General features: G+C 28.6%; 1 protein-coding gene across 1 annotated transcript; it reads right to left on the bottom strand.

Moving 5' to 3' along the window:
• Positions 1-7,051: 7,051 nt before the first annotated feature.
• Sox100B lies at positions 7,052-76,831 on the bottom strand. Its single transcript, XM_065502963.1, has 3 exons — positions 76,557-76,831; positions 13,903-14,049; positions 7,052-8,993 (listed from the first exon to the last, which is right to left on the bottom strand). Exons 1-3 carry the CDS (start codon positions 76,769-76,771, stop codon positions 7,052-7,054), a joined length of 2,304 nt encoding a protein of 767 aa, XP_065359035.1. The 5' UTR covers positions 76,772-76,831.
• Between the last annotated feature and the right edge of the window lie 37,826 nt (positions 76,832-114,657).

Consider the following 114,657-nt stretch of genomic DNA (forward strand, 5'->3'; position numbering starts at 1 on the left):
TTGTGATGCCAAAGCAAGTACTGATGAAATTCATAGAGATGGTATGTGTAAGATACAAAAATTCAACTTTTTAAATATGTGTTTCATGAATAAATGTTCAATATTTCTAGCATTTTGTGACTTCAGTATTACATTATTTTAAATGCTTGGTGTAAGTGACTAAAATGTATGCATATTTCAAATGATTTTCGTTTCGACTCTAGTTTCAAAAATAAATAATAACATAAAATAAGGTTTTGGTCTTATTTTAGTACAATTTGGAGAATAAATTACTTTTATTTGATTTAATGCAATATTGGAAATCTAATTTTCTTATGAAACCATATGTATTAAACGTTTTTGCAAAGAAAAATAAAATAAATTTTTAATGTTTTCATAATTACATTATGTTTTAGTGAAAAATCATTTCAAAATCCCAGGAAAAATTAAGTTCAGTTATCAAAATCAAGAAATCTCAAATGAAATTCTACAAGATTATGTCGCACAGTATTATTGCACACCCGGATGGGGACTAATGGTTGAAGAAATATCAGAAGGTTTATAATAATTTCTAACATTTAAATTTTACTGCATTGATTACTATATTTACAGATATAATTATTAATCAAAACGTAGAATTTGAAATAGAAGAGCTTTTATTGGAGTCAAATGACATATTTATTGAAAGTGTTGAGTTAAATAAACCACATATAAATATAGAAAACGTATTGGCAGACGAAAATAATGATGCCAAAGTTTCATCTATTATCGATTCAAAAGTACTTATTTTTACATTAACATTAAGTCGTACAAGTAGTCCGAATCATTGACAATAGTACCGAACTCTAAATAAGTGTTAGTAATAAAAGTGTAAATGTATTGGTACCTTTTTAATTAATATAATAATGTTTATTAGGTATTGTAATATTGAAATTCACCTAGAGGCGTGCGTATATGTGAGACATTAAGTTACAAAAATGAGAGTCGGACTACTTGTTACATTTTGTTTGAATTAACATAAATATGTATTCATATTTTCAGATATTAAATGGTATTGAAGATTTAGATTTGAAAATTATAATCCAAAATAGTTCCACAAAATACTTAGAGAATTGTGATCGCATTAAAATTTCAAAAATAGTTATTAAATATGTGCTCCAAAAAGACTTAAATATAGAGTGAGTATTATAAAATTTTGTTGCATACTTCGAAAATAGTTTTTTGCTGAATATAGTTCTTATATACATATGGATGTGATTAATTATTTTTTAGATTGAATCGTTACGATTTTTTGTATCTAGCGGAATTAGTAAATAAAATTTTACCAAGTGAACCTGTTGAACTTTATTATTCTCCTGCCAAGCATGGTCAAAAAGCATCAGGAAAACTTTACGATGCTTACAACAATTATCGCAAAAAATTATCCGAAAGTGGATTGTTGCAAAGAAGATCGTATAGTTTAAAACACGTAAATTCTGCTGCATATGAAGGTAAGTTGTTGTCCTGTGAAAAGGCGCCGCTTTAAATTATATTACAAATTTTCTAGGATTTCCCGATGATTCAAACGACTTTGCATTCATAAAATCCAATTCAACTCCAAACGATGAATTTTCAATTAAATGGGCGAAATGTTTGCAAGAAAGGCAAAACTTATTAAAAAATCATTCAACAACAACATACGATTTCATTAATCTATTTCCTGTATTTAATAATAATGATCACTTCATTTTTAAGTTGTTAAAAACGGATGTTATATCAATATTTCCAAGCTATTCTGGAATTCAAACTTGGGACATTTTTTATCAGAAAGTGTTCCAAAAACTTCTTTTTATAAATGATAAAACAGCTCAAAAATTTTTGAAATGTTCTGAACATTTAAATGAAGGTAATTTTAAACATTTACATTTCTTAAATTTAACTTGGCCGAGTTCTACGACATACATATAAAGAAAGTAGCAACACTAAAGAGAATCATCCATATCTCGTAACATGTTTATCTCTTACCGCTCCGAAATGGCTATAAGTAACATTAGTATTTATTTTGCTATTTAATTGCAGAATCAAAAAAAGCTGTTGCATTTCTTTTACTCCCTTATTTGTTTCCATCGACGGTTTTAAGAGCCAAAAGCCATAACTCAACAAAATTATCAAAAATCGAAGTACAAGAAAAATTTATTTCACATTTTGATGTAAGTTTTTTAAACATTTTAAACGAAATACAATATATTTTTTTTGCATACATATGTATTTATTTACGTGGTCATTAAAAAATAAAATTTTTGTTATGATTTACCTCAGACATTAGAACAGGCTGATATTAATGAAAGAACTTCCACTGAGTTGCAGCCAAGGATTGTTTTTATTGGTGAATTTAATAATTTAAAAGCATACGTGACACTGTGTGATAAGCTATATAATTTTGAAAATCCGTTGGATGCTATAGAAAGCTGTTTCTTCATATACATGGGATTAAATATAATATATTCTAAGGAAACAAAAATTATATGGAATTTTATTCAAAAATATGTATTCAAAATTTGTACTCAACATGATTTAAATAACACTAGTATTAGATCTGTGTACTACAAACTTATTCATTAATACACTAAAAGTGAAAATTTGTAACATTTGTGAACCATTGTTAACAATTCTTTTTTTTTTTGTATATTTTAAATATTTCATAATGAAATGCTCATGTTGTAAAAAGCAATTTAAAAGATTTATGTTGTATTCTGTACATTTAAGAAGTATTCATCGCAGTGCTACGAGATTTAAGTGCAGCGACAAATGCAACAGAATATTTTCTAACATTAAGTCCCATTTAAAACATATTCAAACTTGTCATTTTAAAGATAACCAATTAGTTTTGTTAAACAAAAATAATAATTCAGCTGTAATCAATAGTAATCACGAAACAGAAAATTTAAATATTGATATTGAACAAATACCAGTTTCAGATCTGAGCTCACATAAAGAAATTTTAAAAATAATTTTAAAAGTTGTTAGTGACGATAGAACTCCACGAACTAGTGCATTTAAAACATTTAAAGAACTTTTCTCGTTTTATGATGTTGGCATAAATAATGCATTAAGCTGTTTAACTACAACTGGTAGTGAAAATCTTGAACTTTTTTCTATACTAAAATCTTTATTATGCCCTTCAGAAATCAAATCTGAATATTTGCTTTTAAAACACTTACAAATTCAAAATATTCTAATTAATTATGAAATTGTTGATCTCGGAAAAGAATTTTATTTTGCATACGCAAATTGCAATAAAATAGTTAAACAAAAAAATGATTTTTTTTATATAATCGTTGATATTCAACAACTCTTCACTATTCTTTTTTCCAAAACAAATTTGCTAAACATAATTTTAAATTATGTAGAACAAATAAATTTGTCAACTTCATTCTGCAACATAATTCAAAGTCCACTATGGAAAAAAAAAATTGAAGATATAAATCCAAACAACGACAATAATATAATATTAATACCTGTTATGATCTATTTTGATGATTTTGAAATTTTGAATCCGTTAGGTTCACATAGTGGTCAGCAAAAAATTGGAGGTTTATATATAAAAATTTTAGCACTTCCAGAACACCTAAATTCAAAATTATCATCAATTTTTTTGGCAATGCTCTTTTTTACAGAAGATAGAAAAAAATTTGGCAATGAAAAAATATTTAAAAAACTTATAGAAAAATTAAACGTTTTACAAAATCAAGGTATTACACTGAATGGTAATGTAATTAAAATTATTCCATGTATGGTAGGCGGTGATAACTTAGGAATTAATTCCGTTTTGGGATTCGTAGAATCATTTAATTCAAATTATTTCTGCCGTTTTTGCAATTGCCATTCTAATGAAACAAAATTATTATGCACTGAAAATATGTCGAAATTAAAAACTAAAGAAAATTTTAACATTGATTTTCAAATTTATGGTATAAAAGAAAATTCCGTTTTTAACAGTTTAGACAATTTTCATACAGTGGACAACTATTGTGTTGACATAATGCATGACCTTTTAGAAGGAGTTTGTCATTATGATATTTTACTAATTTTACAAAAATTTGTGTTAGAAAAAAAGATGCTTTCAATTGAACTTTTAAATAAACGTATCGAATTATTTGATTTTGGACCTAATAACGTTAAGCCTCCGTTTTTCGATACAGATTGTTTAAACAAAACAAAATTTAAATTAACAGCTTCCGAAATGCTTTTAATTGTGAAATATTTTCCTATGCTGATTGGCGACCTTGTTAAATATAATATAGAATGGAAATTATTTCTATACCTCAGAGAAATTATTTACATCTTATTCAAAAAATGTATATCATTTGGTACAGATATATATTTAAAATCGCTAATTGAAAATCACAATAAATTATTCATACAAATTTCAAGTGGTAGTTTAAAACCAAAATTCCATTTTTTAATACATTACCCAAACATAATAAAACAAATAGGACCACTTTTCCAAACAAACTCTATGAGATTTGAGAGCAAACACCAAGTGTTTAAAAAAACTGCTCACAACTCAAACAACAGAATTAACATTCTGAAGTCATTGCATATAAAAAATCAGTTTAAACTTGCAAGATTAATTTTATATAACAATTTTGATATTGACATTTCATTTGGCTCTGTTCGAAATAGATGTATACAAAATTATAACTTGAGTGCGACATCACGAGAAATAACCTATCTTAGATATAACAGTTTATATTTTAAAAAATTTGTAGTTGTTTGTGTACACCTTTATGAAAATTTCGAACCAGTTTTTGGTTTAGTTGAACATGTAATTCATGACAATGATGATTTTTTTCTGTGTATAAAAATTGTTGAAACGTGGTACTTCGATGATCATTTCTTTGCATACAGAATTAACAGTCAAACTAAAATCTTTCAAATTGTAAACATAAAACACATAAAACTAAAATATATTTCTCATATAGTTACTTCAGCTAATGGAGAAGAATTTGTAATATGGGATTGTTAATTCTAGTTAATATAATTTTATAATGTAGTAATTTTAATAAATATTTTATATTTGTATGTATATAAATTTGTAACTACATACATATTTAAAATTGTAAAATTAATTAATATATATGTTTTTATATAACTCAAATAATGTATAAAAATATTTTAAAATATCTTAATAAAACTGTTTAAAAATTGAGCTTATTTTGAATTATTTTCTTTTTTATCTAATGAATTAGGAAGATTTTTTATGCAACCGATCTCAAAAATATATTGATTAAGTCAATCAACTTTTCTGTTATGAACGCCAATTATGTGTTAATTCAGTTGCATCTATCATATATTCGGTACTAAACATATTATGTTTTTCTATTAACCATACTAACAGCTAACAATATCTGTTGTTATACCTGTTAGGTTACTAAAAGTCAAATGTTGCTATCGAAAATATTGTGCTAAGAAAAGAAATTGTTAGTAATTGTAACCGAATTGTGTGATAGTACATGCAACCGACTAAATTCGATTGGGGACAAATTCGGTTGTGAACACGAATCTGTTTTCTCTGTGAATGCACTTTAAATGTGCCCATTTCCAATTTTTGCAAAAAATCAAATATTCAACTTTCGCTTTTTGAAAAAAAAATTCTACGGTTCAATTCCTAACACTTCGACGACATAAATGCCAAAAATTTATCCCAATTGGCCACTCAGTTTATATATAAACAGCTATGAAAATTTACATTTTTAAATAGAGTTTTCAAGCTGAAAAAAGTAAAACAAATTACATTAGGGAAAAAGTGATTTTTTTTAAAAAGAGGGGAGGTGGTATTGCCAATTTTTTGAAAATACTTATTTTAGCAGCAGCACAAAGTTTTATGATCCCTTGGAAATAATTTTTGCCGCAATTTTGGCTTTTGGACACATAGTGCAATGTAAAATTTATTGTTCTGAAAATTGTTTCAGGCTAAGCACTATTAAATGGTTTTAGAGACTGCATTATTCATAGAGGATTTTTGATTTTATTCTGAAAATAAAATTGTATTCTGAAAACTATTATTCAATTCGGTTAATGAACTGAATATGGCAATTTTGCATGATTGGAGGGATATAATGCTACGAACACTAGAAACTTTCACATTTGTATGCCTAATCTAATTTAGAAAACGATAAATAACAAGTAAGAGTGTTATATTCGGCTGTGCCGAATCTTGTGTACCCACCATCAATATGTAGGTTTTGTCATTGGGGCTTGAATCAGTTAAGATTCAACTGTACAGAATATCGAAATTTAGGGGATATTTGTTTTTTCTTTTCTATATAAAATCAAAAATTTTTTGGAACTTTGTTTTCTATGAGAGTAGGAAAAATTAATAGCGTAGCTATTAATTGCTGTTCGTCATCGTTTCGTTTCTGAATTGTTTTCGTTTCAGGTGCGTTGCGGCATAAAACAGAAACCAAATTATTTTTTAATTTTGGATGTCGCACATTAAATAGAAATTCATTATTTTTGACAAAATCTATTATTTTTCCCTCTTCCAATTAAGAACAATTTTTTTTTTATTCATTTTGATTTTCTTTAAATTTTAAATAAAAAATAATTAAAATAATTTCGTTCCTACAGCACCGAAAACAACCTACTTGAAGTTGTTTTCGTTCCGGCCTCAAACGACAGGTTTTTCGTTACAGCTAGCTTTTCTCCTAGGTCCGTTTCGTGTTTTCAACAGGCAGACGCACATAGCTAGATTGCTTTGAAATCTTATGAGGACCCAGGATATATACATATATACTTTTTGGTTTTACGACCAATCAAGATACAAATACGACATTTTTTTGAAATTATAATTTTGACGCAATTCAAGTGCACAATTTTGTTATTTTGGTTTATTAATAGAACTGATACAAATCAAATGTTAGGAATCGATTCTTATCTGAACAACATTTGAGCAACAAATATTATACCCAATAGCACCAATCTATACTATTTATATTTTTGGATAAACAAAACAAAAAATAAGTGACCTTATAATTTTGACACTCTCCATATGTATGTAAATTTAAAACTAATTACAACTAAGTGACTTTTATTGTACATTATAATCATTCCATAGCAGATGTTGTGGGTGTGGATGTGGATGATGTTGCTGTTGAAGATGGGCGGACCCCGATGAATGTTGGGTGGAGAAAGCATGGTGATTATTGGAATGTTGGTGGTGATGATTCTGATCAGCATTGCTGTATAAGGAATACTCCGGTGGTGTTGCTTGTTGATGATGATGTTGTTGTAATTCAATGTTTTCCGTCAAGGTGCTTGCTGTTGTTGCGGTTGTTGTCAAAGGTATTGCATTGTTTGTATGTTCTTGCGGCACATAATAACAGTTCATGTTGTCAGCGGCATGTACATGTGTATTCAACGAAGTCGTTTCACAAGTCTTCAATGTAGGCGATGTTGGAAGTTTTTGCGGTGATGATAACGATGAAGGTGTAGTAGACGATGAACAGGATGTTGAAGAGTTTGAGGGTGTAGGCAAACAGCTTAAGGTTGTTGGTGTTGTAGCTGTGGTTGATGCAGCGCTGGTGATGTTGGCATGCAACATATGTGGTTCTGGTGGTATTTTAGCATATAACAAAGATTTCGCAGAATTGCTGTTATCAACCAACAAGCCAGATGTTTCTTCATGTTGGTTTGCCAACGAGGGCGAACGGCCTGAGGAAGATGTTGCTAAGGAGGTGGTCATTGCTGCCGCTGTGTGTAGAGAGGCGCTGTTGGGCTCCATTGGCATTAAGTGATCTATAAAGTATTGTTCGATATTAACTTCAACATCTTCATTTGGCACGGTCGGTGCAGGGGCCGCATTTGAAATTGCAGCATATGGCGCCACATAATTATCAACATTTGCTGCTTCTGACTTCAGAGAAGATGTTGCCATGAGGTTGGAAGATTTAGCTAGCGGTGAAGATATGTTAAAATAATTTAACGGTTCAATGGTGTGTATCGTGGGAGATGATGCACAATCAGAGCGACGATATGTTGAATACTCGTTCAAACCAGTGCCACCAACATTGTTGTTGTTGTTGTTGTTGGCATTGTAGTTTTGATATTCTATGGAATTTTGTTGTTCGTATGCGGAACGATTCATATAGAATTGTAAAGCATATGGTGGTAATTGATTTTGATTTTCCGTTAACTCTCCATTAGCATGCATGGCCCCTCCACCACCACCACCACTTGCACTGCCAAAGGAGCAATCGTCCAAGGAAATGAATTCTCGTCCTTCAATATTAAGTAAATTGTATTCGTTTATGGTACCAACATCATTGATTTGTGGCACCATCATTGTGCGTTGCAAGAGTTGATGCTGCTGCAAGTGTTGATGGTTGGTTGTACGGTTGTATGGTGTAGCTGGCGGTGTTAGAGGTTGTTGGGTATCATTCCCAGCAGTACCACAGGACTGTAAGGAGCTGGTAGTTGAACACGGACTGTCCAAACGTTTTGTATAGTCGTAACGATTGAACATGAAATCAGCGGTGTCATCGCCCATCATCATGCCATTGCCCAATGAATGTCCTTGAGTCAACAACCCCGCTGTCTTACACACATTCTTTACAGTTTCATTTATGTCCATCATGCCATTGTACGCTGATTTACTATTTATTTGTTTTATGGATGCCGGTTCACGGCCCCGTTTGTTGCTGTTACTATTGTTACTCTTTCCATTGAGTCTCGTTGATAACGGTGTATTTGTTGTTTTTCTATTGTGGCTATTGTTGGACTTAACTTCTACCAGTCCATTGCTGTTGGTGCCATTGTTAATTCCATTGTTATTGCTGGTGTTCAAAGTCATCATTGCAGCTGCTGTTACTGCTGCATTGAAGCCATCACCACATTGTACTGCACTGGCTGCCATCGAACGTCCTTTTTTCCTTCTTGGCTGGTATTTGTAGTCAGGATGCTCTTGTTTATGTGTTTTTCGCAGTTTTTCTGCTACATCCATAAATGGTTGTTTATCGGAATCCTTAAGGTTTCTAAGAAGAGCATTAAATAAACAAAAAAAAAACAAATAAAATTTGAAATAAGTACATATGTATATACATTAATTTATTCATTTTATTGTGGTAAGAACTTTAATTTAAGTCTAAAGAAATTTTCAGATTCCTTAAAGTTTGTAAAATTATTTCAGACATATTTTATTAGTATGGAAGAATATTTAAATCATGGTAGAAAAAAATAGCAAGGTATAACCAATAGAGAAATACACATAGAGAGGAAACTAAACAAAAACTCTTGAAAAAAAAAACTCAAAATCAAAATAATCACAAGAGTTTCGCTCTATACAACATATTACTCTATAATATTACCGTTCACTCTCAAAAAATTGTTTAAATTAAATACGAAGTAAATATAAATACGACGGAATATTAAAGTTTCATGTTTGACCGCATATTCTGGGCAGTAGATTAATCTCTTATAATTTCCTAGTTATAGGCATTTCAAAATTGAAATTTTAAAATTTTGCCATACCTTGGTCCGCTTTTTTAAAAATATAGGTCGCACTTTTGGACCGAATGGACTCGATTTTCTTTTTGTTAGTTAGACAACTAAATTACCAATAACATACAAAAGACTTCAGAGCAATAGCGATTACGAATCCAAAAATAACCGATTTTCAATATAAAAATTCCAAAAATAGTATATTTTTGCTGTTTTTTGGACCAAAAGGTCATTTAACTCTTTTTTTATTAAAAAACTACTTTCTTTAAGAACATATAACAATTTTATGTTTTTCTATAAAGCTTCTTTACGGAAAACATTTTGGTATAAAAGACATGTCCTATTTTTCGAATATGTCGGCCCTACGACCTTTGGAAATTGACCTATTTTTTTCAAAATTTCAACTTTGGGCCACATGTTCTAAAATTACAAAGCTGGGATCAGAAAACGTAAAGCAGTTTTGGAAACCCTGATGTGTTCCCTATTTACCCCTAAAGCATTTTCCCAGACCCGAAGGAAATGTGGATCCTATAGGCAAAATTGTAAAAAATATCATGTTTGGGATTTTCGTTCCAATTTTTAGGAATTGCCTGATTCCCTTTGACCTTTTGACAAGTTTTTTTACACCTTGTTATTTAGAATGAGAAACTTTAAAAACACTGAAAATTTCATTGAGTTTCGCTAATAAATAAAGATTTTATTACATATTCATTGAGTTTCTAAAAATAAAATTTAATATCAAAATTTTAATAGGATTGCAAATATTAGAAATAATTTGATCCACATTTATTCCGAGCTATATTTTTTTGTTTAGATAATTTTTGGTCTTACAAAAAAAATTTCCAGTCAATATCGCAATTAGATTCCAAAATATGCCACTTTAAAACAATTTAATAACTTGAACTCGAATACTCCTTGGCTATGCCCAATTCAAATTTTATCCCGATCGGACCAGCCGTTTAGAAATGTCAGATTTATTTCCAAAAAATTTCGATTCTGCCTCACTGTGCCACGATGAAAACGATGGAACACATTCACCATAAGATTTGGTGAGCAATCGGTGTGCTACAGCGACACTTTTTTTTAAATTAATGAAGTAAAGCAAAACTTCCCGAATATGACGCTTTGATTTCGAAGCAAAAAAACTTTGTTGTTTACACTATAATTTTGTGAACCCAATAATAAAATATTTATCTTCCTATCTTTAAAAAAAAATTTTAGCTCCATCACTGCATTTTTTAATGAAATGTAATTTAAAAATCTTTACTTTACAAGTGATTTCACGTTAAGTCTGAATGTTAAATATGTAAATATTTGCTTCCATATAAAACAGCATGCATTCATGCAAATGTATAATAATTAAATTGAAAAATTAATTGAACTGATTAAAATAGTAAAAATTTGTATTTGTAATTATTTTTGATATTAGTTATTGTAAAAAAGTTGAAATGTTAAATTTTAATTGAACTTCAAGGAAACATGAAACGAATGAATACCAATGAATAAAACAAATATTTAAATGCCTTATCACCATTCAGTCGAATAATTCTGAATATTAATCTTTATAAATTGATGTGAAATATGTGAGTAAGTACTCAAATACTAAATTAAAATTTATGGACAGACAAACATAAATCATAAAGCGATTTGTGTGCTTATCTCCCTGGCATTTCTATGAACCGTAAAATTTGTTTTTTAATTGTCACAAAGCTGTTTCAAAAAAAAGTACATTAAATAAAATACAAACGAAATAAAATATTTGATTTTTTGTTTCAACAAAAGGAATTATAATATGTAATATACAAATGTATATAATACAAATAATGCCCTACGTCGACGATTGGAATCTATTTCGTAAGTAAATAAATCATAATAAAACTTGGTCACATGAATTTTGTATATATAAAACTTATTTGGAGCAAAATCTGTGTAAATACATAGATAAATTAAACATTTATAACCGATAAAGTTCAATTTCGGGAGGACATTTGTATGGGGGCTAGGTGAAATAATGGACCGATTACAGCCATTTTCAATATGCTCCGTCCTTGGGCCGGAAATCATATGTCTAATTCAACAACAATATAAACCATATAATACCCTATACTAAGTAAATGAGCAAAAAAATGTTTCTTTTAAAAATATCAATAATTTATATTCGTGAGTGATTTTCAGAAGTGGGCCTAATATGGGAGCAATGTCCAATTATGGATCGATCACCATGAAATTAGGTCGTGTGATTTATGTTTATATTAAAGTCATTTATGTTGAATTTTGTGTGTATACCAACTTTTTTAAGAGATTTATGCATGTTAAAGTGATATTCGGAAGCGGGTCTATATGCGAGCTATGAGTAATTATCTACCGATCGCAACTAAATTTGGTGACATGAATTTTGTATATATAAAACTAATCTGGAGCGAATTTTGAGTAGATACATGTATAAATTAAATATTTATGACCGATAAAGTCCAATTTCGGTAGGACATTTGTATGGGGGCTAGGTGAAATAATGGAGGCATTACGCCATGATGATTGTTGTTAAACTCAACAAGAGCTTGCAAAATATTTGAAAGCAACTCAAGCAGCAATTTCAAAACGTTTGCGAGGAGGATTCATCCAAAAGCAGGGAAATTTGGTAGCATACGAATTGAAGCCGAGAAACCTTGAAAGATGATTTTTGCACCGAATCATTACTTGCGATGAAAAATTTATCCATGACAAGTAGAATAGAAACGACACAAAAGCCAAATATCCATGGCACTAAGGTAATGCTCTGTATTTGGTGGAAGCCAAATGATCATATCTATTAAGAGCTATTGAAATCAGGCCATACAATCATATGGAACCTGTACCGATCGCAACTGATTTGTTTAAAGCGATCATTTGTCGAAAATCGCCCATAATGTGTGGCCAGACATGAAACCTTAATATTCCATCATGAAAACGCTCTGCCACATGTTCTAACTACCTAACCACCTGTTAAAAAGTATGTAGAATGAAGTAGTTGGATTGTTTTGCCAATCCTGCTTTATAGTGTAGACCGTGTCCCGTCCGAATACTATTTGTAAATTTTTTTTTCGTTATTATTGGCCAGAAAAGCTAAGCTAAATAATTAGAGAAATAACTTCAGTAAAAATTTACTAATTACTGAAATTTGTAATGCAGTAAAGGTATAATTCATGATTAAAATAATTTATAATTTTCTTAAAATTGAAAAAAAATTAAATCTTAAACATGTAAAAAAGTATGGTCGGTCAAGCCCGACTAATTATGGACTAATTATGGACCGATCTTAACAAAAATTGGTGACATGAATTTTGTATATATAAAACTTATTTGGAGCGAAATTTGTGTAGATACATAGATAAATTAAACATTTATGACCGATAAAGTCCAATTTCGAGGGAACATTTGTATGGGGGCTAGGTGAAATAATGGACCGATTTCAGCCAGTTTCAATAGGCTTGGTACTTGGACCAAAAATGTAATATGTACAAAATTTTATCGAAATTGCGACCTGTACTCTGCGCACAAGGTTTACATGGACAGCCAGCCGGCCAGCCAACCAGACGGACGGACATCAGAAAGTGATTCTAAGTCGATCGGTATACTTTAAGGTGGGTGTTAGACTAATATTTTTGGGCGTTACAAACATCAGCACAAGCGCATTATACCCTCCCCACTATGGTGGTGTAGGTTATAATAAAAATCGTATCTAAAAACAAAACAATTATAAACATTACGGCACTCTCACAAAATGTGAGAGAGCATATTTTGTAAAATATTTTAAATTTATTTCAAGTGAAAACATTTAATTTTTTTGCAGGATACAAAAAAAATCATGCCAATTCCTAAGCACAAAAATATTTTATCAATTTATTATTTATTTATGTATACACAGAAAAAATTATATTTCAATTCAAACATTTATCCCATATTTAACTGGTTTCAATTATTTCATAATTAAATCAAGTATTCATTTGCTCAAAAACAAAATTTCTTGATATTTTCTATTGAATTTTGAGTTTTGAATTTGATTATTTTTACAATTTTCGTTATTGGTTGAATTTCAAATACAAAAATTATTGAATAGATAATTTTTGTAATTGAAAAAACAAAAAATAACAAAAATGTGTTTTCAATTACGAAAATTATCTATTCAATAATTTTTGTATTTGAAATTCATCCAATAACGAAAATTGTATATTCAATTGTCAAAATAATCAAATTCAAAACTCAAAACTCAATAGAAAATATCAAGAAATTTTGTTTTTGAGCAAATGAATATTTGATTTAATTATGAAATAATTGAAACCAGTTCAATATGTGACAAATATTTGAATTGAAACGGTTTAAGAAATAGTTTTTTCTGTGTATGCTTTTAAACACAAAAACCTACTACACACATTTATACGTTGGTCGTAATATTGATGTACTTACTTCCATAATTTTCCTAGAGATTTGCTTAATTCGGAATTTTGTAAATGTGGATGTTGTTGAGACATAACACGTCTAGCTGCTTGAGCCCACACCATAAATGCGTTCATAGGACGTTTGATGTGTTCCTTTTTACGATCTGATGGTTGTCTGCAAATACATAAACACAGAAAATACAATCAATCCTTCATATACTTATTTAGCAACAAAAAAAATATATTTCATGAGTTAATTTGTATGTCGTATCAGCACCCTACATAATGTCTTTGCTGGTAGGTATTTGTTTGTGTACACTTGCTTAACTGTAACAAAAAAAATGCCACTTTGTCATTCATACCGTCATGTTATGAATCTTGACTGCTTAAATATTCAAATGTTGGTACTTTGCTATTCTATTTTAAAATGTTTTTGTGTTGATTTTTTTTTGTTTGTTTGCTCCTGTGAAAGTACATGAATTTGAAAATATATTTCAGCAACTGTAATGACCAGGGCAACCAAAAATATGCAATATCATATTTTTTGCTGTGCGTCGTATAAACATATGAGTTAGTTATTTATCCGTTTCAGACAATTATAAGAATTTTGGCATCGATTTGTTAGTGCATATTTTTGCATATTCGCTCTTTACTGCATATTTTTGCATATTTTGCGTTTTATAGCATATTTTTGCATATTTAACTCATAACTGCATATTTTTGTTGCATATTTTCTTTATTTCCATTATTTTGTAAGTATAATTTTATTGCTTGTATAGTATTTTTTCATTTCTATATTTTACAATTTTGTAAGGTCCAATGATAATTTGCCTAAGCTAATTAAAGATAAAAATAGAGTACCCATAATCGACTTATCTTCATTAAATTTTCATTGACTTAAGGGATCTTAGTTTCCATATATTTGAATTAAATTAAAAATATTCACACACAAATATCAAAATTTAACAAATAGTAAAAAATTAAAAGAAAAGAAAATGGGCAACTTCTTAACAAAATGTTGGATACATTTAAAAAAAAACTTAAGGTTGCTTGAGAGAAATTGTAACAAATATATTAGGAAATCATTAAAAAACAATCAATTGATGTGAAAGGAAGAAACATAGGAAATGTCACGGTTTTTTGAGTACCAATAATAAAAATGCAAAAAAGGTTTTTTATATTTCCACAGTTTTAAAGAAAACAAATCATTTCACTATTGTAAGGCTTTTTGATAATTCTGTTTAAATTTTGGAAGTCAAATTTAGATGTTAGTCTTCATATATGATAAATGCTCCAAAATCAACTGCAATTTTTTACCAAACAATTACAAACGCTCTCTATAGCGATTTTGAAACATAATTCAAATGATAAAAAAAGTAGATTTTAAAGCTTTATGTAGAATAAAAACATTTCGAGAAATTCTTAATATCCTCTCCATACAATATTATGCAACTAATTACTAAACAAATTTTTATTTACTTCTTATATTATTTTTAATAAAACATTGAACTCAAACAATAACCAACTATTTTTAAGTGCATATTTTTTATATTTTAAGAGCATATTTTTCGTTTTTAAGTGCATATTTTATGAGCATAAAACAATTTTTTTAGAGCATATTTTTGGTTGCCCTGGTAATGACTATAGCTCTTGAACACGTTAACTGTGTTTGCTTTGTAAGCTTTACAATCTGTCATAACTTTTGTCATTGCCCGCACAGTCGAAGTCACAGAAAACACACTTACTCATGTTCCGGAAAATAAACCATAAAAAAGTTGTTCTAAAAAAAGTTTTAATAATTTGTTGAATCCTGTTTTGTTACGCTTACGTTGCGAAATATGAAAAAGTAAATTTGTTTTTCCATCCTCTACATTTCATAGGGAAATATATTGAATTTTATTACCATTTTTGTGAGAACCATTATTTCGCATCAGAATCTTAGCTTACTAAATAATTTTGTAACATAGTTGTCAGAAATTTAAACCAATATTTGAATACATTCGAATTTATCTTCGAAAAAAAAAAAATATAAGAAAAATAAGAGTATTATATTCGACTGTGTAATAGCACCTTTTTTTGTGCATTTTTTATAAAAACATTTATCTGAGCGGTTACTGCGTAACTCAATCCGACTAAGAAAATGTGTGCTAAATACATTGTAATTCGAAAAGATTTCCTTTCGAAATTGCTTAGTTTTATATTTTCTACCACTCGAAAATATCAGTTGTAAATTTCAGCTTGCTGGATTCATGATTTAAAGCAGTGGTCGGCACTCATAGTCACCAGTGGCCAAACGAAATCGACTATTAAGATTTATGAAAAACAAATCTGAGCCAAATTATCAAAATTGAAACATATTGGATACTGTAGATCAAAGACACTATCAAAAAGTTAGTTTTACACAATAACGCAGTACATTTGCTATGTGGCGTGTTCTTTTCGGACAAACATTGCCTTAAATGTCATCGAGAACAAAACAAGCTTTTCATATATTTTGATCCAAAACTTATCACCGCTTCAACCTGTCTGGAACACATATTTTAGCTATTGCAATAACTATTTTTTAGGTGTTGAACATTTTTTTGTTGAACCGATATTGGCCATTTTCAATACCAAACATTTCCCGAGTCCTTCTTTAATCCTTCCCTCTAGCTTCTTCAATAGACAGAGCGGCGCACTGTGGCTCATATCTCAATTTCATCGGCCAAAAGTCCAACTTTTTGTTAACTCCGATTTCAAAAATTTTACTGCCATTCAATAGTAAACACATTGAATCTAAGGTAGCCAAAAAATTAGATAAAAATATTGTCAATTGTGTGCGTGGCATACTGTCAAATATTTTATGTCATTTTATAAAAAAATTTAATTTTTGAAAATTTGATCAGAAGTAAATTATCATTACTCGCAAACTATTATCGATAATTGCATGTTATGTTGGGAAGATAATAGTCTTTAAGAACTGGTATGATTTGTTATTGTACCGTTTACACCTGCTGTGTTATTAAATTTTTTCACAGGTGCTATAATTTAGTCAAATTTGAATTTGAGTGGAATAAAAGTGCTTAGGGTCAAAAGGGGTTAAACAAATTTTACTACCAGGAGAAAGGCCAAAGTGTCCTCTTTAAGCATATATATACTTGTTGACCTGTTTGGACCTGTTTATTGAACACTTTTTTCATTTGAATGAAATTACTCCCAAATTTTTTTTCTATTTTTGTTTTACCTGTTCATATGACTGGCGCAAAGTACAAGTCGCAATTTTGAAGATATTCCGATAAAATTTGGTACATAAATTTTTTTGGTCTGAGGACAAGCCTATTGAAAGTTACTGAAATCGGTCCATTATTTCACCTAGCACCCATAAAAATGTTCTCCCGAAATTATACTTTATCGATCGTAAATGATTAATTTATATAGGTATCTACACAAATTTTGCTCTAAATAAGTTTTATATAAACTGTATTAATGTCACCTAATTTTATGATGATCGGTACATAATTAGTCATAGCTTCCATATATTGCCCGCTTCCAAAAATCACTTTAACGAGCATAAATCTCTTAAAAATGCTGGTATAAAGACAAAATTCAACAGAAATAACTTCCATATAGACATAAATCACACGACATAATTTCATGGCGATCGGTTCATAATTAGTCATAGCTCTCATATAATGCCCTCTTCCGAAAATCCCTTTAACGAGCATAAATCTCTTAAAAATGTTGGTATAAACACAAAATTCAACATAAATAACTTTCATACAGACATAAATCACACGACCTAATTTCATTGCGATCGATCCATAATTAGTCATAGCTCCCATATAATGCCCTCTTCCGAAAATCATTCTCGAAAATATTATGTTTTGATTAAAAGCAATCGCTTATTGGACTTTCTATGAGATGTATTTTTAACTTACTATTTGAGGTAAATTAGTTTCCGCTTGCAACCGTCATGTTAAAATAACTATTTATGTATCTGAGCAAGTATGTGAATCCAATGCGTTTAAAAGTTATCACACATTCTAATTTAAAAGTTTCAATTGATCCCCTGCTTAGGACGTGTTAAAGTAACGAGTTGCCACCACAAATGATAGGTAAAATCAATAGTTCAGGACAGTCTCCTGTAACTGCTGGGATATGATGTTTCTCCAAGTAAACTTTGAGTCTGTCTGTAACTCTCATTCGCTCTATAGTTTTATTTGTATGAAATCACATTATGATCTAATGTAAGCATATTTATGATCCAATGAAATCATATTATGATTACTTCAGAAAATAGTATGATGTAATAGTACTACTAATTTTAGTCATAATATGATTTTGTATGATACTAATAATGATAATAATATGTTTGGACTACAAGCATCTTATCATAATATGTTGCTCTTAGATTATGTTTACCACAACCATGTATGTAATGTTCCAAAAACCTTAATTAATAAAATATAATCTAACATAGTAAATTTCTAAGAATTTCTAATTCTGTCAAATGCGTAACCAACATTAACCTTACTCAAACGTATGATGGCAAGAACAAAGGACATTTCAGTGTTAATAAATCAGTATTATCTTTCAATACACAAACACCTACATTCAAAGAACAAAAAAGCACCACCAGGTGGAATTTAAATCTCTAAAATCTAACAGTACAATAATGTCACAGATTTGAAATTAATTAAAACCTAAAATATTAAGAGCTTTTTTTAAATTTAATACTAATAAGTATTAAGTACCCTAATATTTTTTAATTATTAATGTATTTTTAAAGTATATTGATGAAACCCTTTAAATACTTTACAACCCAAACTACTAATAATTTTTTGAAATTATTTTACTGAAAATAATGATTCCCCTCCCAGCACTTAACAAGAGAATACCACTTAATGTGAATTTGTATCGTTTTAATAAGATTTTGTTCAACTCATTTAATTTTTAACAACAATACTAATTACCATTAATGCAGCAAAAGAAAACGAATAAAAATTAAAATGGAAATGAATTGCAAAAGGCAAAATATGAAATGGAATGAAAATGACATTAAAAAAGTGCATAAAACATATTAGTTACTCGTTTTTACTGTCAGATACTGATTAGTATGATATGAAGCATATACAAATGTAATTTTCATATTCATACAGACACAAACTGATATATACTCGTATGAAACTATGTGGGTATGTATATTAGACCTATCCTTAAAAAACTAGCAAAATGTGTCCCAAATAGTTTAAATAGCTATTTCTTCAATATTTCCAAAAAATTTTAATTTTTTTCCAAAATCAAAATTTTTTTTGAGTTTTTTTCAAAATGGGCCCTTTTTATACCTTTTTTATACCACATGCGTCCAACTAAGAGAGCAAAAATATCTTAAAGGAATAGACCTAAGGTTAAAAAAAAAATAACAAAAAACAAAATTTCTTGATATTTTCGATTGAATTTTGAGTTTTGAATTTGATTATTTTGACAATTGAATGTACAATTTTCGTTATTGGTTGAATTTCAAATACAAAAATTATTGAATAGATAATTTTCGTAATTGAAAACACATTTTTGTTATTTTTTGTGTTTCAATTACGAAAATTATCTATTCAATAATTTTTGTATTTGAAATTCAACCAATAACGAAAATTGTATATTCAATTGTCAAAATAATCAAATTCAAAACTCTAAATTCAATAGAAAATATCAAGAAATTTTTTTTTGAGTAACTGAATACTTGATTTAATTAGGAAATAATTGAAACCAGTTCAATATGGGATAAATGTTTGAATTGATATATAATTTTGTCTGTGTATTTGGGACACATTTTGCTAAGTTCTTGACCGATCTTGTTGAATTACTATTCAATAGTTCTGACCTTGGTGCTAATTTCATCCCGATCGCAAGACATCGATTTTAAAAGTTGGCTCACTTGACATGAAATCCCCCATATAGCAAAGTTATAAGCATTTTCACAGACTAACATATTTTGTATTTAACGTGTCATATGTAAACCTATTTACTCAGCAATGACACAGTATTTTTTAATAAATTGTAAAACTCATAATCGTTTTGTATCACTCTAAACATAACTTTAATTTTAGTCCCATCCATCCAATAAAAAGTTATTTTTTCAGAGCAGGTCTAATTAAACATACACTCTAATATGCTGAAATACACACGTATTGATTTATTATGCAAAAACACTTCAATGAGCTCAAAGTTTCACCATAAATATAACACACGGCAAACTCTTTAGAAGAGGCGCTGTGCAAAACGCTTGCGAATCCTTTGTGGTTCGTCCAAAATCAAATTTCAGAATTTCCTATACTATGGTTTATAAGCGATTTCATTTAGATTATTAGGATACATGTTTTTCTTTAAAATGTTATTCCTAGTGTATGTCCTAGTGAATATATTTATCCTTCAGGAGACTCACAAACCTTGCCTCCTCTTGCAATATAACGGTATAACCAAAAACTGACGGCCAAACTTTTTTTTTTAATACTTTCAAGCAAAGTATACCTTTCAAGTAAGAACTATTTAAAAATAAAACCATTTGACATTCAGATAAGAACGGAAATTGATTAAACAGGGCAATCGAATAAATTGTATAGGCTTTTTAAACCACTACACAATTTTGGTGTATTGTGATTTTAAGTAGAATTGTGAATTTTTTTAGAAGTTTCTCCACATAATTAATGATAACTCAAAAACGTTTTTTGTGAATTTTTTTAAACGTTTCTCCACATAATGATAACTCAAGAATGGTTAGTTCGATATTATTAAAATTACATTAGAAAAATTTAAATTTACATTACCTTTAATCCGTTTATATATTAAGTTTTAGTTTCGGTGTTATAACAACAAATTGAAACAAAAACAAGTAAGAAAGTATGGTCGGTCAAGCCCGACCATATAATACCCCACACTAAGTAAAAGAGCAAAAACATTTTTCTTTTAAAATTTCAATAATTTATATTTTTGAGTGATTTTCTGAAGTGGGCATTATATGGGGGCTATGACCAATTATGGACCGATCACCATGAAATTAGGTCGTGTGATTTATGTCTATATGAAAGTTTACTATGTTGAATATACCAAGATTTTGAAGCGATTTATGCACGTTAAAGTGATTTTCGGAAGCGGGTCTATATGGACTTATTATGGACCGATCGTAACAAAATTGACATGAATTTTGTATATATAAACTGATTTGGAGCGCAATTTGTGGAGATACATTTATAAATTAAACATTTATGACCGATAAAGTCCAATTTCGGAAGGACATTTGTATGGGGGCTAGATGAAATAATGGACCGATTTCAGCCAGTTTCAATAGGCTTGGTCCTTGGTCCGAAAAAATAATATGTACCAAATTTTATCGAAATATCTTAAAATTGCGAACTGTACTCTGCGCACAAGGTTTACATGGACAGCCAGCCAGCCAAACAGACGGTTGGGCGGACGGACATCGTTTAATCGACTCAGAAAGTGATTCTAAGTCGATAGGTGTACTTTAAGGTGGGTGTGAGACTAATAGACTGTTAGACTTTGATCAAAAACAAATTTAGAAAAAATTTAAAAAAAATGGCCCATTTTGAAAAAAAGTTAGAGTTTGCAAAAAAATAACAGACAATATTTGTATGACTTGAGTTACAAAATATTTATTTTGATAGATATTCCACTCGCATCCCACTAAGCGACCTAAAATATCTTAAAGAAATAAATCTAAGCTTTTTTTGAGCAAAAAAAAATTTAAAAAAGTCAACAGAGTTATTGATTTTGCAAAAAAAGTCAAAAATTTGATGTTTTGAGTTACAACATATTTATTTTGATAGATACCGAACTCGCAAAAAAAAATCCCAATTTGAAAAAAAGTCAATAAAGTTTTGGATTTCGGAAAAAAAATATAAATTTTTTTTTTTTCGAAAGATTGAAGAATGAGCTATCTAAACTATTTGGGACACATTTTGCTAAGAACAATAGGTAATAAGTTACATGGATAAAAAAAAAACACCTGCTTGGTCAAAATGTCAAATTTTGACACCCTCTAAATCAAAGAGTTCTCGACCGATCTTGTTGAAAAATTGTGTCTGAATTACTATCCAACAGAACTAACCTTCAGTGCAAAGACATCGATTTCAGAAGTTGGTTCAGTTGACATGAAATGCTCCGTATATTAGTAGTTAGCTATTTGCAATTAAGTTTCTAGGTCTCCTCGTTTAGCCCCTATCTTGTTTTAATTATTTTTAAATGTCGGATTTTTAATACCAAATGACTATTTTTAATTTAACTTTTTTGATCAACAGATAATATTTCCGTAAAATTTCATTCCTCTCACATTCTTTCCTCTAGATCCGAGCCTTTAATATATAGAAAGACGGACGGACACAGCTAAAACGTCTTAGAATTATATAAGTACCCAGAATATATTAATGTCGATGTATATGTATATCAAATTAAATTTATGTAAATCTTAAATATGTTTAAATTATTTTCCTTCACCCTGTAAACTTATATAATGTTATTTAGTGGCAAGAATGCCTATAGTAATATAAGCAAATAAATAAACAAATTCCACTTCAACTGGGGAGATTTTGTTGCGGATACACTTTCGTTTGTCATCTGTCAGTTACACAGCAACAAGCATCATTTCATTGTGATTTCCAGAGTCATCTTTTCATTCAAGAGTTGCAATATAAAAAAATTGATACGAACGCAACGAAACATACAAACAAACACACAAATCAAAAAAGATACAGCAAAATAAATAATATACTTTGTAATTAACGCATCCACGAAAACTAAAAAAAAAAATTACCAAATATGTACGTAAGTATTTATAAGCAACGGAAGAAATGCCTGGTATTTTGTAACCAGAACCAGCAAGCAAAATCACACAACATAAAAATGAAACGTCATAATATTTAAACGATTGTGCATCATGCACCACATATTCATATTTATCTTCCTTCTTTACAAACCCATTTGAAAGAGTGAAGAAATATTTGCAGAATTATTTTCGCATGCAGATGTACTTGATCTGATTTTAATTTTTTGTACTCGCAAATGCATTAAATATATAAGATTGCTTACATTAATATATACATACATACTTATAGTATGCTAGAGATTTTCATTACATTCTGAAGTTTATCTGTTTAATTTTATCATTTAATAACGTTAAATATGATTACAGAATGTAATGAAGGATTTCGTAGACATTATTATGAGTTTTTCTGTTGGTAAATATTCTTATCATAAAATTAAAAGTTTATTTCCAACAAAATATTCTCTTTGGCATTTCTGACCATATGAACAAATTACAAAATATTCAAGTTTTTTTTAGTTGTTTGTGCCTTAGCAAATTATATACCATTAAGTTTGTTGTGGTATTTCTTTGCAAACTTTATTTTTACATTATTTATACTTAATAATTTGAAAACAAGTTTCATAAGAAATTTCAGAAAAACTTTGCATTGTTTTTAAAGGTTTAAAAGTGATGTAGGGTAAAATCTAAACTAACAAATTTAAACTTAAAGTCGTAGCAAGGAATATAGAAGGCAGATATACAAATTTGGTGTTAAGAATAATTGAATTTTTATGAAATTATTCTACAGATGGTGATTTTGTAACTAACAGATGTCTGCAGGATATTGATGCTGTCACTTGACAATATCAAATGTAGCAATTTGACATTTGACATTTTCCTTCTTTTGAATTACACATTCCAGGTAATCTACCGAAGAACCTGTTGTAAATTTATTATACCTAAGTAATACAGTAAGTCCCTAAATAATCTATTTTGTACCCACCACCAAATATTGATTTTGTCATTCCGTATATAAAACATCGAAATATTTGCCGTACACAGAGAAAACGGATTCGTGATAGCAACCGAATTTGTTGCCAATCAAATGATTCTGTCTTAGTTGCCGAATTTTACAGTTGTGGCTACAATATTTTGGAAGATGTAACTAACGTTTGGTTGCCTCAACTGAAATTCTTCTTTATCAACTGACTTTCTGTTATTAGAACTTAAGAATTCAATGTGTGCAACCGAATCATTCGATTGGCAACAAATTCGGTTGCTATCACTAATCTGTTTTCTCTGTGTATACCCTGTGTATATATTCTGGGTATTTATACAGTTCTAAGACGATCTAGCTATTTATGTCCGTCCGTCTATCTATATGTTGAAGGCACGGATATAGGGGAAAGAATCTAGGAGGAATGAAATTTTGCGGAAATATTCTCTGTTGATCAAAAATGTTTGGTATTAAAAAACCGACATTTAAAAACAATTAAAACAAGATAGGGGCTAAACGAGGAGACCTAGAAACTTAATTGCTAATAGCTTATGTAGACAAAAATGTTCACAAATTTTGTATCAAAATATATGTAAAGCTTTGTTTCGGTAACATATAAATGCATGAATCTAACATGGTGAAATTTGGATATGGATATTTTCCAGGGATCCGAAATAACTGTTATTTTTTAGTAAATAAGCAATTGGTTATAGAGAAATTAATTGCAAACAAATAGATCCCGTAATAACAATTGGTCTTTGATAACCATTATGAACGATTTTGATTTATTCTGTAACCATCCCACTAACCGACCATAAACCTTTTAAGGGAAAAAATCTAAGCTTTCTTTTGAGCCAAAAAAAAAAAAAAGAAAAAAAAGCGTCCTTTTTGATAAAAAATTCGATTTTGCAAAAAAAAAACTTGTATGTCTTGAGTCAGCTATTTTTTGATAAAAATATATTTTTACTGCAATTTTATTTTTATTGGTCTTTTAAATACTTCGAATATAATATTGTTTTTATGTTTTCGAAATAAAAAGTAAAGAGATTATTCAGTAAAGAGGGTTCATTTGTTTTTGTTTATATTATCTATCAAAAAGAATATCAATATGAAACATTTGTTATATGTGTTCTCCAATCTCACAATGTTTGTCTAAACATACAGTATTTTTTAAATATACTAGACGTTTTTACTCCGCCTTATCCTAAAATTAACGCTTTTGCTTAGAAAATTATCTTTTCGAATGCAGCAAATAAAAATTCAAATCAATATTTTGTACGAGTCTAAAAATATTACAGAAATTTTGAATTTTTATCGATATTCATACAAAAATCCACTTAGAAATCCTATCTCTTGGAGAATAATGCTTACAAATATACAATATTTTTCTAATAATATTATCACATAGATTATTCCGACATAAAAGTTATTGGTGGTTTCTTGGCTAGTTTTCATTCAAATGTGTATTTTTGATGCAGTAAAATTATTTTAACTTAAATTTATTTCAAAAGTCTAAACATTTTTTATTTATAAAAATACTTAAAAATCATAAGCCTTAAATATGTCCCAAAGATATTGTTTTACTTAATATAAAACTCACTGGATCATAACTCTTAATACTACGACTACTAAAGTGACCTTTAATGTTTTAACAAGTCTCAACAAATTATTTATTGTACATATTTCATTTTCACTTTTTCTGTTTTTTTTTATCCCAACGCCCAACTGTAAAAGGATAGAGAGCACGCCTCGTTGGAAATGTCTAAACCTTTTACATGTTGAATCATTAGTTTTGTTGACTTTAGGTTCGTCAAATAAATAAATCTTTATTTCTTTTTAGTGTGTGACTACCTTCCTACATACAAACATATTTTTTTACACTTTGTAAATATGCATGTTTGTTTGATGGCAGTTATCTAAAGGATATGCTGTCGTTGCTGCTGTTGTCTGTACAAACAGCAGAAATAGACAAACTTACCAACGACGGGTAAGCAAACATTTGAACAGCGTATGACATTATTAAAACAAATTTTATCAAAGATATTATGACTTATTTTAAACGTGACTATTAGGGGTTTTATAATATTAAATATTTGTTTGTTTGTTGGCTTCAGTAAATAAACAAATATTCACATATGAAACGCATGTTCACTTACGCATGCATGTATGTTTACTCAAACAGTATGAGAGGGAATAAATTCAACAGATGTGGTTTTTAAGTTTTTTTCTATTTTGGAAAATATCCTAAATATCCTGATTTAGAAAATACCTAAAATTGTATAAAAGCCTAAATTAAAATAATATATTAACTTTAAATTACCATCGAACAGCGGACATAGAATCAAAATATTTTTGAAGTCATGCCATTTCGTGGCATGAGATTTTACATAGGCGTAGAATTGAAATATTTCAGTTTTATTTTTTCAAAATAGTAGTAGAACTACTACTTTTTAAAAAAATAATAATAGAAATACTACTTTTTAAAAAAATAGTAGTAGAAATACTACTTTTTTATAGTAGTAGCAATACTACTTTTTTATAGTAGTAGAAATAATACTTTTTTAAAAAATAGTAGTAGAAATACTACTTTTTAAAAAATCGTAGTAGAAATACTACTTTTTTGAAAAATAGTAGTAGAAATACTACTTTTTTAAAAAATAGTAGTAGAAATAATACTTTTTAAAAAATAGTTTTAAAAAAAATAGTAGTAGAAATACTACTTTTTTTAAAAATATTAGTAGAAATAATACTTTTTTAAAAAATAGTAGTAGAAATAGTAGTAGAAATACTACTTTTTTAAAAATAGTAGTATAAATACTACTTTTTAAAAAATATTAGTAGAAATACTACTTTTTTGAAAAATAGTAGTAGAAATAATACTTTTTTAAAAAATAGAAGTAGAAATAATACTTTTTTAAAAAATAGTAGTAGAAATACTACTTTTTTGAAAAATAGTAGTAGAAATACTACTTTTTTAAAAAATAGTAGTAGAAATAATACTTTTTTAAAAAATAGTAGTAGAAATACTACTTTTTTAAAAAAATAGTAGTAGAAATACCAAATAGTTTTTTTAAAAAATAATAGTAGAAATACTACTTTTTAAAAAACCCGTAGTAGATATACTACTTTTCTAAAATAGTAGTATAAATATTACTTATTTAAAAAAAAGTAGTAGAAATAATACTTTTTAAAAAATAGTAGTAGAAATACTACTTTTTTGAAAAATAGTAGGAAATAACACTTTTTTAAAAAAAAAATAGTAGTAGAAATACCACTTTTTTAAAAAAAATAATAGTAGAAATACTACTTTTTTTAAAAATAGTGGTAGAAATAATACTTTTTTAAAAAATAGTAGTAGAAATACTACTTTTTTAAAAAAAATAGAAGCAGAAATACATACTACTTTTTTAAAAAATAGTTTTAGAAATACTGCTTTTTAAAAAATAGTAGTAGAAATACTACTTTTTTTGAAAAATAGTAGTAGAAATACACTTTTTTGAAAAATAGTTGTAGAAATAATACTTTTTTAAATAATAGTAGTAGAAATACTACTTTTCTTACAATAGTAGTAGAAATACTATTTTTAAAAAAGTAGTAGTATTTATACTACTTTTTAAAAAAAATAGTAGTAGAAATACTACATTTTAAAAATACTACTTTTTTAAAATAGTAGTAGAAATTCTACTTTTTTGAAAAATTATAGTAGAAATACTACTTTTAAAAAAGTAGTAGTAGAAATACAGCTTTTTTTTTAAAAAATAGTAGTAGAAATACTACTTTTTTGAAAAATAGTAGTAGAGATACTACTTCTTGAAAACTAGTAGTAGAAATACTTTTGTCCGAAATTCAGCAATAAAATTACCTTTAAAGTAATGTTAATGTTTTTAATATTCTCAGCAATATATTTCGGTTTTTCAAGTTTATTTAATAAACTAAGTAAACCGTTTTTGAGTTACGCGAATATATGTATGTTGAGCAACCTGCTCCATTTTCGAAATAACGGTATATAAAAATACGAGCTAACCTAAAAAAATGTTTTTTTGGTTCCATTGAACTAATTTTTTGACATTAAAACCGAAAATCTATGTCAGTTACCTTGTTTTTTCGAAAAATAGAGTTAGCGATTTTTTCCAAAAAAACTTTTTTTTGAATTTATTTTGATATTTTACGGAATTAAATCATTTGTGTTCAGCACGTTAATTTACCCGTTTTCTTACGAAAAAATGGAGTTATCTAGTTTTTTCAAAAAATATTAGTTCCGTTTATTTTTATATATATTATATAAAAAATAAGCCGAGTAATTGAATTCAAATATAACGATTTTAAAGGCTGATTTAAAAGTAGCATAATGCTTTCAAATAGCAGTGTTGTGATGGCGAACTGTAACATATCTGTGGGCATTATTAAATAAAAGCTTTCAGTTGATTTGATCTTAAGTTGGCAACGCTGTATTCGAATTCGAATATTCAGTTAAAGAACATTGTAGAGAGTACACCACAGATGGCGTATGTATTAGTAAGATCTACAATATTCGAATTTTGACAGTTTAAGAACAATCTTGAGTGCAGATGGCAGTGTTATAAATAGTGGCAGAGGTTGCAGTCGTGAGTGAGTTTATCAGAGACGCTTTTCGAAAAAAACATCAACTGAGTGCCTTAAAGTGTGTTGTGTTTTTCAAGTAAATTCGTGTACATTATAAATTGTGTCTGTATTTCTGCGAATTTACAAACGTGTATAAAAAACATTGAGTGACTATTTTGTTGTTATTGTACATTTGAATAAATAAAGAGTTGTTACCATTTTCAAACTACTAAACGGCTTTTATTTGCAGTCAACAGTATCCGGTTTAAACCAGCGTTTTGAAAAGGTTAAAACGTAACAAGTATAGCAAGTCATTTGTTTGCGATTGTAAGCCTTTAGGGCCTAATTAATCCAGCTTTATCATATGACAAATACATAATTTTATTATATAGATATAAAATACAAATTAAATTCAAAATTTCAGTATTATTATTTTTATATTATATAACCCCCATATTGCACAAATGTTGAAAACTAAACAAAATTTTATTAAAGATGACAATTTACATATTTACAAAAATTTAATCCCGTATTTCCCAAAAAACAAACAAAAAAATCCCAATAATTTTGAAATTTAAATTTTTAAATGCGTATAACTCAATAAGAGATAAATATGATACATCACAATAACTTGATAGGGCTGCAATGACACAACATGACAATATGTCTGAGTTGGCAATGCACAACACCTCGTTTGAGTCATCAAAAGTAGCATAGAGCAATATGTTATTTGTTCATCATATACTAGACTTTCCAGTTAATTTAAATTTCAATATTTATTTAATTTAAACGACTAAACTTTTCAACACTTGTATGAAGTTGTCTTTCTCATACTGTTTAATGTAAATACATATTTTATATAGACATATGTTTATAACATCCATGTAGAAATGTACAAACATACATGTGTATTCATATGTAATAGATGTTAACATACTATGTTTATGTGACATGATTTAATGCAAAAATATAATAAAGTTATTACATGACAATTTATAAATACATTGTATATATTTATGTAAGTTTAAATTATTAAAGCAAACATTTCAAATGTGGGAATCTAAACTACAACTTAAATAGACATTAGGTGAACATGGTCAAGAGCAAACCTAAGTTGACATGACTTTACATTTATAAAAATGTATTTATTAACACATGTACATATATTTAAATATTAAACAACAAGTAAATACATATGTTACCTTACATTATGATACATTTATTTAGGTAAATATTGTCTTTAGGTAAACGATTATTTCTTATTCCTTTAAAAACTTTTATTTTTAAAATAACACTTGCATACAAGGTGTAAAAATAGTTTAATGTAATAGTTTTTGTTATGCTACTGTGCACTCTACTACTTACACGGTGTTTACTGTGTAACTTAAGTTAGTGTTTACTTTAGGTATTTGTCAACTAACTATTGATTATAGCGCTGCTACAGTATGTCTTTTCCTAATATGTGTGAGATAGTTAAACTTCTTTAGCAACTGAAGTTTAATACAAAAACTAGTCACAAAGTTTTTCCCACGCACTCTTTATCTGTGTGTAAGATAAATGAACAAATAAAACATAAAATAGAAGAAAACTAACTTCATTAGACACTACATGTCAATCACCTCTAAGGTTACATTTTGTGTTAAGTGGTAAGAGTATTTTACTTAGTTTTTAGGTATTTGGTAATTGTTTGTTTTTAGAAAACTTTAATCAGTGTTTTTCTTAAGATAAAATAATTCCATCCATCTTTGCGTGTTTATAAAGTTTAGGGATATTTTTCTGTTATTCCTTTGTGACAACTCAAATGACATAAGTCAAATTTAACAAGTAAGAATGGTCGACACTTATGATGCCCTATAACTGTTCAATTGTAGACAAATCTCCGCCATGTATTATAAACTGATTTCAGTATACACAAAACTTTGAGTTAAATTTCATTCGGTTTAAAAGCTTTTTGATTTATCAGCTTATCATAATTGAGTAGATGTATAAAATTAAAGTCAAGCCACTTTCATCATTAAATCTATTGGGTGTATGACTTAAAAATGCGGGATTTTTTTTTTAAATTTTTAGCTTTTATTTTGAAACATTCTTACCATATAAATTTATTCAAAGTACTGGCCATTTTTAGCCATGACCTTTTCCCATCTTTCTGGCAACATATGGATTCCGCGCCAAGAGAACTGCTCATCTTTTGATGTCAAGAACGAATCAAGCCAATATCGGATACAAAGTGAAGCGTATCCCAGAGAGAACGTTCTGCTTCGATAGTAGTCTGACGGGGCAAGGTCTCGACTACAAAGCGGGTGAGGCAAAACTTACCAATCACTTCATTCTAAATAGTTTTTAACAAGTATTGCAACATGTGTCCGAGTGATGGCATGATGGAATATTACAGTTTCATACCTGGCTGCATATTCTGGACGTTTTTCTGGCAATGATCGATTCAAACGAATCAGTTGTCTTCGGTACTGGTTGCCTGTGACGGTTTGGTCAGATTTCAGGAGCTCTCAATAAATCGGTCCCTTTTGGTCCCAGCAAATACAGAGCATTACCTTAGCGCCATGGATATTTGCCTTTGGTGTCAATTCGACTGGTTGGCCGGGCTTCACATACGATCTCTTACACCTCGGATTATTGTAATGGATTCATTTTTCACCGCAAGCAATGATTCAGTGCAAAAATTATTTTCTTTTATAGGGTTAAAGCATTATTTCGAACATGCAAAATCGCCTTTCAAGGTCTCACGGCTTCAATTCGTTTGGTATCCAATTTTCCTGCATTTGGATGAATTCTGCTACTTGAAAACATTTTGAAATTGCTGCTTGAGTAGCTCCCAATGATATAGCAAGCTCTTGTTGAGTTTACCAACAATCTTCATGGAGTAATGCTTCCAATTCTTGCTCTTCAAACTTTTCAATAATTAATTATGTTTTCTTTTTATTAAAGGTTACCCATACCCTCAGAATGTGTTGCATTTTCAACGATTACAATAGAACAAAAATCATTACCATTTATGCAATTTTCTTTTATGTAGCTTTTAAATATTACAAAACTATACATTTTGCTTACATAAAAAGTGGTGCATTTCTAACCCTTCGATAAAATTGAGGGTGAAGCATGTAGCATATATTCAGGGTTTTAGGGTAACATTATTAGAAAAGAACACGACCAAACTCCCTTTTTTTAAGAAAAGAACACAAAGAAAGGTAAAAGGCAGAATAAATGCATCATTTATGCCAAAAAAGAAAATACCATAAGTGAGAATAAATGACAAATATGTACCCTTTAAAATGACATATAAGATATTAAAATCAAAAACCACATTCAAAAGATACTCCGCCTATTGTAAATCCCGAATTTTTATGTGCTGTTTTTCTATATCGAACGAATAGTTTGAGTGGAAATTTAGCATGTGTTATTTTATTGTAACAAAAAAATACATGTAAAATTTCCACTCAAAGCACTCGTTCGCTATAGAAAAACAGCACATTAATTGGACCCAATTGAAAAACTTTCCATTAAAAAGTTATACGGGAATAGAAAATTAATTTTTTGGGTAAGAATTATTGTGCGGAATTCCCAATTATTGATAAATTTACTGAAATTTATTGTTGGGGGATAAGCTAGTTCATATGCACATTTCACTGGTTGCTTAGGCCAGAGAATCAGAAAACCTTTGAAAAAACTAAACTTTCTTTTTTATACCCTACAACACCATAGTGATGGAGTCCGTCTGGTAGGCTGATTTTCCATGTAAATCTTGTGGCCAAAATACAACTCGCAGTTTTGAAGATATTTTTATAAAATTTGTTATATGCACGATTACCTTTTAGTAGTAGTCTATAATTAGTCGTAGCTTCCACATTAGGGCCACTTCGGAAAATCACTTTAACGAGCCAAATAAAATTCAACACAAATAAATTTCGTATCTATGGAAATCATGCGTCTTAATATTATGACGATCGGTCCTTGATTAGTTATCGCTTCCATATAAAGCCTACTTCAGAAAATCACTCACGAAAAAATAAATATTTAAATTTTATAAGAAAAATGTTTTTGCTCAGATACGTGCATGAATAAATTGCTTTTCTTAATTTATATTTGGGGTATTCACACGGTCTGCTATTTGGTCATATTGTCGTAATGTCCTAATATATTATGATAGTTTAACAATTTTTGTTGTGTATCAAACAAAAAAGTTCTAAACTAATAACACTATTTGAGCTATGTTTATTCACGCAGAGAAAAAATATAGTTGGGTATGGTTACTGTAACCATTTCAATATTGTTACAAGTTTTTTAACTATATTATAGTCACAGTAACCATTTAAATGATTGTGGTAACCATAATATGGTTAATTTACGATTCACATGATTGTATCAACCATATATATGGTTACAGTAAACAAATATATGTTTGTGACAACCATTCATATGATGATGGACTTATCATATTATGTTGATCTCGGCTTAAGGCTTATCATAATCTGAGAACAACATATTATGATAAAATTATTCATCATAAATATGGTTGTCACAAACATATACTTGTTTACTGTAACCATATATATGGTTGATACAATCATGTGAAAAGTAAATTAACCATATTATGGTTACCACAATCATGTAAATAGTTACTGTGACTATAATATTGTTAAAAATCTTGTAACACTATTTAAATGGTTACAGTAACCATGCCCAATTATATTTTTTCTCTGCGTGTTGTTTTGTCATAAAATAATACTTTTTTTTTACAACACAACAACAATATATTAGGACATTATGACAATATGACTAATAGCAGACCATGTGCATACCCCAATTATATAATTTCCTACCTTATCATCGTACTTTTTTCAAACTTACCTTTCTTTGAGCTGGCTATTAACACAAACCTTAAAATTTTCTTTCATTATCCAAATTTTTCATCAAAAAAGGTCAAATTTATTCTCCAGCAATCTTAAACTTTTATTAAGATAAAAAAAGTATATATAAGAAAAACTTTTAGCAGTTTTAATAATGTTCTTCTCATAGAAGATGCCTTGGTAATTTAATTTAATAAAAACAATTTTTGTGCTACGAACAGAAGAGATTTTCTTCTATTTGATGTTTCAACACTCATTTCATTTACAATCTAGATAATGATGTAAACTGCAGCATTAATCAGTTATCAGGTGTTCAAACTAAATTAGTGCATAAATAACAAACATTCATACCCAGTAAACGCAAAGGTTTCATCTCATATTGAAAATACTTTGAAAATAAAGCCTTTCTGAAATGAGCACATGAAAATAATGGCTTCCTCATCAATTAGGAAAGGTTTTTCTCACATGATTGGATGGGAGATGAAGTCGAAAAAATCCATAATTGCTTGTGTTTGTTGGGTATATATCTATATATGGATGTATACACCTGCACATACATTTATAAATATGTGTATGTAAGTTATCTAACCTTTTGGATAAATCTGTGTTTCATGTTCCGAAAAAAATTTGATAAAAATTTATTAACTGTAACGAAAATGGCAGACACAAATAATGTTTTATAAAGTTCACAACAGAAAACAAATCCGAAAAAATAACAAACAAGAAAAAAATCCATTATATTGAGTCATCAAGAAAATCTCTATGAACATTGAAAAAGGGAAATAACAAATCTAAAACATTGGGCCAACAATTTATGAAATTTGAAAATAAACATGTTTTAAAGTAATTAATAACAATTTTTATAACATTACCATTGCACACTGTGGTAAATCACAAATCTAGCTGGACAAAATTTCAAAATAAATGTCTCGCAACATTCCTTCTGATCATTTAATGAACTTTTCAATACAATAGGGAACTGTAATTCATGTTTTGTTTTTTTTGGTTTTTAGCTCCGATTAGGAAAAACTAAGCTTTAAAGTCAGTTGTTGTCAACAGGTACATTAAGATTTCAAAGAGAAGTGTATTTTTTGTGTGAATTTGGTTTATGATTAAAAAGGCTACGGTGATTTTATTGTCATAATTTTTTTATATTATTATTAAGCTCTATTTCAAGGAAATATGCAACAATTTTCATTTAATTATTTCCATTGTAACTATTAAAAAAAGCTATTTTTTGTGAGAAGATCAGAAATTGGAAAAAATAAAATATTTCCTTTTTTCAAGTAGAGTTAAAGCTGTTTATTCCACATAGTTCCGCTGTAAAACTATATTTGGGTTAATCTGTCAAGTGTTCACTTTAAGGTAAATCAAAAACATCTTGCGCATTCTTGCGACCGCCATAAATTTTTTTTCACTTTTCCAGTATGACCTACACAAAGAAAAAATAAAATATTTCCTTTTTTCAAGTAGAGTTAAAGCTGTTTATTCCGGATAGTTCCGGTGTAAAACTATATTTGAGTTAATCTTTCAAGTGTTCACTTCAAGGTAAATCAAAAACATCTTGTGCATTCTTGCGACCGCCATAAATTTTTTCACTTTTCCAGTATGACTTCTACTTTTTCACGAAAGAAAATTTTTGAAGAATGGGTAAAAACTCCCAAAATACATTACGAAAAAAAAGTTGGTTTTTTATAATCGTTTATATTTTTGAACTCATTTTTATATGATTCATAAGTGAGAAGTGAACCCAACGTGATTTATTAATTTTGTCCAGTTAGATTTGCGATCTACCACACTGTGCATTGGTGGTAAAATCATATAAATTATCTTTGTGTTTGTAAATTTTTCATATGCGATGCGATAAAATATTAATTTATATTCTGGATACTTATATATAGGGGATAAATCCGCTTCTAGTAACATGTTTGAGATCGCATTCAATCTTCTAATCTACTGGTCCAATTACAAAATTATGTATAAACGAATCGGATATAAGAAATGTGTAATCACCCTGTTCTGGTTAGGAAAACGTTGCACAGCTTGTATGTAACTTGTAATCTTGCAATCAACTCTGCTCAAATGGCGGTAAAATTAAATCGTGCTGGAATGTTAATAATTTCTAAATAAATTTTTGAAAATGTTAATATTGTTATATATTTCGTAAAATGATTCATATAATAAGACTTATTTTTAATTTAGCTGATTTTTTTATATCCGAAACAAGCATAAAATTTATTTTAAAAAAAAGTAATATAAATAATCTGCTTCATATGAAACATATTAAAAATATGCTTTTACAAGAGAAAATATTATTGTCTAACAAATAAGCCTACACCAAGAACTATATAATGTCCCATTGTGCAGCATGTAATAAACACGGCCTGTTAGCATTAATAAAATCTGAAAATTTGTTGAATGATAAAGGTAGAAATACAAATACAAGTATGTATAGAATAAGTAACATTTTTAGTAGTTCACAAGAGTACTTTTCTACAAAAAATAGGAAGGTCCATGGCCTGGCCCCTTAATAAATAAAAATCAAATGATGTTCGTTGGTAGTCGAATCACTTGAGAACGGCTCAAGTGATTCGACTACGATTTTTATTAAAATCGGTTCAGCAGTTGTTGAAATTTAAGGTTAAAGTTGAATTTTTTAATTTTTCCATAGCATTTAGTATAAAAATGCAATTTTTTTGCTTTTTGACAGCTATAGTTAATAAAAAAGTTATCGCCATGAAATTAGGTCGTGTGATTTATGTCTATATGGAAGTTATTTCTGTTGAATTTTGTGTTTATACCAACATTTTTAAGAGATTTATGCTCGCTAAAGTGATTTTCGGAAGCAGGGGGGTTACTCTCTATTGCGATGCGAAAGAAAAATGGTACAATTGGTACCCTTTATTGCGCTTTCGCATCGCACAAAAAATTAGTTTAAAATGTTTTTATTTACAAGTTTTGACATTTAATTTTGTCATTCTTCGCTATTTTTTATTTTGTGGTACCAGTATTGCTTCTTTTTGCGAAAGCGTTTGCGTAGACGATACAGAGTACAAAATTGTATTCTTAACGCATTTACCTTTCGCATCGAAATTGCTTTCGCATCGCAATAGGGAGTAACCCCCCAGGTCTTATATGGGAGCTATGACGAATTATGGACCGATCGCCATGAAATTAAGTTGTGTGATTTATGTCTATATGAATGTTATTTTTGTTGAATTTTATGTTTATACCAACATTTTTAAGAGATTTATCCTCGTTAAAGTGATTTTTGGAAACGGGCCTTATATGGGAGCTATGACTAATTATGGACCGATCATCATAAAATCAGGTGAAATTAATACAGTTTATATAAAACTTATTTGGAATAAAATTTGAGTAGATACCTATATAAATTAACCATTTACGACCGATAAAGTATAATTTCGGGAGAATGTATGGGGGCTATGTGAAATAATGGACCGATTTCGTCGTCGGGCCGAAAAAAATGTATGTACCAAATTTTATCGCAATATCTTCAAAATTGCGACTTGTACTTTGTTTGCGCCTGTCATATGAACAGATAAAATAAAAATAGAAAAAAAATTGGGAGTAATTTCATTCAAATGAAAAAAGTGTTCAACAAACAGGTCAAAACAGGTCATCAAGTATATATAGGCTTAAAGAGGACACTTTGGCCTTTCTCCTGGTAGTAAAATTTGTTTAACACATTTTGACCCTAAGCACTTTTATTCCACTGAAATTCAAATTTGACTAAAATATAGTACCTGTGAAAAAAATTAATAACACATCAGGTATAAACGGTACAGTGACAAATCAGTTCTTAAAGACTATTATCCTACCAACATGTAGAGTATAAATAAAATTTATTTATTTTAATTGGTTACCTAAATATCCATTTATCAATCAGAAGGTAAATAAAACACCTTAAGAATCATTGTAATTGCAAATCTAAATAAAACATACCGCAAACCTATATAAATACAAAAGATCATTAAAAAATTCGCTCTTTTTAACTATTTTTAAACATTTCAATATAAATAAAATTTTAGCCAATTATTTGGCTAAATTTTATTCGTTTTTAGTGTTTTATGTACAGATTATTTAATATGACACATTTTTATATAAATCTAAAAGTTTAGAAGTTTTGCACCAAATCTTACCACTTTTAATCAATTTCCGGTGTGGGTTTTTATTCTCCAAATAGTTATAAATGTATCAATTAATTTGAGGTACTACGAGTATTTGAGAACCATGTTAACCTTTCAAGACAAATTTACTTTTAAAAGGCAGACCTTAAACAAGGCTATATTGGTTAAATTATAAAATTTCATTTAAACTATACTTCCTTTTATTAACATTGCCCACCACTGTTCACACTAACTTGCAACATGAGTAGACAGACAGGAAAAAGGAATAAAACGAAAAACGAAAAAATATGATGTAAAAATAAAAATCTTTAGCATACAACTCAAAGTAAGATGAAAATTATATCAAAACTTGTGCTTTTACACAATATCCTAACAAATTATATTTATTTGTTAAATTGTTAACAACTTTTCTTTCATACTTTCTTCCTTCTTTCGTGTCAAATTCAATCTACATTTTATATTCTTTCATTTATATATTTGTTCTATTTGAGTGCGCCACTCACTTTTATGAAATTCATCACTGCTGATGAATTTCATAAAAGCTAAATTTTACTTAACTTCTCCAACTGTTCAATTCCATTTTCTTGTTCCATGAATTACAGTGTTTAATATTCGCTCATTAAAATGTGAATTTCAAGGAATACATTTATTTGCCAGCAATCTAATTAGTTTTATTGAGTTATTCAGATAGCTACTTATTTATGTTTAATGTCTTTAATTTAAAGTGCAAAAAAAATAAATAGCGTGGTCATTAATAATAAATTAAAAAGACACAATATTGTTGGAGGATTTAATGGAGGTGTATGTATAATTTTTTAAATACATATTGCATTTTAAGGGGGTGTACGATTTGTATATATTTTTATTTCCTTTTTATACCCTTCGCCATGAGTGGCAAGGGAATATATAAGTTTGTCATTCCGTTTGTAATTTCTACATTTTTCATTTGCGACCCCACAAAGTTTATATATTCTGGATCGTTATAGATAGCGAAGTCGATATAGTCATGTCCATCTGTCCGTCTGTATGTTGAAATCGAATTTCCGAAGCCCCCAAATAACTTAAATACATGATTCATACATCAATGTATCGGGAATACTTCCGGCTCGGTTGCTATTTAATGGAAAAAAATAAGGAAAAAACCGGCACATCCTCGATATTAGCCCTATTTTTTATCTATACCTGGATTACTAAGTCATTAATATAGACAATATGGATATCTATTGATATATATTTCAAAGTCCATTGCATCGATGTATATAAGGCTATAGTAAGTTGGACCTACAATGGGTCAAAATGGGGAAAATATTTTTTAACCGGATTTTTTTTTATAAACAATTTTTTTTTTTGTCATAAATTCGTTTTCAAAAAAAAATTAAAAAAAATTAAAAAAAAAAATTTTAAAAATTAAAAAAAAAAATATTTTTTAAAAAAAGTAAAAAAAAATTTTAAAATTTTTTAAAAACAATTAAAAAAAATTAATTTTGTTTAAATAATATTTAAAAAAAAATAATTTGAAGTATAATTTGGTGAAGCGTATATAAGATTCGGCACAGCCGAATATAGCTCTCTTCCTTGTTTTTTTTATATTTTACGGAATTAGGAAACTTTAGTACTCATTTGTTGAAAAAAACATTAACTATTTGGCTCAGCACGTTATTTTACCCGAAAACAATGGAGTTGTCCAGATTTTTCATAAACAAGCCGAGTTTTTTAGGTTCAAAATTTGGACCTAATTGGCTTGTGACCGGAATTGGTTCTATTTCGATCTTTCTCCCTTAGTTTTTGAAACAACGTCGTTTTAAATTTCTAATTTTTTTGTGTGAAAATAACTATGTATATCAATATTTCGATCTAACAGAGTGATAGTAAATGAAAAGCACTTTCTATTTTTGATGTTATCTCAATTTTCTCAAAAAGTGGAGTTACCTAGTTTTTCCATACGACCCCAGATATATATCTACTTTTGAGTAATGAATTGACGAAATTAATGCGATCCTATCTTTCATCCGCTTAAACTAATTCTTTCCAATTATTTTGTTGAATAACATATCTTTAAGCAACTCCCCTTTAAATTATATCCACAAGAGCTGATAATCTTTTAGACAAACTTTTCCTCCTACAATATTTTAACACTTACTAAGTACTCCCACAAATAACAATAATAATAATAAGCACAATAAGCTTTAATAAATACTATTTATTTACAACATCTACAAACATACTTTAATTCCAGTTAATCTGAAATACAAGAGGAATATTACTGACTTCAAATTCTTACATACAAACATTACAAAACAAGAATTGGCCATTTTGCCATAAAATATAATTATAATGAGACAAATACAACAATTTATTTTATTTGAAAAGTTTTTTATTGTTTGCATTTCTTTCTAAATATTATATATTGTTATTGATACATATTCAAATAAAGTCACGAACAAAAGGCTTAAATATAAATTAATACTCGTAACAAATAATTGAATTCTTTTAATTCGAAAGGTGGATTTTTAAAGAATTGTTTGTGAAAGTTCATTGTTTCATTTGTTTTCTCAACTGTGTCTCAATAAAAAGACATTTCTTACAATTATTAAATTGTTCTCTCCTTTTTATGTCAATATCTACTTACATTCAAATATTATTATTGCTTAAAGATTATTGAGGATAATCACCTTGTAAAGTGTTCATTTACTGAAGAAATACTGAGAAAAACAGAATGAAGTCTATGAAAATACTTTTGTTTATTTTCATTTCAGTATTTGTTGGAAAAGTTCGGCAGAACATTTGAAAATTCTTTTAGCTATAATAATGATTACTCTCTTCTTCTGCAATGTACTTACTGTTCTTTTAAATAAGTTATTTAAAGCTTTGAATCCGTAGGTTGCATATATGGTAGATAAAATAAGTAAAAGTGTTATATTTATGCGCCGAATCTTATATACCCACCATCAATAAAATATTTTTGTGCATTTTGTATAAAAACATACATCTGGTTCAGCCGATTTCGTGAATTTTATATTTTCTAATGCTGAACAATGTCAGTAGTAAATTGCACCTTGAAAGATTCATGCAATTATACGTTATCGGGAACAAAATTTATACAGTGGCAAGTACGAATAAAGTTTTTCATATATTTTGATTCGTTTTATATATATTTTGTGAATTTTTAGTTAGTTATAGTAATAACTATTTGTACCAAATTTCATATAAATTTGAACGTCGGAATCCAGTAGTATCATTTTTGAATTTTTCGTTCGATATCGATATTTATAAGATATTTGCATTTGATCCCTATTTGGGAGCTATGTCCAATTATGGACCGAGATTTGGCCACTTAAAATCCGTACTCACTGTAGTAATCATAACAACGCCCCACAGTGGGGGATCTGAAAAAAAGTGGAAATAAATCTGTAACTTCTAAACGAATAGCCCGATTTTAATAAAATTTCCCATGCCGATAGAGGAGGTGTCGATAAGTTTAAGTTTTGAATTTGGGCTTAAACAACAAAGTGGGGGCCGAGCCACAATGCCCCAAATTGGGGCACCTCGGGTATATCAAAAATTAAAAATGATGCCAAATTTTTGTTTGCGATCCGATTTGAAAGATTTTTATATACATATATGGAATGTACTAGACGAGATCTACAAAAAACATTGCTTTAGCCATATATTATCTCTTATAGTTTTCGAGTTATTCGCATTTGAAAAGTAAAATTTTATTTTTTTTGCCTACCTTGGTCTGCCATTTTGCTAATAACGGATCCAATTCTTTCCCGATTTTCTTGAAGTATCTTTTTTTGAATTAACAACAAATTTATTAATAATCTTAAGAAAGAATTGTTAAAAAATATCTACTGACTCAAAAGTTATGTGCATTCAAACTTAAAAAAAATAAAAAAGTCGTTTTTTCGCCATTTTTTTTCGAAAAAGGTACCTACATTAATTTTAAATTATACAGAAAATGAGAAAAAAATAAATAATGTGTTTATATTTTTCTGAAAGATAACATTTCGGGAAATATTATAAAAGCAAAATAATATCAAAATTCGTATTATTGCGTGGTCCAGAGCCTTCCGAAGTAGACCTATTTTTTATGTAAATTTCAACTTTAGACAACATATTCTAAAATCGCATAGCTGCTTTCAAAAAATTAAGACCAGTTTTGTATGTCCCAATCTGCTCTTCAATATCATGCAAAGGGATTTCATAGCCCCGAGCTTGGTACCTTCAATAGATAGAAAAATCAAAAAAATCCCAATTTTGGGATTTTTGGAAAGTTTTTTGGGAATTGTGGGATTGTCATTAACAATTCACAAATATCTTTTCCACTTTTGGATTTGCATCTAACGTTTCTATATAAGTGTAAAATTTCATTAAAAACGATTCATAAACAAAACTTTTATTGCATTTTAAAATTTTAAATTTTCCAAAAAAATCAGCTATAATTTTTTATTCGCATATTTTTTAAAAAAGTCTTCAATCATTTTTTTAATTCTTAAAAATTTTGTACATTTTTGAAAAGAGGACATAATTTCCTACACGTTGATATATAATATGTATATCTTTTCTTTTCCGAGATTAAGATTATTAATAAATTTGTTGTTAATTCAAAAAAAGATACTTCATAAAATTTTACTTTTCAAATGCGAATAACTCGTAAACTATAAGAGATAATATATGGCTAAAGCAATGTTTTTTGTAGATCTCGTCTAGTGCATTCCATATATGTATATAAAAATCTTTCAAATCGTTTCGCAAACAAAAATTTGGCATCATTTTTAATTTTTGATATACCCGAGGTGCCCCACTTTGGGGCATTTTGGCTCGGCCCCCCTTGGTTGTTTAAGCCCAAATTCAAAACTTAAACTTATCGACACCTCCTCTATAGCCATGGGAAATTTTATTAAAATCGGGCTATTCGTTTAGAAGTTACAGATTTATTTCCACTTTTTTTTCAGATCCCCCACTGTGTGTTGAAGGGTATAAAAGTAGGCCATAAATCGAGGTTGGTTTTTTCTCAGTAATTTTTGGGCCGATTTTCTTGATTTGAAATAGCAACCGAACAGGGCCTATAGCGGATATATTGATGTATGAATCATATATGTAAGTTATTTGGGGACTACGGATAGTTGATTTCTACATAATGACGGGCAAACGCTATATAAAACGTTCTAGAATATATAACCATGTGGGGTCGCAAATGAAAAATATAGAAATTAAAAACGGAATGACAAACTAATATATAACCTCACCACTTATGGTGAAGGATATAATAATTCTAGCGAAAGGATTTTTAAATTAATTTTAAAAAAAGTTAATTAATTTGTGCAAAATGAATAAACTTTTTTAATATTAATTTCATAAGATAATCAATCAAATACTACTATAGAAAAAACATTTTTAATTATTAGTCTTAGTTTACAATGTTCAACTTTGTGTTCACCACATATGCATGTAGTTTTCGTCATTCTGCGTTTGTTATACGGACAGAGGTGAACAATTTTCCGGTTCTTTATCAACATTTTTGACACCTTCTTGCGGATTAGGTTTGATTTCGATTTCTTTTCTTTAATTGAGGTGTGCAAGGTAGGTGCCTCGAGTCTGCATCACAAATAGGGAGCCGCGAGAGATTCATGAAAATCGCCCAGGTACTGTCGTCGTTTTCAAGGTTTAATGACGCAGCTGTTTACAAAAGTAATATTTAATATAGGTACATTGGACACCTGTTGGTTTTATACTGCCAATTTTCTTCTGAATTTCTCTTGTTTGGCCACAAAGTGCCAACAATTGTCAACTTATAGGTTCCAGTAGAAGTGATTTGGCAAGGGGAACTGAACTCCATGAATTGTTTTCGTCAGCTCTTTTACGTATTGTTGCTGTTGGATTAAAGCTCTTTCCCAGATATGGGCTAACATCTAACATATATTTTGTACCACTATCGCAAACCATTATCAACTTTATCCAATTCTTAGCTGGCTTATTTTGGATGTACATTTGAAATGATGAATGTCCTCCAAAAGCCCTATAAACGCAAAAGGTCATACAGAAGTTACTCTGTGAACTTCAGCTTTCGTCATCATCTAACTCTACCAAATTGAACATAACTGTAACTGAGCATACAGTTGTGAACACGAAAATAGCAGTACCACTAAAAATAATGATAACCTCGGAAAGGCTCTTATATATATTATAATATATATTTTTTAGCAACATTGAAATAGCAGTGCCTGATTATTGATTTAATTTGTTTTATTTTTTTAAAGAAGTTAAATTTTTTTAAGAGTTAAGTACAATTTATTTAATTTTTTTCTCTTGGGAGTATTTGGCTTCCACAAAACATCTCCATCTTATACGATTTGTTGTTTTTTCGCATATTTCCCATGTAAGATTGCACTCCTAGTTATTGGATTATCGTGCGTCTCCATGTACGATGTTGCCATTAGATCTAGTCTATTGGTTATTTTGTATCAGTATCAGCTGTAGCGTAAGATCCAGTCTGATGTTATTTTTGTCGTGCATCAGTTTCGATAATCGGTGGTCTAGGATAATGCGGCTGCCATCTGTCGCTGCCTTGAAACAACTCCATCTGTGTATTTGGTTTAGTGGTGGGGAACCTTGCTAATCATTGATTCATAGCTTTTTTTCCAGTGGCGATTAAAGTACTTAAATTAATACTATAATACGATAATTCCTGTTTTCATGTATCACGCGCAATACATTGCAATTTTGCTTAACGAAAATTAATTTTATAGTTTAAAGATATTCAACTCTATATCAAACGCTATTGAATATAAAGAAAAAACAGAAAACAGGAAATGCAAACGGAAAATGACACTACAGGAAAATCGATATATTGTCAGAATCTTCAAATGTAATCAAAGTTCAAGGAAAAAGCCACTATTAATAAAAATACATAGTTTGGAGTACGCTGGATGCCGACTGGTTTGCAAGCAAATATCGCAATATTTTGTGAACTAACGGATCTAAACTTGTTTTATTTGTAACTTCAATATCTTCGACGTCCATCTCTTCTGCTTGTCAAACACACTAAACAGTTAAAATATTTAAAAAAATGTATGATACTGCTTTATATTGTTCGCAACTGTATATATATTTAAATAAAAAATTAAATTACTGACCTGTTTACAGTCAATATTTATTGTACCCCACTGTATGAGAGACATTTGTGTGAACGTGCTGAATGAGATCAAATAAAAATTATGTCCTTTCTCTGAAGATGACGTTTTTAATTTCATTTTCGTCTGGCTAAAGGATAAAAAGCAACTACAATACAGCACTTCAAAGTTTATTCATTTCTTTAAGAAAATCTTAGACTATTTCTTCCATGGCATAAATAAAGACAATGACATTTAACCTCTGTTGTTTGTTTGTTTTTTTTTTTCGTTCAGACTCCTCTATTTAAACAAGAGATATGTATGACAGAAAGAAAATAAAAAAAGTTACACTTTAGAGAGTTGCTGCCCTCTTTAAAACACAGATGATAAGAATTTCTCAGAAAAAAAAAACAAATCATTTTCTTAAGTGTTAAACAAAAAAAAATAATAAATTTGTGTGAATTAAAATTCATACTTTTTGTCAGTTGAAATTTTTAAAGTCACAGCTAAACTGTCAAGTATTGTTAACACTGCTGCTTGTGATTTTTTCATCGAGAATTGTAATTTTATTTTCATCTCTCTGCTTGGTACTCGTATTTAGCATATTCATGCGAAAAATCTTCAATGAAAATAAATTTGTTCAAATTTACACGCTTTTTAATGCTTGAATTGATACGGAGTATTTGTTTTCTTTATTTTTTCGTTTTTGTGTGTGTGAATTGTTTGGCAACATTGGTTGTTACTTTTTAAACTGATTTCAAGAAGTTTTTTATTGTGGTTGGTTGGTTGGTTGTTTGTTTGTTATTGTCACAGTGTCAGCGCAAGTTAGTGTCGAGCTGTGTTGATTGTGTGAATTATTTACGCACTTGTAGTGGAAACGCAGCAACAATAACAAAATAAAATTGTTTGATTTTTTGTTCTATGGTCCTTCTTTAAATAAAATTCCCCAATGTATTTTTAAGTAAATTGTTGTTTATTTTATTTATAACAACAAGTTCCTGAGTGTGAGATGATGTTTTGTGAGTGGTTGCATTGATTAGTATTTAAATAGCAGTATAACATGTGAAATTAGAAATTTATATCGAAAAATTATATTTTTCCATAACAGTTAAATTGAATAGAATAGTCGAATCCAACATAAATTCCAATTATAATAATAACAATTAAGAGAGCTATATTCGGCTGTGTCGAATCTTATATACTTTTCACCAAATTATACTTTAAAATTAAAAATTTTAAATATGTTTATGTAAACAAAATTTATTGAATTTTTTGGAAATAGTTTTTTTTATTTAAAAAATCGGTTAAAAAATATTTTTTTCCGATTTTGACCCATTGTAGGTCCAACTTGTATGGTCTTATATACGTCGTTACAAATGTCTTAGAAATATCTATCATTAGATATCCTATTGTCTATATTAATGACTTAGTAATCCAGATATAGGTCAAAAATCGATGTTGTCCTGGTTTTTTCCTTATATATCTGCCATTTGTGGACCGATTTTCTCGATTTTAAATAGCAACCGAGCCAGAAGAATTAAGGAGATATTGATGTATGAATGGAGTATGTAAGTTATTTGGGGGCTTCGGAAAGTTGATTTCAACACTCAAACGGACAGACGTAAATGGCTATATCGACTCGGCTATCTATAACGATCCAGAATATATATACTTTGTGGGGTTGCAAATGAAAAATGTACAAATTACAAAAGGAATGACAAACTTATATATACCCTTGCCACTCATGGTGAAGGGTATAATGAGAGCAACCAAAAATGTCCAACATCGATAGGTATTTATTAAGGTATTCGAATTATTCGATTTTTCTCTTGTTCGAATAAAACGAATAATTCGAATAAGAGATTTTAACTTGTTCGAATAATTCGATCACACGTTTAAAATTAATCGAATTATTCGAATAATTAAATTTTTTTTAAAAAAAGTAAAGTATGAAGTTTTATTGTTAAAGAAAAACAAAAAATAACGTTAAAGTTAACAATTCAAGTATTGATAATGTTAAAAACATTCAAAAACATAGGCCATCATTAAATTTTCAACAGAAATATTCTGATCAGATTAACTCCCAAAAATCTACAAAATAATTGACTAGCAAACTCTGTAGTTTATATTTTGCAGCTATGCTTTAAAAAATTTGAGCTAGTTGGACATGATCCTGAATTCAAATACAATATAAACGTATTAAGAATTTTTTTATATCGTTCATTATTTTGAGTTTTAAATTGAGTAACTAATTCTTTAGTAATTAATTATTCACTATTTCTAAATAATTTATAACAAATTGTATTAATTTAATATTTGCTTAATAAAGTGGTCTTGGGGAATTACACAATAAAGGGAATCTGTCCAAAGTTTGATATCATTGTCAGTGAACGTGGTTAATTTGAAGTCAGGCAGTGAATGATTGACGCATTTACAAATCATGTATAAGAAGAACTCCATGCTTTCGATTTATTAAATATTTTGCAACACTTACGTACGCGGTTAATAACATCACTTATATACATATATTTTAAGATCATGGCCTTCATCTATTTCAATGTAACCGACCTTTCTCAATATATGAGAAAGGTCGGTTAATACAAGACCTTTCTCATATATTGTCCCAAGTGAACAAGTCGCTCAACGCGCGCACTTATTCAATGTCGGTTCAACGTACATATTTTAATAATATTTGGTAAAAAAAGTTCAAACTATTTTAATCCTATTTGGTGACCAGTTTCATAATAAACCGAACCGGTTCATTTGCGTTTATTATGTAACCTATCACAATGAGCCGAAAAGATGTGATTTCACCACTTTCTAGACCAACATCATGCCATATAAAGAGATTGAACATAACACCCACAAAACCCAGTCACAGCACTAATTTTGTGTCAGTTACCTTTCCTCAGTAGTAACTACACTTCAAACACTTTAACACTAGTTAAGTGATATGTCTTGTTTTCACCTATCATAATTCGTTCCTTTTTGTAATAATTTTGTATTCACTGGTCACAGGACAAGTGCTTTTAGAACAATTGACTCAAATTTCCCGCAGGGAAATGTCATCCTCAATATCACTTTCGACGACCGTTTCAAAATCACATTCAACTCCACTAACTCTAAGTTAATATTTTGATTATTAATTGCGATTCTTCTAATATTTCGCCAGCTAAATAACCAATATTTTATTCCGTACCTTTTATTTTCATTGGTTCAAGTTCTAAGTTAAAAGTTTTGAAAGATTTGTTTTTAGAATTGTAACTTCTTGCAGTAATATTTATATATTTATAGAAGGAGCTATCGGAACACTCATCGACAGTGATCGAAAAACCCTTTGTCTTTAGTTATTTGTCGAATTTCAGAAACAATACAATTTTTGTGAGTCATTATTACTTATTTAAATTTGGAATTATGAAATATTTTATGCAATTTAATAAATTTAAATATATATGAACATTTATTCGTTTTATTCGATTATTCTACATAAAATTGTTCAAATTATTCGTTATTCGAAAATGGCCATTTTTAAATTGATCGAATAATTATTGGTTAGAAATTATTCGATTAATCGAACGATCATTAGTCGAATGAATACCCTAGTGTTTATCATTTCAGAAAATGTTAAGAATTTTGGCATATCTTTGTTAGTGCATATTTTTATCTTAACAAATTCAAAATTCAACACTGCATATTTTTGTTGCATATTTTCTTTCTTCTCAATAAAAGGTGTTTTTATTTATCATGTTCCTCTTCTGGGAGGAATCAGAGTGGAATAAGTATCGGATCTTATAGAATGTGTAAACAGGTATTTTAGAAGGCCAATTTTTCCCATTGGGTAATTAACAAACTACCCACCTACACTCTTTTGATTATATTCCCATACACACTTATTTTATAACATGAAAAAAGTACTTAAATACAAATGTGTGTATGAGAGTACATAAATACAAATGTGTGTATGAGAGTACATAAATACATATTTACGTATGTATGAAATGTGTAAATAAAATTAAAGTTTTTATTTAAACAAAAAATTCAATAAAATTGTGCTAATTACTTGTTGACCACATACTCTGCTCGCCAATGAAAATAAATATAAAGAGAGATCAAGTAACAAATATTAGTCATACTTTAGTCATTTAATTAGGGTAAGATCTAATCAATAGGTGAAAAATAATTGTTAGGGAAAACAAACAACTGGAAGATAACTGCTTATTTAGATTTAATTAACACAGCTTTGCAAATTTTTGTTTATTAACTTTATGATTAACATCACATAACAAAATGGAATAATACTTAGACATCACAGAGATATTTTGGCAGTTAATTTAAAGGTACTTAAAATATTAATGTGATAATTAACAAAATTATTTAGTTTTAGGTCTTATCGTATCATTAACACAAGAAACAGATTATAAAATATGTATATGATTTCACTAAATAATATTAAAATATAAATTTAAAATTCTATGAAATCCAATGGAAAGTTTCAGCAAATAATTTAGGGCAAACTTTCATAATACTTTTGCAAATACATACTTTGATATTAAACACAAATAACCAAAATATACCTTTTAAATCCTTTAATGCTAGACACATCTCGTTTATAAATTATCAATTATCAAAAGTAAAATCTTTATACCTTCATAATTAATTCTATTGAAAAACATTATCTTGTCAAAGTTTTTGACAATTTAATAGTTTGAAATTGTTCACATTTTAAGCAATACCATGTACAGACTAATTTTGTTTATGACCCGCAGTCTTAAAATTTCAATCAGTAAAGTTTTACAGACAAACATCTGACAACAACGTACATACATATAAATAAAACAATAGCAACAACATATCTCCTCACAGGATCTACTGCAACAATATAAAAGCCAACAAATACTTTGTATTAAACGGATCAACTTTAATTTCAAACAAATAACAAAAATACTCATCGTATACGAGTATGAAAGTGAGTGATGACACTAAGTCCGCCCAACCAACCAAAATTCTGAAAAGATAATCACATTAAACAAATAAACAAAGTTGTATCCTGTCACACACCAACATTAGAAACAAAAATTCAACAACAACAAGGACAAAAACATAAAAATTAAATAACAAAGTTAAGTCTTGTTTTGGTTGTTGTGGAGGGTTTTCAACATTTACAAACACTAAAGCAAAAAAATCTATATGCGGTATTCTGTTTTGAGCCATAAACAATGTAAAAGTTAAAAATAAAAGTATGTACTCGTATTTGTACTGGTACTTCTGCGATAAAACTTTAAAAGGTAATAACAATGAATATTAAGGGAGTATAGGGAACATAAAACTCACTACCTAAATGGCAGTATGTATTCCGATTTCTGGTAAATTCAGTTCAAGTTTGTCATCAAAAATATGAAATATCTAATATTAGAATTCAAAATTCACTCTCTTATTATATGAGTAGGTATGTATGTATATCTAGCTATGATATGATAATATTGGCTGTATGACTTAAAACTGCGTAATTTTTTCAAATGTTTAGCATTTATTTTGAAATATTTATTCAATATAAATTAATTCAAAGTATTGGCCATTGTTAGCTATCACCTTTTCCCATCTTTCTGGCAACATATGGATTACCAGCCAAAAGAACTGCTCATCTTTTGAGGCCAAGAACGAATCAAGCCAATTTCGGATACTCTATTCCAAAATGATGGGATACGCGTTCTGCATCGATCAAACGAGATCTGGACTATAAAGCGGGTGAGTCGAAACTTCCCAGCCACATCATTACAAAGGTCAACTAAATCGAAAAAAATTTAGAGGATTTTTAAACCACTACACAATATTGATGCATTGTGGAGAGGTATTTTTTAAAAAAAAATCAAGTAAAATTGTGATTTTTTTAGACGTTTCCTCACATAATTAATGATTACTCAAAAACGTAACAAAAATTGTAACAAAACCAAAACACATGTAAAATTTACACTCAAAGTACACGCTTGTAATCTCCTGTCAAAGACCTAACTCAGTTGTCAAAAACCTAAGTGGTGAGAATGTATTAGTAAAAAAACTATGTTAAAACAAAAACAACAAATGTGTAACTTTTTTTAGTAAATTTTTTGTTTGAGTTTTTTTCGAGTTTCCGCTTTATGTTCTCTATGCTTGTAAGCACTGTATGTAAAAATGAGCGAATTCACTTAATTGTGAATAAATTCGAAAAGAATCAATCGATATTGATGATCGATATCTCATTTTGTTCCTATTACATGTGGCTTTGCTACAAAGCAATAAATCCAAACTATTTTTGCCATTTTCGATTTTTCATGATTTTTTTAAAACAAAAAGAATGCTATTTTCATATAAAAAATATATTTTTTGCTTAAATTTGTTATTATAACTCCGAAACTACTGAGCCGATTAAAACGCAATATATATGTGAAAATTTGTACATAGCATGGGAAATTTTTTTTCAAAATTCAAAAAAGGAGAACATTAACTACTAAATTTTATGTATATCAAACAAAAAACCAAAATTTTGTGAAAATGAGCGAACTCACTTAATTGAGAATAAATTCGGAAAGAACCAATCGATTTTTATGATCGATAACTCATTTTCTTGCTATTATATGTGGCTTTGCGATAAAGCAATAAATCCAAACAATTTCTGCCGTTTTAGATTTTTCATGTTTTGCTATTTTCATGTAAAAAATATATTTTTTGCTTAAATTTGTTATTATAATTCCGAAACTACTGAGCCGATTCAAACTCAATATATAAACGAATTAAAGGTTATGTAAATCTCAACTTTTCAAAGTTAATATTTAATAATATCGGACTATCTCTTTTTGAGTTATCATTAATTATGTGGAGAAATGTCTAACAAAATGTATCATTTTACTTTAAAAATTTTTTTCAATAGAATTGAAAAATTTTACCATTTTTGTACTTAGGTAGCCATAGTGCATCAAATCTATATAATGATCAGTCAACATTTTTTTTGCTGTTGACCTGTGTTATAAACAGTTTTTAACAGGTATTGCATAATGTGGCCAAGTTTAGTCATAATGGAATATTACGGTTTCATGTCTGGCCCCATATTTTTGGAATTTTTTCGGCCAATGCGTGCTTCAAACGAATCAGTTGTATTCGGTACAGGTACCCCAGATTTCAGCAGCTCACATATCCTATCCTTTTGCTTCCAGCAAATACAGATCATTACCTTACCGCCATTTATATTTGGCTTTGCTGTCGATTCGGCTGGTTCGACGGGCTTCAAATACGATCTATTACGCTTCGGGTTATCATTATGGATCCATTTTTCATCGCAAATAATGATTCGGTGCAAAAATGATTTTCTTTTATAGTGTTCGACCATCATTTCGGACATGCAAAATCTTCTTTGAAAGTCTCTCGGCTTCAATTCGTATGCTAATTAATTTTCTTGCTTTTGGTTGAATCCTGTTTAAAACTGCTGCCATTTTTTTCATGATGGGTATGTTTTTACTTCTTCATACTAATTACACAGGGTAGTAAAACCCTTTTATGGTCCCCCAAATATTCTGAAATTCAGTAGGCCCTCAAAAAATGGTGTCATCAGTTTTTAGGCATGAGCTAATTCGGACTTGGAGATACCGCTTAACTGAATATGGCAATAATATAGTTAAGAGTCCGCCAAACTAATTTTGTTAACATTTTTTTTCCCAAAAAACTTTTTTTTTTACTTTTTTTAGAATAACTTCCAGCGACTCTTGATTTTTCACTAACAATATTTCGCAAAGTTGTAGCTACGGTAAAGCTGTACAACTCTTGTGAACATATCAATGCATTCTGAACGTATCTAGGCACTCTAAATAGCTCACAAAAATCACATTGTACCTTAACAATTTTCGTTTTTATTATTTTTTGACTCGAAAACAAAGATTTTTTGTTAAAATAGTATGATCAAGTTCACACTTCTATGTTGTGCTGTATTATTTACTCGGCTGATGTGTTTTCGAGTTGATTTACAGTTGCTTAGCTTCGTAGACGGAAAGGGGATCATTTGAGGGTCTCACATTTAAAAAAAAAAATCGCCAAAAATCCATTTATAATCCGAATGAGCTGAAATTTAAAATATAGATAGACCTTGAGAAGGTCTACAAAAACAATGCGTATATCTGTAGATTATCTCTTTTAGATCAAGAGATATTTAGGTTTAATTTTATTTTTTTTAATTTAGCTCGATCCTTTTTTTCGTATTTTATATATGATGGGCCTACGGAAAGTCGATTTTTTTTTAAATAATACGTATATTTGCGATAAAATTCCTAAGAAAATAAAACAAACTTGTTAGCAATTATCTCGCCCCTATAAAAAGTCACAATCTTCCAAAATTGAAGCATCTATTTAAATAGTTCAACTTTGTATGCGTGTGTTTTTTCCCAAAAAGTCCCGATATTTTTTATTTTATAGAAAAAAAAATTCTTGGATACATATAAAGTAAAATTTTACTCACTTAAGCGGACATTGTCTCCCCTGAGCCTATCCAAACTTGACCAATCTTGAAACAAAATTTTATGTATGTGTAAATAATTCTAAAAACACAAAGCATCGATCCTCAAAAACTCTTCATATTTGTATAGCCCTATTTGTTGTTTATACACATGCTAAATTTGTTTACTATCACACTGTAAATAACGTCAAAGTGGGCACTTTTCTAAAAAAAAATAAAAAAATTTTGTGAAGAAATGTACAATTTGTACTGAATTAACTTTAAAAATGTTTAAAGAAATTTCGTATTTCCATCTGCATTATATTAAACGTCCTGCGTAAAAATCAGAAATATTTTTGTAAACATTTTGCCAACAATCTTTTTTGTATAATTCGGCAAAACGTTTCAAAGGACAATTTAAGCAAACATTGAAATTATCACTTTAAACAAATTTCGGCACAGTTTTGTAGCCCTGGTATAGTACTGCTTTAAAATAAATAAAAAATTCTAGGATTTTACCACATATGTATTTAGACAAGCAATAGACATTAAATGAAATTTGCGCCAATTCAGATATAAATTTTACAGGAGTTAATTGAAAATAATCTATGTATATTAATAAACAAACAAAATTGTATGTATGTATATATGTATATAAAAATTTATTGATAAAAATAACCGACACACCCACTTCAATCGAACGATATGATATACAAAACAGATAACAATGCGTTACAAAAAAATATTTTTATTACTTTCTTGCGAAGCTAATAAATCTTAACTTTTCGACGTATACAACTTCAGAATGGAGTACGTAACACAAGAAAAAAAACTTTGAAAAATTCTTTTTTAGTCAATCATCCCCATATGTATGAAAACACATTAACCTAGCGATATCGAACCAAATTTGTACACAGATGAGTTATATGCAAAAATCTAATTACTGGATTTTATGAATATCGGTCCATAATTGGTCATAGCTCTCATATGAGGTCCACTTCAGAGTATAAATTTAAGCCTAAAATATATATAAATCATGGTACAATATATACATATGGGGGATTTAATTTCAAGTGAACCAACTTTTGAAATCGATATCTTCCGATCGGGATGAAATTTGCACCAAAGTTAGTTCTGTTGGATAGATACAGACACAATTAGCTATCGAAACTATTTGCTAAGAACAATTACTATCCAATAGAACTAACCTTGGTGTAAATTTCATCCTGATTGGAAGACATCGATTTCAAAAGTTGGTTCACTTGACATGAAATGCCCCACATATATTATGAGTCCTTGTACAATTCTAAGACGTCCATCATCTGTCTGCCCGACTAAACTATATTTCGCTTTATTTTAAATTTTTGTTCAGCTTATTTTGGATTTGTAACCACAGTGCATAGTGTAATTAATCTAGAAAAAATCGATAAAGCGAAAATAACGATTAATAAAAAGTATAAATATTTGCAATCAAAAATGTACACATAGTCGTACTTATTATCTACACACATGTATATACAATGCAATTAGTCATAAAATTTGGTTTTTATTAAATAAATTAAACAAAATCACTCGCACGTATTGTGTTACATACTTCAATTTGAAATGTAGTCAAGAATAATTATGAAAACTCAGTTAAATGTTATGAGTGTGTATTTGAAAATTAACCATATTTCAAGAGGAATTTCTATTCATAGGCTACGCGACTTCTATATGACTGTTAGGTATTATGTGTAAGTGCTAATGTTTGTAACACCAAGAAAAATAACAACATTAATTATACAGCTCGATCATTGAGAGGTAAAGAACGATCAGCAGTGAGTTTTTTAGGTTATCAATTTAAATACGACTATGATATGCCCTAGTCCCCTTACTAGGCGGACTAGTTGGGGGACTAGTCCCCCTAGTAAGGGGACTCACTACTTTTTAGAAAACTGGAGCTGGAATAAGTTAATGCTCCTAGTTTAAGTATAATTTAGGGTGGCGCCTACAAAAAAAAATACCAATTAAAATGCCAACTTAATTCATTTCAAGATACCACTTCTCAATGATCTCTAGATCATTAAGGAGTTAGTCAGATTTTTAATTTTTTGAATTTTTCACCAAAATTTTAGATAAATTATATAATTTGAAGAATTGGCTTTTACTCTGATTCTATCAATTTTGAGTTTTTATTGCAAATATTGACAACTTTTGTACCTCCTTATAAACGGGCCACCCATGTACACATATGTTGTATGAACTCATGTTGGAGGATGGTAACATGTTTAGTAATTTGGTGAAATGTCATAAAACTTCATACAAACAAGGCATGTAGGATGCATTAATGTATGTGTATTAGGGTGGCCCATATTAAAGTGGGGTTTGATGCTAGAATTAGCATTGGGACTGATTTGAAATTCGAGGATTTCCAGTAAAGTGATTTTGTTACCCACCTAAAATAAACATTGGTTTGATAAAGCATGTCTTCCAAAATTTTTTGGTCTTGTGATAACTGTTCCTGAGCTGTTCCAAAAAAAACATTTGTTAGTGTTGGTAAGTATTGGTATTTTCCAAGTGTAACCTTAGTATTGTGATATTCTATAACACAGGCCAACACCAGAAAAAGGCATGAATAACCGCTATATAGATTTGATGAACCATGGCTACCTTAGTACAAAAATTAACAAATTTTTCAATTCTATTTTTTTTTTAAATTTTCAGTAAAATTATAAATTTTATTAGATGTTTCTCCACATAATTAATGTTAACTCAAAAATGGTAGGTCCTTTATTATTAAAATAAACTTTGACAATTTGAAATAACCTTTATTCCTTTTATATATTGCGTTTTAATCGGCTCAGTAGTTTCGGAGTTATAATAACAAGTCGAAGCCAAAAATATATTTTTTATGTGAAAATAGCAAATTTTTTTGATTTAAAAAATTATGAAAAATCGCAAACTGCAAACATTTTTCAGATTTATTATTTCATCGCAAAGCCACATGTTATAGAAACAAAATGAGATATCGATCATAAAAATCGATTGATTCTTTTTGAATTTATTCACAATTAAGTGATTCGCTCATTTTCACAAAATTTTAGTTTTTTTGTTTGATATACATAAAATATTAACTAAATTTTCTTCTTCTTTCGATTAATTGAATTTTGAAAACATTTTGCCCATACTTATTAATTTTTAGTATACAGAAATAAATTTGTATATAACTAAAAGGAGTTGATTTCAATTCATAATAGGTATAAAAAAATACATACATTTTGTAAATTTCTTCATAATTTTTTAATTTTATACTACTCTAGAAAGCTTAAAGAAAATTATTTAAATTTTCATTTATAGTTAGTTTTTGTTTTGTTGGAAAATTATTGAAATTTTCTTTGAACTAAAATTAAATTAATTACTTAGAAAAAAAACTCAATAACAAGACAAAAATACGTAATTATTAAGAAAACATTTTAATTTAAACTCTTTTTTGTCTTTCTCATGTACGCAAATCAGAAAAAAAAATTAAATTCAAAAACTACGAATAGTTCGAATACAAATTCATACTAACAATTTAACAATTTTGGCAAAAAATTTCAATGTTAAATTTATGCAGTTTACATAGAAATTCATTTCTGATATGAATTTTTTTGTGTACTTATATGTAATGTAATGTCAAAGAAAAATGCATCAAATCATTTGTCTGATACAACAACAAAATACATGGGCTAACATGTATTTTATTGTTGCAAGAGTTAGGTTTTTGACAACAGAGTTAGTTAGGTTTTTGACAACTTTGTTGTTAACAATAAATATCCCAGAAAATGTAAAAATTTCAAATTCGTAATTAAACAACCTAACGAATGAATCTAAAATTAAATATTAAAAATTGACTATGAAATAAATTATTTTGCGAAATAATTTTAAAGAATTCTTTCTGACTATATTTAAAATTACCAGGACTATAATATTATGAATAGTTTTTACTTAAAATTCATAACATATACAGAAGACATGCCAAATAATTTCATAGTTCGCATATGTATTTTTTAAGAAATCATATACTTTCTGTAGGGTATCATATGGTCGGACTTAACCGACAATACTTTATTGTTTTAAGTTGCGCCTCTAGTTCTACTCTATGTCTATGGGTAAATGAAATATAAAATCAATTTATTATTCGAAATTTTTGTCAAGATTTTTAAAAATATTTGAACTAGAAATTTTACTCAAATTGTAAGCAATTGATTTTTAGATGAGGGACAACAATTTAACTTGGGAGCATCGAAAATAAAAAAAAAGAAATAAGGACTGCCCTAATGTATATCTATGAATATCATATGCAGGTATGTATTTTAGTATCTACATATGTATGTTGATATTAGAAATACCAAACATATATGGCACTATAAATTCTTGGATAATAATATTTTTATGCACAAACAGTAATAACAAAGAATGCTTAAATTACAACAAGTACACAAACAAATAATGGCTACTGTAATAATAACAACATTAACATCCCAGCTGTTCTACAAGTAGTCAATGTATCCCTTGTAGATAGTAACTTGGTTGACTTCACTTTATATACATACATATATGGGGATTTCATGTCAAGTGAACCAACTTTTAAAATCGATGTCTTCGGATCGGGATGAAATTTGTACCAACGTTAGTTCTTGACATGAAATCCCCCATATATGTAGTTTATATTACATATTTCGGGTCAAATGACACGTATGAGCTCTTAGTAGTGCAGAGACAAGTCAAATGGTTTCTTTATATACCCCATGTAATCTAGCGTTAAGTCAATTTAGTGCCTCTAAGTAATCTAGAGTGTAGTTACTTTAAACATTTATTTTGTACTGTAAAATAAACGCTTCAAAAGTCTAATTATATTTCAATTTAAGGACTTGCTTATTTACTCACCGCTATTATTATCTGACAAAGTCAGTTTGCTGTCCCTTAACTCTTTCAGCCACGCATTTTTGTGTATAAGTTTAATGGTGTTTTCTTTTCTGGCATAAATGCTGCATTTATTCTGCCTTTTACATTTCTTTGTGTTCTTTTCTGAAAAAAATTTAGTTTGGTCGTGTTCTCTTCTAATAATGTTACCCTAAAACCCTGAAGATATGCTACATGTTTCACCCTCAATATTATCAAAGGGTTAGAAATGCACCACTTTTTTTGTAAGCAAAAAGTATAGTTTTTTAATATTTAAGAAGCTACATAAAAGAAAATTGCATAAATGGTAATGATTTTGTTCTATTGTGATCGTTAAAAATGCAACACATTATGAGGGTATGGGTAACATTTAATAAATGGTACACAATATATGGGCAACATTTTGTGTCAGAAAAGAAAACACCATAAGATCAAAACAATTCCATTTTTACTTTCATCAAGGTTAGTTTATTATAAAAAGTAAGAAAAAACAAGTAAGAGTGCTATACCCTTATATACCCTTCACCAAATTATACTTAAAAATTTTAAATATTTTTAGGTAAACAAAATTTAATTTTTTTCCAGTTGTTTTTTTCATTTTTTGAAAAAAAAATTTTTCGAATGTTATTTTAAATATTTAAATTTAAAATTTTTTTTTTTAAATTTTAAAATTTTTTTTTATGTTTTTGTAATTTTTTTTTTTGTGAAAAAAAATTCGGGTTAAACAATTTTTTTCCGATTTTGACCCATTGTAGGTCCAACTTACTATGATCTTATATACGTCTTTGCAAATGTCTTTGAAATATCTATCATTAGATATCCATATTGTCTATATTAATGTCTTAGTAATCCAGATATAGGTCAAAAATCGAGGTTGTCCTGGTTTTTTCCTCATATCTCAGCCATTTGTGGACCGAGTTTGCTGATTTTAAATAAGGAAACTTCTCGAAAGCATGTCTGACAGAATTATTGAAGATTTGGATCCCGAAGATATCTGGGGTCTTCAGAAAATTGATTTCAACAGACAGACGGACATGGCTTAATCGACTCCGCTATCTATAATGATCCAGAATATATATACTTTATAGGGTCGGAAATGAAAAATGTAGAAATTACAAACGGTATGACAAACTTATATATACCCTTCTCACGAAGGTGAAGGGTATAATAAGTCAAAACATAAAAAACAACCACATTCCAAGGTTTTTTGTGGAGTGAAGTGGTTAGTTTACTAACCACCTTGGCGGTTGGCATCAGGCTTGCCAGTATTGGGGATTTGTCCCCAATGAGTAGGATTTTGTAATGATTTTGGGGACAGAAAATTTCGTTTGGGGACTGGGGATTTTATTGGGGATATATTAAAATATTTCGGGGATGTTATGGGGATAAATTATTTAGGATAGGTTTGTTTTTATTAACGGTAATAGCAATAAGTTACCAATAATTGAACTTTATTTCATGTTCTTTGAATTGAAAATAGAGATGTTTAATTTATTAATTAAATGTATGTACGTATCATAACACATAATATGACACAATCTTTAAATCAGTATCTCCAAAAAGTTTTCTAATTGTCGAATTTTATGTTTATGATCACAACAAATTTAGATGGTAAAGTTAAATTGAATTCACCATGAGTGGCAAGGGAATATATAAGTTTGTCATTCCGTTTGTAGTTTCTACATTTTTCATTTGCGACCCCAAAAACTTTCCGAAGCCCCCAAATAATTTACATACACGATTCATATATCAATATCTTCAGAATTCTTCCGGCTCGGTTGATATTTATAATCCAGAAAATCGGTCCACTAGTGGCTGAGATATATGGAAAAAACCAGGATAACCTCGATTTTTGACCTGGACTAAGTCATTAATATACACAACATGGACATGTAATGATAGATGTTTCAAATACCTTTGCAAGTTGGACCTAGAATGGGTCAAAAGATTTTTTAACCCGAATTTTTTTTCACCAAAAAATAATTTTTTCACAAAATTTAAAAAAAAAAAAAATTTTAAAATAAAAATATTAAAATTAAAAAAAAATTTTAAAAACAAATCCAAAAAAAAAAACAAAAAACAACTGGAAACAAATAAATTTTTGTTTACCTAAAAATATTTTTGATGAATGGTATATAAGATTCGGCACAGCCGAATATAGCTCTTTTACCTGTTAACAACTCGGTTTGTGCAAAATCTTTGGTTAAAAAAATATACCACTACTAATTTTCTACAAAATTTGAAACGATGTTACGAGATGCAGAGAAAATAAATGTTCAACCAATTGGAATGAATATATTCAAAAGAAACTTTGATTAATTTATAAGAATTTTGGTTTGAAGGAACCTTCATAATATTTTAACAACTAATTTGATCGGGTATTGGCCAATTAATTTAATATGAAGTTTAGTTTTTGTAAAAATATTAATAAAAACAATATTTAAAGATTTTTGGGGATATTTTTAATTTTGTTTGGGGACAGGCATCCCTGGTTGGCATTAAAAATAACTATGAGAAAAATGTTTGTATCTTTGTTTCGTATAAATTTTTTTGAAATCGAATATTTTCTACTAAATTTTCTGACCAAACAACCGAAATATCAAAATAACACTGAATTCGTTGAACAACAAAAACTCTGTGCATTTTTTTATTGAATGCGTGAAATTCTCTTAAAAAACAGATTTAAAAAAAAAAAACATCATAAACGATGACTTCAAAAAATTGAATTGTTTACCAAAATGGCAATAGATGTCAATAAACTATGTTTTAGAGACTATAGAAAAAGTGGTTAGTAAAGTGACCACTCAATATGATCTGCCAAATTTTTGTGTACAAGAGTACAAATAGGAAATTCCAAACGTTATACGTAATGAAATGAGCTGATCTGATATTGAGATAAAATACGAATGAAAATTTAATTTTTTGAATTTTTTCGAAATGCAAGCAAGTCATATTATATTAATTTAGATGTATTTTTATGTAAGTAAAGGAAAAAAACACTGGACAGTCCCCCAGAACAGCTGGATTGTTACAACATTGTATAGAACATTTAATGGTTTCAATGATACATACACATCCAGCCACAACATCTCCATGTCATTCCAAACGAATAAAGAGAAAACTAAATTGGACTTCATCAACAGCAACAACAATATTACAAATAAAAGGAATATTAAGGTACATGCACAGACATATGTCAATTGAATGGACACACGTAACCGCAAAACCTTTACACGTAAAAGGACCCAAAATAAAAAAAACAATAACTTTGGGTTCTACAATAAATTTGTTTGTGAAATGTTTGGATTTAAAATGAATTTCCCCAATATTGACAAAGAGGAATATTATTAAAATAATTTAATTGTCATTATCGGGGTTTGTTGGACATAATGTGGAAATGAGCTTGACTAAGTTTATAGATAATTTTGAAACGTTTTTCCTAAACTGTATTTTTATAGTTTTTTTTTAATCTTTTTGTTTACATAAAAATGGAAAAAGGACTATTTAAGTAGTTTTTTTTGTAAAGCAACATGAGATTTTACTATTTCTGGTTTTATTGCTTAAACCTTGGTGCTTACTCGTTTTATTTTTATATTTGTCCTTTTTGTTCTATGTAGCCCTATAAAAGTTGTTGCAAAATACTTGACAATATAAAGGATACTAAACATGATATTATTTAATAAATATGACTTTGTTGAACCCTTCAAATCTGCTGGTATTTATATAGCATCTTGATAAATCATTACAAAGGATTTACGTTTATATTTTTTTATTATATGTATTTACATAAGTTTTTTGATTTCCTGTATTTCTGTTACAAATTAAAAGTTCTATTTTCATTCGATGCCAACAACGTAATGAAAAAATTTCATTAAATGTTTTAACACAAAAATTTTATGTCATGAGATACAAAACATTAATTTTGATAGGTATCCCACTCGCATCCCACTAAGCGACCAAAGCCAACTTAAAGGAATAGACCTAAGCTTTCTTCATAGCAAAAAAAATTAAAAAAAGGGCCCATTTTAAAAAAAAATTCAAACAAGTTTTTGATTTTGACAAAAAAATCAAAAAATTTATATCTTGAGACCAAAAATAACTTAAAGGAATGCAAATAAGCATTCTTTTGAGCAAACAAAAATTTAAAAAAGGACCCATTTTGGAAAAAAGTTAGATTTTGCAAAAAAAAAAAATTCAAAAATGTTATGTCAAAATATTTATTTTGATAGAATCCAACTAGCTTTCTTTTGAGCAAAAAAAATTTTTACTCGCATCCCACTAAGCAACCAAAAGGGTCTTCAAGGAAAATATCTAAGCTTTTGTTTGAGTTACAAAAAAAATAAAAAAGGAAGCATTTTGAAAAAAAAGTCAGTTACTAAAAATGTCAAAAATTTTATGGTTTGAGTTACAAAACATTTATTTTGATAGATACCGAACTCGCATCCCACTAAGCGACCAAAAGGGTCTTCAAGGAAAATATCTAAGCTTTATTTTAAGAAAAGGGCCCATTTTGAAAAAAAGTCAAAAAAGTTTTTATTTCGGAAAAAAATTATTAAATTTTTTTTTGATTTTTTTTTCGAAAGACTGAAGAAAGAGCTATCTAAACTATTTGGGACACATTTTGTTAAGAACAATAGGTAATAAGTTACATGGATATGAAAACACACCTGCTTGGCCAAAATGTCAAATTTTGATCCCCTCTAACTCAGAGAGTTCTCGACCGATCTTGTTGAAAAATTGTGTCTGAATTACTATCCAATACAACTAACATTGGTGCAAGGTCATCCCAATCGGAAGACATCGATTTCAAAAGTTCGTTCACTTGACATGAAATACCCCATATGCATTTGAATTTAAAAATTAAGAGCATATATGCATTTTCCATTTTTTTAATGCTTTTAAAAGCCAAATATTTCTAAAATGACTGCGAAGATTAAAAACATGTCAAGCCTTACTTAAAGGTAATTTTGTTGCGGAATTTCGGTTTTTTAAGTTTGTTCAATAAACTAAACCGTTTTTGAGTTACGCGAATATATGTTGTGCAACCTCCTCCATTTTCGGAATAACGGTATATCTCGAAAATTCGAGCTAACCTAAAAAAACGGTTAGCACCACTGAATTCAGCGTACCCGAATTAGCTTAACCCACTGGGTGCCCCGCTTGACAGTTGTTTTCAACTAGCACAGTGTTATTATTATATGCAACAACAATTGAAACAATTATTAATTAAAAAACAAACAAAAAAAATTAATTGTAAAGCTTGATGGCGTGTAGTTTACTCTTCAAGTTTTTTCCTAAAAATGTCGCTTACTTAAATAAATGAGGCAGTAGTGGTAGTTCTTCAAATTTCTCTTATTAAGAAAAATGAGAAGTGTTTTATATCACTTCTCATTTTTCTTAACTTAAAATTTCAGAGTTTTACCAGGATTTTTTTTCTTTACAAACCATCTTCTGAAAATTTCGAATCGAATAAAAAAATCAGCCAAATCGCTCCAGCCGTTCTCACGTGATGCATGGACCATTTCATTTTTATATATACCCAGCAGTTCTAGGAAACAGTCCCAAACTAGTAGTTTTAAACATCATTTAGGGTAAGAACTAGTTACTTCAATAGCTACGTGACTAGTTATTTTCACACGTGTACTAAGCAGGATAACTTCTGATGAATCTCAACTTCTTTGAGTTATGAGCAACGAAAAATAAAAATATATCCTTGAGAATAACTGTTATTAGGCATCTTAAAAACATATAAATTGAAAATAAAAATTATGAGCAACGAAAAACAATATTTATTATGAATAACTCTTATTTAAAAACGTAAAAATTTTTCATTAATTTATTTCTAACTTTTTCAGTCGCAAAAAATTTAATAACATTTAGTTTTGGTCTCTGATTTTTTTTGCAACATTTTTTTTTAACCAAAATTATTGTTTTAGTTAAATTTTTTTCAACGTCCGTTTGTCAGTTTAAAACACGATAGAACCCAAATGAGCTAGCTGGCTGGTATTGAAAATGGGCAATATCAGTCCATGATTTTACCTAGTCCCCATACTAATATGTATACCAAAAATATAACTGCATTTTATAGACAATCGCGATTAACGGAGATTTTTTTTAATTTTTGTGCATTTTGCATAAAAACATTTATCAGGTTCATCCGATTTGGTTAATTTTATATTTTTTATTACTAGAAAATAATATTAGTGTTAAATTTTACATTGCTAGATTCAAATGTAAACGCGAACAAAATATATGTAGTGGTAAATCCGAAAAAAAGTTTTTTCTATATATGTACTTTTCGAAACTTTCTACTGGTTTAACATACTTTGTTAATTTTCGGACACATAAGCAATTACTGTTTGTGAAAAATTTCAGTCTCCTCTATCCCATGGCAGAATCAACCAGGTACAATTATTAGGGAGAGTTGTCAATATTTAAACCTACAACGTCAAACTCTGGATGTTATCACTTTATGTTTTCATTTGATTTGTGCGTGTTTTTAGAAATTTTATGCGTTAATTTTTTTTTCAGAAATAAACTTTTCAAATTAATTTTTTTCAACAAAACTGGAATTTATTGTATTTTTTTTTAGACATTTTATTTTGATATTTTTAATTTTCTTTTGTTTGACATTTTAGAGAAATTCTAATTGAGAACCGAGATTTTTTGGAAATTATTTCACTTCCACTAGGCCTTACCATGATACAAATATACAAGCATAGGGTACAACTAGAGGCGCAACTGAGAGTAAGCTGAGAGTAACAATAATTCCTCTCTTCACACGTACTTGTGATATGTGAATTCAACATACTTGTGAGAGAAATTAACACATTAAAATACTTGAAATTTTACCTTTGATTTTCCGACTAAATATAGACCGAACCACTTTATTACACTTCTATACACTATTTTATGATTTCTTTTAACAATTTACAGCACATTTTATTTTCGAAACACGTTAATTTTGCTCAAACCATAATATAACAATAAAAGGTAGAATCACTACAAAATATGTTCTCAATTCTACATGCCTTGAATTGTCAGATTAATAAAAAATAAAAGTACAATTGAAAAAAAACATCAAAAATTAACTAAATTGAAAAATATTTTAAATTCAATTTAAATGTTTATTTGAACAAATTTGAAAATAAAATTAAAGAATGGAGTGCAGCCTGCGGTGTTGAGCTGAAGAAACACTCACGGATTTGCATGCATCATTTCAATGACTCCGATTATATTGAACTGTATTTCAAATATAAACAAAATATTTCTCAATTTTCATTTGTTATTATTCGTATTTTTGGATTTCTGTTTTTTATTTTTCTATTATTTGACGTAACAAGGCATAGCATTTTAAACTCTCTCCATAGTGATTCTACCTTCTAATGGTTGTATCATGGCTCAAACGAAAAAAAATATTTTTTATTAATTTTTGACACTTAATTTTATTTGTGGTGGAATTTAATTTATTGAACAGAGTTTCAATTTTTGGTATTGAAAATAGAAGAAATTTAAATTTATCATTTTTATACAACCCAGTGTGTCTTGTGAAAATTAAAAAGGCTCCAACACAATCTCAAAACTTTGTACTAATACATTCTCATGACTTAGGTTTTTGACAACAGACTTAGGTTTTTTCCCTCTCAGTAATGCTATAAATCCAAGAATTTATCTAAAACCAATTTTTTAGGACTTTGAAGTTCTACACTTTCAATGAAGGCTGGCGTTAGAAATCAAATTTATCATTGGTGGTTCGACATTGGTAACCATGAAGGCAAGACAAAATTCTTTACAAATAAGAAAGCTAACAATGTTAAAATTTGATATTGCAAAAACAAATGTGTTCTATATTCTATCTTTATTAATAGGGAATTTGAATGTAAAATTCGGTTTAGCTATGCACGAAGCTATATTGTCCAAGAATATTTTTTTTTAAGTGAACAAAATTTACAAAAGATACAAATAATTTCATTGTGTTTCCATTTATCATCACTTTAAATACAAAAGCATGTAACTACGTTTTTATTTTTTACAGGAGTAGCAAAAATGCAAATTTATCTAAACATTTGCATGTTTGATAAAAAGAACCATAAACAAAAACTCGATTTTGAATTTTTGTGTAGTTACGTCCGTTTGCATTTAAGGTATCCTTTCATATAAATTACACATTCAAAACAATAATTTCCTGAACGTTGTTTCCCTTCTTTAAGATGTGGCAACGATTTTTTTATTGTTTACAAAAAATTAATATCAAATAATTCCAATAAACTTCAAAAATATTTTTGTGAGAGAGAAGTGGAGAGGGAAAAAACCTAAGTCTGTTGTCAAAAACCTAAGTCGTGAGAATGTATTAGTACATAGTTTTGAGGTTGTATTGGTGCCTTTTTAATTTTCACCAGACACACAGAGTTCTATAAAAATGTATAAATTTTGATTTATTTAAATTTTGTTCTATTTTCAATACCAAAAATTTAAACTCTGTTCTATAAATTAAATTCTACCACAATAAAATAAAGTGTCAAAAATTAATAAAAAATATTTTTTTTTATTTGAGTAAAATTAATGTGTTTTGGAAATAAAAGTGTCCTGCAAAGTATTCAAAAAAATTGCCAAATATTGTGTAGAAGTATAATAAAGTGGTTCGGTCTGTATTTAGTGGGAAAATCAATGTTAAAATTTGAAGTATTTTGATGTGTTTAATTCTCTCACAAGTATGTTGAATTCACATATCACAAGTACGTGTGAAGAGAAAATTATTGTTACTCTCAGTTGCGCCTCTAGTTGTACCCTATGGGAGTAACCTTGTATATTTGAATCATGGGCCTTACAGTGCCTTTAACAGACAGACGAACGAGCATAGCTAGATATTAGAGTTTTATAAGGATCTAAAACGTGTGTGAATCTACGACAAATATTTTGATGTGTTACAAATGGAATGACAAAATCCATATACCCTAATCTTTTTGGTATTATAATTCATATTTTAAGCGTATGTCAATATTATTATGAAAATTTTCATAAAATTTTATTTATTATTGTATCATAAATATTTCAATACATAACTTTAATAACTTACTTTTTTAAATAGTTGAAGATGTTACATTTCCTTTGTTATTGAGCAACAAAAAATGTATGTGGAAGAAAACATACCAAAAAAAAAAAAACTGAACACATCATCTATTTGCCTTTAAGCCCATACTAAGACATTAAATGAGTAAAACATGTACACTAGGGTGGGCCGATTTGTAACGATATTGTGCCAAGATTTTTCGATAGCTTTTGGCATGAGGAAAAAAAAGTTCCACTACGATATATCAAACAAATCATTTTCGAGGCGCCCAAATTTAAAATTGTTCACTTTTTCTCAACTTTTAGTTTAAGGTTTAATTTTTCGAAAAAATGATATCGCCATCGTTTTAAGCGTACAATTTTACTAATTAATTTTATTACCTATTAATAAAAATCTTAAAACTAAAATTTGAGAAAAAGTCAAACAAATTTAAATTTGCGCGAATCGAAAATTGAGTATCGCTCATGTTTGTAACGTGCAAAAATATTTTTTCACGTCAAGTGCACCAACTTTTAAAACCGATGTCTTCCGATCGGGAATTTGGTCGCTAAGTGAAATGCGAGTGGGATATATAGCAAAATAAATGTTTTGTAACTCAAGAATTTTTTTCCAAAAGGGGCCCTTCATAATTTTATTTTTTTTGCTATGAAGAAAGCTTAGATCTATTCCTTTAAGAGCTTTTTGGTCTCTTAGTGGGATGCGAGTGGGATAGTATCAAAATAAATGTTTTAATAAAAAAAATTTATGTCTTGAGTTATAAAATAAAAATTAAAAAGGGCCACTTTGGAAAAAAATTCGATTTTGCCAAAAAACATCAAAAAATGTATAACTTGAGTTACAAAACATTTATTTTGCTATATATCTCACTCGCATCCCACTAAGCGACGAAATATGTCTTATAGGAATAGACACAAGCTTTCTTTTGAGCAAAAAAAAAATTTTAAAAAAAGGGCCCATTTTGGAAAAAAAGTTAGATTTTTCAAAAAAAAAGTAAAAAATTTTATGTTTTCAGTAACAAAACATTTATTTTAATAGATATCGAACTCCCATCCCACTAAGCGACCAAATAGGTCTTAATTGAAAATATCTAAACTTTATTTTAAGAGAAAAAGGGCCCATTTTAAAAAAAAAGTCAAAAAAGTTTTTTATTTCGGAAAAAATATTAAATTTTTTTTATTTTTTTTAATATTTTTTTTTTTCGAAAGATTGGAGAAATAGCTATCTAAACTAATTGGGACACATTTTGCTAAGAACAATAGGTAATAATTTACATGGATGAGAAAAATCACAAGTTTGGCCCAAATGTCAAATTTTGACCCCCTATAACTCAGAGAGTTCTTGACCGATCTTACTGAAAAATTGTTTTGAGTTACAAAACATTTCTTTTATAGATATCGAACTCGCATCCCACTACGAGACCAAATAGGTCTTCAAGGTAAATATCTAAGCTTTTTTTTGGTCAAAAAATAAAAAAAGGGTCTATTTTGAAAAAAAAGTCAACAAAGTTTTTGATTTTGCAAAAAAAGTCAAAAATTGCATGTTTTCAGTAACAAAACATTTATTTTGATAGATATCGAACTAGCATCCCACTAAGCGACCAAATAGGTCTTAATTGAAAATATCTAAACTTTATTTTAAGAGAAAGTCAAAAAAGTTTTTGATTTCGGAAAAAAATTATTAAAAGTTATTAATATTTTTTTTCGAAAGATTGGAGAAATAGCTATCTAAACTATTTGGGACACATTTTGCTAAGTACAATAGGTAATAAGTTACATGGATGAGAAAAATCACAAGTTTGGCCCAAATATCAAATTTTGACATAAGAGAGTTCTTGACCGATCTTATTGAAAAATTGTGTCTGAATTACTATCCAATAGGTCTAAAATCGGTGCAAATTTCATACCGATCGGAAGACATCGATTTTAAAAGTTGGTTCACTTGACGTGAAATCCATATACATATATATGTATATATATATATAAATTATTTGTATTGAATTTTATTGGAATACCAATATGTTAAAGAGATTAATGCTAATTAAAGTGATTTTCGAAAGTGGATATATATGGCAGCTATGACTAATTGTGGACCCATCATCACAAAACTTGGTGAATCTTATTCTTGCTGAATTTGGTTTGGATATCTATATAACTTAAATATTTATGAAGGCTTAACATAACATATACAAAAGTCGTGTCGCTAAATTTTATAACTATAATCGAAAATCATTTTAATGAGTATAGATTTCTTAAAAATTTTGGTATTCAAATAAAATTCAACACAATTAGGTTTCATATATATAGAAGTCATGCCACCTAATTTTATGGAGATTGGTTCATAATTAGATTGATGTAGGGTATCGTATGGTCGCGCTTGACCAACTATACTTTCTTACTTGTTTTGATATGTCGTAGTGGCACTTTTTTTTCCTCATGCCGATGGCACAATATCGATTGCTAAATCGACCCTCCCCTAATGTACACATATAAAATATGACGTGGACGATCTAAGGACAACTTTCAGTTTAGTTCATAACAACAAGTTTTTAATATGCAAAACGTACACCTATACCAGGTAATACATACTAACACTATAGCCCCCCTTCCTATCGTTATTGTATGCAAATAAGCGACCAAGCACATACCCACTTTACTGTTTATATGGGCTTCAAATCAGTGGTCGGCAATCATAGCCACCAGGAGCCAAAAGCTAGCAATAATTCAAATGTATAAAACACGAACGTGATTGAAATTCGTAAATTCGAAAAAAAATTGTACAACATTACTAATATGTGGTGGGTATGTTCTGTTTGTGCAGACCACTGCTTTCAATTGTTAACTTTTTTAGGTTGTAAATATGTATTTGAGTCAGTGTGTGTGTTTACAGTATGGTCACATCGCATGGTCTGGCAATTGTTAACGGTCAGTACATATGTTACCATATGGAACTTAAAACATGGTGGTGTTGACACATTCCGTTACGTGTATTTATCCTGCACGTTTTTACATTCGTTTTACACACACTTACACTCCACATGCAAACTTATTATGTATTGTATTTATGTATGGAAAAAAGGAATGAAAAAAGGACAACAGAACGACTGAAATTTAATTGTACAACAATGTTGTGTAAAAGTTAAGACAATTTATTTTAAATCAGTTGATTTGAATATTTTTCTTTTTTTATAACAAGTTTAACGCTCTTGTAATAGTGTTTAGCAGATTATACAGTGGGGTCTAACCAAAATAAAAAATAATAATGTTATATCGCACTTGACTAACAAGAGGGTATTGACTGAAAATTTAAATTAAATTGTCAGTAGACGTTAAAAACTGTTTGTGGTTACATTTAAGGATTTGAAAATCCGAATAATCCGATATGAGCATCCAGAAAATAAAACTTGTGCTCACCCTGTTCAAATACAAGTTGAAATCAGTAATAATTTTTTAAATTTTAAAAGAGTTTTATATTTTTAATGAATAATAAAAAAAATAATTGTGAAAAAATTAATTTTATTATTATTTTTATGCAATTGAAAAAATTTGTACATAAAATTTAAAAAAAACCACGTTTTCCACGTTTTAGAGCGTGTGGATAACGATTAAATGCTAATAATTATTGTAACAAAAATTTTAACAAAAAGAAAACACATGTAAAATTTACACTCAAAGTACACGCTTATAAGCACATACAATTTCCTGAAAATAAGCGAATTTACTTAATTGTGTATAAATTCCAAAATAATCCATCGATTTTTATGATCGATATCTCATTTTGTTCCTATTACATGTGGCTTTGCGATAAAATAATAAATCCAAACATTTTCTGCCGTTTTCGATTTTTCATTATTTTTTTAAAACAAAAAAAATTTGATATTTTCACATAAAATATATGTTTTTTCCTTCAATTTGTTATTATTACTCCGAAACTACTGAGCCGATTAAAATGCAATATATATGTGAAAATTTGTACATAGCATGGGGAAAATGTTTTCAAAATTAAATTAATCGAAAGAAGAACATAAACTACTCTATTTTATGTATATTATACAAAAAAGTAAAATTTTGTGAAAATGAGCGAATTCACTTAATTGTGAATAAATTCGAAAGGAATCAATCAATTTTTATGTTTGATATCTCATTTCGTGGCTATTATATACGGCTTTACGACAAAGTAATAAACCTGAACTAATTCTGCCGTTTTCGGCAAAATGAGTTTTTTAAAACACAAAAATTTGCTTTTTTCACGTAAAAAATATATTTTTTGCTTCAATTTGTTATTCTAACTCCGAAACTACTGAGCCCATTAAAACAAAATATATAAACAGATTAAAGGTTATATAAATTTGAACTTTTCTAAGTTTACCTCAATAATATCGGACTAACGGTTCTTGAGTTATCATAAATTATGTGGAGAAAAATCTAAAAAAATTCTCATTAGAAAAAAATTTTAAAAAAATCTATCCATAGATTTAAAAAATTTTACCATTTTTTGTACTTGATGCATCAAATCTATATAGTGGTTAGTGAAGACTTTTTTTTGCTGTTGACCTGTGTAAGGAATCCAGAAATATGAAATTAGGCATTCATGATGCTGATTGGGATTACAAAATGTGGGTGTTTAGAGTACTTTTTTTATTCTAATAATACGTTTCGAATGCTCCAGAATCCACATTACAATGAACCAATAAACATGAAATTAGAGACATTCACAAAGGAAGATTTAATAATACATTTTCTTTCTTCTAATTGGGGCGTCGAAGCGAACCGTGTCAGCTAGTACTATATATTTTTATAGGATATACTTGTGTATGATAAATATTTTCAAATGAATTTGTGCCCTTGAGCAGCCTGCTACATCATCTGAAGCAATTATTGTAATATAATTTAAAATATGTTAAGAAATCTAAAGATATTTTTACATCGATTTGTTTTTAGAGAAATTCGATGAATCATCATAATCTAAAATTCTGTTATTAACTGTTTCTTCCATACAAATACAAAGTTTGTTTTTCATTTCTAAATCGATATAAACTACTGAAAATAGTTTAAAAGTAAAAACCGAAGAATAATTGTCGGTTTTCGGTTTTAGCCCTTGAAAAACCGATTTGATTTTCTTTACTTGTCTTTTTGCTGTATAACAAATTAAAATTCATTAAAATCTGTCCGTATTTGAAAAAGTTACAAGCTCTATAAAGTTTTGTCTCACCTTCTATTTAAACAGGGTAATCACATAATCTGAAAACTTATGTCCACAATTTTTGCGATCGACCATACTGTGTGACAGTCCTTGAAAGTGGGTGTTGAAAGCAACTAAAATATGTATATTTTCATTGTTTTCAATTTAACATTGTATAATGAAAATTACATTAATGGTATAGCTCTTTTTAATATGGAAATTAAGAAATAACCAGAGACATGTGTAGATTAGGATGTCGCCATTTTCCAAAATGCAAAAAAAAACAAGTAAGAAAGTATGGTCGGTCAAGTCTGACCATATAATACCCTACTCTAAGTTAAAGAGCAAAAACATTTTTCTTCTAAAATTTCAATAATTTATATTTTTGAGTGGTTTTCGGAAGTATATGGGAGCTATGACCAATTATAGACCGATCACCATGAAATTAGCTTGTGTGATTTATGTCTATATTAAAGTTAACTATGTTGAATTTTGTGAGTATACCATACTTTTTAAGCGATTTATGCACGTTAAAGTGATTTTCGGAAGCGGGTCTATATGGGAGCTCTGACTAATTATGGACCGATCGTAACAAAATTTGGTGACATCAATTTTGCATATATAAAACTTATTTGGAGCGCAATTTGTGGAGATACATTTATAAATTAAACATTTATGACCGATAAAGTCCAATTTCGGAAGGACGTTTGTATGGGGGCTAGGTGAAATAATGGACCGATTTCAGCCAATTTCAATAGGCTAGGTCCATGGGCCAAAAAAATAATATGCATCAAATTTTATAGAAATATCTTCAAAATTGCGACCTGTACTCTGCGCACAAGGTTTACAAGGACAGCCAGCCGACCAGCCAGACGGACGGACATCGTTTAATTGACTCAGAAAGTGATTCTAAGTCGATCGGTATACTTTAAGGTGGGTGTTAGACTAATATTTTTGGGCGTTACAAACATCTGCACAAACGCATAATACCCTCCCCACTATGGTGGTGTAGGGTATAAAAATGGGGGCAGCTTATGTCAGGGGTCTTTACGAATAAATGTAAACAACTGTTGAAATAATTTTAAAAAAGCTTTCAAAACTTTTCCCAACTCATACATTCAAATAAATGAAAATATTTTTCAATGAATGCAAATAAAAAAAGAAAATATTTTCAGTTATTTGAATGTATATGTTGGAAAATGTTTTGAACCTTTTTTCTAATAAAAATAAAAGTTCTATTTTAAAATAAAGTCCACTTTAACAAAAATTAACTTTAAAATTTCTTTCATAGTTAGGGTGAATATGTACATAAAAGTTCAAAACAAAAATCTTATTTTATAATAATAAAACAACATTTTATATTACATATATTTGTAATTTGTTTTATGGTACGAAATTTAAAATATTAATCAACTTTATGGACTTAAAATCGACTTTAAGGCTTTTGTGGTTAGGCTGAATAATTTAATTGTATACAATTTCATTTAAAAAGAATTTGGGTTTTGAGATATGCATGAAATTTTATTAATCTATAATTAAGTAAAATAAAAAAAAACATTTTAATTGGAATTTTTTAATTTTTTGTTTGAAAATATTGCTAAACATCTATGATACTATCCAACTTTTATTTAAATTGATCTATAATTACTATGTACAAAATTCATTAACTCAACATTACATTTTAGACAAATTTCAACTACTAATAATTTTGGCAAGTTCTGACTCCAAGAAGCGTCAGTAAATTTAATAAGTAATTTCAAGTTTTACGAGGCTTTTCTATTCCAGTGAAAAATTATCCAAATGATGTTTTTATATGTCCTCACATGCTTGTCTTCATGCTTCATTTGTAAAATTATAAAATTAATTTGATTAATAAAGATTTTTTTACAGCCTAACTATAAAATAAATTTTAGAGTTATTTTTTGTTAAAATAGCAGTTTTGTTTTTCTTTGGTACCATAAGAAATATTTGAAAACAAGCTTTCAAAACATTTTCCAACTCATACATTCAAATAAATGAAAATATTTTTCAATGAATGTAAATAAAAAAAAAAGAAATTTCAAAAAATTAAAAAAAATGTACATAAACGTTCAAAACAAAAAGCTGATTTTAAAATAATAAAACAACATTTTAAAATATATTTGAAATTTGTTTTATGGTACGAAATTTAAAATAATAGCCAACTTTAATCGACATTAAAACTTTCGTGGTTAGGCTGTAAAACAATTTTCCATATTTTTTATTGAACATTTTTTTTTAATACTTCTGCTGAACTAATATGCTGATTGGTGCTACAAAATTAATCAACATTTTATTTGATTGACTGCATTTCGTAATTAAAAGTGATTTTTCGTTTTATCTGTTTGAGTGCTATATAGGATTTTAGGAAATCAATATAAATGTAAATTTCAAGTATATGTACATGTAAATAAATCATAAATAAAGCAATTTTTTTACTATATTTACAACTTGGTAGTAAATACTAAACTCAAACATTTGTAATTTAAAAAAAATGAATTTAAACATAAATGTAAATATTAAAAGATGGGAGTATATTGAGTTTGTCATATTATTTGTCCATACAAGACGATCTAGCTCCGTCCGTCCACTGTCTGTTGAAGGCACGATAGGACCTTGGGTATGAAATTTTCCTCAATAGTTTTTGCTGTTCAAGTAGAACAATAGTATAAAATATTTACTATCTCTTTTTAGGAAAGCTGCCAAATATGGTGTAACTTTTAAATTGTATAGAGAGGTTTTTTTAAATAAATTTTTAAGTAAAATTGTGAATTTTTTAGACGTTTCTCTGTATAATTAATGATAACTCAAAAACGGTTTGTCCGATATTATTAAAATAAACTTAGAAAAGTTTAAATTTACATAACCTTTAATCCGTTTATATATTGTATTTTAATCGGCTGAGTAGTTTCGGAGTTATAATAACAAATTGAAGCAAAAAATATATTTTTTATGCGAAAATATAAAACTTTTTTGGTTTAAAAAACTCACGAACAATCGAAAACGGCATAAATTGCTCAGGTTTATTGATTTATCACAAATCCACATATATTAGCAACAAAATGAGATATCGATCATAAAAATGGATTGATTCTTTTCGAATTTATTCACAATTCAGTGAATTCGCTCATTTTCAAAATTTTACATTCTTGTTTGATATACATAAAAGTTAGTAGTTAATGTTCTTCTTTCGATTGATGGAATTTTGAAAACATTTTCCCCATGCTATTTACAAATTGTCACATATATATTGCGTTTCAATCGGCTCAGTACTTTCGGAGTTATAATAGCAAATTGAAGCAAAAAATATATTTTTTACGTGAAAATTGCTATTTTTTGTGACCTAAGGGACGAACTTAGGGGAATAAAATTTTCCCGAAAGTATTATTTGTTGATCAGAAACGGTTGGTGTTGAAAATGGGCAACACCGGTTCAACCAATAGAATTTTAGTACAAATTGTCTGTCCGACGTTTAAAAACAATTAACATACGAGGATAGCTAGAAAACTGAAATTTCTATTTAATAATAGAAAATATAAAACTAACCAAATTGGATGAACCTGGTAAATGTTTTAATACCAAATGCATGACAATACGACGCAGCTGAATATAACAATCTTATTTTCAATAAAAATTCCAACTATTAAATCAGTAAAAGAAAACTATTTAATATATTGTATGGTAAGTCCATCATTGAAGTTTAAATGTCCATGGCTGCAGTTTTAAAATGATGAACTCTTGAAAACTTTTGAATTTCCTGGAATAAAACTTTAAATAAAAAGTTTTTTCTACCTTTTTATTATTAATTTTCTTTATATTTAGTTGAGCTTGAGGTCACTTTTTTATATTTGTATTTTTTATTTATTTTCAATATTTCGTTACTCTTTGTGTAGCATCTTCAGGAAAAAGTTTAACAATTTGAATATAACAACAAAACTATTTTTTCAATAAATCAATAAAAAATTGTCAAAATGATAAATTTAAAATATTACACAAACAAAAAATATTCAAACAATATTTAATTTCTGTTTCCGTTTTTATAAACTAAAGGCCTTATTCATAATCAATTTTTAAATTTATTACAGGTTTATAAAACAAATTTTGTATGGAAATTCTGTTTTATAAACCTTTAATAAAATTAAAAATTGATTATGAATAAGGGGGTAAGTGTCTGTAGTTTTGAGCAACATTATCTGTATCTGCCTTAAAATATAATTCTTTTATTTGTTGGTACATTTATAATTTGTAACATTTCTAACATACATATAACGACGTTTATAATTATTTTCTGTATTCAAAACTGATATATTATCAAAGTCAGGATAGTGATTCAAATTAGCACAATGTGATGATAATGCTGTTTTTTGTGCAGAAATTGCCTTGTATTTTTGATCAGATTTGTGTCCTGCTATTCTTGTTTTAAGTTTATTTTTTGTTGCACCTATATGTATATACTTTACTACATGTTTCATTATCATTTCCCTTGCTTGGTATTTTATAAATATTTATATTTATTTTGTCTTTTCTGCACTTACTTTGCTGATGCTTGTACTAAATTCCAATCGTATCCTTCTAAAACTTTCATAACCGCACTTGTTATGCGTTCATCTTCTTTGCGCGCTGTGCCACCTTCGCCACTCAAACGTTTTTGTTCAGCTTTCAGTGCAATATTTGCTAAAACCAATGTTTCCACTGGTTTAACACGTTCGGGTTTCTTAGTTGTCGTAGAAGGATTTGTATCCGTAGCCATATTATGAAGACTAAAAGACACACAAGTTTGGCATGGAATTTATAAATAAGAGAAGGGGTAAAATATTTATTTCACAACTTATGAATGTTATGAGTGTTATCACTATGTATTTGCAATATTTGTTTCTATTTTTTTTTTTGTTAAATGCCGCCGGTTTTTGTTTTGTAAAATTATTTTAATTTTTTTTCTTAGTTTTTCTTTTTTATATTTTTAAACGATCATCACACACAAAACACAGCTTTAAGTTGCACCGCACGAATTCCCAACGAATACTAATTTCACTGATCTTGATGACAAATTGACTTCACCCACCACCATGCAACCGAACTGTATATACGAAGTTTTCTGTTATATTTTTTCTACGACAAAGACTTCACGAATCAAGAGGAAACGAGCGATCGTATGCGCGACTCTGCAAATATTTTTATTTTCTTAGTTTAAAGTAAAGCCGACTGGAATTCGTGTTTATTACTGTATGTTTGTAAATATGAGTGTTTGGCTTATAAATCTGGAAAAAGAGCTGTTTTCGATTTTAATGTTTGGAAGTGTGTGCACGAATACTTATAAAGTAAAAAAAATATTAACGAATGCTTTGGCTGTCGATCAAAATATTCAGGATGTTTGTATGTTGTATTTAGTTGTTATGTTTTCTTTGTCGTGCTCTTAAATTGTACATCGGGGTTGCTTAAGAAATTTTGAGTACTTATCCAAACAGTTTTGGTACGTTTCGAAATTTCATAAAAGTACCAAACAGTAACATATTTGTTATTTATGAACATTTTTATAAGAAAGATGAAAATTATACCGAAGTTTATTTAAATTTTAATAGAAAATATAAGTAAAAATCTACATAGACATTGAAAATAATATGATCCTTTTGAGAATCATTTTAAGGTGTCAACTTATATGTTTGACATATTTATCTCTCTATCTTATGGTCTATTTTTAAAAAAATAATATAATGAGTTGGCTATATGCATTTATAAATATGTATCTTTGTTTTAAGATTATTTCATAAACTTTGTATCTGTTCGGAAAAGGCTTTTATATAAGACTAAGTTTATAGAAATCGGACAATTAATTACAAAGATGAATACATATTTGACCATTTCTCATCTGTTCGGAAAAGGGTTTTATATAAGACTAAGTTTATAGAAATCGGACAATTAATTACAAAGATGAATACATATTTGACCATTTCTCATCTTTTTGGCAATATTTGGATTCCGAGCTAAAATAACAGTTCATCTTTTCAATCGGATACTCTCTTCCAAAGTGAAGCGTATTCCAGAGAGAGCATTCAGCATCGATCGAAACAAATAGTAGTCGGACGGGGCACGGTCTGGCCAATAAAGCGGGTGAGGTAAAACTTTCCAACAACTTCTTTCTAAATAGTTTTAATATGCATTGCAACAGGTGGCCTAGCATTGCCATGATGGAATCAATTTGGTACAGGCTCCCTTTGATGGGACCCTTTTGCTCCCACCAAATATTTGGTTTTGGTGTCGATTAGGCAGGTTGACCGATTCACATTACGCTTCGGATTATCGTAATAGAACCATCGCATGTATTCGGTGCAAAAATTATTTTCTTTTATAGCGTTCAAGCATCATTTCGGACATGCATAGGTATCTCGGCTTCAATTCGTATGGTACCCAATTTCCCCCCATTGTTGGCACAAAATTTGACATTTTCGAAACAAAAAAAAACGTTGTTGTTTACACTATAATGTTCAATAACTAAGTGAGAATAAAATACTGATATGTACCCTTCAAAATGACATATAAGTTTTTTAAAATAAAAATCGCAATCAAACAATAAGCCATCTATAAAAATTGGATAAGCGATTAAACAAATTTACATACAATAGAAATTGAACCATTTTACGCCATTCTAATATAAAATTCAAATTTTGAACCTCGATAAAAGACAAACCAAAGAGAATTTAAAATTTTTGAGCAACTTCAAATTTTGTATGATTTTGTATGACCTTAAAAAATTTGAAACGGGTAAGGTCCGATGCCTTGTAGAAAAATTTTGTTTCCTCTCTATATCATTTGAAAAGATTTTTCAAACTGTTTAAAAAATCCTATTAAATTTAAATATAATGCTGGGAACTCATCATAAGAAAATCATGCAGCAAAGTAGTGGGTAACATTAGAATATAAACTTTATACGCTACTATTGTTAATTCTTGTTTTTTTCCTTAAAACTTTATTAATTCATTCTGCCTAATGATCCTTTAATACAATGAGCCATTACTGAAAAAAATTAGTTGTAGCTATTCACAAAAACTATGTATGTATATAAATATACGAGTAAAACGTACATTGACACAAAAAAATGTACTTTTCAAAACCACTTAGTACCACAAAACAACAACAACAAAATGCTCATTTCAAATATTATACTCAACAATACGGTACTTAAGTTAATGGGGGGATCGCCTTCTTATACTTAAAAACATTTAAATAGGCGAACATTTCTCACATACGAGCAGGCATTTAACAAAAACAAATAAATACGAGAGTAAATTAATATAAAAAAAAACTGCCTACCAGTCCATCCGAATACACCTACACAGTCCAGTTATTCGTAAACTCATACTTTTTCTTTACTGGTAGACAATTTAATACAAGTAGTGGTAGTAATTCTCGCGTTTATTATTATTTTTCTTTTTGTTTTTTTTTTGTATGTAAATAAACGATTACAAGAGACTAGCAAGTACCACCAGACCAATATACACACAACAATAATAAAGAGAAAAAATTTAACATAGACATGCTAAATTATATAACACAGATTACATACATATTTACACTAATACACACACTCCTAATAATTCACATGGGAATGTCCGTGTTGCCATTTTGACATATTCTCTGCTAGATTTATCGTATTAAAAGTCATGATAAAAATGCATTTTTTTGCTAATACAGTAGTTTTGACTTACCTGCCTTTCACTTAAGAGCATTTTGCATATAAGTGCACAAAACTTGTGTTTTGTATATTTATTTATCAAACTCCATACAAATTCGTTAATTTAAGTGCATTGTTCATACCTGCACATTTAAGATAAGTGCATAATACTTTTGGAAGCTATAACTGGTTTTCATGAAAAAAATTTCATTTAGCTGCGTAATATAAAATTAAATCAAAACAAAATAAGAAAAATACGATTTTGAATAATAAATTGTGTTGTAAACTTCTTAATAATTTTAAAAGTAGCTAAAATACCAAAATTGTCGTTATTGTTAAAGGGAAACATCACAAAACTTCATGTATATTATTTGCCGTTAGCTGCTTTTTAGGGCAGTAAACTTAAATGCACTTACCAGCATCAATGAGCAGGTAAGTTAACTGATGTTAACTGCACTTTTAACTTACTGGCACAAAATATCGTGCAATGTTGGTTGTGCAGGTAAGTCAAAATTACTGTAATCTATACATATATGTATTATGATGGGTCGTTATAAAATTCTAAGACGATCTAGCTATGTCCATACGTCTGTCTGTTCAAGGACATAAGGGACGAAATTCCTCAAATATTATTTATAGATTTGAAAAGTTCTGTATTGAAAATGCGCAAAATCGGTCAAGTGCAACCAGAGTTACGGACCACAATTTCCTTTAAATATATTGTAGACAATACCATCAAATTTTGCACACGTTGTTCCTATGCTATAACACCAGGCTCTGACCGTATACTAATTTCTTCCTGGAATATGGTAAATACTTAAATGAATAACATTATCCATACAAAATTCAGAAAAAAAGTAACATGTAAAAATAAATCAAAAAACTATTTATACCCTACACCACCATACTGTTGAGGGTATATTGGGTGCTGATGTTTGTAACGTACACAAATATTGCCTAAAAGCCACCTTAAAGAATATCAATCAGCTCAGGATCACCCGATTAAGCGATGTCCCTCTATGTAAACCTTGTAATGAAACTACAAGTCGCAATTTTAAAGATAACACAGGGCAACAAAATCGAAAAAATGTTACAAGCTTTTTAAACCACCACACAATTCTGATGTATTGTAGTTCCAGCAGTACAAAAATCGTCCAAATTTTAAATTCTATGGAGAAGTTTTTTTTAACAAATTTTTTAGTAAAATTGCGAATTTTTTTAGACGTTTCTCCACATAATTTATGCTAACTCAAGAAGGGTTAGTCCGATATTATTAAAATAAACTTAGAAAAGTTTAAATTTACATAACCTTTAATCCGTTTATATATTGCGTTTTAATCGGCTCAGTAATTTCAGAGTTATATTAACAAACTGTAGCAAAAAAAAATATATTTTTTACGTGAAAATAGTAAATTTTTGTGTTTTTAAAAACTCATGAAAAATCGAAAACAGCAGAAATTGTTCAGGTTTATTACTTTATCGTAAACCCACATATAATAGCAACAAAATGAGATATCGAGCATAAATATCGATTGATTATTTTCGAATATATTCACAATTAAGTGAATTTGCTCATTTTCACAAAATTTAACTTTTTTGTTAAATATACATAAAATTGGGTAGTTAATGTTCTTCTTTCGATTGATTTAATTTTGAAAACATTGTCCCCATGCTATGTACAAATTTTCACATATATATTGTGTTTTAATCGGCTCAGTAGTTTCGGAGTTATAATAACAAATTGAAGCAAAAAATATATTTTTGATGTGAAAATATAAAACTTTTTTGGTTTAAAAAAATCATGAAAAATCGAAAACGCCAAAATTCTTTAGATTTATTGCTATATCGCATAGCCACATGTAATAGGAACAAAATGAGATATCGATCATAAAAATCTATTGATCATTTTCGAATTTAAGTGAATTCGTACAAGCGTGTACTTTGAGTGTACATTTTATATGTGTTTTGTTTTTGTTAAAATGTTTGTTACAATAACAAAACACATATATTTGGGGGATGCAAACGGTATCCTATTAGATCGTATTGTCATAATGTCATAAAATATTTTTTTTGTTTAAACAAATTTTTGTTGGGTTTCAAACAAAAAAGTTATAAACTAATAAGACTTTTTGAACTATGTTTATTGGTTTGTCATAAAATAACACTTTTTTTGTTTGCAGCACAACAAATAAACCTGAACAAGTTCTACCGTTTTCGATTTTTCATGAGTAAAAAATATTTTTTTTGCTTCAGTTTGTCAATATAACTCTGAAACTACTGAGCCGATTAAAACGCAATATATAAACAGATTAAAGTTTATGTAAATTTTAACTTTTCTATGTTTACTTCAATAATATCGGACTAACCCGTTTTGAGTTATAATAAATTATGTGGAGAAAGTTCTAAAAAAATTCACAATTTTAGAAAACCAAATTTAAAAAAAATTATTCATAGAATTCAAAAATTTTACCATTTTTGTACTTAGGTAACCATGATGCATCAAATCTATATAGTGGTTAGTGATCTATATAGCCTTTTCTTGCTGTTGACCTGTGTAATTAAATACAAAATTTGGCACAAACGTTTATATTGTCCCAAGAACTAAGCCTATTGAATTAACAATGGGCTCCAAGTGAACTCGCTTGGAATTCAAAAATATTGAATTGACATAGTTCTGCTGACATTTGCCAAAAAGTATGAAAATTTCAGAGGGTGCCAACCTAAAATTTCCAACTATGTTTCTTCCAAAAGTTTTATTTTTCATTATATAAATTATATATTTGATGTTAAAGTAACATACAGAAGAGTTCTGGCAACACTGTAATGAGTATAAAATTATTTTTATCTGCGTTGCTGTTAAAATGAAAATTAGAATCACTTTACAACCACATGTTGACTTGCATTAGTGTGTATTTTAGAGTATATCTGTTCGAACGAGGTCAGACTGAAAAACAATATAGATCAGGACAATATAGTCGGGTAGATGTGCCACTATTACAAGAATATTTACAGATTCACCTTAACGTTCTTCGGTGCCTATATTTCGGTAAATATATTTCATTTGTTCCTTGGCCTCAATCACAACGTGAATGGTTGCCTAAAAACTGTCAATCTGAACTATTTAAAATAGGGTGGCTCCGTTAGTATGGAGAACAAATAAGGATTCGATGTCCCCAACTAGTTTTTTTTAGGGAACCTTATCTCCAATTCTTTGTACTGGCATCAGTTTTTATCCTGGCTTCAGTCAAAGGATAAAAAGGTCCTTTTATCAATCTTAAAGAACCTTTTTATCCTTTGACCCAGCTCACCAAACATTTTGAGAAACGGTATCATAGAATAAATTAGTACCCTAATATAGGTACAACCAATTTTAACTAAAATTCGTTTTTCAGATTTTTCAAAAGACTTTTGTAATCGCCTTCGTATCGAAATATTTGACTGAGAAGTGCGTCTGTGTACGTTTCAGTGTAGTATGGTAGTGGTTTCAGTAGCAACTTGTTAAAAATTGTGTTTTTATTTCTTTATCTTTCTCCTTAAACCAACAACATTAACAACAATAATAAATATACTTTGTGTTGATGTTCGGTTTTTTTTTTTTCATTGCAAAAAATTTTACAAAAAAATAATAATAATAATAATATTTTGTGTAGAAATTTATAAACTTTTTAATTTGTATTGTATTTTTGACAATCACATAACAGCTGTGGATTTGGTTAATGGTTAAAAGGTTATGATCTTTAGATAACTGAATACAATATACATACATAAATATGTATGTACATTGAAATAAAATCCTTAAAAATATATTGTATTAAACTGAAATATTTAAATATTCATATAAATATTCCAGCGGTTGTAATTCTGAAAGAGGTCCTAACTCAATATACTTAATTTTTACGTCATTTTTTCATATTTTATTTAATGCAGAACTAAATAAAATGTTCTTCTTAAGTTTTCATGATTCATTAAAGTGTCATAGTCTGTTTTACAAGTATTACAAAGTATTTGAAAATTTTAATTTTTATATCATTAATCATGACCTTCTGCCAGTCAGTGAAAATCAATCTTCCGATTGATAAACAGACAATATAAACAGACAAAATTGTGTGTAGAAGAAGGATTCCTAATTTAGATTCACAAATTTGTTGCCAAACGAATTATTTTTGGCAGATTTTGTGTTGGTTTTTTTATGTGATCGGGGCTTTGCCTTTTTGGCAATTTTTAGATAAATCACAACATTTGGCGTATCTTTTGAACGCGGTTTTTGTCTTTAATAACTTATATGTCATTTTGAAGGGTACATATCTGAAATTTATTCTCAATTAGTCATTGAACATTATACACTAATACCCCGGTTTGCGTCGCTTATTGGGACCGATTTTCATTTCATTGGTTCCGAGATTTATATTTTAGCTGAAAAAATAGATTTTTCAATAAAAAAATAGCATATTAACGACGAAACTTCGAAGCCATGCGGCAAATTTCGAATCGACGCAAACCGGGGTATTGGTGTAGTCTAAACAACAAAGTTTTTATACCCTACACCACCATAGTGGCAGATGTTTCTAACGCCCAAAAATATAGTACAGATCACAATTTTGAAGATATTTCGATAAAAATTTGGTACTTATAATTGTTTTGGCCCCAGGACCAAGCCTATTGAAACTGGCTGAAATCGGTTCATTATTTCACCTCCCGAAATTTGACTTTATTTACTTAGTGTCGGGTATTATATGGTCGGGCTTGACAGATCATACTTTCATATTTGTTTTTGCTTCGAAAATGACGAATTTTTTGTTTTGCTTTACTTCTTTAATTTGAAGCTAATGGTGAATGACTTTCATCAGTTTGACATGAAAGACAAAAATCGCCAGCTAAACAAGTTTGAAGACCAAGAATTGGAGACATTACTCCATGAAGATTGTTGTCGAACTCAGCAAGTGCTTGCAAAAGCAGGATTCATCCAAAAGCAGGAAAATTGGATACCAAACGAATTGAAGCCTAGAGACCTTGAAAGGCGATTTTGCATGTCCGAAATGCTGCTTGAACGCTATAAAAGAAAATATTTTTTTCGCCGAATCACTATGAAAAATTAATCTATGAGAAGTGAATCCCGAATAGACGTCAAAAAGAGCTGCTGAAATCATCACAGGGATCCTGTAACCAACTCAATTGATTCTATTGAAGCGAGCATTGACGAAAAACGCCAATTTCAAAATAATGCAAACAGACGTTATGCAGCAGCCATTGAAAAGTTACTAAGTAATTGCAACTAATTGAATAACCTGTTTTGTTTTGGATTCTTCCATAATCCAAAACCATTCAAAAATTATGTGTTCCTGCAACAGCTTTTACTCCTATTATTTTCGCAATTAATTTTAATGCAAATGAGTTTCCCGCATAACCATTAACAACAAAAGGTACCAAATTTAAAATTTCTTTCATTCTATGGATGAATGTAAATTGTATAATGTTTTCATTATTTTTGTTATTAATACCAACATCCAGAAGATACTTTGGGAAAATGTATCCGACATCTATTGCACACTCACTCTCTCCAACAACTACAAACACTTGTTGCTCTTGGCTATTGTTGTGTTTGGAAAAATTAACAGCGACACACATGCTTTACGTTAAAATGTTCGTACAAACAAACATTAAAACAAACAACAACAATAATAATAAAAACAAACAAAAAACATATATAATTTTTTATATGATTGCATTTGTAGCCTTTGATCTTTTATGCATCATTAAGATTTATAGATGTTTTTGTCGTTCGATATTTTGTTCATTTGATTTCGTTTCTTTTTGTACCCTTCGTATATACCTAAGTTTGTCATTTTGTTTGTAATTTCTTCAATATATATTTAAGATAAAGTAATATAAGGAGTGAGATCGAAAAATTCTTAACATACATATATGTTTATAAAAAAGAAACCACTAAACTTACAGCTTTAATTTTTTTTTTATTTGATTGAAATTATTATTACAATTTACAAAAAAAATTATTTTTATAGTTTTAATCACTAGTGATGAAATTTTGAACCTTTTTCGGAAACCCTTCCATTAACGTTTTTATAGTGCTTTCTGTCACTTTGCTCGAACATGTAGTCCATCTCCGTTTAAAATCTACCACACTTTTGGACACCTTTTTTGTACTCTTCAATTCTCTTTTAACAAGAGCCCAATATCTCTCCACTGGCCTTAGCTCCGGGCAGTTTGGAGGATTTGCCTCTCTTGGTACAAATACCACATTATTGTTCTTGTACCACTCAAGGGCTTGTTTGCCATAGTGACAGGATGCCAAGTCAGGCCAAAAATAAGTGGACACATTATGAAGTCTTATGAATGGAAGCAGCCTTTTTTGTAAACATTCCTTGATGTAAATTTCGGTATTTATAGAGCCCGTTGTAACAAATGAGTGGCTTCTTTTGCCGCAACTGCATATTGCTTGCCATACCAAGAACTTTCTGGGAAATTTTGTCTGCTTTTGGGTCCTAAACTTTTCTTCAACATTCCCTCGAGCATCAGCAACATAAAATTTTTGACCTGGAAGTTGCGAAAAATCTGCCAGAACATACGTTTCGTCATCCATTATGCAGCAAGAATATTTTTTTATAAAACTTGACTTCAATTTCCGTGCTCTGTTTTTGGCCTCTAAATTTTTAGTAGCGTTCCTGTCAGGAACTTTTTGAGCCTTGTATGTTTTTAAACCTGCATTAGCTTTAACTTTTCGTACCAAATAGTCCGAGCACTGAGCTAACCGGGCTGCTTTCCTACCGGATGTGTTGGGAGCTCTTTTGAAAATGCGTTCTATTTTTTTGGCTTTAGAAACATCATGTGGACCATTCCTTCTACCTGAACCAGGTTTTCTATCAACTGACAAGTTCTCCCGGTACTGTTTAATAACATTGGAAACAGTTTGACGGCAGACCTTTGTATGCTTGGCCAACTTTTTGTAAGACCAAGTTGGGTTTTGTTGAAAATATTTAATAATTTCAGTACGCACTTTTTTCTGGTCACTCATTTTAATCAGATTAACAAAAAAATTAATATAATTGACATTACACATAATAACTGACATGTTTTTCAAAGGTAACTTGATCAAAAAAAAATTCAAATAATACTTGGGTTAAAAAATGTAATGAAAAACGTGTGTTAAGAATTTTTCGATCTCACTCCTTATTCTAGATATTTTTTGATTTTTTTAATATCATGAAAATTATTATAGTCCGACTTAAATCTTTTTTTCAGAACCAAATCTATTATTCAACTCAATCTCCAACAAACTTTTAAATTTTAATCGATGGATAGATTTTAGTATTTTCATTATCTTAAAAAAAATCAAAAAATTGTTGATGTATACTCACTTTTAAGGCTCACTGTATGTTAGTTGAAATCAAATTTCCATAGACCTCAGATATTTAACGCACCCACATCATGTCTCAATAGCTATATCAGATATATATTCTAGAATTTTGCTATTCCAAATCAGCAGAAAAGGTTGGTATGTGAAATAGACCCTAAAAAACTGAACGTTTTTAACCATAAAAAGGGTTTATCAACATTAAATCCAATTTTTCAGTATGAAATTAATTTTTAACCAAACAAATTTATTTTAATGAATTCTATAAAGCATTAAAATTAAAAGGTGTAGCTCACATTCAATTCGTCACAACCAAACTAACACTTTAACTTGTCTTTTTCTTTATATTTCATTATAATTTATGACAACTACTGTTGAACTTGTGTACGTTAAAGAGAAATGAAATGAAAAGTAATTTAAAAACTTTTTTATTGGATTGGAAAATATTTTTTTCTGAGGACATTTTATTATACGGAATTAAAGTAATATGTTAAAATTTTATTTGAAAGAAATATAGACATATAATTATGGGAAAGCACTTTAATAATTGGGCAAAATTTTGAAACGCTAGACTATATTAGATGTACATTAGAGTGCTCCAAAAAAATAAAATTGCGAATTTTGACCGTCCCCCCACTAGAATTGTTTTATGTATTGTGTAAAATATTAGGATAACGTTAACTGGTGGCGCAACGATGCTGAAGTTTTGAGGTGCATTTACAAGGGGGGAAATGCAATTTTTTCAGTTTTTGTATAAACTTTGCCATTAAATAATTACTTTTACAAATTAATTTAAAAGAATCGAAATGTGTACGTAATTGTCGTTCTAATAAGATATAAAAGACAATAATCGGCCAAAAAAAATAGTTTTTCTCGAAAATCGCAAAATTTAAATCGCAGGTACGAAAAAACTATAGGAGGTATTGTCATTCTTTTTCATGTTTCTATTCCCTGTTATGTTCCAAATAAATCCCAAGGTGATGATCAAAAAATTCTAAAATTTTGTTTAACAAAATTTTTAAAAATTTGAAATTAAATTTTTTTGGTTATACCTGAGAATAGGTCAACGGTATCCTACGAAGACAAAAACTCATATACAAGTAAATATGGATATATTTTAAGTAAAAATGTACTTTTATTTTAATATTTCTCAAAATATGTTAATTTTGTTCCTACATTTCTTGTTCTAGTGGCCTGAGACACGTTAATGGACTGGCGATTTTTTAATAACTTTAAAATTTTTTGACCAAATTTTGTCATTTATATCTCATTACAACGATAATTACGTACACATTTCGATTCTTTTAAATTGAATTGCAAAAGTAATTATTTAATGGCAAAATTTAAAAAAAAAAACTGAAAAAGTTAGATTTTTTCCCCCTGTAAATGTACCTCAAAACTTCAGCGTCGTTGCTGTCGTTCTTATTAAAATAGAATTTGATGTACCGTTATTTTATTTAAAGAGAAAAATTTCTCATTTTTTTCACATATTATCACTGAAATAAATACATTTTAAAAATGCAAAAACATTTTTCAATATCCAAGTTTTCCAGTGCTCAAAACTTCCAAAAATTTAAATATGCTATTGGAAATTTATTTTTTCTACATACGTATGTCTATTATTGTGACCCATATATTGGACTACTTATTTCGATTTCGTTCCAAGGTTTAAAAATCGAATAAAGTTTAGAGGTTACACATTTTCTATGAAGTTTCGAATACTGGGACAAAGTTGCAATATTTAAAAATAAAATTAAAGTTATATCTAGAAAAAACATTCCAATTAAAAATTGTATTTGTATTTTAACTGTGTTTAACCCTCCGATGAATGAGTCATCCTTTGCCGAAGTACAAGGTCCACTATTTCTATTTGTATTGAATTTTATGTGAAAACGCCATTTTTTTGTTTTGCTATATTATTATTTACCAATTATACATGAATAATGAATTTTTGAAATTTTTATGAGTTTTATATGAAAAGATGGAAAAAAATCTGAAATCCCAAATTTTACATTTACAAAATTTAAAATTTTTAGCACATTGTTACCCTCTTAAATCTGGGATCCAATTCCGCAAGATGGCTGCCTCATTTGCTCACAATCGGATGCACACATGTGCAGTTTCCATGGCAAAAATCCATGAATTAGGCTACGAAATGCACCGTATTCCACCAGTGATTCCGAGTGACTATTTTTTGTTTGAAAACCTGAGTTTTAACTCCAAAGATGAGTCACAAAAAAATAACTATTTTGATGACCACGACAAATATTATTATTTAGAAGAGATACAAATATTAGAGAAACGTTGGACAAAGTGTATAGAGATTGAACTTTTTGAATGATACACAGGTTTTTGCATAAAAAATAATTTTATTTTTTATCCTTTGAGCTCTATACACTTTGTCCAATGTTTCTCCAATATTTTATTCCTTCCAAAAAATCAAATTTGCCGATGCAATCAAAATAGTTTTTTGTTTGTAAGATAATTTCATAGTTGGAATCAATTCGTTGCCTAATTCAAGGATTTTTGAGAGTTTTATTAAAATCGCCCCAAAAATATATAATATTTCGCTATCTTTCCTTAAAAATTCCAAATATTGAAAAATTTGACGTTTGACCTTCACGATTTAAGAGTTAACGTTTTCCGATTTTACTAAAACTAAAAATTCATTCGAAAATCTCCGAACTATAGGAGTTATTCTCAATAAATCCCAATGTGATTATCAACAAATTTGTTTAACAAAATTTTTAAAAATTTTAAATTTGAGTTTTGTGGTCATACCTGGGAATAGGTTAACGGTATCCCACGAAGACAAAAACCCATATACAAGTAAATATGGATATATTTTAAGTAAAAATTAGATCTTGTTTTAATATTTCTCAAAATATGTTAAATTTGTTACAACATTTCCTGTTCTAGTGGCCTGGGGAATTTTTAATAACTTTAAAATTTTTTAACTAATTTTTGTCTGCTATATCTCATTAGAATGACAATTACGCACACATTTGGGCGATTGTTAACAAACGCGGCACCCATCTTGCGGAAAGCTTTCTCATACCCAAGTAATCATTCAAAATTTAAAACACTGAGACATGTGAGATGCATATTGCCTTCCACAATCTCTCGCACTTTAATCTCCGATCGGCCAACTCCAGGTGGTTAAGTTTTTCCATTGTCTTCCGTGCTACAACGAAATTCAGTACAGCACTTTTTTACCATTAAAAATGATGGTGCAGAGTCCCATAGTATTTATCAAGCTTAGCCTTTGTTAGAGTGCACGGTGGTAAATTCCGGCCAAAAATGTTTTTTTTTTTGTTTTTTTAATTTTTATAAAATTTTGATGGTAAATTTTTCTTAACACTTCAGAATATACAGTATCATAATTATTTTGGCTATAAAGTAACTATATGGTTATTTATATAGCTGTAAAGCCAAAGATTTTTTCTTGTCATTTTAATACAGTAGTTTTGACTTACCTACCTTTCACTTAAGAGCATTTTGAATATAAGTGCACAAAACTTGTGTTTTGTATATTTATTTACCAAACTCCATATAAATTCGTTAATTTAAGTGCTTTGTTAATACCTGCACATTTAAGATAAGTGCATAATACTTTTGGAAGCTATAACTGGTTTTCATGAAAAAAATTTAATTTAGCTGCCTCATACAAAATTAAATCAAAACAAATAAGAAATATACGATTTTGAATGAAAAAATATGTTATACACTTCTTAATAATTTTAAAAGTAGCTAAAATATCAATTTGACGTTATTTTTAGAAGGAAAAATCACAAAGCTTCGTGTAAATTATTTGCCGTTAGCTGCATTTTTGGGCAGTAAACTGTAAATGCACTTACCAGCATCAATGAGCAGGTAAGTGCATTGAGGTTAACTGCATTTTTAACTTACCTGCACAAAATATAGTGCAAAGTTGATTGTGCAGGTAAGTCAAAATTACTGTATTAGAAAAATGTAATTTTTTACTTTTGAATTGAAGTAGCCTGTGCTTTTTTCTTAAAAGTTTTTTTTGCACATGCTTTTATAAAACAGTTAGCACCAAATTTAAAATTTTACATGAATAACCTAACTTTTCAAAACGTCCACGTTTGTTTGGCCAAACCCTGTATATGTAATCTGAAATTTTAATGACCGATTTTTTTTCGATCACATCATTATTCTTTAATTTTGGAATAAATTCCAGCCGCTTACATGCAATTTTTTGATACTTTTAGAACGTCCATGCTTTTTTGACCAAACCCTGTACTTGAACATCGAAATATTTATCGATCGGTTGGTTATGTTATGTTATTCTTAATACAAATACCAAATTTTTATGAAGAAATAAAGAAGTTATGGATTTTTGGCCGGAATTGACCACCGTGGAGTGATGGGTTTTTTCGACAAAAATAATGCGTAATGGGCATACGAAATTCACTTTTTTCCATTTTCTCCTCATGACGCAGCTTATTCTAATTTTGACAGTAGTCAACTGACAGATGCTTGCTGTCGGGAGCTTTGTTGCCCTTACAGTTAAGAGGCGGGAAATTCAAAAAGTCAGGGACTTAATGACAATTTTGAAATACAAAATCAATTTTTAATTGGATTTATTTCAAAATTAAATTATAGAAATTTGGTGGAAAATATTGACTCAAAAGATTAAATAAAATGTACAACTTCTAAACTTTATCCGATTTAGCCCAAATTTTCAGCATTTGGTTTTTAGCTGACGGAGAACAATTATAGAACTTGAGAAATTCAAAAACCGAAATAGTGGAAATTAAGGATCTACTTCTTTTCATTTTAAAAAGTTACAATTTGAAAGTAAGTTTAATTTGGCTCAAGTTCATTTATTATAATTATTACTGTGTAATAATTCAATGATTACCACTGTAAATTAATTTAGATAATTGGCAAACTGGAATGCATTTTCTACCCTGCCAAGGTTACAGTTAAAATAAACACCTCTGCATTATTGGAACGAAACTCATTGTCCCCACTCGCTAAAATAAAAAAACTTAATTAATCAAATACAATTTAAGAAAGGTTTAAAACCCAAATATGTATCCACATAAACGTATGCCCGTATTTACATCACAGCACACATCAAATTTCCATAACAAATTTTGTTTATTTTCGGGTTTTTTTCTTAATTACATATATTAAATTTGTTCTTTTGCAGTTTATTTTTTATTATACTCTGGTGGATACAAGTTTTTTTTGGGCAATTTACTTCTACAACTCAATTATAAAGAAAATTTTACACCAATTACTACAAAGTATTTAAGAGTGAGAGCGTAAAAAAACATCATAAAATTATGGACTTTTGTGGTTTGTAGCATGTAAATTTTACATACCAAAAATAATTAATGTTTTTTTACACAATATTATTTGTTTTTTTTTTACTGATAACAAAATCCATGGAAATGTGTGAGTTTGTAGAGGAAAATCAGTGGCAAAAAGATGTACAATATAAAATGAAATGCTTTACTGGGACCCATAAAAATTCAATAAATTAAAACTGTGTTTTTTTCTGTTTATATTGACATGTATATTTAATATTTTGCTTTCATATAAAACCGCCTTTAACAACTACAAAAACAATCCAACAGCAACAATATCAATAGGAGCCTCAAACCCAACAATGACAAATTTCCCTTGAGTCCATTAAAGTTATTTGAACTTCAGGCCAAAATTGCACAAGAAAAAAAAGCAGAAGATTGAAAAAATATTCTGAAAAACATCATGAAAATTTAATGCAATTTTCATTTTATTTATTTTTTTCTAATGTTAAGCGACTTTGTTGTTGTTGCTTGTTTTTCACTCAACTTTAGCAAAATGTTAAATTTGCATTAATTATGCAACAGACAAATGCAACAAGTAGCACATGACTGGTATTATCAAAAGGGACGGAAAACATCAAATAGTACTTTCGGTATGCAATTTATTTAAAACATTTTACCGAAAATTATAGTTTACACAGCACAGGGTGTTTTTAAAAAAGATGCGAATTTAGAGACAACCTTTTTTTAAGAATTTTAAGGAAATTTCTTAATTTATCATAACAAATAATACACAAGATATACAAATTTCCGATATACGGATGAATTTTAAAAATATATGTTACAAACGTAATGTCATAATAAATAAACCTCCCATCTTCTTGGTAGTGGGTACAAAAAAGAGATTTCTAGTTTAAACGTCATTATTTGTTTTGGCTTAAAAAAATCGGCGTTACAGTTGTATCAAGTGTCAGATTACACAGGTCATCAGCAAAAAAAGCTTCACTAACCACCATATAGATTTGATGTATCATGGTTACCTAAGTACAAAAATGGTAAAATTTTTGAATTCTATGGATAGATTTTTTTAGAAATTTTTTTTTCTAAAATTGTGAATTTTTTTTAGATGTTTCTCTACATAATTTATGATAACTCAAAAAGGGTTAGTCCGATATTATAAAAGTAAACTTAGAAAAGTTCATATTTAAATAACCTTTAATCTGTTTATATATTGCGTTTTAATAGGCACATTAGTTTCGCAGTTATAATAACAAATTTAATCCAAAAATATATTTTTTACGTGAAAATAGCAAATTTTTTGTGTTTTATAAAACTCATGAAAAATCGAAAACGGCAAAATTTGTTCAGGTTTATTGCTTTATCACAAATCCACATATAATAGCAACAAAATGAGATATCGATCATAAAAATGGATTGATGCTTTTCGAATTTATTCACAATTAAGAGAATTCGCTCATTTTCACAAAATTTTACATTCTGGTTTGATATACATAAAAGTTAGTAGTTAATGTTCATCTTTCGATTGATTGAATTTTGAAAACATTTTCCCCATGCTTTGTACACATTTTCACACATATATTCCGTTTTAATCGGCTCAGTAGTTTCGGAGTTATAATAACAAATTGAAGCAAAAAATATATTTTTTATGTGAAAATAGCAAATTGTTTTGTTTTAAAAAAATCATTTAAAAATCGAAATCGACTTATTACTTTATCGCAAAGCCACTTGAAATAGGAACAAAAGGGTGTATAGATGTTAAAAGTCGATGAATGATTTTCGAATTTATTCACAATTAAGTGAATTCGCTTATTTTCAGAAAATTTTATGTGCGTACAAGCGTGTACTTTGAATGTATATTTTACATTTGTTTTGTTAAAAAAATTTTTACAATAACAAAACACATGTAAAATTTACACTCAAAATACACGCTTGTAAGCACATACAATTTTCTGAAAATGAGCGAATTCACTTAATTGTGAATAAATTCGAAAATAATACATCGATATTTATGGTCGATATCTAATTTTGTTCCTATTACACGTGGATTTGCGATAAAGCAATAAATATTTGCCGTTTTCGATTTTCATGATTTTTTTAAAACAAATCATGTAAAAAATATATTTTTTGCTTACTGAGCCTATTGCGTTTCAATCATGTGAAAATTTGTAAAAAGCATGGGGAAAATGTTTACAAAATTCATTCAATCGAAAGAAAAACATTAACTACTAAATTTTATGCATATCAAACAAAAAAGTAAAATTTTGTGAAAATGAGCGAATTCACTTAATTATTAATAAATTCGAAAAGAATCAATCCATTTTTATGATCGATATCTCATTTTGTTGCTATTATATGTGGATTTGTGATAAATCAATAAACCTGAGCAATTTATGCCGTTTTCGATTTTTCATGAGTTTTTTAAATCAAAAAAGTTTTATATTTTCGCATAAAAAATATATTTTTTGCTTCAATTTGTTATTATAACTCCGAAACTACTCAGCCGATTAAAATACAATATATTAACGGATTAAAAGTTATGTAAATTTAAACTTTTCTAAGTTTATTTTAATAATATCGGACTAACACTTTTTGAGTTATCATAAATTATGTGGAGAAACGTATAAAAAAATTCCAATTTTACAAAAACAAAAAAAAAATAAACAAAAAACTTCTCCATAGAATTTAAAATTTGAACCATATTTGTACTACTGGTACTACATTAAAATTGTGTAGTGGTTTAAAAAGCCTCTAAAATTTTGTTCGATTTTGTTGCCATGTGTTAGTTCCATGTGCACTGCCAAAACGGAAAGGCCAAAGGAATTAACTAAATTATAATTAACATTATAATTATATATGTATATAGAAATTATCTTTTTAAATTTTGCGGAACTTATTTTCAATATAAATAAATCATTATTTAGCAATAACTAATTATTTTATTAATTTACTCCACTTCCTCACAATGAATTAGAAAATACTGCACATGTATGTTCCTACAACTTTTATATTTTTGTCATGGGATTTTATGACAACTTCATAAATAAATTTTAAAATCATTTTATTCTTTTATGGCCACACCAAAACCAATATTCAACTCCTGCAGCACAAATATGTATTAAATATAAATAAATTTCATTTTGAGTAAAACGGAAATATTGTCAGTCATATGGACAGAGCAACTGAATTAGCTGCACAATAAACACATTAAAATGAAGTATAAAAAAAATAAAAAAATTAGCCTGAAATACCGACAGACATATAGACTTACAGACAATTTGCGACTTGCCATGAAATCACAAAATATTGCTATTTGATCTATGCCGCTTTATCAACACACTCTCATACACATTCGTAGCAGTTGGCGCTTTCTTGGCTCTCGGAAATTGTATTGGTGGCGATTAAATTGCATACGAAAATCTACAATTCGTAGATACATATTTATACTCCAAGAGTATTTGTTTTGCATGTGAAATTGGATCATCAAGTTTTATTTTTTTTTTTATTTTTCATAATTTATGTTTATAAATGAAACCAAATGGTATTTATGTTGAGAATATTTGATTTTATGATATGAATATGTGATATGTAATATTTGATACTAGATAAATGTGTGGATGTAATGCATTTGGAAAAAGTTCTTAAATTTTTTTGAAGAGAGAAAAAAGTTCTAGGAGACTATCCGGAACTAGAGAATTTACCAATAATTTAGGGTGACAACTGGTTACATAACTAGCTACGTGACTAGTTATTTAGTGCATGTGGTCAATTGGCCTTTTTGGATTACAATGAGACTGTCTGATAGCTGGTCCAAAGTTAACGCATTGAATTCGCATACCGGTTACATAATCACTTACGTTACTAGCTACCTAACTGGTTACTTGATCAATTACATAACTAGTAAATTTAATATGTACGGTTGCTAATAGATCTCAAATAGTCAGTTAAATGCAACTGTTACATCAATTTTTGAAATGCAAAATCAATTATATTTGCATTTATTGGCATTTTTGCGATGAGTGCGTTGGGTATGCTTGGGTTAAGTGAATTCGCTCATTTTCATAAAATTTTACTTTTTTGTTTGATATACATAAAATTGAGTAGTTAGTCAGTTCTTTCGATTGATTGAATTTTGAAAATATATTGCGTTTTAATCGGCTCAATAGTTTCGGAGCTATAATAACAAATTGAAGCAAAAAATATATTTTTAACGTAAAAATAGCAAATTTTTTTGTTTTAAAAAAATCATGAAAAATCGAATTAAGCAGAAATTGTTCAGGTTTATCACTTCTTACTTTCTTTTTCATAAGTTTTCCAATAAAATCGTATCATAATTAATGTTTACATCTTATTGTTTTTTGCACCTAAACCGGCAACAGTGCCCTGAGGCACTCTTCACCTTTTTGCACCTGGTTCCTAAACATAATTTGCAAATTAGTTTCTGATGGCTGTTTTGACAATTAACTTCATGCTAGATTACCTGGGATGTAAAAAGTATCCAATTGAGTTTCCTCTGCACTACAAATAGCACATTGAGTGATATATAAGGGATACATTGACTCTCATTAACTCTCAGTTACCTAGCTTTCGTTTATTTCATTATGAGAAATAGAGGAGTGCAAATGTTGAAATCATGAACAGGTTGTAATAGGGTGAGTAAATTAACTCCAAAGAAGCTTATGTCCAGTGTTGCCACAACCTCAAAATATTTGTAACCAAGTTTGATTAAAAAAATAACCAAAATGCTAAAAATGTAACCAAAAAAAAGTTTATGTTTTTAACTTTTTTTTAAAAAAATATGAACAGAGGTCTGAAATTTAATTTTTTTTAATACATTTTACACAGGTTTTTATACTTCAAGATAAATTTTATGTCAAGATTTCAACATTTAGAATATTATGAAAATAAATTCTTAATAGCTGAAAAATGCTAATGGGGGCCAGTGCATTGCCTCCCAAAGTTGCTCGATCTTTTTATTGTTTTTTAGATGTGGCGGACCTACCTATATTGCCGATATAATTGTAAATAAAAAAAAAAAAAAAATTGGAAAGTTGGAACATGTAAAAAGTGCCGTATTTTTTTAGGTTTTTTCCCAAAAAGGCCTATATGTTTTTTCTTGTGTAAAAAAATTTTCTTCGGGACTATATACAATTTTTATATGATCCGTAAAGAGCATTTAATGCAAAATCGTGTAAAGTAAATTTTGGCTCACTTAAGCGGACATAACACACCCCAGACCTATCCAAACTTGACCAATTTTTTAAAAAAAATTTAGATTTGAGTAAAAAATTCTAAAAAGGCAAAGCACCGATCCTCAAAAAGCTTCATATTTGTACAACTCTATATGCTTCTTAAATATCTACATGCTTCTTAAATATGTCAAAATTTGTAATGTCCTTGATATAAGGACATTTGAGTCTATATTAGTTCCAAATTTCTTTATGATATCTTTAAGCGTTAAAATTTTACAAATTTTATATTTTTTTTATGGAAAATCAATATATTATAATTTTTTAGGTCAATGACGTCCCAAAAATTTATAAAATTATTTAATTTTACTAAAATATCAATCTTCAAGTCCTAACGTTTTCAACAATATCAAATATTTATATAAAAAGGCTATATTTACTCCTCAGAAGTACCACAAACCTTAGCCCATTTGAAAAATTTGTACGTTTTTTTCATATATTTCATGCAAAATGTTACTAGTTAACATATGAAATGTAAATTTTGAATTCAAAAACATACTGACTTAACAGAAAGTTAGTTGTAACACATTTTGCATGCAATATATGAAAAACGCATTCGATCTCGTTAGGATCGTATATTTAAATATTGAAAAATCTGTCTATAACAAAAAATTTGAAAAAAGTAACCAAAATGAAAAATAAATACACATCTACACATCAGGAAAAAAATAACCAATTTTGGTTATAAATAACCAAAACGGCAACACTGCTTATGTCCCCAGTATTATGGAATTCTCAACAAAATTATAAGATTTTCCCTACTAAAGAGACATTGTTAAATACATTCATTTTGCATAATTTAAATGACAAAATTTTTTAAGAAAAGACAAAATAATAATGCAAATAATTCACTTTGAATATTGTTTGTTTATTCAAAAGAACAACTGTCACAAATTGACAATGATAGATGTTGAAAATGTGTAAGTGTGCTTATAAATAATGACAAATAAACATAAATATTTACTAAGGTGGCCCCAAGGCGTATTAACAAGGTGAGTGCGTCCCGGCAACAAATACAACAATGCAAAAACAATAGGCAACTTGTTTTTGTTAAAATGTACGGTAAATGTCAAAATCAAGGCGAATTAAAATATTACTATGTTATTTACAATAACAAATGTAAACATAAACAAAGTTTGACATATAGTGTACATAAAACCACAGCGAATTAAGAAACAGCTGATTTTATGCACTCACCTTGTTAATACGCCTTGGGTGGCCCTTATAAAGGCAGATAATTTGAGCAAAAGCGAATAACATTTAGAGGTTTCACATTTCATTTTAAGTTTCGAGTTTTGGATCAAAGTCGCAATATTTTCCAACAAAGTTAAAACAAATATTGAAAATAAAACTATTAAAAATTCTCTGACATCGTAAAACCACTATAAATTAATATCTATCTGTAATGAATATTATATAGATACAACCACCAATATAATGCGGTTATTTTCTATAAAACATTTATCTGGTGCAACTGATTTGATTAGTTTTGTTTTCTACTCGTATTAATAGGAAAGATCAGTAGTAAATTTCACCTTGCTATATTCATGTATTTAAATATTATCGGAATCAAAATACATTAATAACATCAAAAATATAGGGGGTAAGATTTTATCGTAAGTCAATGTTTATATTTTACAGTAAACTAATTTTATCGTAAGCGACACACAGTGGTATATGTATAAAAAAATGGAAATAAATCTGTAACTTCTAAATGGTTAGATTGGTTAGAATGAAATTTCACATGCGCAAAGAAGAAGTGTTGTCAAGTTTAAGTTTTGACGTGGACCTCAGGGGCGCGACCAAGGGCCCTCAAATTATGACACCTCGGGTATGTTACATTTTTAAAACGATATTATTTCTTGGTTTGAGTTCCGCTTTCAAAAAAATTATACATATAGAATCTTCTCATCGAGCACTACAAAAACATCGTCTTGCTATCAATTATCTATTATAGCTTAGGAGATATTCGCATTTTAAAATTAAATTTTCAATATTTTTACGCACCCTACTCCAGTTTTTTGATAACAGCGTACCCAAATATTTCTCGATTTTCTCCAGTTTTCTGAAGACCCCAGATATATTCGAACATTTTTATTTCCAAAAAATTAAAAAACTGCAAAAAAAATAAATTTTGTTTACCTAAAAATATTTAAAATTTTTATTTTGAAGTATAATTTGGTGAAGGGTATATAAGATTCGGCACAGACGAATATAGCTCTCTTACTTGTTTGGTATCAAATTATGTCAGAAAATTATATATTTAAACATATATTGGTAAATTAAATACAAAAACAATTTTTAATTGGATTTATTTCATTATTTCATTTTCAAGTTTTGTTGTCCTAAATAATATAGGTATAGAAACTGTAAACGTTAAACATTTTTAAGTGCAAAATATGTGCGTCCCTATTGTTTAACGGTTTCCATTTTAAATTCAGTTTTTTATTGACATTTTTATGATTGAAATTTGATGGATTTTTATTAATGATACTTTTGTAAAATTATTTTACCTATAGTAAGGATACTAAAAACTATAGATTAACTAAATAAATAGTTAATGCAAATTAATCTCTTCTTCATTTAACACTCGTAATTGTGATTGGTTGTTTTATTATCACTTAAATTTATTAAGTGTATTTTAGTATAGTACCGCCTTTACACGTTGTTGATTGGTCCATCCATCACAGCGTGTTGAAAACAAAAGAAAATACTTACATTGGCATGAATATGACACAAATACTTATATGTTCACAATACGAACAACAATAATACTGGTGCGAGTACAGAAATACAAGTGAAACTAATTCGTACAACATCGCCCGTCGATCGTTTTCTTTTACTCGTATTTTATTTAGTTTCAGTTTAAAGGTATGTACTTTGCTAATGTTATTGATCGTGAAGCAGTTATCTCCAACCTCGTGCCCATACATACATACAACATATATCTAACTGGCCTACCTAAACAAAAGCGTAAGGCGGAACGTTTTTTTCCGCTTAGATTTAACGCTGAAATACCATACCTAAATAAAAGCGTCAACGCTATGTCAAACAACAAAAACAAAATTATCAAAAAAATAAATATAACAACACGGATTATTTAAACAATAAAGTAAATTACGATAAAAGTGTTTCTGATTTTTGTTTTGCGATTTGTAAACAAAAATTTTATAAAAAAAAACTAAATATTAAAATTTAAAAAAATGAGATTCTTGCTTATTTGTTTCTCCTTCTTTATTTATTTGTTTACATTTGTTGTGTTTTGCAACTAACTTCACTATTAAACGCGCTGTCAAAATTAGATTTTCCAATTGCAAAGCGTTGCCGCCGCGTTATTTCGGTATGCTACATACAAATTGTATGGGCATGAGAATTTTTGACAACTAAAAAACGCTTGCCGCCCGTGTTTAGGTATGCCAGTAAGGCGAATTTATTTGCAGGTAGTCTCAATTCTACAACAAATACAACTGTACAAAAAACAACAGGAATTTTGTAAAAATATTTCCTAGCTGTCATGTAACTCTCAATAAAGCAGCTGTCAATAAAGACGTGAAATTTACTTTCACGGAGTACACGCAAGGCATTTGAATTATATTTTTATATACATACATATGTATATAGGTATGTATTTTTTAATGCGATCACTTATAGCCCTGACAGACATAGGATTTGTATACTATACTAGCGTAGTATACTACATGTGTGTCAACCTATACTATAATTAAACCATCAAACAATATGGTTTAAAGCTGGTTCGTATACTATGCAAATGTACGTGGTATAAATGTAGTATATTACTACTACTCACTAAACACAGCTCTGTTCAATAAGAACTAGGAAACCCTAGTCATAAAGTCAGTTGAAATGACAGTTACAATTTGTATTTTTATTTCAAAAAATGGTTTCAATCAGAAAAATTTTAGGAAACAAAGAAATTAAAATGCTGATAGACGTCTGGAAGGAACACATTAATGAATTAAGAGGTGTTCACCACCACGTTATGTGTACAGAATTAGAACGAGAGTACATTTCATAATAAAGTATATATTCATACATATATATTTGTTTTTATTATTTTTGTAGAAAATTGGTTCACTAAGATCTGAATTTATTGAGGAAAACTCGCTAGCTTCAGCTCAATCCCCCAACTGCAACATCTCCAGCAACATTGCCTTCAGATAATATTCCTGGACCAAGTTCAGCTACAAAAGAAACAGTCATTAGAAAATGACCTAAAGTTGGCTTAATTTTTGAAAAAATGAATTTTAAATACAAATAAACTTACGTTTAAAAAAGTGATTTGCACTTATTTTTTTGGGGTGGGTTACGATTTGGTTGGTGTCATAATTTTTCTGTGACACTTTCTTGCGTCCAATTATTATTAATCAGCTCATTATTATTGTTGCAGATGTTGTGCAAAATGCAAAGAGCTTTAATAATGACGCTGACATTCGTCACGTGAACAAAATATGCAATTTTATTATTATTGTTTAAAATTACACTCAAAATTCTTTCTTTTTCCATTTTTCCTAACATATCAAATGTAAAAACAATAATAGTAGTACGCATACTACATGTCTGTCACACTAAAGTAGTATCAAAAACCGTAGTATACATATCGTGGTATAGAAACCACATGTCTGTCAGGGCTATTATTCACTTTTCCGCAGTTTTTTTTTTTATTGATTGAAGTCCCAAATACATACAACACTTTTGCTCCAACTACTTCTGTAAGAATAGAAAACTCCAATGTCTAAACATTAATTTATGCTTAATAAAGATAGCAAACATGTGTGGCCCCCATACTTCCAAATGGTTTGACTTAACTAATTAATTGTATAAATGTTATGTGCGACATTTGTTAAACGAAATCAATTAGCGCCCTTAAAGTAATAACTAACAGAAGAAGCAGAAGCCGCTGATGCTGTATACAACAGATCACACGATATAAAATAAACGTTTACATATTTAAGTTTCTCTTTACGCAATGGGAATGTTGCCCACGGTTTACATACGCATGGTATCCAATTTACAGACGGAGGATAGATGAAATTTTCCTCAAATATTCTGTGTTAATTCGAAATGTTTTGTATTGAAAATGTACAAAATCAATCCAACCAAAATTATCGAATTATCGATCGAAATTACTGCCCGCCCGACAATTAAAACATGATATTATCTAAACGAGAAGATCAGAAAACTTTACAAATAGTTATAATTTTTAGAAATAAGAGAATTTTTCGCTGGTCAAGATCAGCTTCTATTGCCCTGCGGCTAACAGTTCGAGAACTATTTTCCTTTCTCATGAAATTTTGTTTAAACATTTTTTGAAACTGCTGATTTATTTTTATACCCTTTACCATGAGTGGAAAGGGTATATATAAGTTTGTCATTCCGTTTGTAATTTCTACATTTTTCATTTGCGACCCCACAAAGTACATATATATATTCTGAATCGTTATAGATAGCGGAGTCGATATAGCCATGTCCGTCTGTCCGTCTGTGTGTTGAAATCAACTTTCTGAAGCCCCCAAATAACTTACATACACGAATGATACGGTACCGTGAAATAACTCCCAAATGAAATAACTCCCCACGAAAAGATGAAATAACACCCAACAAATTTTTCATACAACTTAGGACTTATTTCATTATGAAACAACTCCTAACGCATAGGGAGTTATTTCATAATTTTTTGTTGGGAGTTATTTCATAATGCAATAACTCCCAATGAAACAACTCCCAATAAAATTTTTGTTGGGTTTTATTTCATATTATTTTGGGAATTAGGAGTTATTTCACTGTATTGGGAGTTATTTCATTTTTGTTAGGTTCTACTTTGCAAAAGCAGAACCCATAAATATCAAAAACTGGCTTCACTCAGAAAAGTTTTTTGCATTGGCGGCCTTCGGCCGGGCTTTCTCCTCTGATGTGTATCAAAAACTGGCGAAGAATAATTTCACTTTTGAAGTTCCTTTTTTAGATTACATAAATAACCTGCTTGGGAATTATTTCATTTCTATTGGGATTTATTTCATTGGGAGTTATTTCGTTTTTGGAGTAATATTTTTAAAATTATGAAACCGCCGAATTTCGGGAGTAATTTCATTTTACCCTTTGGTAGTTATTTCATTTTTCAAGTTCGGGAATTATTTCATTTTTGATGGGAATTATTTCATAGGGAGTTATTTCATTGGGAGTTATTTCATTTGGGAGCTATTTCACGGTACCGAATGATACATCAATATCTCCGAAATTCTTCCGGCTCGGTTGCTATTTAAAATCGAGAAAATCGGTCCACAAATGGCTGAGATATAAAAAAAACCAGGACAACCTCGATTTTTCACCTATTATTGACCCATATCTGGATTACTAAATCATTATTATAGACAATATGGATATCTAATGATAGATATTTCAAAGACCTGTGCAACGACGTATATAAGACCATAGTAAGTTGGACCTACAATGGGTCAAAAAAATATTTTTTAACCCGATTTTTTTTTTTCATATTAAAAAAATTAAAAACTAAAAAAAAAAAATTTTTTAAATTAAAAAAAAAATTTAAATTTAAAAAAACAATTTCGAAAAAAACAACTGGAAAAAAATTTAAATTTTGTTTACCTAAAAATATTTAAAATTTTTATTTTAAAGTATAATTTGGTGAAGGGTATATAAGATTCGGCACAGCCGAATATAGCTCTCTTACTTGTTTATTATATATTTATCACAGATAGTTTTTGCATTAATCCAACAATAAAATAGTTTTTAGATTTTCGAAAATCTTCACTTTAGCCCTTCTTATCACTTATTTAAAAAACTTATTGTGCAAAAAAATTACAAAAAAAAATTTCACAAAATAAAACAAATATTGAAATAACGCACAGTGGTATGAAAATAAAAAAAGAAGGAAATAAATATGTAACTTCTAAACCCTTACGCCGATTTGAATGAAATTTCACATGCGCAAAGATGAAGTGTAGTCGAGTTTAAGTTTTGAATTTGGACCTCATGACCCCACCAGGAGCGGGTCCTATTTCTTCGTTTGTGTTCCGATTTATTCATACAGAATCTCCTCGTCGAGCACTACATAAAACCTCGTCGTAGCTATCAATTATCTCTTATAGCTTAGGAAATATTCGCATTTGAAAATTTAATTTTCAACATTTTTACCCACCCTACACCAGTTTTTTGGTGACCGCGGTTCCAAATATTCTCCGATTTTATCCATTTTATAGGATTAACAATAGATCTATATATCAAATAAAGAAAGATGTGTTTAAAAATCATGGCTGAGTCCAAAGTTACAGGCATTTGAATATAAAAAAAAATAAAAAAGGCGATTTTTCGCAATTTTTTTTGGAAAAAAGTACTTTTATTCTTTTAAGTTATCTAAAAATTTTCTAAGAGGATGTACATATACTTTTTGAAAAGGTAACTTTACGTATAACAACCTATACAAAAACATGATTATTTGCAGTTATATCGTTTCATGGTTTCGTGCGGATATTGAGATCTAGTCATTCCCTCGGTAGTTTGAAGTGGTCTAATGATATAAACATAAAACTTTGCTTTCTATTTAAAGATAAGTAAATAATGTTTAATTTCATCAGTAAAATGTTTTGTTTGGATACCTTCCCCATTGGCAAATTACTTAATTCCAAGTTGTTACTCGTCCATACGAGATCGTTTATCTTATTTATGAGTTTGCATACATATTTACAAACATATGTATTTATTTACATGTGTATTTGAATATTATATTTCAATACATTCGTCAACGATACGCAAATATCAAAGCGAAAAGTTTTTACTTTTTTATATTTTTTTTCATTTGTAAATTATTTATTTACAAATAAAATCTATCAGTATATTGGCTGGTATTGTTGTTATTTGTTGTATTCTGTGATATTTTCTGTTATTTTTTGTTGTTATCGATGGCTTTGTTGTCATTTTTATCGTAGTGCTAATGGGCCACTGAAATATTTTCCCATGATTATGTTTTTTTTTATTATTATTTGAATGGTTAAAGATTTAATTTGTATATTTGAAATCTTAATTTTTAAGTTAGTTTTGTGAAAAGTTATTTGAATTTGTATATTTCTAACGAACCACAAATTAACTCCATAAAATGTTATAATTAGATAGTATATTGGTGATATTTAGCCGTCTGAGCAAATATATCTGTATGATTTCTTTTAGATATTTAATAAAACTTGTTACCTGTTACTTTTCTGTTTGTGTGCGATAAATACATATATAATGGCTTGACATAAATAAGCATTAATTAGCAAATATTCATATGTCTAGTTGTAGTTATAAAAATGGCATGACATAGAATATAAATTTTATAAAAATTTCGGCATTTTATCATTATTTAAATGATATTTATATTAATCTTTAGAAAAGTATTTCTAAGAAAGAATTATGGAAATTTCCCTTAAAATTTATATCATAAAATTTGGGAAATTCTGGATCCATAAGTGGTCAGAGCTTCAAGTTTTCTGTCAGATATTGTTAAAACTACGTTATCGATATAAATAAATAAAGCACATATAAGTTTTACAGAATTTTTAAGAATTTGTCCATAATTGTCAATAGCTTTCATATGAAGCTTTTTACTTATACATATGTATCTCGTCTCGGAAGATTGGTGCCTTCCAAATTTTAAATTTATTTTATTTTATTGTCAAACATCATAGCCGTTTTGGAAAGTTGTAACATTACCGGATTTAAATTTTCAGCGTTGCAAAAAATACAGCATACTTCAAAACTGCCGGTTTTGTTGGAAAAAAAGGGAATATGGGCAATTCCATGATTATGTCAACCATGACTGAAAAAACAAAAAATCTTGAAACTTTTTTCAAGATGATTTGTAGCAGTGCCCTAAGAGCTAAAGTTATAGTTTTACTATTATCACCATGTTTTTTGAAACCGAATAGGTACATAATTTTTACGTCACGTACGATATACCCTTATTTCGCTCGATATTTTGGACAACAATATTTCGAAAGAACTTTTTATTATTTTAAAATATAGTACCCTAAGAATGGAACATAAAGACCAAATTATTTTTCAGATACTCTTATTTTTGCAAAATCTATTCCACTCTATAGGCGAACAAATGTCACGTACGATGACATGGAATTGCCCATATGGTTATTATAAAGATGAAACTTTGCTTGAAATCTAAAATATTATAATCAGAGCTGGCATTGAAGATATATTTATCCAGGAATTTAGCCGATATATTTATGTATCACTCATCTTTGTAAGTTAATTGGGGGCGTCGGAAAGTTGATTTCAACAGATCCATTTAATAAGAAATATGCAGTATAATTATTATGTACATATGTTTAAGCAAGTCAGAGTTTTATATTCGGTTGTGCCACCACCAATATAATACTGATTCACCCAATTTGATTAATTTTATATTTTCAATAATTCAAAAATATTAGTGGTAAATTTCACCATTAAATGTTATCGAGAACAAAATTTGTATAGTAAATGGAAGCTAAATTTATTCTAAGATACCGTTTCTCAAAATTGTTGTCCTCAGTTGATTGTATTTCATATTGTTACGTTTTAAACTTTTCAAAACGTTGGTTTATTTCCTTTAAATAAACCGGATACTTTTGATTGCAAATAAAAGCCGTTTAGTAGTTTGAAAATTGTAACAACTCTTTATTTATTTAAAATGTACAACAACAACAGAATTGAATAGTCACTCAATGTTTTTTATACACGTTTGTAAATTCGCAGAAATACAGACACACTTTATAATGTACACGAATTCACTTGAATGTTTCTTCAAATAGCGTCTCTGATAAACTGACTCTTTTTGAAGAAACATCAACTGAGTGCCTTAAAGTGTGCTGTGTTTTTCAAGAGAATTCGTGTACATTATAAAGTGTGTCAGTATTTCTGCGAATTTATAAACGTGTATAAAAAACATTGAGTGACTATAATGTACAACAAAAACAGAATTGAATAGTCACTTAATGTTTTTTATGCACGTTTATAAATTCGCAGAAATACAGACACACTTTATAATGTACACGAATTCACTTGAATGTTTCTTCAAATAGTGTCTCTGATAAACTGACTCTTTTTGAAGAAACATCAACTGAGTGCCTTAAAGTGTGCTGTGTTTTTCAAGTGAATTCGTGTACATTATAAAGTGTGTCAGTATTTCTACGAATTTATAAACGTGTATAAAAAACATTGATTGACTATTCAATTCTGTTGTTGTACATTTTAAATAAATAAAGAGTTGTTACAATTTTCAAACTACTAAACGGCTTTTATTTGCAATCAAAAGTATCCGGTTTATTTAAAGGAAATAAACCAACGTTTTGAAAAGGTTAAAACGTAACAATTTATGTTACAGTTTGCTATTACAGCACTGTTATTTGAAAGCATTCTGCTACTTTTAAATCAGCCGTTAAAATTGTTATATTTAAATTCAAGTACAATTTCGTAACAATATGTTTCCTTTGTGAGAAATAAGAAAAAAGTCATAAAAACCTTAAAAAAATAAATTTTTGTGCATTGCTCCAGCTCACCAAATATTGACACCAGAACTACAATTTCGAGAAATTATATTGTCAAAACGAGCCAAACTTTCAATTTAGTTGGAAACATTTACATTTTCTCCACACAAAGTGATAAGTCCGAACAAAGTTTTTCATACATTTTGATGTAAAACTTCTTTAGTTCCTTTTTATAAGTTAGCAATTACTATTTGAGTCAAATTTCTCGTCGGCAATCGGTCGGATATTTTGCTCTACTCTTATTTTTTGGTTGGATCAATTTTGCACCTATACCAATAGGACGTTCCCTCTAGGCCTTATCGTGACTTCAGCAGATATTCGGACGGCAATAGAATTTTGTAGGGATCTAAATTATATATACTTTTGTGTGTCTACGATCAATATTTCGATTTGTTGCAAACGAAATGACAACAGCATCTTTTTGGTGTTGGTTATAAAAATATTGTAATTAAACATTTCCAAAATTTTTATATAAAATATTCATCCCCATACTCATAAACAGTTTCTAAATTTATTAAAGATTTATAAAAACAAAATTCCATATAAAAGTAAGAGTTTTATATTCGGCTATGCCGAATCTTGTATAATCAATATCAATATGTAGTTTTATCCTTCTCTGGGGCCATTAATCACTTATGATGCGTATAGAACTGTATATAATTTGATAGGGTGACCCTACAGGGGAGTAGGGTCAATTATGGACCGATCTTCCCAAATTTGGTAGAAACTTAATTATTATAAGACAATTATGAACGTTCAAGTCATTTTCTTAGGGGAACCTTGTATGAGGACTAGGGACAATAGGACAGTCAGGATTTGCCGTATAATCAACATATTTATGGCTGCTCAAACAGTATTCCGAGGGGACATTTGTATGGGGGTGAAATCATGGACCGATATGGACAATTTTCCAAACCAAACAAACCTTATCAACGGTATTTGTGGGCAGACAGACATAGAGACAGACAGACACACAGACAGATGATATATATAACATAACATTGAATAAAACCTGCTGATCTCCCCTTTGTAAAAACTTTAATGCACATTAAATAAATACACACGTGTATAATTTTATTTTATGGCGCTTATTACATTACTATTTATGTATGGATATGTATGTACATTAGTGTGTCCCAAAAAAAGTTTTTGTTCTTATTTTCATGGGTGCATAATTTGAAAGCTTATAGAGTAAAGTATTTTTGAGATTCGAGTTTTTGCCAAAAATCGGGTTTGTCGGCCTTTTTTTGAGTTTTATTCATAACTTTGACAAGACCCACGATTTCCATTACTTTTGAGGACACAGTTTAAAAGAAAACTGTCCAAGCTTTATTTTTGTGTGCAAAAATTTTTAGTTTTTGTAATGAATTGGCTCATTAAGGTGCCCTACATTACAATTTTTCGAAATTTTTCCATAAATTTTGTAAATAAGGCTTTATAACATTTAAAATTTTTATGAAAATGAAAAAAACTAACAATGCAGTTTGAAAGATCAAATAATTCGAAAAATCTCAAAAATACTTTACCCTATAAGCTTTCAAATTAAGCTTGAGGCCCAACAAAATTTTTTTTTGGGACACGCTAATGTACATATGTATTTGTTTGCAGGGTCTTTGAAAGAAAATCATATCATATCTTGGAATATTTTTAGAGCAGACAAACATTAAGGAAAATATTAGTAAATACTTGAAGTTACAATGTTTGACAAAATTGTGAAGATTAAATAGTTTTATAAAAACCAATTAAAGTTGTTCATAGATAAGTATGGTTTTTAAAACGAATATAGAACAGTGGTGAGCACAAACAGAATACATGTATTGTATAAAATGAATTTTCTGATTCAGTGCACTATCTTACATTCGATTCAATTTGGCAATTTTTGGCTATGGGGCTATGAGTGCCGATATCTGGTTTAGAACCTACACCCTAAAAATAATGTTTGGTTGGTTTTACCAAAAAAACCAGAATGTAATTTGTTTGATTTTCTTATGTTTTTCCACTTGTTCTAGAAAAACAATATGAAATTATTAGTATCACACGAAAGGTCATTGGAAGGACTTGAAATTTATCATCACAAATCTTAATTTTAAATCATCAGAATAAAGTGTCTTCAATATGATTTATATGTATCTCTATAAAGTACACAGTTCAGCTGTGCCCTAAATTTGTCATCATAATTAAATATTATATCATATATTTTATTTATTTTTATTAATATCAAGTACATATTTCTTTTCCTTATCCAGGTGGTTGTAGTAAAAAACTATAATTTTGGGGTGTCTTCATTATAAAACTTTCTTATCTAATAAACACATATTTGAGTTGCTAAAAAAACATTCCATATTCCTTTCTCCTTGATATAAGTCAGTCATACAGACAGACATTTAATACGATTTCCTTCCCTTTGTCATTATTAAAACTTGAAGAATATTCTCCAAAAAAAAACATAAATACGTTGTAGTTGTACGTGTACGTGTACGTTTACGAAAACTTACGCGCTCCAAGAATATATAAATTATTTTAAATACATTTTACAATTTGTGATACAATTCCATTAAAATTCACATGCAGGGGTAGATAAGAAAATCAGTAAAAATATCAAAAATATATAAAAATACTACATACATATCTACATATATTTCGTTAAAAATATGTATTTATGTATGATAATGAAAATTGCATTAGAAAATCAAAATGCTACAAGTTTTACGTATGAGTAGAAATAATCATTTTATATGAATACAGAAGGTAATCAAAATGAATCGTAGACGAAATTTATCTTTATAGTTGAAATACATACATATGTAAGATTTTTTATGTTTAAATAGGGTAACAAATAATGTTTTCAATATTTATTTAAGGGGTGAAATAAAAAACTTAAACTAGAAAACATTTTTATTTATTTTATTTCTTTTCAATTTATATTAAAGTACTTAAAGATAATATACATAGTTCTAAATATGGTTTGAGCAACAACAGTTAGCGGACGTTATAAAGTTTTAATTTAAGTCTGGCGCACCTAAAAATATTGAAATACATACAATATTAAAACAAACATACACATTAATAGATAAGGATGTATTTTTCGATATGCCTTTCTGAAGATGATCAATTATGTAACGGTCCACTATATAGATATATATTTATCTTTCTGTCAATTAGGAGCAAATCTTTACCATACATGTTTCATGATATTTTCAAAGTTAAACATTTTCTATGTTCAAATATATCGTCACCTAAAATGAAAAACAACGTAACATCATTTCAATAATTTTGGTATAGTTTGGTATTTTAGTTGTTACGTTGTTTTGCAATTTAGTTGATCTTATAACTTTAAATGTATAGCTTTTAATTATTGATTTATATGGACATTATGTCTTTTCGAATTTCCGTGCAACGGTATTTCCAATCATTTGTTTTTCGAAAATGTTGCTACTTAGTCATTTTGTTATGGTTACCTTTTTTAAAGATTGTTACTCATTTAAAAGTAAATACCTGTGAAACTCGGGAACCAAAAACATACAACTCTACGTCAACTATATCACAGCGAATAGGGTGGTCGAAATTGTTTGAAAATCTCCTACTTAATAGAGCATAACCGAGTCATTAAAAATGTTTGCCCTCTCTTATAGTTCGTACCCTCCCCTATACTACTATACTCCATTGTGTAGGTATGTTTGACCTTTTGTAATGGGTCAGAACAAACATGCCCAATATTCGAGAAAAGTGGAAAACTTCATCTACTGAATTAAACTACGAAGCTAAAAAACTAGAAAATTAAAATCAAAGCTATTTATAATACTTTTCATTATTGTAATTTTCTGAGAGGGACCATGTGAATTTTTTTTTTCCAAAGTTGTTTTCTTAATTTTTTGGAATTTTTTTTTTTCGAATTGCTATTTTAATTTTTTTTTTTTTAAATTTAAAATTTTGACCCATTGTAGGTCAAACTTACTATGGTCTTATATACGTCGTTGCAAAGGTCTTTGAAATATCTATCATTTGATATCCATATTGTCTATATTAATGACTTAGTAATCCAGATATACATAGGTCAAAAATCGAGGTTGTCCTGGTTATATCCTCATATCTCAGCCATTTGTGAACCGATTTTGCTGATTTTAAATAGGAAACTTCTCGAAAGCATTATTTAAGATTTGAATTATTAAAGATTTGGATTTTGACAAACTTATATATACCCTTCTCACGAAGGTGAAGGATATAAAAATAATGTTTAACTAAAACACAAATTACAAATTTAAACCAACTTTTACGTTCGCTACTTGAAAAATTATATTTTAAATCGGGCGAGTGTATTAATATAGTAAAATAATAGTTTGAAGTTTAGTTAAGCTTTCCTGAGATCAAATTAAATCTTGAAAATTATTTCATTTATTTGAAATGGACCGGAATATAAGTTCAATAATGAATTGAAAAATATAAGCATATAATGACGTTAGTTTTAATTTAATTCGAAGGTTTATACAATATCTGTTTTGGGTTAATTTGGAATTTCTTTGCTAATTTGCGATCAAAAACTAATTTTTATGGAAATCTGAAAATGTTTAATCAAAAAAGATATGACGTAGTGTCGTCCACTTTAATTGCTTATATTTTAGGGTCATGGAGTTCGATTCGTTTCTTCTAATTTACTAAATATAGACCTACTTGCATTGTACACAAAAATATAAAGAAATAAAAAAAAAATAAGCATTTACTATTTTTGTATATCATTAAAGACTGTCCTTATCTCAAATCCCAATGGTTATTAAAAAATGAATATTGTATATTTTTTTAACTTGGACTTCATTAACTCATGAAAACCAGAATTAAAAAATAAAGCAATATACATATATTAGGCCTTATTCATAATCAATTTTTAAATTTATTACAGGTTTATAAAACAAATTTTGTATGGAAATTTTGTTTTATAAAACTTGTATATTAATGATTTTTTAATAAATTAACCCTTTAATGGTCAAATAGAAGAAGAAATTTTTGTAAATTCTAATACGTATAACTAAAATAAAATATTTGTTCATATTATTTATAAAAAAATATTATTGTAATAAAATATTATTTCTAATAAAAAATTACAATATTTATACATACAGTGGTGGCCAGCTATTTAAGACAAATACTTGATTTTTTTTCATCAACTGAATTTTAAGTGCGATAGTGCCAAAATAAACGGACCTAAGGGTATGAAATAGGGTTCTATAAGTCGATTGTTCGAACAATCGACTATTTCCTGAAAAAAGACGAAAAATCGAAATCGACTTTTTGGTCGGAAAAAAGTCGAACAATCGATTATGTTATCTCAAAAGTCGAATTGCATTTTTTGTAGTGTATGCTAATATATGTAAATAATAAATAAATGTTTATAAAATAAAGCTTTTTTCTACACAAAATTCTTACAACATTATTCTAACTATTATCGCCTTGATAAATTTCATTTTTATTGCTAAACTTTACAAAAGGCGCATCAATAAATGTAGAAACCATGTATTTTTTACAAGAAATGGTAAAAAGTTGAAAATAGTCGGAAAGTCGAAAAAAGTCGATTAACTAAAAAGTCGAAAGTTCGAAAAGTCGAGTTTTCATAAACTACCAAAAGTCGAATGTTCGAAAAGTCGACTTTTTAAAAAACGGAAAAAGTCGAAAGGTCGAAAAGTCGACTTTTTGTTTCAGCTATAGAACCCTAGTATGAAATTTATTATTAATGTTTCTAGTTTCTCAAAAATGTTTGGAAAAATCAGTATAACATATATGGACAAAGATATGTGGAAATACGTTGACCCACCTCAGCGAACATAATAACATAATATGACCGAAACTAATGGAACTAAAAATATGAAATTTGGTCCGAATATTTTATAATAATAAAATAAATAAATATTTTATAATAATAAAATATAATGATATAAATGTTAGAAAATATGTTCATTTAAAAACAATTGTTTTGGTCAAGTTGTAGAAAAATCTTATGTGTTCGTGGTGTATATGTATGAATTGACACAGTTGAATAAAACACACTTGTGTGTCATGCATTCATATTTGTGGGAATATTTGAAAAAATAATTGACAACTACATGGGATACATTTTTTGTCTTAATTACCTGGCCACCACTGTACGTATATATTCCAAATTGCTTAGAACAGTATTTTCACAATATAGAATATAGAAACGTGGTACTGAAGAGCTTAACGCAAAAAAGTGGTAATAGCTCAAAAACATAATTCTATGTACATAACTATTAAAAATAATATTTAAAAGAGACTTATACTTATAGCTAAATAACATTACATATTAAGCTGATAAAAAATGATCCACCTTTCCAAAATTTATAACAAATTTTTCCACAAACAATATATCGACAATATATTTTTCTAGGTGTAATTTATACAAATTCGGAATTAATAAGCGCCATCTACTGGCAGCTATTGTAATATTTTTATAGACGGTAGATTTTTTAGTTATAACTTTTATATTCAACAA

The sequence above is a fragment of the Calliphora vicina genome, chromosome 1 (assembly GCF_958450345.1).
Source record: "Calliphora vicina chromosome 1, idCalVici1.1, whole genome shotgun sequence".
Lineage (NCBI taxonomy): Eukaryota > Metazoa > Arthropoda > Insecta > Diptera > Calliphoridae > Calliphora > Calliphora vicina.

Bases quoted from the DNA above. Each gene is read 5' to 3' on its own strand.
- Sox100B (XM_065502963.1), bottom strand. From the start codon at position 76,771: ATGGCTACGGATACAAATCCTTCTACGACAACTAAGAAACCCGAACGT. The intron at 14,050-76,556 runs GTAAGTGCAGAA...ATGTATTTGCAG, and splicing joins TTAGTACAAGCATCAGCAAA to ACAACCATCAGATCGTAAAA. The intron at 8,994-13,902 runs GTAAGTACATCA...TGCTCTTCTTAG, and splicing joins TCTCTAGGAAAATTATGGAA to AAACCTTAAGGATTCCGATA.